The sequence below is a fragment of the Maniola jurtina genome, chromosome 8, assembly GCF_905333055.1.
Source record: "Maniola jurtina chromosome 8, ilManJurt1.1, whole genome shotgun sequence".
Classification (NCBI taxonomy): Eukaryota; Metazoa; Arthropoda; class Insecta; order Lepidoptera; family Nymphalidae; genus Maniola; species Maniola jurtina.
This window is the reverse complement of record NC_060036.1, coordinates 3,378,802-3,522,980: the sequence shown is the minus strand read 5'-3', so window position 1 is coordinate 3,522,980 and position 144,179 is coordinate 3,378,802. Positions and strand designations below refer to the sequence as shown.

General features: G+C 37.4%; 3 protein-coding genes and 3 long non-coding RNA genes across 8 annotated transcripts; 4 read left to right on the top strand and 2 right to left on the bottom strand.

The window, feature by feature from the left end:
- Positions 1-23,487: 23,487 nt before the first annotated feature.
- Positions 23,488-134,085, bottom strand: LOC123867882. Of its 2 annotated transcripts, none has more exons than XM_045910190.1 (9): positions 132,503-134,080; positions 88,357-88,480; positions 59,464-59,605; positions 44,058-44,170; positions 38,754-42,986; positions 37,986-38,088; positions 36,531-36,890; positions 30,737-31,004; positions 23,488-29,265 (listed from the first exon to the last, which is right to left on the bottom strand). In XM_045910190.1, exons 1-9 carry the CDS (start codon positions 133,330-133,332, stop codon positions 29,055-29,057), a joined length of 6,384 nt encoding a protein of 2,127 aa, XP_045766146.1. In that variant the 5' UTR covers positions 133,333-134,080; the 3' UTR covers positions 23,488-29,054. The 2 variants fall into 2 exon arrangements, 1 of the variants encoding a protein (XP_045766146.1); XR_006796528.1 differs by lacking the exon at positions 23,488-29,265 and adding an exon at positions 32,527-32,735 and having other exon boundaries at positions 30,870-31,004; positions 132,503-134,085.
- Positions 71,683-82,316, bottom strand: LOC123867885. The gene is made up of 3 exons (XR_006796530.1): positions 82,145-82,316; positions 76,377-76,384; positions 71,683-71,693 (listed from the first exon to the last, which is right to left on the bottom strand). It is a non-coding gene; the product is annotated as an uncharacterized LOC123867885 (long non-coding RNA).
- LOC123867884 lies at positions 79,310-82,008 on the top strand. Its single transcript, XR_006796529.1, has 3 exons — positions 79,310-79,570; positions 79,688-79,810; positions 81,921-82,008. It is a non-coding gene; the product is annotated as an uncharacterized LOC123867884 (long non-coding RNA).
- On the top strand, positions 116,007-128,325 carry LOC123867883 (cytosolic beta-glucosidase-like). The gene is made up of 7 exons (XM_045910191.1): positions 116,007-116,622; positions 117,209-117,514; positions 118,615-118,859; positions 119,236-119,413; positions 119,557-119,583; positions 127,028-127,032; positions 128,316-128,325. The coding sequence occupies exons 1-4, from the start codon at positions 116,068-116,070 to the stop codon at positions 119,393-119,395; spliced, it is 1,266 nt and encodes a 421-aa protein (XP_045766147.1). The 5' UTR covers positions 116,007-116,067; the 3' UTR covers positions 119,396-119,413; positions 119,557-119,583; positions 127,028-127,032; positions 128,316-128,325.
- A 2,069-nt stretch (positions 134,086-136,154) lies between the features above and the next one.
- On the top strand, positions 136,155-138,475 carry LOC123867413 (U3 small nucleolar RNA-associated protein 18 homolog). Of its 2 annotated transcripts, XM_045909408.1 has the most exons (3): positions 136,155-136,401; positions 137,125-138,384; positions 138,417-138,475. In XM_045909408.1, exons 1-2 carry the CDS (start codon positions 136,361-136,363, stop codon positions 138,380-138,382), a joined length of 1,299 nt encoding a protein of 432 aa, XP_045765364.1. In that variant the 5' UTR covers positions 136,155-136,360; the 3' UTR covers positions 138,383-138,384; positions 138,417-138,475. The 2 variants fall into 2 exon arrangements, with proteins under 2 accessions (XP_045765364.1, XP_045765362.1); XM_045909406.1 differs by having other exon boundaries at positions 137,125-138,433.
- Positions 138,476-138,708: 233 nt separating this feature from the next.
- On the top strand, positions 138,709-140,484 carry LOC123867408. The gene is made up of 2 exons (XR_006796416.1): positions 138,709-138,749; positions 140,381-140,484. It is a non-coding gene; the product is annotated as an uncharacterized LOC123867408 (long non-coding RNA).
- The last annotated feature ends 3,695 nt before the right edge of the window (positions 140,485-144,179 follow it).

Below are 144,179 nucleotides of genomic sequence, written 5' to 3'. Positions count from 1 at the left end.
TAACATAAATTAATTATATCAATGCGGAGTCTACGGGTTAAATACTTTGGCCTCCTATTCTTGAGGTCCGGGGTTCGATCTCGGGCATGCACATTCTAAGCAATTAAATATCATTCGTTGTAGAAGAAAACATCATGGGGGAACGTTAAGATAATGTCACAATGTGTTAGAGCCTTGATAGCTCAATGGTAGAGGAGCGGACTGAACTCCGAAAGGTTCAAACCCTACCCGTTGCACTGTTGTCGTACCCACTCCTGGCACAAGCTTTACGCTTAATTGGAGGGGAAAGGGGAGTATTAGACATGATTAGCAGGGCTAATATTCTTTAAAAAAAAGGTAAGTTTAATTAACGATGGCCTAAACCCTCCTTATTCTGAAAGGAGAACCGTTCTTAGTTAAGTAGTGGGCTGGCAATTTTGAATTTTGATGCCTACCAGCCGTCCTATTGATCGGACGCTCCGATGCGGTGAGCCGATGATTCATCTAATGTCGATGCTAACAAGATCATTGCAGCTCTCTCGTCTAATGTGTATTTGTAGTTGTAGACCTATATAATGTAGGTATACCTATCATCTGCTAAATTGATTGACGTATTAAGGAGGAGTGGATCAACGATATAAAACCTGAAAGAGAATCAATTAGTTGTAAAAAATAATGACGCAAATAAATATTAAGTACTTGATTTTAAACTTGAACCTGCGCAGTGGGTGATTTATCGATCTATTTGGTATTACGAAATGAGGCGCGATGTTTCGTATGTTTTTACCGCCGCACTATTGGTTTGTTACTCAACTTTGTATCCCGCACTTTAGGAAAGTGCAGAACCCATGCGCAGACTGTCGTCGGAGCTCTTTTTTGATAAAAATTGTGATAAGTACCAGTACAGAACTACTGAAATATTCATTTTTTTTTAAATAAAACCTATTCCTACCCACCTATTTCTAATTGTTTCATTTTCTTTTTAATCGATAGGTACTTATCTATACTAATAAATAAAATTGGAGTGTCTGTCTGTAATTTCGAAATAACTACCGCATATTAAGGTCATATGGTTATTTGAACGATACTATAACTGAATCACACGTTTTGTCTGTCTGTCTGTCTGTCTGTCTGTTTGAAAGGCTAATCTTGGGAACGGCTGAACCGATTTTGACGGGATTTTCACAGACAAGTAGAGAATTGACCAGGGAGTAACATAGGCTACTTTTTTAACCGACTTTCAAAAAGGGAGTTGTGTTTTTCTACCTATGTAAACCGAAATCTCCGAGATTTCTGAACCGATTTGAGTCGTTTCTTTTTTAATCGATAGAGGAACTTTGCAACATTGTCTCATAAAAAATTTGGAGTCCAACTCCTCAATCCTGATGCTGCAGGGGATCTGACCAATCTACGCGGGCGAAGCTGCGGGCATCAGCTAGTAATATTATAATTTTGTCCCGGAAAATTTAAGTTCGCACGAAATGTTTCGCGCGGATGAAGTCGCGAGCTTCATCTAGGTAATACAACATAAAATATGTTTGATTTATTGGTAAGTAAGTATATCGAACTTGAAACTTGGAAGCGTCAGTGCTGAGTCGGCAAGTTTTGACACTTCATATACACACAGCAGGATGTTGAAAAATCTACGCATCATAAATCTGGGGCGACGATAACAAATTATATGACTGTACGATATTAAAACAGTTTATTGAAGCGGGGGATTTAAGAGTACCTTCAAATAATTTTATTTATTTATTTTTATTATTTTTGTACGTAATGTAATTGCTTTAATAACTTATATTAGTGATCTTTGGATCCTCACATAAGTACCTAATCTAAGGCTTGAGATCTATAGAGAAAACCTACTTTGAATTTACTCAGACTAGTTAAAACAGATTTGTTTCTGCCATGAGCGGCATTTTAACTCTAAGTTCAACTCCAGATAATATGCCATCCCCAGGATCCATAGAGTATGACGACTTTTTAGTTTATTTAATGAACTGTCTGGGTTTCAGGCTTTTTATAGAGCATACTCTACCTACTTTGACTTGACTCAGACATATTACTAGGTAGGTAGGTAGTGAAAAATGGCAGCGTGTAACGGTTGTGTCGAACAAGTGGTGTTAATATAGCCAAGACCATTTATTGTACAAGTTAAAATGAAAACTGTGTGAGTAAAACCCTGAAATAAAAAGAATATACGACATCATCATTATCATCGCCGGCTCACTACAGAGTACGAGTCTCCTCTCAGAATGAGAAGGGTTTTGGCCACCACTCTGGCCAAGTTCGCATCGGCAGACTTCACAAACCTTTGAGAATATTATGGAAAACTCTCAGGCATACAGTTTTCCTCACGATGTTTTCATTCACCGTTAAAGCAAGTGATATAATAACAACCTAATTGCTTAAACGCGCATAACTCCGACAAGTAAGAGGTGCATGAAGACATAATACGGGGCGTCCCCACCCCGATTGCCATATCGACCTGTCGCATATACCTCCACGCATTGCTAGATTTTAAGACAAGACAAGTCAAAACAAAAGAAAATCTGACTTAGTTCCTTCATGTGCGTCGATTTATTTTGTATGGCATGGGGGACCAACGAGACAGGCTAATAAATTGCTCTGATTGGTTGCTACTTGATCCGCGAATAACAATGTGAAATAAAGAGGAATATAGAGTACCTTCTTACCCACTTTGAGGGATTAGGGATATGGGCATAGCAAATATCTTACCTTAAATGTAGTCATTAATAATGCAACACACGTTTTGCAAAGGATATTCACTTTATTGGATTCCGTAATAAAACAAGAACCCAGTATCGTTTACAATCCGTCTGTCTGTTCATGTAACACAGCCATTTAAAAATAAACCATTAAACTTAGCTGGAAAGGTAAAAGGCACTGTTATGGAAAGTTATTGTCAGCGAAGGATTGTAAGGTTGAACCACGAGCGAAGCGAGTGGTTCAAAAATAGAATCCTGAGCGTAGCGGGGAATTTAAAGGCTCGAGCGCAAATAAATTAGCAGCCGTGCGAAACACACAACTTTCATCTCACTACGCTAGCTAGATGCTTGATACAAGAGGCGCCAGTACCGTGGAGGTTTCATTAGTTTCTATATTGATAGGACGCAAGTCAGACCGTGAAGGAGGTTCTACCTCAATAAGACTATTATGTAATATTGTATATGTAGGTACTATACATGAATAAAGTTTTTTTTCGGGTTAGAATTTAAAATTCTTAGAACAAATAAAATATAGCCCCAAACATGAAAAAAAATATGGTACGAAACTCTTCGTGTGTGAGTCCGACTCACACTTGACGGTATTTTATTAATTAGTTAAGTACCTAGTAAGCTCTTACCCCGCTAAGCTTATTAGTATTAGCCGATTGAACGCTCCGTTCACGTTGCCGCAGAGATTACGCGGTTAATCTAGCGTAATGTTGCAGTCAGTTCTAGGTCTATTAATACAGCTGGCCGACTCCGGAAAATTTGCATCAATCATTATTGCAATCGCAACTGTTGTATTCGCTGGATTTATGGTATTCTTGTTGCAACAATGTATTGTAGCCAATAGTGAGCGAGCGTCAACGAATCAGAGGTGATTGCGATCGTTATATTGTACCCAGCTGTCATTTTAACGTAATCCGAGGCCCACAGGCCCGCTGTAACAACAAATACTTAATAAAAATTTCAAAATGGATGCCACAAAAATAAAAAATAAAATAAAAAAAATGAAATTCTTGTACTGGCGACGGTACGGAACCCTTAGTGCGCAAGTCCGACTAGCACTTAACCGATTTTTTATATAGTATGTTAGATCACTTTATTCCAGTGATCTGTGGGTTACCTATAAATGTTGTCAAACGTGCTTCGCCTGTAAATAGTAATACATACCGCAATGTGTTTGACCATTTCCCAAAGTGGTATGCAAAATAAAACCTATTCTCTAAAAGCGGTCTCTATTTACTGGGGACCCGAAATCCGACCATTGGTTATCAACGCGACGTCCTATGTAATGTGAATAGACATCGGCTTTTAATGGGACCAAATCATCGGGAACTATCGAGCCTCCCTTAATCCCTGCGCTTTAACGAATTGTGCGACCGACATCTAGGTTATACAAACATGTACATATTCCAATTTAGGACAAACGGGTATTAGGTAGATTTGATTCAGCCCATACACTGTGTAATGTAAAATACCTAGGCGTAAGTATTTATATTTTGTACTAGCTGTGCCCCGCGGCGTTACCCGCTTTGAATTAGTTAGCACACGTAAAAGTATTTCAACTGAATCTTCTAACAGTAATTTGGCAAAGAAAACGACAGCAAATGGAAAACATGGAACAGATGAAGCTTGTACAAACTTGTCAAACACAGTCAACCCTTGAAAAATATATACCCCCCTCCCCCCGAGTTACGATACCTAAAACCTAAACTACTTAATAGTGCCTAAATCAATTCCTAGCTACGGCCATGTAACAACTATTGTATGACGGTAACAAACTGTTTGATTTCACTCCGGCAAAGGCTTGAACTAAAAATTGTCGCTAAGGCCGGTCGTGATAGAGGATTGCGATGGAACCGGGCTAAACTAGGGTAAAGTAAACAATCGCTATGAAGTGACGCGTGAACGTAAACACAGGATATTATTTTTCAATCCGACATATTGCACACGGCAAGTTTTTGTTTGTTAGCTTATGTTGCGCTGATATTAAAATGTGTGTGGTGCCCGTAGCCAGGAATTGCTTTCGGGGGGGTTTTTCATCCGGGTCTTAAGAGTTATTCTCGGAATTTCTTTGAGGGACTTCTAGGTTGAAATCTATAGACCGCACTTTGACTTTGCTTAGACTTAAGTTTCAGTTAAAACGAGACAGATTTATACCAGCGGTATAACGCTGTCTCTTTTTAACAGAAGGAGTGAAAGATTAACAAACATACACAGACACACACATACAAACTTTCGCCTTTATAATATTAGTGTGATAGATACCTAGAGCCTAGCTAAAGAATAAAGACAGTATCATAAAATATTTCAAGAATACTCTGTGCACAGTGAGACCGCTGGAGTGGTAAATTTCACTTGTACGAGTTCAAGTAACATTTACGACTTTCTTAAGATATTTTGCTACTCTTCATGTTTGTATTCCATTGATATAAGAAACTGAAGATACATACATACATGACACACATTCCTAAAAGCTGCCAAATCTTTTTTTGTGGATCACTTAAAGGTAATAAATGAATTGTAGGTCGTCTCTAAAGTGTATTTTACTGTATTAGTGAACTATGGAATCTTTATACATTTTAATTTTTGTCAAAACAGTTTTCAGTCCGTTCAGAGCATATACTTGAGTACCAAACTGTGTTACTAAACGCCGTGTGAGTTCTCCATACGTCAATGCATATTACAATGTTACATTTTACAAGCAATAGTGGTTACGTAATAAAATTAACTAACTCAAAATTTTGATTTATTTGTCCTTACATGTCCTACATGAACGTCCCTGACATTTTCCCAGTCAATCATTTAAGTGCGGTAGTATTTCCGATTTTTATTTTGCTGCAATCCGCTGCTGTTCAGAAAAAACATAATCCTTAACCTGAATGCATCGTTTCCAATTACGGGAATCTAAACAATACCAATATGGCCAAATATTATTCTCTTTCACCAACATGGAAGCCAGCAAAATAACTCTGAATGGAAATTACTTTACAGCGAGTTAGAAGTAAAATAATTAATGGGATTCCCAAATTAAGGATTTTTATTAAATTAGGTATATGTATTAAATTTTTATTCTATACAGGCGAAGTTTTTTTGTCTTTTTAAATTTTATATCAAAATTTTACATCAATGGTGTACTCATAAAATTTTCCGTTGTATAGTCAGCTCCTTTCTGTTTTACAAGAGGAAAAGGGAATAACAAACGTGTGCACGCTCGACTGCGCCTGAATGACGTTATCATACAGCCTGTGGGTATTCCTTGTTTTCCCTAGCAATATTACGAGTGCATGTTTAATTGTGCACTAATTTAGTTGAATTTATTTAGTCCATCCATACTAATATTATAAATGCTGTCTGTCTGTCTGTCTGCTACCTTTTCACGGTCCAACAGTTTAACCGATTTTGTTATTTGGTACAGAGTTAGCTTACATCCCGGGGAAGGACATAGGCTACTTTATATCCCGGAAAAATTAAAGAGTTCCCAAGGGATTCTTAAAAGCCCATCTGTTTGACCGATTTATGTGAATTTTGGTACAGAGGTAGCTTGCATTCCGGAAATTGACATTAGCAACTTTTTATCCTGGAAAATCAAAGAGTTCCCATAGGATGAAAAAAACTAAATCCACGCAGACGAAGTCGCGGGCATCATCTAGTACTTAATATTATAAATGCGAAAGTGTGTCTGTCTGTCTGTCTGCAACGTTTTCACGGTCCAACCGCTGAACTGATTCTAATGAAAGGCACAGACTTGGGGTACATCCCGGGGAAGGACATAGACTAGTTTTTTATACCGAAAAATCAAAGAGTTCCTACAGGATTTAAAAAAAAACCGAAATCCACGCGGGCGAAGCCGCGGGCATCCTCTAGTAATTTATGAAACCCATAACGTCTTATAATTTTTTACTACCAAGTATTTAACTATTTTATTTCTATTATTTATTACCTTTCTATTTATTATCTTTATACTTAAACTCTATTTTATGAAGGGGAACATACTCACTGTTATAAACTCATAGCATAGAGCGTTTACATCACGCATGAGCCATATTACGCCAACTGAAGTGCCTTAAGTGATAAAACTGCCATCCTTGATCCAGCATATTTTCTAAGACACACATAGGGCGCATAGTATAGCTAGCATAATATACCTATCTATTACTAGATGCCTGCGACTTCGTCGGATTTAAGATTTTAATAAATTACGTGGGAATTGCTTGATTTCCGGGATAAAATGTATCCAATGTCCATCTTCATTAAGCAAGCTATCTCTGTATCAAATAGATGAGACCCGCGTCGTCATCCACGAGCATTTAGATACTTTACAAATCTCGTGGGAACTCTTTGATTTTCTGGGACAAAAAATAGTCAATGTTCTTCCTCGGGATTAAAGCTATATCTTTGTACCTTTAGTACATTTCGGTTAACGGATGAGTCGAGAAAAGTTAGCAGACAGGACAGACTGTTAACTGATTGCATTTAGGTACAATATGCATAGATGGATATAAATAATATTAGAGAGAGATATAATATTAGTGTGGACTATTTCTACCCGACTACGGCCAAGCCAAAAGGAAGGTTTACCTACGATTTTAGCGGTCTATGTATGTATGTATGTTTGTATCCAGATTCTGTGTGTTCCACCGTAGCGCCTAAATACTGGGCCGATTTTGATGAATGAGGTGTCATTTGATTCGTTATAAAGGTCCGGGTGACATAGGCTATATTTTATAAGAAAAAAATTTACCTAACGGATATTACATCAAAAAAAGTGGGCGTCTCCAAATATTTCTTTTTGCTATTGTATCGAGTGGTATATATAGTATATATAGTATCTATTTATCAAATAAAAGAGGAGAAAATTTTGAGTTCAGGAATATAAATGTACTACAACATGAAAACATACCAAGCGACAGAAGAACAACAATTTTACTATAAGATTTCAGCATGTCAGGATTTCAGGTTCGTAGTCGGGCTTTATTTTTCAACTTTATATTCTGACTACTCTGGGCGCCACTAACCCTCACCACTTTCACTAAATATTATCCTACCAAGTTGTTTAGTTGCCTAACATCAAATTAATTCCGACTACACGGCCGATAGCCCGAATAGTGAGAGCCCTTTCATGTTTATGCAGGGGACGAGCTTGTAGGTCCTTGTAATTACCTTCATGTTTGTAGATGGTTGTATTATGGATTAGATCGATTACATTTGGTAAGTAAAGCTCAGACTTGTACCTACCTAGTATGTAAATCGTATTGCTCTGAGATATTAGATAATTCAGTAAAACTTCATTTTACCCGCCAAAATTTCTCAGAACAATTCAATAGTGCGTTTGATTGTAGGTATTCACAAGTGTAAATTAAAAATTTATAACATCCCCGACAAGTGAAGGTTACAGTAACTAGAAAAAAGCTGATAACTTTCAAACGGCTGAACCGATTTTCTTGGATGATAGCTAAGAACACTCTCGATCAAGCCACCTTTCAAACAAAAAAAACTAAATTAAAATCGGTTCATTCGTTTAGGCGCTACGATGCCACAGACAGATACACAGACACACGGATACACAGATACACAGATACACACGTCAAACTTATAACACCCCTCTTTTTGGGTCGGGGGTTAAAAACATTTCATTAGGAATATTTTTTAAGTATGTAGAGTCTAATAGGCATAGCACGTTCACATCTACCGATATTTTGTCTATGGAATATGTAGGCTCTAGTACTCTCTAGCTCAACTAGTTACCTATATCTCAATTTTCAGAAATTGCACGCTGATTTGATACCAAACTAGGATCCACTCATCTCAGAATTAACACCTACATACTCAGACAACAGAAATCTTAGTAACGATTACCATGTTATTTAGATTTCTGTGATTAAGAAAAAGTAGAAATTAGAAAACGCATGGAATGGTTCTTCTCGTAAATTTGTGCTGCAAAAAGCTGTGCCGCCAAGCCATTTAGCGTTCCGGTACGATGGACGGACGAAAAGGGGTATGAGTTTAATAAAAGCTGCCATACCCCCTCCAGGTTAGCCCGCTTCCATCTTAGACTGTATCATCACCACCAGGTGAGATTGTAGTGAAGGGCTAACTTGCATCTAAATAAATATAAAAAAATAACTTGGGCAATACATTATGTAGCCGCAACCTTTCGTTGAACTAGCTATTAATTGAATATCGCTTGCCCTCGGCGACCCCTTATAATCTATTGATTCAATTCAATAATCCATTCAACGCTAATCCATTCAACGTTAATGCTAGCCCGATCATTGAACGCCATCTCAAGCGATCTGAATGCCAATGCCCCGTTACATAAGAGCTTCATTTGTAACCACCCACTAAGTAGGTAATACGGTATTGTTGCTGTAAATTCTATTTTGTTGATTGATTTTATGTGACATCGAATTTTCGTTTAGTAGGTAAGGTTTGTATTATTTTGAGTAAGTAGGTATGGGTTGTATTTTTTTTTAACCCCAGACCCAAAAAGAGGGGTGTTAACCACCATAGCGCCTAAACTAATGAACCGATTTTAATTTAGTTTTTTTTTTTGTTTGAAAGGTGGCTTGATCGAGAGTGTTCTTAGTTATAATCCAAGAAAATCGGTTCAGCCGTTTGAAAGTTATCATCTCTTTTCTAGTTACTGTAACCTTCACTTGTCGGGGGTGTTATAAATTTTTAATTTACACTTGTTAAATTCTTTATTGGAGGAGTTTTTTCCTTTCGGAATATGTCACTCCATAAGGCATCTACATTTTTGAAAACATCTACTTCCGTAAGACTTTTTTATATAACCGTAACAGAGCCCTAGCCTCATCCGACAGAGGTTGGGATAGGGCACCGCTACAGCCGCCGATCTGACGAAGAATGGGAAATCCACTGAATATCTCCCATCTCTTCGCCTCGTTACGAACACATTCCATTCCACTAATAAATGGTGAGGTTTTATTTATGGTGTGCCTAAACTAGATTTAATACCTATTTAAAACCTGTTAGATATTAATAAGTATCTACCACCAAACGCTTAGGAACTATTTTTTTTACTCTTCCTCATCTATCACCTAATCCATACTACTATTAGAAATGCGAAAGTGTGTCTGTTTGTCTGTCAGCCTGTTCATGATCAGCGAACAGGTTCACGGCCCATGAACGGTAGGCACAGAGATAGTTTACACCGGACATAGACTCCCAAAAAATCAGAGTTCCTGCGGGAGTCGTAAAATCACAAAATACAAGTTAATACCTAGTACGTAGGTATCTTATAATAGGTAGTAGGTATATCCGGTGACATGATGTATGTATACCTAAAACATAAATTTTGAGAACTCACTCGCCATATTTTGGTCTGTGTGTCAACTGTCATATCAAAATTATCGACTAAAATCGTACTTTTGATATGACAGTTAACACGTCTTAGAGCAAAATTATGGCGAGTATCTCAAAATGTACGCACTATAATAATATAACTTCATTTTTATTATTATTGATATCAAGTCTTCTTCTTCTTGCAGACCTTATCCCGTACTAGGTGGGGTCGGCACAACATGTCTTCCTCTTCCACTCTCTTCTGTCATCCATCAACATATCACCTACCCCTTTTATACGCATATTCTCTTTCACGCAATCCATCCACCTTTTCTTTGCATTTGCTTTCCACATGCATATTTAACATTCTTCTAGTGATATGACCGCAATATGGTAGGTATATGACCCGATTGCCATCACAACCTGTCGCGTATGATAACTTTGTAGGTACCTATATTTATCCAAACTAGATAGTTGATACGGTTTAGGTAAATAAATAATAAGGCAATTTCCATTCGACATCTACCTTTTGTGAACGTAAAAATAAAAATCAGCAGCAGCGGGGTCTTCTCCATCTGACCTATGTCAAGACGGGGGTACGGGCCTCGAGGCGTGGCCTCCTTGCCCGGGTGTGGCGCGGGGAAGAACACTTCCCCGGTAACGTCCTTTAAGCCGTTATCGGCTAAGGCCTGCCTTCTTGGCTTTGGGCCTCGAGGTCTCGGATGTGTGTTGGATCCAGGGCCCCCGTACTGTGGGCGATGGACTCGCCATCGCGCACGGGGCTATTGTCAGGTCCAGTAATGCTTGCGTCGTCCTCGTCGTCATCATCTTCACCAGCAAGTTGCGCTGGTGCGGGTGACTGCAGAAGCTCACGAGGTAGAGGACGCCCATTGGGTGGTCTGTGTTGTAGCGGTGCTATCCCACGGAGGTGTATGTACGGTCCATGGTCCGCGCGGGCAAACATGCGCCGCGCAAGTGCGTGGACGTACTCCTCCACGGTGGGCGTCTTGGTATCACGATGGATGACGTCATTTCTGACGTACCTCGGAGCTCCTACAATCAGGCGCAGGCACTTGTTCTGTTGAACCTGTAGCCGGCGCTTCTGGTAAGCCGAACAAAGAGCGTACCACGCAGGGGCCGCGTACGTCAGGCGCGAACGGACATAGGCTCCGTAAATTCGAAGTTTGGTCTTCGGTGATAGTCTTGAGGTGAGGACTTGGTACAGCATCGACGTGGCCGCCTTTGCGTGGTTCACGGCGTGGTCCACCGTGGGAACCATGTTTAGGTTACAGTCGATGCGGCACCCCAAGTAGCACACCGAAGTCTGCCACTCTATGCCCTGGCCTCGAAGTTGGAGCTGACGTAGCGGCTTCCGAACTCCGAACAGAATGGCTGCTGTTTTCCCCACGTTGACAGCCATTCTCCATTTGTCCAGCCATTCAGGAAGCAGGTTCAACAGGCGTTGCATGCGATTAGTGGCCACGATTTGGTGATAGGACGACGCAAGATACGCACTGTCGTCAGCGTAGAGTGACAACAGTACGTCTTCCTCCCCCTCGCGCAGATGTCCGGCGAGGGTAGGGATATCGTCTGTATACACCGCGTACAGACATGGTGACAGACAGCTGCCTTGGGGTACTCCGGCGCGTATTGGGCGAGGCTGGGAGTCCACGCCTTCCACTGATACATAGAAAGACCTGCCCTCCAGGTATGATGCTACCAGCCGCACGATCGCGGGTGGCAAGTTAGTAGAGAGAAGTTTCGCCAGGAGTCCGGCGTGCCACACGCGGTCGAAGGCCTTTTCTATATCGAGAAAGACCCCGACGGTGCAGTACCCTCTGTTCTTCTCACTGGCGATGTGGTGTAGTCCTCTTGCCAGCTGGAGCGTCGTGGAATGATTGCTGCGAAAGCCAAACTGCTCATCCCTCGGTTGTAAATGGGGAGTGAGCCTTCGCAGCAATAGACGCTCAAACAGCTTGGCAATGTGCGACAGTAGAGTGATCGGACGGTAGCTTCCTGGCAGGCGGCGGTCCTTCCCTGGTTTGGGGATAGTGATAATCTTTCCCAGCTTCCAGGTCTCAGGAAAGTGTGAGGTACGGAGTACCCCGTTAAAGATTCTCGTCAGTGCTACGAGAGCTCTTCGAGGCAGCTGTTGTAACGCGGCGATCGGGATCCTGTCAGGGCCTGGTGCCTTCTTTTTCGGTAGTCTGAGGACGGCCTTTCTCAGTTCAGATGGGGAGATGTAATCTTCTCCCCGGAGCGGAGGTATCTGGACCGACAGGAAATCTTCCACTTGTTGGTAGATCGCTGTGTGATGTCTGGACGTGGTGTCATCGATGGCCGATGGGTTAGGGGTAAATTGGCCCTCCATATGCTCCGCCATGATCTCTGCTCTGTCAATGGCGGAGTACCTTCGTCTACCTTCACGGTCTAGCAGAGGATAGACGGGTGTGGTAGTTCCAGTAAGAGTCTTACAGAGATGGTACAGGGTGGTATCTGACTCTGACGCCGCGTCGATAATATCCTCCCAGGCGTCATCTTCGCGGGCGCTGAGTGCATGTGCCAACTCCTCTGTAAGACGGTTGAGGTCACGCTTGACCCTCGGACAGCGAGTGCGCGCCCAAAGCTTGCGTAGGGCACGTTTTTTTCTCAAGCTTGTCTCGGAGCGAGCTCGGCAGTAGATCCCTTCGGCCAGCGTGTGGTTTAGTGGTCGTTGCCGCATCTTTGGCGTTTTGTATGGCTACCATGATTGTGCGAGCGGCCCGGTCAACATCCACTGGGGTCGATATTGGTCCTGCCAGCTCAAACTCCGACAACGCGCTGGCGTACTTCTCCCAGTCTGTTGTAGTTCTGGGAGGTCGCGGTATAGTAAAGTCGCGCCGAAGGTTCAGCGTGACAAGTATAGGCAAGTGTTCAGTGTCGAGGTCATATAAGGTTTCGACACTGATGGGATGGTCAATCTGGTGGTGCAACACGATGTCCAAGACGTCGGGCTGGTGGTGATGGTTGGATGGTATATTGGTCGGTGATCCTGGTCCCAAAATACCATAATGGTGGCGCTCACTGTCTTCGAGTAGCTGCCTTCCGGTCGTGGTATTGACACGCGAGCCCCAGGCTTGGTGCTTAGCGTTTAAGTCACCCACGACTAGTGTGGGGCCTTGCGACTCGAAAAGTGTCTGGATATCGGTGCTGTAGAAAGTTGTGTTCGGAGGTTTGTAGGCGGCATATAGTTTAAGCTCCTCCTCCCCGGCTTGAACAAAAATCTTGAAATAAAAATCTTATTCTGAAAAAATTTCCTGCCTGTATCGGCGCGAGGTGGCGCTGCGGGCGGTTAATTACTATTGAATATTTATTGGTCTTTTGAATAAATCGCTCGCGGTGAATAAACCGACAATTTGTATTCTATTCTCCCACTGTTACTTTTCAGTATCGTTATCGTTGTTTATTTTAAGACAATGTTAAGTGTAAATAAAGATATTTTTCAGTAAACTATAATAGGTAGGTACCTATAGCTAAGATTCGTTTTACAGGATTGAATCATGCGCAAACTTATAACTTCATTAAGTACCTATTAATTTTAGTGTAAGTAACATTAGCTGACCTTCCCTTTGCTCAGGTTTGATTATCTGAAAATCTTTTCTTATTGGGACATTTTAAGCTGTAGGTACAAACATTGTAAAATTCGTTCATAGCTTCGGCAATATAGTTTTAGGAAATTCGACTCATGTTTGCAGTGGGGTGTCGCCTGCCACGGGCCTGCACTGCAAAGATAAAAAGCTTTGTCATCTAGGCATGGCTGCTAATGAATCCCGTAAATGAGTGTTCAGTTAAAGTTAAAAGGGATTTGTTCGTTGTGCACTCCTAACAAACGTAGATTGGCTCTCATTTGAATACTAACCAGTTAAACTCAATGAAATTTTGTAGAAATGTACGTTCTGACTTCTGTGTCCGTAATTTTCTAGATTTTGTCACACGGACTCAAGGATACGAACCTTTTGACCGAGGTAAACCTTTTTAAGTTCTACCTTTGTATGGAACGAGTGACGGAGAAACGGCAGCTGCGTGATCGCCACGTCTAGTCTGCAATATGAGATAGTCAGTAAGGGAAAACTGAAACATTTGTTTTAGTATATTTTACCTACTTATTTAAGTAGGTAAGTAGAGATGGAGACAGATGCATTGAGCAAACTGTAGGTCGATTGCGAAACTTGTGATTTCTACTGCTGCAACTCAACCGTTGTGATTGGACGAGTTTATGGTAATCTTGCATTTTATTGACTGAATAATGCGAAAATTCACTTTCCGTGAAATGTAGCAAAATTGATTGTTTGCTACATTAGTTTGATTTAACTAGTATTCTCGCTTGCACGCTCTTTAGCGTCTTAGCGCGGATCAATGCCTTTTTCTGCCTCCTGAAACACAGTTTTGATTTCATCAGGCCTCACACTAAAGTTTGTAAACACTGTTTTGTTAAGACAATAAAGATTTATTTATTTATCTATCTATTTAATGACCATACGCACGCACGCCTACGACAGACGCGAATTCAAAAATGAAAGCGGTATTAAATGTGATAACTCTTCAACTTTGTGAAAATTCTGCTTCGTGATTTTTCACATGTTAGGTACCTGTAAAATAGTCCGTCTATACCTATACATATAGGTATTTGAAAATGCCAATGTTCGCGGATTTGCTACGTCTGCGTGAGGCAGATAAGTAGCTTAGGTGGCAGCGTCATGGTAACAATGGCGGATGACTGCAAGCCATAAATAAATTCCATTTAGACTGCTGCAAAGTCTAAAGCTGCTTTCATTCCTAAATATTGTTTCGACGATCTCCCTGGTATAGTGGTGAGTGTTGTGGTCTTGCATGTGGACTGTTATGGGTTTGATTCCCGGGTCAATCCGGGAATTTATGATGCCTAAATTGGCTCATGGTCTTCGATTGTGGGTATAAGTTCCGGTTCAAAGGAGTCAGTTATTCTGCCATACCTCTTCCATTAGCCGACGTGCATCTTAAAATACATCATTATTTAATTTAATAAGTATGTTTAAGTTTTCACAGATAGAATTGGTCTCCCCATGTTTTTATCAATAAAAAATAATTTTTCTTTCTGTCTTATGTCTACTTAGTAGAATTATTAATAATAATATTATGTAGCTACTATATACTCTATCCACCTAAATAGGTTAGTATAGGTAAAACTGTGTAGGTGTGTAGGTAGGGCTTTCTATAAGCCCATACAAATGGCTTTGCCATTTTTCCAAAAATTCAGTGGGCGCTAACCATTTTGAGTAACCAACAAACTACAAACCAGCCCATGTTTTCTGTACTACTTATAGAGAAAAGTCCATTTAAAAATCATTCGAAATTCAATTTGAAAACAGAGAGCCCATCCCATACTAAGTAGGTATTTACAATAGGTATTTTTTAATAAAACAATAGGTATAGGTAGGTCTCCGCAGTATTTGGCGGATTTCGTTTCAACTGTCGTATTGTGGTTGAGCAGTTATAGGTAGGTTCTAATGATTCGATTCCTCGCCGCTACAACTTCAACTTTTAATTGATCCGCCATTATTTCGTTTGTGGCTCGACTCGATTGCGCTATCCCTTTTAATTAACGCCCATCCCTCAAATAAACGATCAAACGAAAATTGATAAAGTTAAATCAAGTTTTCGAGGCACTTTGTCAAAAGAGGTTTCATATTTTAAAGGACCATGTTGAAGGTAGGTGGGTACTTACGTACTTTAAGTTAATTAGAATATAATGTTTAGTAAGTATAATACATGCAAGTTTAATTTCTCCTCCTATACTCTATCCACGGAAAGAAGTTATTATAGGGCTCTCTCTGTTACGTAGTCCCATACAAATTACATATCTAGGCAAAAAACTCAGTGGGCGTTATTCATTTTGAGACACCAACCCACTAACGATACTTTCTGTACGTACCTAGTCTATTAGAGAACATACGATATCAAAAAATATTCGAAATTCAATTCGAAAAACATAGTTTCGTTTGCGATTGTTCGATGGCTCAAAATGGTCACTGAGTTTTTTGTCTTTGTCATTTGTATGGGATTACGTAACAAAGAGAGCCGTACCTATACCACAGTTTTAGATCGTAAAACTGTGCTTATACTAAATTCTCTCCGTGGATAGAGTACTTATCTGTCTATACAAGATGCTATACATGTTACTAGAGCCGCAAAAAACGTGAGGCAATACTAATTAATCCACCTTCACTTGGATTAACCAAGCCGGGTTTGCGAAAATATTGTGCGCCACAAACGCGCGGTCGGCGGTTAATTACTCCTGAATATTTATACGTCGTTTGAATAAATCGCCGGCGCCGGATATCACGCCACTTTCGGTTTAATTTTTGCCACCGCCATTTTTTGCAAAGAAAATTCACCTTAGAATAGCGAAATATTACAGTTTACGATTGCAAAATTGTGGTAATAATAAATAATAAGTATTTAATACACACACATTTCATACATTTTCCTACACTGACATAAATATTAACAATTAGTATAAGATATGAAATGTATAAGTATAACTTTAAAAAGATGTAAATAATTAAGATAAGGTAAGGAATTAATAAAGACTTTGAAATTGAAATTGAAAGTATTCAATAATCCTTATTATACTCTGTGCTGCTAGTAAGTAGGTAAGTAGGTAGGTACTATACAAAAACACTTTTAATTTTTTAAATTTTCATGGTGATCATTTTGAATTTTTATTATTTTTTGTTATAGCGGCAAAATAAATATTACAAACTTATTCTGTAAAAATTTCAACTCTCTGCCTATTTATACGCCTGCTGACACAGACGGGCGGACGGATCACGGACGGGCGGATGGACGGACGGAGAGTGGTGGCTTAGTAATAGAATAGGGTCCCGCTGGCACCTTTCAGGTACGGAACCCTAAAAAGAACTGAGCATTAATCGATTTAGTGATCTGTCTGTCGATTGACTTTAATAGGTAGGATCATATTTATCTTTAGGTCGTAGATATATGATTTTACCGCAGAATAAAATTTTACTGATAGTCTGCGACGGGCTTTGACAGGTAAATGGTCGCTCGCAGCAGATATCACGCCACCTTACAAAATACACGCCACTTTCGGTATAATTTTCGCTACCATTACTTTTCACCACAAAAAAAAATCGCGCCCGAAAATGGTAGGTACCTATGTAGCGAATGTACTGCGAAAGGTTCGGTTCCGTAAGTCATTAAATGTTCACTCTGCGAAGCGCTTGGGTAAATAGGCACCAAGCTATATAATATTAATTATGAACTCATTACAGACTGCAATGCGGCTTAAAATCTAATTATTGATCATAGGTCAAAGCCTAGTTTTGTGGTGCATTAGCCGCATAGCTACCTATATTACTGGATTCCCTGACACATCATTTTGAAAATTTTCGGTAAAAAAACAATAAACTTTCAATAATTTAGGACTTTTTGTAAGTTATGAATTACTTACTAGATGATGCCCGTGACTTACCTAAGTAGTAACAAATCTCTTCAAACGTGAAAATGTGAAGTAAGTAACAAAACTCATCATTTTTTAAAAAAATACAAATAAGAAAAGTCGTTCAACACCTACGTACCTATAATCTATATACTTACCGCTTCCAGCCGTTTTATTCTCTAAGCCGCTGTGTTTGTCTATTGAGTTCGCCATTGAAACATAATTCATTAAATGGATTCTTGTAGCTAACTGCTAATAGCATTCTACATTACAAATAACTGGATTTACAGAATAACTTTAATAGTTGCTAGAATGCTATAAAATCCACTCCTTACTCGTACCTATTAGGCACTTTCCTACGAGGCCACATTAGATTCAGAGTGAATTATAAGTAGACACAAAAGTATGTAGAACCTTTGTGAGTGGTTTTTCCGAAAGTGATTCAGCTGGTACCCATGACCAAAGCACGGAGACTGCACTGCGTTCTGTCAGACGCTCTGCTGCTACGCTGCTGATTAGTAATACAAAGAACAAAATTATTATTAATTACAAGATGATGTCCGTGACTTGTCTGCGTCAATTTAGTTAGGAGACTTTTTGAGTATCCGGGAAAAAATTGCCTATCTTCTAGATGTACCTCATCAAAGCCCGTTAAACGAATGGGCTTTTAAAAGTCCCGTGGATACTTTTTTTTCGGGATAGAAAGTAGACTACGTCCTGCTTTGGGATGCAAGCTGGCTACCGGATTTCGTCAAAATCGATTCAATAGATGGGCCGTGAAAAGGTAATAGACAGACAGACAGAGATACACTTGGGCATTTAAAAACTAGTATAGATTATGAAGCATAAAAAACCGACCAAGGGTTACCGATGCACCGCGCTACCGTATTGCGTTGTTTGTTGTGTAAAAATATAATTATACTATGCAGTCTACTATGAGTTTCAAATGTGAAGACCGTCGCTATATTTGAAACTAGATCATGGCCGGTGCTTATTTATCGTGCGGATGTGGATTAGAGTTCTTAAAACTCCAGTGGGAACTCTCCGATATTCCGGTATAAAAATAACCTACCTACTAAAGCTTTTGCTACCAGCTTTGTACCTACCTAATTTTTTCAAAATCAGCGCATGGGCCGTGAGAAAGTAACAAACGCACAGATATTATAGACATACCTACAAATTACAAATACATACCAATTCGGACGAAGCACCTTTGGAAATCGTTTTCACATTTGAAACGTATACCTATATACTTATCAATTCGTCGCTGCATCAGCGTTGAAGGCAGTGGTTAGAGAAAAGCACTGTCGATGCAAAATATGGAGTGGGTGTCGAAATAAGTCATTATAAGTTAGGCGGCGAAAGCGTTTGCGAGTGTTGAAGGTGAAGGAAAGTACATTGACAAAAGAGATTTTGCTGTTTTCATTTACTTTCCATTATTCTTTTAACTCGTTTGTCATTCTTTTTACTTGGTCCGACGCGTAAGGAAGAGGAATGACGCTTGTTTATATTTTCTTAGGGCTGCAATACTGTGAATTATGTAAAACCCAGCAATGTTTTAAATAACATTTCCTATCAAAGAGTTGAAGCCAATGATATTAGAAGAAAATTGGTTGAAGCAAGTCAAACAAGACGTATTCCGAAGAGTGTGCGACCCAAGACTTTTTGACCCGATTTCTCCTCTACCTATCTACTATCGAAACGATTTGCCTGCTCGTTTCTAATTCGAATCTAGGATATAAAATACCCTTTCAGCAGTTTTCTCCTCCAATCATAATATGGGTACCTTCAAGTTAAGACTTTCTAGTTACCAAGGCATTTTCTAGGCAAACGCGCTCTATATTAGTGATATCTGGCTGCATCATCACTTGCCAGCAGGTCTGATCAGAGCCAAGCGCTAGTCTAATAAGTAGGTATATTTAAGTACAATCAACTCCATGCTATATATATATATATATATATATATATACAAGCACTAAGTATAAATGATTAGAGGAAAATTGAATGAGTTTTTCAAAAAGCACGATATTTTGCTAATCAATAATACGAATAAAACAGGAAAGCGAGTTACTAAAAACATGTTAAAAATAGATATAATAAATTATTGCTGAATACATTTTAATGGAGAAACGCGTAAGAAGTTTAACCATAAAAATAGATCCGCGCTGAAAAATATCATTTTGCGGTTTACTTATCGTTTTTCAATGCAGTCGCAAAGTAAGTATTTAGTAATTGTTGCAGGTACAAACGATTTCTGGGTATGTCACAGAATCCTGCGGGGCACGTGCACGGTGAAGTTTTGTAGTGCGGGAATGACTGTAGGTACAGGCATAGGATACTGAAATCTCGAGGCTCGAGCCAGGAGCCTCACCCGTTAATTCCACTCATTGACACATAGACTCATTGACTCATAGACACATGATAAAATAACTTAGGCATTGCACCAAAAAATATTGTAACAAACCTCAAGTATTATTAAAACCTTGAGTCACGCGAGTGAAGCCGCGGGTAATAGCTAGTTCTTAATACTTTCTAATGAGGCTTACCACGTTTTGAGTTTATCCGCATGTTGCTGTTTGGTATTTGTTTTTAACAGCTCAATTATTCTGAAAGGCCTCACAGTTTGCATTTACAATTGAAGACAGGCAAAAATAATTCTGGTCAGGATGGTGTAGGGTCTGCACGTAGCATATAATACTTAATAATTACATTACCTATTTAAGTATCTTTATTTGAAATGGTAAGTATATACTGGTTGTTAGACGGCACGGCAACCCTATGTTCACGATGCTAAGTGACTAGGGGCCGAGACAGAAATAAGAGACATTCAGCGCGAGATTTTTCCGATTGTTGTTTGTAGACGGGAATTTAACTCGCAACTCCTGATAATGCGAAATGTGTGCGAAATCAGAATAAACGACCCTTGAAAAATGTTTTCTCATTAGGTTGCTTAAATCTCGTTTACGTAATGTATTTTGCTCTAAGATTTTATAGATAAATAGGTTTACCTATAGATACATACCGCCGTACCATAGGTCGGTAGATAGGTAGGGTACCCACCGACCTATACCTACCATAGATCGGTAGGTATAGGTAGGTGGTATGGTACCTACATGATTTATTACAGTAGGTACTACACGACCACCTTAACAATGCAGTTACCTCGTCTCCCGTTTCTCTGCACCGAACCTACAAAAGTAGCGTTAGCAAAAAATGCTGCCCAGGCTAGTAAATTCAAAAGTGTTTTTTTCTCTCGTCTGGCTTTACACTGATTAGCCAATGTCAACTTTGTAGTTATTTACAAGTTATGGAAACTATATGTATAAGTATGGACTTCGTCTGTGCCGGCGCCCGCCGACATACACGCGGCGCCCCTTTAGAGCGCTTCCCAGTCAGTTCCACCACCAATAAACACCAGCAGAACACAAAAACCGGCCACTTCTCACAAAAAAAACACTCCAAAAAAGCACCACACGCGCGCCAGCAAACGCCACCACAGATGAAGTCCTTCAAAAGTGTTAAACATTGATTAAGTAGTTTTTTTATTGAGTAGATTAAGTTTTAAGTATATGATATCGATGGTATCCTAATATTATGTAGCTGTAACTATCGCGTAATTTACAACCTACCTATCCTACCTAATTATTTTGTAAAAGTAGAGAAACCACAGAATTGGGGAAAAGACTCTTATTAGGATTTCTGAGAGAAACCTACCCAATTTTCCTGGCATGATGCCAAACTTTATAGCCTACCAACTAATTGATATAAGCTAGATAATCGCAGTACATTTATCGTTATTGCCACACTACCATAATTTCTCGTTGGACAGGATTAAACAAATTAATTGTAATTTGGACCCATTATAATGTGACACGGTGTTAACTGCAATGGTTAACTTAATCGTTAATTAATTATAACATATTATCTATTATACTCAATACCTATCAAACAAAGCATGGTAGGTAAAAAATTCAAATAGGGTAGTTAAGTAGGCGTCTCAGTATTCAAATAAGTAGTTAATTAACTACGTACTTACTACCTGCCTACTTTCTATCTATACCTACTAATAACTAATAAATAAAATTAAATTGTCTGTAATTTTGGAAATATAACTACCTAAGTACCTCATATTAAGCTCATATGGTTATTTGAACGATACCATAATTGAATCACACGTTTTTAAAATTTATGCCTGTCTGTCTGTTTGAACGGGCTAATCTTCGGAAAGGCTAGACTTATTTTGGCGGGACTTTCATAGACAACTAGAGGATTATAACCAAGGAGTAACACAGTCACTTTTTTAACCGACTTTCCAAGGCGGGAGAGTTGTTTTTCTACTTAGTACACCGAAATCTCCGAGATTTATGGTACATAATATAAGATTTACGTATTTTTTAGGGTTCCATACCACAAACAGAAAAAGGAACCCTTGTAGGATCACTTCGTTGTCTGTATGTCTGTCTGTCGTGTTAGTTAGAAAGTAGGTATACATATATGATACCCCACTTGGTATGGTACCTAATCTTACTTTTGATAATACTAATTAGCTAATTACACATTTAAAATTATTTTTTTGTGATGTAGCCACAAACTTACGGTCTTCGGGTTTTCACCTTATGTGTGCTATAATACCTACTTACCTGGGAAGTACCCTATAGGTTTTCTTGACAGACACGACGGATGGACGGACGGACAGACAGACAACAAAGTGATCCTATAAGGATTTCGTTTTTCCTTTTGTGGTACGGAACCCTTAAAATGGATTCCAACTCCTCAATCCTAATGCTGCAAGGGACCTGACCACCAAAACTGATGAGATTTAGAAACTGTCGGTTATAAATTTGTATATAAACTAAATATCGTTAAAACTCGAGGACTCAACTCTTTAACCCTAATTTCTGGAATTGCATTCCTAAATCGTAGTGACCCCAAGGAATTTTTAGATAATCATCCGATTAAATGTTTTTACAAAATTTTGCACCCCGGGGATAGGCTACTATGGATAGGCCAATTTTTTCCTAGATTCCCACGGGATCTTTAAAAACCTAAATCCACGCGGGCGAAGCCGCATACAAAAGTAGTTACCTACTCTGTGGCCGTATGTATCATCTAAGTAGTAATTAAAAAAATAAAACCGGTCAAGTTCTGGTTGGACTCTACATGAAGAGTTTCGTGCCATCGTACAAGATAATAATTATAACATCTACTTTTTAATTTTCTTTAATTTGTCATGGCAGCCATTTCGATTCTTTATTACTTCTTGTTATACGGCGGCAATAGAAATACACACTGAAAATTTCAACTCTACATTATCACAGTTCATGAGATACAGCCAGACAGACAGACGGACGGACAGACGGATGGAGAGCGGAGGCTAAGTAAATGTTCTTCGTGTTGACAGGGTGACATCAGTCATCATTGTTTTTCCAACCCTGACTGGAAGTGACTTCGAAGACCGATTGATTTGGATTGTAGTATTAGCCGGCCGGTCGCACATATGGCGGAGCGCAGCGCAGAGCATGCCCGCGAAGTTTTCTAATCGCGTGACACATTACGCGAATTTCTACCAGAGAATGCGCAGTCGCAGATGAGCGAGTATCCGCACGGATGCACAATTGATTTTAGATATTATTTCAATGAGGACAATGTCGATTTTTGACTGTGAAAAATGCTCTGTGCTGCGCTCCGCCATATGTGCGCCGGCCCTTATTGTAGATAACGGGTACATACTATTATTATCACGATTGATTTGCAGACCTTGTTTGTCGATATATGACGGGACACGTCGCGACCACGACCCGTGTAACAGGGTCCAAATACCGACAAATAGTCAGTAATTTAATTGTGGTATGTACCCGTTAACTGCAATATAATAAACCGTTCAATCACGTTATACACGTTGTATACGTATCAGTGGTTAAACTACGAACCACGAAATAAGCTTAAAATTATTGATTTGGATTGGTTAACAAATGAAAAATCAAATCGTAAATTAAAAAACAGGTACATTTTATTGAAAAAAATATGTACACAGCAAAACAAATAAATAATCTTATGTTGTACAGTTATTAATCTATAAAACATTAATTTCCTTGAAATAGAATACTATACATAACTACAGTTATAAGAATATTTACATAATACCGTCTTGGGAAGTGTAAACCGACCGATTTAAATAAACAATATCCATTTAACATTTAATATGATATCTTGGGGACATCTATTTTATAGGATAAATTAAGTGAAATCCCTATATTTAACCTCCGATTGTGAACCGCTTTAAATATTTGAGCACATCTTAAAATTTCATTGCGTTTGTCACTTTGAGCAGCGCTCAAATATTATGTGGCGTTTCAGTATTCGGCCGTACATAAATATAAAAACAGCTATTTATTAAGTCCTTGATATAATTACATACTTACGTTACATTCAAAGATCACAAAAATTCATTTTACGCATAGACATTTATCTAACAAAGATCCGTCAATAACAAATTTCCTATCAAAATTTATTCATTCACATGATCTAATAATCTAGCTACGATATTTAGAAAAAACATTCATTACCTATTATATAATATTAATTATTATTATTGTGATTTAAAAAAAAGCATTTTATAAATGTTTTTATTTAAATTAAGATTCCTTCTACCACAAATTAAAATCATTTCCCAACATACAATCTTGTGATGATTTGTTTAATATCAGCTATCTCTGTATAAAAGATTAATCACTCTCGAATTTTCGCTTATAATCGCTCTTAAGTGGTAGTCATTACGACAATAATTAATTAATTTTGTTCAAGTTCATTACCACTTTATGGCCTATGCTAGAATAGATTTTTATTCAAATAAAGACAAATACTGTTTTCTATTTTACAGGTTAGGTGTAGTGAAGTTTGACTTGCACGATATTGATTTAGGATTCCATTTGCTTCTGGAATCAATTTTAAACTGAAAACTTTACTAATTCCCTAGGAATTTCCAGAAAAATCTAAGATTTACGAAGTCTTAATTGGCTGTATAAACTTTCATGATAATAATCGTTAATTTCAGAATTTTACCAGCACTTACTCTTTGAATTCTAGGTTTTACCACAGATACATGCAAAAATAACAATTTGGAATCGGTGTTTAGTGAAATTTTTATGTTTTTAAAATTACGTATTATTATTTAATTATTTATGTTTATAATTATTGTTTACGCCAGAAAACTTGGCTTCGAAGAAATTGTTTCGGCCTCGCATTTTACAGAAATACTCCATGGATAGAACAGACAAGACTACGTGGTGTCGGGTTGCTAAAATTTCGTTCCGGCTTAGTCATTATTCGGTTTTTGCATATTTCCGAGGTAACACCTAGGATTTAACAAGTTTGGCAGTCTGAAATGAATGATCATCATGGAACAGTTTGGGCTTATACATTTAAAACTTTATAAATCTTTATTTTTACTACAAAATTTCTAGGATGTACAGTAGTTCGAGATTTCACAGTAACATTTACAATTAAAAAAACCTTCAAGGCAGGCCCTACAGAACAGTCTTGGCACGACCTACCATGATAGCGTTAGCCTAAAGCCTCGTTCACATAAATAAGCATTGTGATCGAACGCTGCGGCGAACACGACGCACAATGCAATTTTTTGTATGTGGATGCGACTTTCCGGCAGAAAATATGATATGCGTTATTTTTTAGGAATTCATTCATAGGTTTTCAAGAAATTGACATTAGTACCGACTTACATACGTTTATCTTTAAAATTATCAACAAAAAGAAATACTATTTAAATACAACGGCAAACAATTATTATAATGTCCGAAAATAAAATAAATACTGCATTTATTATGTTAAAAATATGTCGCCAGGCCCATTTTATTGTCAATTATATTCCATCCGCATTATCTACAATTTAATACGCTCAATTATTTGACTAGAAACCATATTATTATTTTATAAAAAAAAAAATAGAAAAACATAAAAATGTACACGATGTTCATATAGCACACCCTAAAAACTCATTCATTCGATTCATTCGTGTAAAATTGTACAAAATTGTGATTTAACGTAAAATATGACCCGCAAAATATAAATTGCAAGGCCCTGTTTTTTTCGATGGTCCTAATTATGGCCCTCATACGACCCGGTATATTTCACTGTTTCTCCTATTTAAGCTAGGCAAATGCCAAGGGTCCTTATGTTATAGGTTGGAAAATTTTATTGAAGTCTCATATACGGCCCGGATAATTGTACCGTGAGTCCCTAATACGGCCCAGCCAATTGTATGGAAAGCCCCTCATACGGCTCGGCAAATTCAACCAAATGCCTCTATACGGCCCGGTACATTTTACTGAGGCTCCTATAAGCCGATACCGAAGATACAAATACGGCTTGGGTAAATACCAAAGCTCCAAAGTTGTTAATTTGGCTCGGCAAATAATATCGATTCGCTTGAAACAGAATTCCTCCTAACAGGGCCCACTGAATTTTAATTTAACGACAGTATTTCCAGATTTTCATACATATACGTAAAAGTAGCATTAAAAACTTTAGACCTAATTGAAATCTAAAAACGCGTTCTATGGAATTAATCTTTCGCGCGTGTATCCCGTTTCAATCGGAATAATAAAAGAGAGATAGCAGCTTACATCAAAAAATTAATTCAACAGGACCAATAATTATTTAAAAATCTCGATCACATAATAAAAATACTGTTTCTCCACTATGTTAAGAAAACAGCAATTTTGGTTGTTCTATAATAATTATGAAAAAACAATAAGTAATATATGTTTTATTCTACCGTATAAAAAATCTCTGAATATTTACGCTCTATTCTAATCCGACAAAATGATGTCTAGCCAGATCATCTTAATCTAAATAATATAGAATATTAGGCCGCGTCCAGACTGACTAGCAGGTCAGCGAAGACAGAACTGCAAATTATACGAGCAGTTTAAAAAAAATTCAATATCCAATTCGAATACAACTGTGATATCAGCTGCCAATATCGCGAGGGCAAAAGAAGTATGCCACTTGATTTTATAGTAATTACAACTTTATTCAAATTGGATAAGGGCAATATTTAAATGTCCGCTGCATTTGCGGTTCTGTCTGTCTTAAGTCCTTCTGTATTATGGCTCATCATATTAGCAATTGTTAATAATGCAATCGCAGCTTTAAGTTAGCTTGGAAATAAACAAATGAGGACTAGGTATACCAGTCAGTCCGAACGAGACCATTGTGATTGAATCACGTTTAGTAATCTAGCTGCTAAAATTTCCATCGGTTTCCTATTAGCATTGTAAAACGCTGGAATATACATAATATAATACACATAATTACAATTAAAAAGTTCAATAATTAATTTCCATAAAGGACTTAGGCCTCACTCAAACCGCTTGCATTCCGGCCGGAATCTCATGTTTTGTTGGAAGAGGTTTTTAGTCGATTAATGAGTTATTTGTAGACACAAGGGCATACTGTGTACTGTGAAAGTCTTTGCAAGAGACCTTCGTCATTGTATGTCTATCGGTCGATACGACATTTAGGCCGGCCGTATATTATCAGAAATTGACCGTCAAAGAACTTTCTGTCGCACTCACTCGCGCATGAGAAGCGGTCTTCCGTTTCGGCAAAATTCTGAATTTATAGCTCGTGTCAGAATTTTTCTGATAATTTTTGATAATCTTATATTCGTGTATTCATTACTCAATAGCATAATAAACTTTACATTGAGGACTAAGTGTAGTTTTAAAATATGTACAAGATTAGAACTCTCGGACTTAGCGACGAAATATTATTTTTATTATTATATTCAACAGTATTATAATATTAACTTTGATTACGAGTACAGCTACCGATATTTATTACGACTAATATAATTTAGGCTTCATTTCCTATATTATTGATACTTTTGAGTTAAAAAATTGTTCCTATTAGAGTTTATTTCAATCGCCAAATAAACTTAATTCGTCGTTTCGACATATTTCCAGTAAACAAATTATCCATACATCCAATTCATTCCTCAATTAAATATTATTTGGCGATTGAAAATCAAATAATATATTAATGGAATCTCTATGTTAAAACTCTTTGAAAAAAAACGACACCAGACTTAACTTATTTGTACATAAAATTATTTAGTATTAAAGGCAAGGCTAGATCCAGACACTGGATGGCGACATCGTCGATGGCACACCAATAAATAATATTTTTAAGATTCACACTGGAATTCATAGTCAAGATAGGGGGCTTCGATAGGGGAACATTCAGACTACATAATATGACATATTCAACACATGCCCTTAAGGTTCATAGGAACCTTAATGCAAGACCTGGTACGTATGTAATGAAACGTCTAGTACGTATGTCAGGTGTACGTCCATCGGTAGAGAACGGAATTCATTAACGACACCAATAATAATAAATAATTAGATAATCTTCACATTGCTTTTTTTGATTGCATTGATTTGATGCGTTTGTGCAAAATTTTATGTGAAGTAGAATATTTATTTTTACTAGTTAAGTATGCATCAAAAATTTTAATAAATGAAGTAGACAATGGAACATTTTATCTATATTAATTTTATTTATAGCTACGTAAAAAAAAAGTACCTAAAAAAATCAAACTAATTCAATAGGCGCCAAGAGTCAATTAAGTTTATCAAAAAAGTCCCTAGCCCCGGTCCCTTTATTCAGCTTTACGTACATTGTATTGCGTTGCTTAGTACGTGGTCTGTCTTTGCCTTTAACTTCATACATTCGTCAGTAGACGAATGTATAAAGTTAAAGGGTTTGTGTCATTGACTGACGCGTTATTTCCATGCCAGAAACGCTGTCGCCACTCCTTGTCTCAATATAAACCTGCCTTAAGACTTGCACAATTTTAGCTGAAGCATACCAGCAGAGCCGAGGCACTGAGCCTTTCTTGATAACAACTCAAACTATCAAACTAAGCTTAATTTAAGAATAAGCCACACGATGCGTTGCGTTGGCGGTGCGGCGCCCGAGCGGTGCCACTGGTTCATCCTAGATAGAACCAGAACCAGAGGGACGAGCCGACGAGAGGTGGTGCGTTGCAACGCCATACTTTTTGCGAGAGCGGCTAGCAGTGCCCGTGTGGCACCCAATACTCGAATCCACGGCGGTGCGGCGCCACAACGCACCGGAAACGCATCGTGTGGCCTGTCTTATTTGGCATAACGGCGGCGGGGTGCGGTAAACCCAGGCGCGGTGCCTGTCCTCCATATTTTGTTTTCAGTTTACTATAGTATAGGAGTTCGTTCAGTAACGCACTGTGGAACACAGCGGCCGCGGTGCCTAAAGGTTGGACACATATTATGTAACTGCAAGCATGACAAACCCGCATGAACAATTATTTTGTACAAGCATGCTTAAGCGCTTTTAAGATGAATTTGTACGGCCAGTATTCATATGATACAAATTCGCATCCAAATTGTGGTTAACCTAAAGGTCTTAAGCTATGTTAAGTTGTTATTAAAAAGATTAAGATCTATTCCACTGCTTGCGTAATAGAAACAATTGAATAGCACCTACAAGTGTCATCGAGAGCTCCGTAACCGAGTGGCATCGACTTTGGCGGGGGTTTTCTTGTGTTTGTTCTTGAGTTTGTGATGTTTCCGTTTCGGTGTGTCCGTAATGTCGGCGAGGTCTTCCGCACTCTCGTCTGGTTCGTTTGTTTCTGTTTTCTTATCAAGTTCCGCCATCGCTTCTTGTATCGCGTTCTCTAACAGAGTATTCAGCTTTCGGCTCCTGTAAAAAGAAAATCCATACTTAATTTTATTATTCGAAAGTATCTGTCTGTTAGTTACTTCTTAGCATCCGAACCAATTTTAATGGATTTTTCAACAGAGCGATTTTAAAAAACCTAAATTTAGTCGTTGGCCAAAGGCTAGTAGACGATCATTGAAAATAATTTTGTACATAAATTAAAACCATCATCAGCTTTCATAAAACTCATTTTGTCCGTGTGTTGCAATAAAATATAACGTAATTGTACATTCTGAGGTAAGATAGTATTTTTAAGATTTATTTTTAAGAATTTTCATAATATGAAAGAAATCTTTCTTTCGGTTGGGTTAATAAGACAATTTTTTTGCATGTAATGGTAGTTTACAAAAAATATATCATAAGTAGACTAGACACCAAAGCCGGCGGCTTAATATCGGCCTCAGCCAAGCACAAGGCGACATTTCTGTGCTTGCATAGTACCTACTTCAAATTCACCATTTTATTGCGTAGATTTGATATGATTTACAAACATTAAGTAGTTGCAACTTGCGATTTTACAAATATCATACAATAAAGGTTTCGGGATGTACTAACTTGTACTATAAGTATAGTCACGTTACAGTACAAGGTTGCACTACTATTAACTAACTAGTAAGACGAACCACTATAACGCCAATACAGAATGGACCTACACGCCCTTATTTCAAGGTTCGTATCTCTATACGTCTACTGCCCTAAGCGGAAACATTGTAAAACGTAAATAAACTATTTTAAAACAATCACTTAGGGCCAGTTTATTTTAGACTTTATAGTGTTAAATCAATTTTTATCATTGTTTCATTGTTAAATCAATGGTGTCAAAATATTGACCAAATGGTATTAAAAGTACCTACTGATTGGATGTCAACTTGATTATCCGGTACACAGATAATTTATGCAATAGCTATTGTTGCGAGCATCGTCAGTCGCTGGTATCCGTATAAAATGAGATAATGCGAAAAGGCGGAGACAAATTGAGTCCTTGTACGCAACGTCTAGAACGCACTACGACATCTGGACACTTCATTTAATATGAAAACATGGATTAGATGAACTTCTTTCTTCTACCTGGGCAGGTTTCCGTACTTAAACATTACTTAGACATATTTATCGAACCTAACGCGATCTCGTGCATCCTAGCAACGTCAACCTAGATCGACGTTAATGCCCAAGATTGGCAGAAGTGGGAAACTGAAAGATTTTTTTTACTACGCATAAGATTAGCGTGTTCCTAGATCCCAAGCAATGTTTGAATCCCGATGTCGATCACGAAAAATGCGAAAAACACATGAGTGTTTACGCCAACTTAGGAACTTTGCATCGCATACGAGTACGTTGCGTACACGGCAACAATCTGTCTTTACCTCCATTTCAATGTGATAGCTGAAAGTCCGCAAAATTGACATATAAAAATGTTAGACTGACTCAACGATAGCCATGACGCCAAACTCACTTCCTATGGCGCATTCTGGCGGCGTGATGAGCCTCCAGGCCCTCGCACAGCGTCAGCAGCCTGGAGTGCTCCACCTCCCCGGGCGAGCGGTCTCCGAACCAGCGCACGCTCCACTTGCTCTCCGACACTCGCGCCTCCAACTTGCCGGGCCACGACGAGTAACCCTTCACAGGACCCCAAACCAGATCCCCGACTTCGAGCCTCCGAATGGAGTTATCGCTCGACCCGTCCTGCGACTTGTCGTCCGACTCGTCCTCGCTCTTCGAATCTACCGATCGAAACTAGTTTTAGCTTCCGACTGTAAAAGTGTGCATCCATCACCGATCCTTCACCATAATGTTATAACTAAGGAGACAGGGAAGATAAAAACGGCCATTTCATATATCAAAACGAAAACTAGACATAACGCATAACCGAGTAGGTCCCTGCGGTAATAAAGGGTTGTGATGATGCGACTCGTCAACTTGTGACAACTGTCACCCTCCCGCACTGTCTACAACCGCAGAAACCTACTCAGTTAAGAATTTTAATTAATTACAAGTTTTTATTTTTAATGTACAAGGATCGTTAGTTATTTTTAACCATCTATTTGGCGTTTTTTACTTCGTCGTCGAAAGGTCAGTGAAGATTTTTACGTTTATTAAAACATGTAAACGATGTTCAACTCAACAGTTTTATTAATAGAAAATGTTGCAAATTTTAACCGACCTCGAATTATATTTTAAAGGGGATACGTTTTTCTTTCATCGATACGGGTCGGTCAACAAGAGCTGTTACGTTCGCAGTCTCACACAAACGCAATTTTATTATATCGTTCGATATAATTCGTTTTAAAAATCGATTTATATTATTGTAATAACGAGGTGGCGCCTAGGTTATTTTCGGCGCGCTGCGTGCTGTCATTTTTGAGATCAATATTATTTCTTTGTTATGCTATGAATAATGTATCTCTATAATTGTAATTTTAACTCTTTTAAAAAATTGCATCACTGTTCTGATGCATGAAAAAGCAAAAAAAAAAAACGATTTCACGGGATTGTCCTCTACATGTTATGCCAGATTTACTATCCGGTGGATGACGGATGAGTCTAAAAACAAAAAATAACGCTGAATTTCACTATAGTGGTAAAAACAAAACAATCACTTTCTCTGTCACGCACATAAGCTTCGTCGCGTACGAGCGAGGCATAGAGACTTTTCATGACACTAAACCAGCGCAATATGTGAATGTGTGTTTAACGTGCCAGCTCTTGTTAATACAGCTGTAATATTGCATAAGCTAAGTGAGCAATGACATTTTTAATATAAGCCGTTTCGCTGTATAGTGGATTAGACACAGTAATTTACAAAAACAATCTCAGACTATGTTTTGAAAAACTTTTAGATATAAAAGCCTGGCAGTGGAAAAAATATTATTTAAATAACGCAGCAATTAATCGTGATGATGGTAAATTAAGTTATTTAAAATATAAAATTATTCTAAATAGGGGAGCGTAAATTTTTAAGACAACGAAATGCTTTAGATATAGTATCTATGCGTCTGCGTTGAATAGTAAGGGAAACCCAAAAGATATTAAGCACTTCATTCTGTCACTGGTCAAATTTACATACATGTGAATCAAAACGCAAACAATATCGAGAGAGTTTCGTCGACTAAAAAGTCCATCTCGGATTACCGATAGATTTTTATAGTAATAAAATCTATCTCTAGAAAGCATACTTTAAAGAATATTTTCCCCATCAGCCAGTAGAATAGGTTACAAGTAACATGAAAAATGTGCTTTACTTACAATGATGGACAGATAGAATGATGGCTTTACAATGATGCGTTAGTAATGTATCCCAATGTGTGAGCCAATTTTGTGTTACTTCAATGGTGCAATGGAAAGCGACAGAAAGCCTTCTGATTTAATTTCCACTACACCTTTATGAACAGCTGTATCTTGTATTAACCCAACCAAAAGAAAACCAATGACCAATATATCGCACTATGTAGAAGCTGAAATATACCACAATATACATGAGTACCGCACTCGCTGGGCGAATAATTCGCAATTTGTATCGAATTTGCTGCAGGGTAACGGCGTTGTCGCATTAGCGCAGCTAATCGTAGAGCCACGGCTTTCAGCTCACGGCGCGCACTACTGTGTTGTAATGTCGTAACAGGACAAAAAGCGATCGTAGTCATATACTATTTTATAATTTTATTAATGCGTTTTACCTACACTTGAAGGAAATTTTGGAATAATTTTTTAATACATATCAAAAAAAACAAAACCGGCAGGTATTGAACCTGCATTCTCAACTAACTAAAGGCACTCCAAGACCGCGATAGCCAGGGGGATGCAGGTTCAAACCCTACCGGTCCCGCAACTTTTGATACGTATTTCGTAGTCATATATTTTATATTTTATTTATTAGTATAGATGAAAACGTGCATATTGCGTCTTGCTTGGCGTTTTGACGCTCCAAGCGCGCCCCTTAGACGCCCAAGCCCCATCGTGACGTCAAATTTCAATACGCTTACGAAACACCACAACACATTTTTTCGCCTTTAGCGACAAGCGTCGTCCCCACCTCACGCGGTTTGAATGCGATTCTACACACTTTTATCTGTTGCTTCTGCAACAAGGCTGTGATACTGTGGTTAGTGCACAGATGATTAAGAAAACGTACGATCAATTTTGGCGATACACCGCGCGCAGCGGCTATGCGTTTCTAAGCATATTAATTTATAATAGAACATTGCCATTAATACATTGTGTTTGTACAATAAATGGAATCGCATTAAAACCACGTGTATATACGAGTGGTGTGACAAAAAATACACTTGTAGAAAAACCTTGTCGCCGCACGCGGGTAGTCATGGCCTGTTTTATATCTACATTTTAAAAGCAAAGATTTTTGACGCGTCGCTTGTCGCTTTCCCGAAAGCTATGGCCCGCGTGTTTGTACAACGGCTGACGACGTATCGACAATCCAAAACCAATACAAGACACAACATTAGAATCAATTTTGAATTTTGTTAGCTGTGACTAAAGCGTGAGATGGTTCTGTACCTACATATTAGTAGATTCAAGATTTAGAGTGGTTTGTAAGGGTTGAGGAAACAGTGTTATTTCTCCAAGTGCAAAAATAAAGCAATCCTGTAATACTGATCGCGCATTGCGGGCGAGGGCAGACGTGCATTTTACCTACAGTGAAACCGGGTAACTTCAAAAATACGATAAACATTGTCATTGGAAATAAAATTTAATTTCAATAAGAATCGTATCAACTACGCATTTTGGCGATCAGCTTGATCAATCTGCTGGTCAACGAGCAACATAGTTAACAAATTTCTAGTTCGAATTTAATTTTATGTTCAATAATAATAATATTTATAGGGTTACCCAGTCACCCAGTTCAAGTTACCCAGTTTCACTATGTAATGGATTAACGAAATGCGGAATACCAAACACGTCCAGAATACGCGGTTAGCATTAAACTGTGAAATTTTAAGAGAAAAGGTAAGTGAGGGCGCAAATTGGATTAGTATTTTTTAAACTATTTACGGTGATGAAGTCTAAGTTTGAGCGCACTTGGCCAGAAAATGCCTGTTCAATTTTGCTTTGATACATATAAACATACACAATAATATAGGTATAACAACCTCATGTATCACGCAAAAAAATTACTATTATTCAACGCTCAACATATCAATCGTGCCCTCAATAAGTTTTTAAGACTCGGTGAAAGAGAAGTGAAATTTTATGTAGACGAGTACAATATTGTCAGTTCAAGCCGATGAGATAGCGGTCCCACATTTATTTGCAGCAAAGAGTCAAAGCATTAGAAATTTTAAGAGAACAAGGGCGCCTGTCCACTGAAGCGGACCAGAGCAGAGATGTGTTTACCAGAAAAATCAGATTAATGATATATGACGTACTTATTTAGTTTAATACATCTTACTTATTCATCTCGCGTTATCTGATTAGCTTGCTGAACACATCTCCGGTCCGCTCCTCTTTAGTGGGCAGGCACTCTTGAGTCGTGACCCCCAAGGAAAGCGAAACCATCACATAGCGTTCGCTAGGGCGAGCGTTTTTGACACCAACGAGACGATGTCAAAAACTCATTGTTTCAATCAACAAGTTCCGCAACGTCATTCGATATAACGGACGTTATGTGAGAGCACCGCTATCCTAAGAAACCGCAGCTTTAGGAAAATTAACTTTTTATTTTTAGGCACCATCTCCACGGCCGAGAGAATTTCGGCAAAATTCGATATCGTCGCGATAGTATCGCCCTGTGGAGATTGGCCCATAGAGTTTGTATCGAATTTTTTCACACGGCGAGACTATCACCGCGATTCTCTCGTCCGTGAAGCCACCTGGCACCTTAAAAACTATCAAAAATTGCAGAACCGGCTGAATAAGTCCGCATCAGACTATGGCGGGCAGACTGCTATGACTCATAAGGATTATCTTTGCACGCGTCTTATCAGAATCCAGAAACAGTAGGCCCAAATACGGAAGAATTTCTGTAACTTGTCCCTTGCCGTCATGTTGGCACCATTACCGTTCACACAATAATAAATCTTAAGTTCTAAGAAATAAAACAAACAAAGCAATAGTGCCAAATTGACTACAGTAGTAGTGCGGGTCTTCTCCGTTTGGTCGGAACGGCCAAGCGGGGGTACGGGCCTCGAGGCATGGCCTCCTTACCCGGGTGAGGCGCAGGGCAACATTGTACCCTGGTGGAGATCTTTTAGCCGGGATTTCACCGGCTAGGGCCCGCCATCTTGGCTTACGGCCCTAGTGGGCTTCTTTGTATATCCGGTGTTGTTAGTCCGGGATTGGTCTCCGCGCGACGGCGGCGTTGAGTTCGCTGTCGAGCACGGAGACGGGGTCATATCCGGTGGATCTTGCCTTGACTACAGAACGTAGTAGATAAAGTTGACGCATCGTGACGATAGATGTCGCTGAAGTACTCTACGCTGCGACATATTACACCGTGTTCGTCGAGTTTAAATTGTTTGTACACGGCTAGCAACTTTAGACAAGTGCTACTAGTGGCTACTACCTACTTGAGCGCGTTCCAGCTTAGTATGCAATTTTTGACACGCATTTGTACAAGTACAAAAGCGGTGAAATACTAAATATATAAAATGGGATGGGATATCAATTAATTCTGTAAATAAAAGCACACAGTAGTCAATACAAGATCATATTCATTCATAATAAAATTGGGAACTCAAATCAGCAACTTTTTATCAAACGTCAAAACGCTCGCTTCTCATGGGAGCTTGTATGAAACACAAAGATGTTAAGCTATAAACATTCGATGCACTTTGCATACTTATTTAATCCATAATTTAATGTATTTTGCAAACTTGAAACTAACACTGGACGTGGATTTTACGAATCTCGGGCTGAAAGACTCTTTTTTTTAATAATTACTAAGAAATAATTTATTTTTAACAATAATCACCATCCCAATTGCGACAGCAGCGAAACTGCATGTTCCTACGCTAAGATTTGACTATAAGTCTATCTCTTTCACACGTTCAAATTCAATGTCAACATGATGAGATGTAAAATGTCAGACTAGCCTCACAGGCACCTCACGTCCTGGCTCGCCACTCGTCGCACCCTCGTTTGCTAATGTGAATGCACCTTACTACTACTTAATAGTTAAATATCAAAATTCCCGATTGTTAATGATTATGGTTCGGACTCTGCAATTTTTGATATTATGTATTTAAAAATAATTAGAAATTTCTTCAGTGTACAAAAAAATAATTAAAACTCACCATTATCGGAACCTAAATGTCTATCAAATACTTTCTGAAGGGATGAACTTTCAGAATTGCTGCCCGAAGGCGAAAAACGTCTTTGCTTTTCTTGACTCATAGACATATCATAGTCTTTAGGCATTCCATGAACCATGCCATAATTGGACCTCATAATTTTATCGTTTCTATACGTCGACCCGTCTCCAAAATCGTTTTTCCTCTTATAACTTTGTGGTCGATCGTAAAGAGTCGATGTCATGGGTAAAACGTGTTGTTGGCTATTGGATGGATTCATGCTCTGGTTGTATTGGATTTCACTCGATTCGACCGAGTTGTGGGTGCGGTTCATTCGCATTAATTGTATGTTGGACATCATATCTGAAATAGTGTAAAAAATACCAAAATTAGCATTTTTAACGATAGATCTGAAGTTATATGTATTAAGTAACAAGTGTAAATTAAAAATTTTCAACACCCCCGACAAATCATTTTCAAATAAATAATTATGTATATCTAGGCAACGTCCATCTTGACAGCTTGACATTTGTCAATTGACACTTGAATATTATGAACCTAACGGTTATCTAACCTTCTTTTCTACAAGAAAACTAGAAAATAGCTGATAACTTTTAAACGGCTGAACCAATTTTTTTGGATTATAGCTAAGAACACTCTCCATCAAGCCACCTTTCAAACAAAAAAAAGTAAATTAAAATCGGTTCATTCGTTTAGGCGCTACGATGCCACAGACAGATACACAGATACACAGATACACAGACACACAGATACACAGATACACACGTCAAACTTATAACACCCCTCTTTTTGGGTCGGGGGTTAAAAAGAAAATAATCAAAGTTATGATTATTCTATTATTATCAAGAATAATTATCGATATGATTTCTATCAAGCTAGTATAGACTGTGTAAGCGGATTTATATTGTCAGGAAGAGTCATAAAATATTATTTTTCTATCTAAGCAATATCGGAGATTTTTGTATGCATTAAACAATGATTTAAAATATTAAAGCTCTCGTGTTACAGACGCGACGGCAGCGACGCGCGACGTGACGGTACAATCCAAGGAACTGTATAAAGGGAAGTACATACTAGCTTATGTCCGTGAATACATCCGTGATGACTATACAAATTTCAAACCCCTATTTTACCCCCTTAGGGGTGAAATTAAAGAAAATCCTTTCTTACCGGAAGTCTACGTCATAATAGCTAACTGCATGCTGAATTTCAGCCCGATCCATCCAGTAGTTTGAGTTGTGCGTTGATAGATCATTCAGTCAGCACACGTAGGATCCGGTGTTCTGCCGTCGCACCTCGCTTACGTCGAGTTTATGTCAATCCAGCCGGGCGATTCAGAATACTCGATTCGGTATGTTATCGTACGATAAAATGTATGTACGATAACTTACCGAACCGAGTTTTCTGAATCGCCCGGCAGGCCTGAAAAGGACTTACTATGTTCGGAATCAGAGCTGATATCGCTTCTCGGGGTGGGCCACGCGCGCTCGCGAGACTCGGCCATGTCTTGCTCACTGCTCGACACGCATTGCACCATAGCCTGCAAATTACATGAATTTCTATTCAAATATTTGCAATGGGTCCGCACCCGTACAGGTATGAAGTGATTTGCTTCCGTGTCTTTTATTCGATCCGCTAGGTCATAGATAGCTAGGTCGGCTAGGATACAGAGCTCCCTTCCGGCTTCAGTTTTCCCCTCCATTTTGATTTAGGTATGTTTGACTAAAGAGTGAATAGAAATCTTGTAGTTTAGGCAAGTGCACTTCATCTTAGCCTGAGATCTATAGAGTGCATTTTGACTTTATTCAGACTTAAGACACTTAAAACGAGACAGCGCTATATCGCGGACATAAATTTGTCTCGTTTTAACTGAAGCTTAAGCCTGAGCAAAGTCAAAGTACGCTCCATAGGTCTCAGCCGTCGGCTGCAGCATCACTTAGCAGCAAATCTTATTGCAGCCAAGAGCTAGTGTATGTAAATTTAAAAAAAAATGAACACAGAAAACGGAACTTAATAATCAAGTAACAAACACGTTATCCAACGCGCAACGCGACACGTTTATAATTAAATTCTGGTAATCGTAAGTCAAGATGTAATTACATGTTATATCTAACCAACTGCAAAATTTTCGTTTCAATCGACTCGCGTTCATACAAATATGCAAGCTACGTCAGTAAAAGTAAAAATAAGAAAAATTATACGCACCGAAGAATGAATATCCGCGGGCTCTGGTGATTTGGTAGTAGTATCGGCGTAATTGGAAGCCGCGGCATAAATGCGAGGACTAGGCGCCGCGTCCAAGGCGCCAAGCGGACTATGTGTCGTCGTGTCGGGCGGCGACCCTCCGGCCATATTCGGAGACTTGCCACCACGTTGGCCCAATGTTTGCGTCGACACGGAATGCCTGACACCTCCCAACTCTTGCATGAGCCGAGCATATTCCTCCGAACCATCCGGTTTCTCGTCTTTCACGCCGTGATCAAAAGTTACAGGGCCTTTATTGTCCTTAAATTCCACTTGGCTACTCTCCCCAACCAATTGGTTGAACCTTTTCGGATTCGCAACTGGCTTCTGGTTGAGTAAAATATTCGAGTCTATACTCAGTCTCGAATTCCCACTTTGCACGTTCATATTTTGTGTGTTATGAGAATTAGAGACTAAAGTTGTCTGCTGCTGCACTATGGTCGTGTTCTGGACGAATGTAGAATTAGTTCTGTTGTTCGTAGCAGCTATGGGAACTTGTTTGGGAGATAAGGGAACCATTAGCGTTTGGCCCATCTGGTTAGACTGAATGAATTCCTGGGTTGGCACGTTTCCCGATCGCACTTGGGGACTCGCGTTAAAGGCGACGTTCGTCGGGCTTAAATTGGTGAGAAGTGGACTTAATTGACCATTGAAGTTGGGACTGCTCATCATCACTTGACTATTTGGAGATAGAAATTGGGCTCCAGGACTGTGCTGTGATTGTATTATTTTGCCTTGCTGATTTTGTGCACGGATGACTACGCCACTGTTGGCTCCCGTAGTGAATAACCCAGGATTTTGCACAGGCGTTAACACGTTTTGGCCATTAACAGTTTGTAATTGGAGCTGCATCGGCATTCCAGTGGAATTGTCCTGAATGATGGCCGTTCCATCAGCCGTCATCACCATCCCACCGAGATTTGGTAGAATAAATTGTTGGAAAGCGGGGAAGTTTGACATTACATTATTTGCATTGTTAATCAAATTGACAGGTTGAAGTAAATTTATTTGTTGCGATGGTGAGGTATTTGCGATTAGCTGCTGCGATGCAAAATTATTTGTATTACCCTGACCATTCATCACTATATGTGCTGGAGTACCAGATTTGCCGGGGACGATAGTTAACGCTTGCAACATCGGCGTCGGTGATATGTTATTCGTTGGCGACAGTTGAAAACCGCGAGGAGAAAATTGTGGACTAGAATTATGTTGCGGGGAAGAGTGATGCACCATTATATTATTGGGATTCTGCTGAGGCGCAGCTATCTGTAGAACGTTGGTTATATTCTGCGCCTGACTCTTCTTCTTCTTACTTCTTTTTTTCAAACTCTCCGGTGACAACATGGCTACCCCTGGAACGAAGCCCTGGCTGTTTTTAACTTCAATTTGTCGTTGACTTTCGTTCGTTTGCTGTCCAGGACCAATACCACCAGCAACAATTTGAGGCAACACAGAATTTTGTTGCACAACTTGCCCATCTACAGCCATCATGGGGGGTTGAATGACAAATGGAGTTGGCAGACTATTGACCATTACTGTTGGTTGGTTAACGATTGGTTGAACTCCGCCAACGGCTGGGCCGACTTGGTTTAAGGAGGTAGTACCACTGGTGACAACACTCGAGCCCATTGGCGACATCACTGTTGTATTCTTTGGCGGCGGCGGCAGCATTTGATTACTAGACACGAGGATTTGACCCGTGGAAGAAATAAGAATTTGTCCCGGAGTGGAACATGCACGCCTTTGAGGTAGTGACGCCGATTGAATGTTACTCGTTTCTGATTTAGACGGTATATTACTTATGACATTCTGCACCATTTCTAGCGGTGATTTGGATATCATGCTTTGAGCAGTTGTACCCGCAATATGTAAAGGGTAACTGGTAGGTAAATTGACAGAGTTTATGAAAGGATCTGGTTGGTTATTCGGTATAGCGTATGTTGTAGCCAAATTAACGCTTGGGGGTGGCGGTGGCCTAATGAAGTTTGCTTGTGATGCATTGATAGAGGTAGTCGCCGTGCTAGCTTTACCGGCTAGAACCGACGTTACGGTGTCTCTAGTAACAGAAAAACCACTGGCCATGGTCGTTACGAAAGTCTGTATGTAACAGGCCTGTATAAGGGAATGTGCTGGACCACCGCCCAAATGAGGTGGAGGACAATATCCGGGCATCGTATTTTCTATCCTTTTCTTTGGTTCCAGTCTGAAAATTTCCTGTTGATTCTTTATTACTGGCTTCACACCAACCATTGATATGTTATCTACTTCCATTAGATTTTTGTTAACATTGTGATTTGATATAAAATGCATCACCTGATTTCCAGACACCGATTGACTGATAGGTGGTCCGGGTGAATTATAGGGATATGTGTGATTGCTTCCTGGTGTGGAAGGGTTGCTATTGTAATAATCTCTGCTGGAGCCTGGATTAGAGTAAACTGGACTCTGCATGGGATATGTACAATTATTTTGTAGTTGCGAATTACTCCCGCTACTGTGAGGCGTGTCCGTACTCCGAGAGCTATTAGACGGGGTTGGCGAAGGCTCAGGCTGATGTAACGTTTCATTGGGTGACACATTACTCGTACTGACAATACCAGCTTGAATTGGTCCGCAATTATCATTCATCATAATATTCCGCTCTATATAAGTAGATGATGTAACAGGATTATCATCGAATACATGTTTAGGACTGGACGGAGTAGCTACCCTACTTTCTAACTCTCTGCCGTATATATTGGGATTCTGTTTTAAAAATTTAGCACGCATTTGGCTATCCGATGTCTCTATGCAATTCGCTTTGTACGGGATATTGCAATCTTTACAGCATTGTGGCATGTTATTTTCAAAACTCTTGTCAGGTACGAGACTGCTGTCTGGTGTATTGTTAGGTGAAAGCGACGGGTTTGGTACTACGTTATTTCTAAACACGTTAATATGCTCGCCTGGTTTGGTCGTCGATTTCAAGTTTTTGTCAGGTTGGTTTAAAGAATTGCACGGCGTACTTGGATTGTCAAATTGATTAATGTCATACTGATTGCTCATGCCGACTTGTCTCGATATTGTATTGTTCAGCAAGACTGTTTGTTGTGCTAAATATCCATTAGGATCGTCCATGAATGATGGGACAGCATTTCTTACAATATCATCACAAGGCTTTGCTTTATCCTGTAATTGTCTTATTCCGTTATTTCCATATGTGATAGGTTTATTCTCGTTCAGAGTAGCTTTTTTCTTTGGCGCTTTGTTACACTTGATTTTTTTCTTGTTTAGATCGACGCCAGGCCATTGCTGTGCCATCATATTGTAATGTTGTGGGAGAGGCGGCACGCGGGAGCACATCGAAGGGTTCATAATTTGTTCGTTATTGATGAAGGAACCTGTCGAGGACGACGAGTCCTCAAACGTATTTATGCTTGAATCATCGTATTCTATATTTTCTAGCCTTTGTAGTTTCGGGCTTGGACATGACAAAGAGGTTGAAGGATTACAATCATTTCGTTTAACTTGCCATGGAGGCGTTTTGGCAGAGTTTGTTTTAACGACAGCACCGTTTTGAATCACTAGTTGACCCTGAGGAACATATTGATTTTGAATAGATTTGTTTTGACTCATATGTTCAGTCATTTGTGTTTTATAACCCTTCATAACTTCTATCTGTTTCTGGTTCCGTTGTATGAAGATTTGCTGCTGTTCGTTGATTTTTTGCATCACCTCAGGCGTTAGAGGTTGGTTTAGGCCGCAGAATATCTGTGACTCTTCATCTTTATGTTGTTTATGAGCCTGCGAGTCTTTTTCGTCCTCTTTGTGATCTTGTTCTATCACGTTTTGTACGTGTAGGGGTACGTTCAACGCATTTTTGACATTGGTGATATGTTTATTGTATCCCGTGTTAACGCCTATAACCTGTCCATTTGTTCCCAGTACAGGCTGGCCAATGTTGATTGTATTATTTATGGGACTCGATGTCGCTTGGTTTGGTTTCGGGCTAGATTCCATTTCTGGTTGTTGAGTTATCCAACCACTACTAACAGTAAGATAATGTGAGCTTCTTTGCACAAGAGTTTCTTGTTTAGCATCATCTTGGACAGCGTTAAGCATGTTGTGCTGTGAGTACGGAAGACAGGATTGCATAGTTCCTGTGCGCTGGGGCATGGCTCCTGGCGAAGCCGTCCGCTTCTGGTCGTTGTCGGGCTGGAAAAGTCAATTAATTTACATTATTATCATCAAATAGGTAGGCACAGTTAATATCCTGTGATGGCTTGGATCTAGTCAATTTGTGAGGGTAGTAAGAATGTAGATGTGATAGATCAATATTTACAAATCATCATATACTTTTCGAAAAACACACAAGGAACCTGTCATATGAATAATTCTGGTAGTCCACTAACGCTCAATGGAGCAGCTTGGTGGCCTCTATAACTCTCTCTCCTATAAGATAACTCAGCAGTAGCACATAAGCTGTTTCTTTACTGCAAGAAAAGACTTGACTTAATTAAGTAATGAACTAGAATGGGGGAGCTCTCGTTTTGATCCCGAATCGAATCTGTCAAATGTTAGTATTTGTGCACTAGGTAAAATCAAAGATTTGAAATTTTAATAATACATATTTAAACTCTTTGTCACGCTGCCACGACGGCTCACATCACATTAGTCGTTTCATAGTCTATTTGTCGTCTGCCATCCTGAAGACTCGAGGTTCTGTTACAAGTTTCATAACTGTCGTCAACTGTGGTAATATGACAAAAAAGTCAAATCAACAAAGTCATGTTTAAAAATTCGTTGCGATATTTGCTGTGGGCGATAAAAATGCGGTCGCAGGTTGTTTTTAGGGTTCCGTGCCTCGGAAAACGGAACGGAACCACTTTGTTGTCTGTCTGTCAAGAAAACCTATAGGATACTTCCTGTTGACCTAGAATCATGAAATTTGGCAGGTAGGTAAGTCTTATAGTAAAAGTAAAGGAAAAAGTCCAAAAGCCATGAATTTGTAGTTACATCACAGAAAAAAAAAATTACAATGTGTTACAATTTTCAAAGTAAGATAACTATACCAAGTGGGGTATCATATGAAAGGGCTTTACCTGCACATTCTGAAACAGATTTTTATTTATTTTTATGTATAATAGGTTTTTGATATATCGTGCAAAATGTCGGGAAAAAACACCCGAGTACGGAACCCTCGGTGCTCGAGTCTGACTCGCACTTGGCCGGTTTTTTTGGCAAGGGGTCAAGTCTTATCGCCGCTATGAATACGTAAATACACACCTTGAACTCGTTGAGGGGTCTCTCCCTTTGCACCATCATTTGTGACACGCTCATGGCGGGCATGAGGCCGGACCGTTTCTTCGTCTTCTTCTTTGCAGTTTCAGCGCCCAGAACTGTAAGGAAATCACGAATATTCATAGAAAATATATCTATAACAGTGATTGAAGGACAACCCAACAAACAGGGTAAGTAATAAGTAAGAAACTAAAGTAAGTTTCGCATTTATAATATTAGTATGAGACAAACAGATAAATGATAACAAAGCCTCTAAAACATACAAAATCCCTTCAGTTTATCTGGAAACCAATCATAGAGATGCGTCACTTTCACTCCTCAGTAAGTACCTACTGTATGTACTAGGAGATCGGAGAGGTCGGGGGCGAGCGACCGCGTGACTTTACGGCGATCTCTAGACGTCCTATTAGATGATGAGACGTTTGCGTGTTCAGCGTTGTCCTTCTAATTACAAAGACTGCGATAAACTCATATTGTTTGTTATTAAAACATACTTGTTTTGCTATTAAATAAAGTCTATTCAGTTGTGATTATTATTGTGAAACCAGAGTGAACTGGAGTGAGGAAATTCTCGGTTCTTGATCCTTAATCGACATATTTAAAATTTTAGGCTAAGGGTGACGTGAAATCAAAGATATCAATCGTTTCATGGCCTACCTAGCGTCAAATATAGGTAACATTTGACGCTTGACAGTGTGAAGCCTCGACGTTTTGTTAAGTTTTCTAACTTTCGTGAACTGTGGTAAAACTTAGTGTTGTGCGTGGCGTCCGAAGCACTCATTAAGTAGTGTGGACATTTTTTCCATGTGCGCGGGGAAAATACTTTAAAAAAAAAACTAAATCCATGCGGACAAAGTCGTGAAAAAGCTTGTAAAAGTTATGATTCAACGGTTATAAATTCGCGACCGCAGTGAAAATTCGCCATCATGTCGTAACAATACCCCTCCTTTGAATCAAACAACGCCTGCTCCGCTCTAATAGGCGTAAAAAGCCTTTGAGGCGAGCGATCGTTTAGCGAATACGCTCTGAATAGACTCTTTAAACAATTAGGTACTGACTCAAGTTACATGAAAGTGTTAATGTGTACCCATTTAAAGAGATTACAGAAGCAGGTTAGGCAATACAAAGAGAAAATACCATATGAGTAGAATACCGCCAAGTAATAACCAAGATATTGCCTAAATAATAACTAAACCACGAGGTGAGATGGTTTATCTATTAGCACATTATAATATTATCTGGTAGATTTTGGAAGTACATACTTAAAACTAAAGCGCAACACACACTCGCAGAGTGGAGCCGAGGCGAAGCATATTTTTTTGGCAACAACCCAAACTAAGTTTTTAATATACTTTTGTTTTACGCGGGGGATTGGAATTAAAAAAATATATAATTATGATGAGACGAAAACATTTTACTAGTAGAGTAAAATAGTATTAAAACGTATCTCGCTTAAGTAATATTTATCATGGAAAAACTAAGAACTAAATAATTTATGTTAAACAACATTATTAAGGTCACCAATGTTTAATAAAGTCAATTTAAAAGCACTGTTCAAGTTGTAACTCGATCGCGCTAAATAATAAGCGAGCCGAGGTATAATGGCGTTATCTATTTGCGCATTATCTGGCAGATTTGCAATTAAAATACGAGTTGTGTGCCGGGGACGACGGGGTGACGGGGTGGTCTGCGAGGCGCCAGGGCGGGGGCGCGAGCCAGATCAATAGTCGGCGGGGTGCGCCCACTGCCGTGCACCGATTGTTTCAAATTACGCCTTTGTTCTACCGCTGATCGAGTCGCCAACGTTTTTGTTTGCCTAAACGGCCTACTTCCTTTACGTTAATTACGCAATCCTGCGGCGGCCTCCCCAGCTTCTCAGTTTCCCACTCGTATGTTGATCTATTTTAATGGGGTTTATCAACTTGAGGTTTTTTGCCCACTGGTCATATTAATTATTGTTGGGGGTGTTAGGAAGTTTCAGGACACCGACAATTTTATCTAACGCATCCTTTCCGTAGTTCAATGTGTTTTTACAACTCCCCAGTTGGTCCCATTTGAATGTTAATCAATTTACTTCAATGAGGTTTATCAACTGGAGTTTTTTTTTGCCAACTGTTCATAATAATTAATTGTTATTTATTATTTTACGGGTTTTATTTTATTTAATTTATTTAATTAACAACAATTTAATTTATCTTAGAGTTTTTCGGGAAGAATTACGACTTAAGTAGGTAATCGTGGTGTAGATTTCTTCTCAGTAGAATCCTACTCCTCCTCTTGAAGTCAATCCCATTAAAAATTTTATCGCAGTCGGCTTAGCAACCTGAGAAATAAATCCTATTAAGTATCTTAAAAATCATAGAGAGAATTTTCCAAAGTAGCCAATATTTGTTCACGTGAAGGCCTTCCTTTCTGGCAATTATGCAATCCTGCGGTAGGCTTCCCGGCCTGCCTCACTCCAATGTTAATCTATTTTAATGGGCTTTTTATCGCATTAAGCTTAGCGACTTAAGGTTTTTACGAACCATTCTTGACACGCTTTTATGGGCAGTAAGAATTCGGGCAAGGCGTAATTTTATGGGATTTGTTTTTTTTATGAATTCCTCTACTTTAAAGACTTCTTTGTAGGTCATATTCTCCTTTCAGTTTTCTTACACAATTTCAAGTAGGTACGTCATCAAGTCAAAATTGATTACTCAACTTAGTTAAGTTATTCCATATTCAAAGAACTAATAATAATTCAAAGATTAGCTGATCGTACTACTGCGAATCCTCAAGTTCTTTGGACACATTATAAGGAAGAGTGATACTATCAAATACTTCGTGGTACAAAGTCGAGTGGGGGCCACACGTCCACATGGTCGTTCCCCAATTACTAACTAAATAGATTAGTAGGTGAATGGACTTAATCCGTTCAACAACGAACAGCTTCTCTGTGTGCACGTAATGTCACCAAAATAAATCCCTGGAGGGAGATCACACGAGCTGCACTGAAAAACAATTCATTCATGAGAAAGAATTCAAAGAGTGCTTGGTTCTACCAAATATAACAATTTTCTTAATATAAAATGGCATTTTTTTTTTTTTTTTTTTTTTAATTATATAGACTAGCGCTTGGCTGCAATCAGACCTGCTAGCAAGTGATGATGCAGCCTAAGATGGAGCGCGCTTGCCTAGAAGTTGCCTATTCACTCTTGACTTGAAGATACCCATATTATAGGTGGAAGGGAAAACTGACGCCGGAAGGGCGTTCCATATCCTAGCGGTTCGAATTAGGAAAGAGGAAGCAAATCGTTTCGTACGTGTTCGAGGAATTTCGACTACGTACGGATGCAAACCTTGACGATGCCTGGCAGTACGATGGTAGAAAGGTGAAGGAGGAACCAGGTCAAAGAGTTCTTGTGCACACTATTTATTAACATTTGAGATCAAAAGTGGCTGCCCTTGCTAGATTTTAACGATATTATGTTAAGGACAAACAACCGTCTCCCTCGCATACAGTAGGTATATTAATTATAACTTAGTGCGAAGAATTATAAAGCGTGAACAATTGGGAAGAAAACGTTGCGTCGTGCATGCACCCATCCATTGACTCAACCGTTAATCTTAAAATAGTTTTTTTGATGCATCATTTATTAATTCATTGAAAAGTACACGAGTTTTTCATGGTTTGCTTTGTTAACAATTAGGTACATTGTGTAAAATCCGGTAATCTGTCACATTATGATGAGCATAATGACCAGACCTTCGTCATAAAGGCTAAACTAGGACGTTAGGGGAACGACCATTATGGTAGTTAGTTATTAACAACAGAATGATGCTGGCGCTGGCGTAGCCCCACGTACTTCACAATTATTGTACTCGGAGTTTCGAAATCTGATATTTCTCAAGTTTAATATTTCTACACAACATTTTGAAAACTTTCTTATGAAATGAAGTTTATGTTTTTTTGCTATTGTAAAGTTTTGCTGCCCTTCGAAGATTTCCATTCATGTCCTCGAAAGTTGTTTAAGCACCCAAAATTAATAGAGATTTCTTCCAGCTCCCCAAGACTTATTTTTTATCATCGTATGAAGTTTTTTAGCAGTTTGTAAGGTTTAGTTTCCCTTGTTATTTGTTTGAATTTATTTTCTTACTGAACCTCGACGGATTAATACATAAGGTTTGTTTGCAATCTCTGCAGTAGCTTTCGCGGTATTATGCTTTATAGAGTTCTTGACAACTATCTTATTTTGCAGTATGAGATCATTACTAACTGCGAGTACTTTATATTATTTCGGTAATCTACAGTAAGGTATGTATTAATTACAAGATAGTATCATAGTTTAATATCTATCCAGCTTTGCTTTCACGTTGAGGGTTTATTAATTACCTATTATTAAGTATTATCGTTCTAAGCTCATTGATTGAAATTGTAATCGCGCATTGACAGCACAGCCTTCACTCATTGCAATAGGGTCACTCAAATGTTAGATAATTGTTTTTGTAATTGTATAACAAAGTATAGTTAGTAAAGTTCATGAATTTGATAATCCACAATCATAACAAAAGAATTTTACATTGAAGCATCAACTTGAAAAAAATCAAGCCAATGAGACACCGAACTACTCACTAGCCTTATATAAGCAAGCAGAAATAATAATATAATGGAGAGACTCTCGAGCATTTTAGATTCGTTGACATAATATCCTATGACATAAAAGAAACGGGAAAACTCCGAGAAAGGGGCTTCGTGAAGTACTTGAAAAGATATCGTGTGTATAAAAAAAGCAATAAAAACTTGTTATGTTGAATAAATAGTGAAGTTACAAGTTTCATAAACACGTAACAGATCTGCTTGTGGCTTAGCAGGGGAGGCTTTTTCTCTGTCTAAGGCGATTACGTTGTAACATTGTTGTACCTGCTGGCCGACTGCGGAGTTTTTCCGCATCAATCAACATTGCAATCTCAATATTTGTGATTGGCTGAATTTATGGTATTACTCTTGCACCAATCTATTATAGCGAATAGTCAGTGAGCGTCGACCAATCAGAGGCGATTGCGACCGTGACATTGTAGTTATTAGGTATTCTCCGCAATTGAGCGCCTGATTTTTTCGTCTATTAATGCGATAGAGTGGAAGAAATTTTAAAAAAATAGGTCTTGTATCCCCGTGTACAACTAGGAATAAACGTATTTGATTGATTATTATTATTTCTACTTAAGTAGGTGCGTATGCTGATTGCTTAAGGCCCGGTCTCCACCTAAGCGGAGAGAAGAGATGTGTTCAGTCGACCAATCAGATTCATAATAGATGACGCGAAAAAAAATTCACGTCATCTTTCAAAAATCTGTTTGAGTGACTTTCGCCTTGAAATTTGACACATATTGCAAAAAGCTACTACTAGATACTAATACTTAGAAGAAACTTTATAAGTATTTCTTGACATAATAAACCAATGTAAAACTTAAATTGATAAAAAAAATACAAATAATGGAACTGTTGTTTTAAACAAGTAAATACCAGTTATGGGTGCTTGTGAGTTGTGACGTATGTTCAAGTTTCTCTTTAACATTTCGTAGCCGCTAAACCCTTTTCACGAGTTTTCTCTACTTGGCCGTTAAAGGCTTTCGAATACAACGCGACGTTTCATTAATGCGGGGTAATGCGCTCGTTTTACGAGTAAGTCAGACGAGTCGTTGACTTTAGACTATTGAGACTGTTTTTATTAGTCGCCGAGAGTTAACTCATTTTGTGGAACTTAAAAAAGAATCGTTTTCGTTTAGCTTAAAGATGTTTCACGAATGTATGGGCCATCGGCTAGGTCTTGAACGGTATACTCAAACTAGCCAAGCCAAGATACCTTAAAACAGGGTTTCACTACTTAAAAGATTTTCTTTAAAATGGCTTTATTTGCTGGTGCAAAACAAATCTACGGCCTGCCCCAAATGATGCACAATCCTCCAAATCCTCAATTAACACAGATTATCTTCAAATCAGTAAGCCGCCCTATTACTTATTCATGAAAATTATATTTGTACCCACAGAAATATAAAATCTAAGTTTGTACCACTAAACTAAAAATATTCGTAATTTTTTTCGGAATATATTTTTTTTTCAATTTTTAATGACAGTGTACACGATCTAGCCCGATTTGAAACATCTTCTTTGATAGAGATGTAGGTACGAGGTTCAAATAAAAAAATTGAAACTGCTGTTAGGTACAGCTAACTTAAGGACAATTGGGCAAACTTTATACTGAAATAGCAAGTTTTATAAAAACCATTATGTATTTTATTTTCACTGGGTTTCCGACGTTTTTGAAATATATTTTTTGTTGTATGTTAAAATTGGATTGGTACAAAAAACTAATGTTAAGAAAAAGATTTGGCTAAGTTATAAAATATTAGCTTCGAACGATCTTTCAGCAACACTAATTTTTTACCCCCGACCCAAAAAGAGGGGTGTTATAAGTTTGACGTGTGTATCTGTTTACCTGTGTATCTATGTATCTGTCTGTGACATCGTAGCTCCTAAAGTAATAAACCGATTATAATTTAGGTTTTATTGCTTGACAGGTGGCTTGATCCAGAGTGTTCTTAGCTAAAATCCAAGAAAATCAGTTTAGCCGTTTGAAAGTTATCAGCTCTTTACTTGTCGGGGGTGTTATAAATTTTTAATTTACACTTGTACTTGTAAATGTATATTACGCAACATATAGGCTATTAAGGTTCCAATTTTAAACGGTGACAATGTAGAGAAATTAGCATAAGTGAGCAAAAACAAGGGTGGTAATGTTACGAGCACTGGAGGATGTCGGGTGTACGAGTAGGGTGTAATGCAGGTTATTTCACCCGCGCGGTAGTTGCCCGTCTATTCACGCCGCTATACACCCGCCCGCCACTTTACAACAAAGAGATCTACCCTCTTTGTGTAAGGAACAACTCTTCCCGTCTTCCACCATCCACTGTCGCTACACTTTTGTAAATAGACAATTTAAGTAGCTCTAAAAGCGCTCTCTAGTCTCTATGTTATATTCAAGTTTGTTATTCGCCGGATCGTCTGAACCCTATTAGAGCTTTTCTTCAATATAAAAGTCGAGCGAGCATATTAAAACAAAATTAGAAATCCAAGAGTGAAGCTCGCCCGACTTCATACCTAGGTGCATTACACGTGTAGCTAAACAAAAGTTATTTTTTACTTTTTAGTGTTTGTCGTTTTTGAAGTCGGTTTTATTTTTCTTTTGAAAATTTTTTATTTCACAATTTTTAGTGGCCCTACTGTACTATAATATGCTGTGCCCAGTTAAAACCCTACTGTTTACTAAGCTATTACACTGATCGCGAGCAATTTGCTCCTATCCATTGAGGAGTTCTGTTCTCCATCTCCGAAGATATTCATCAGATCTTCACCAAATTTATATGGGACCACCTGCATAGTATACCCTTTCAAACAAAAAAAAAATTTTCCCAATCGGTCCAGGGGTCTTTGAGTAATCGGGGAACATACATAAAAAATATAAAAAAAAAAAAAAAAAAAAAAAAAAAAAAGATCCCGACGAATTGAGAACCTCCTCCTTTTTTGGAAGTCGGTTAAAAAGCGCTCTCTAGTCTCTATGTTATATTCAAGTTTGTTATTCGCCGGATCGTCTGAACCCTATTAGAGCTTTTCTTCAATATAAAACTTAGTGCTCAATTTATAGTGTAGGTACTACATGATGTTCGCAACTTCTCCACGTGGATTTCGATGGTGTAGGTCGCAAAATAAAGAAATCATTTCATTTCATTTCATTTCATGTGGGTATGATGCAGGTTGTTTCACCCGCGCGTTAGTTGCCTGTCTATTCACGCCGCTACACCCGTCCGCCACTTAATAACAAAGAGATCTACCCTCTTTGTGTAATAGCAACTCTTCCCGTCTTCCACTATCCACAGTCACTACACGTTTGTAAATAGACAATTTAAGTAGCTCTGAGAACGCTCTCCATGTTATATTCGAGTTGGTTATTCGTCTGAGCTCTATTAGTGACTTCTCTTTAGAATTAAATTATTTTCTATTTCCCTATAATTTATTATTATATCTAGGGTACAATATTATGTTGCCATTAAGGATGAGAAGATTTGTTCACTGACTCTACTAACTTCGAAAACATGTAGATATTTATAATTAATTTTGTATGCGAAGCAAAAATAAAAAGAAATCTTATTTAGAATAATTTGCAAGAAAGAGATTATGTATAGATATACGTAGATATAATAAAGATTTTAAATATCTCTGATACAAGTGTAAATTAAAAATGAACACCCGACAAGTGAAGGTTGCAGTAACTAGAAAAGAGCTGATAACTTTCAAACGGCTGAACCGATTTTCACTCTCGATCAAGCCAACTTTCAAACAAAAAAAAAACTAAATTAAAATCGCCTCATTAGTTTAGTAGCTACGATGCCTCAGACAGATACACAGATACACACGTCAAACTTATTACACCCCTCTTTTTGGGTCGGGGGTTAAAAACCATGATTAGAAAAATAAGTGGTTAAAAAAATGCTTTAAGCAAAACATAGGCAATTAGGTAGGTATGTGATACAGTTGCAATTATGGTGTAGTTATTAAATATTTTAAAAAAATTATAGATGGCAAACATGTCAGTTGCCAGTTGCCACTTGCCAAACTTGTAGGTGGTCCATCTGTAGAAACAGACGGAGTTGTCAATTTGTTCACACGTCTACGCGTCCCTGACACTTAACAACAAAGAGACCCTCTACCCTCTTTGTTGGAAGGAACCTCTCTTCAGCTAGGTACCAGTCAGTGCTGCTTTACTTTTATAAACAGACGGCAATTTAAGTAGCTTCGAAGTATTTACCACATCACACGCGTTAATATAACTACTATGTCTTAGCTCCATTACAGAATACTTACTGTAAGGTTATTTTTAAAAATTGATTTGAGTTGTCAAAAATAATATAAAATTATTAATTTATCTAATGCAGGTAGTTCGATAAAATCGATATTTGGCTCATTCGATGTCATACAATCTGTTGCTAGGCGGCCAACAAGCTTAAACTTGCATAAATACGGGTGTTTCGAAGGTTTTAGTTTAGTCTCCTTCTGAGATTCGGAGCGATATCGCATATTTTCGGTATTTGGATTGTGAACTGGATAATTAGATGTTGTGATAGCAATCACGCTCTAATTAAATTATTTATTTTGGCATTAGTTTGTTTAGATTAAGACTCTCGGATAACCTTACACATTGAACTAGTGTTTTTTGTGTTGGTTTTGGAGAGGACATTCCAATAATCCGATAAAAATATTTAAATAATACCTGCTTTTCTGAGTGACGCCAATATTACTTTGTCAAAGAATATATTTCTTTTAGAATTTTCCGATAAGTAATTTTTCATTATGCTTTCATTTTCATTGTACTCGTTGTTGTCGCAAGTACTAAAAGATATATCTTTTACAATTTTGAAAAGAGATTGATTAAGTTTCTTAAAATCATTTATAAAATTACTCACTTACCTATAATGTAAATAGTAAAATCCAGTCTAATTGTTATGTGTTCGACGTTAAAAGGTTAATACAGAAACGGCTTACTTTTAAAACTTCGTTAAGTTGCGTAACAAAGTTACGTCTCGTCGGCTCACTGCGCGAACGCTATAATCCGGCGCGCGAACGAGCTTTCCTGGTGCTATGTCCGCGCTCTTCCTTGTTCATCCAATTATCCGGATGCGCACCCAATGGGATTACCTCTACAGCCGCTAAGAGCACGAATAGTCACCGCATTAGTCCGTCTGTTCCGTATGTTCAGCTAATCCAGAAAGACACCGTTTTTAGGGTTCCGTACCTCAAAAGGAAAAACGGAACCCTTATAGGATCACTTTGTTGTCTGTCTGTCTGTCCGTCTGTCGTGTCTGTCAAGAAAACCTATAGGTTAGTTCCCGTTGATCTAAAATCATGAAATTTGGCAAGTGGGTAGGTCTTTATAGCACAAGGAAAGGAATAAATCCGAAAACCGTGAATTTGTGGTTACATCACAAGAAAAAAAATTGTTTCAATTTTCAAAGTATGATAACTATACCAAGTAGGGTATCATATGAAAGGACTTTACCTGTACATTCCAAAACAGATTTTTATTTGTTTTTATGTACAATAGTTTTTGATTTATCGTGAAAAATGTCGGGAAAAAATTACACAGTACGGAACCCTCAGTGCGAGAGTCTGACTCGCACTTGGCTGGTTTTTTACTAATAACCCAACTTCAACATATTCCGTAGCTCACAGCCGAAGCACAGTTTTAAGCGATTGACGCGCGCAACGCGGACGGACGCATCGCGACAATACTTAGCCCTGATTAATTAAACAACACTATACACTATCCGTGTGAAATATCCTAACATACCCAATAGGATTACCTCTACAGCCGGATGAATATTCGCCGCGTTCGGGAAGATGTTTAAGGTCATAGCTCATTAGAATCATCTGGCTTATCACTAACCATATATTATAATAAATGCAAAATCGTGTTTGTAGTTTGTCCTTTAATCACGTCGCAATGGAGCAACAGAATGGCGTGATTTTTGCATGGGCATATTTAGTTAAAGACCTGGAGAGTGGCATGGGCTACTTTTTATCCCGGAAATCAAGGAGTTCCCAAGGGATTTTTAAGAATCCTCATCCTCAGAATCCTCAGATTATCCTCAGAATAAATTATCATCTTTATACCTGCTGCACCACATTCTTGACGACACAGTATGTATTAAAACTACAAAACCCGTCAAAGAAAATGCTCTTATATAAAAGCTATCCATTCTATATGTATGTATGAGTGCGACTGTCATATCATTTTTTGCTTTCATAGTAATTGTAGGTAGGTAGGTAATCCGTTGAGTACATTCCTTAACAATATTAACCGCTTAAGCGTAGTGGCGCGGGTGTCCCAGTGCACACTTCCGACTCATCCCGTTCCATCCAATTACACGGGTGTAGCCAAATGGGATTTAACCTGTATGCATAACGCTACTCGTGCCGGAATTCCATAACACAACTGCATACGGAGTAGTATTGAATAGTTTCCGCGTCATATCGTCTATGCAAAGTGCAGAAATCGCTTTTATAACATGATGATTCCGAAAGAGTTTCTAGATTTGGCATTGCAAACTTTACTTATTCTATACAATGTGCTAAACTGTCATATTTGCTTTCATTGTAATTGCAGCTAGGTAGGTAATCCGTCGAGTACATATTCCTTAACAATATTAACCGCTAAAGTCTTAAGCGTAGTGGCGTCCCAGTGCAGACTCTCAACTTATCCTGTCACATCTAATTACACGGGTGTAGCCAAATGGGATTTAAACTGTATGCAAAACGCTTCTCGTGTCGGAATTCTATAACACATACCACAATACAGATTCGAAACTTAAAGGTTATGTTATACCAGCTGATGCCCGCGATTTCGTCCGCGTGGATTAGGCGTTTGAAAATCACGTGGGAACTCTTTGATTTTCCTGGATAAAAAGTAGCAGATGTCACTTTCCAGGTCTTAACTATATCCATGCAAGAAATCACGACGATCCGTTGCTCCCGTGCGAATCGCGATGTGATTGAAGGACAAACCAACAAACAAACACATTTTCCCATTTATAATATAAGTAGTGAAGTGATAGTGAAGTAGTGACAAGCAGTGATATAAGTAGTGAAGTAGTGATTGAATAAAAGTGGTGACATTAATATCTAAAATTACATAATTTCTTTGTATTATGTCGATCATTATTCTTTAATTAAAGGTAAAGAAAACTTATTTCTAAAGTATCCACTCACATTTATAAAAAAATTTAAGACGCAAGTTTTGTTTTAATTTTGATTCCTTTAGCCTCTAAATATAAGAAGATTTAAATATGAAATGGATTTATAAAATAGAATTTTAAAGCGACAATAACAAAGGCCAGATAAATTGGAGTTATTTTGTTCTTTACATTAATCTTTGCAAAGGTAATATCATTATTGTAATACATGAGTAAGTTGTAAAGTAGGTCACCGAGTAATTGCTTTTGTATCTACCTAGAGAGCATCCAGCTTTCTCTAATCAAGTAATATTACATCCAAGGTACCTACCAACTGCCTCATACAATTTCTAGAAAGTTACCCTTCACTAGGCAACATGATTTAGATAATAGTACTTAAGTCAATAGGTTCAATATTGTAGGCTTTCACTTACGTATACAAACTAACATCATTGAACACTAGCCGTGAGCCGATACTCACGACTTCGTCCGCATGGTGTGAACAATTTACGTATTATTATTAGTGTTTTTCAAAAACAAAACCAAGAAATCTTATATTCGTTTTCAGAAAATGCCAGTTATACTTAATTTCTGTACCCAGTTCTCATGATTGGAGTTAAACTGACACTTTCATAACTTTTCACAGGATAGGGCATAGGTATTACACATGGCATGTATCACAATTACTAATTATCACACTAACCATTTTAATGTTTAAACTATCGTGAGTTATTTTCATCTTACATCGACTAAATACGTGAGTAGGCACCTATAGCTGATATATTCTACACTAGTCACTACCCATATTATAAATGAAAAAGTGCGTTTGTTTGTTGGTTTTTCCTCCAACCACACCGCAACAGTGCAATGGGTTGACGTGATTTTTTGCATGGGTACAGCATTAGAGACCTAGTGAGTGAAATAGGCAACTTTTTACCCCAGAAAATCAAAGAGTTCCCACGGGATTTTTAGAAAACTAAATCCACGCAAACAAAGTCGCGGACATCATCTAGTTATTTATAAATTATGTTCCTAGTCAGCTTGTAGCTTCTGTCTAGATTCTAGAACCATATTATTACAGATAAGCATAAGTTGTGCAAACACGCTGCAACTAAGATGGACCTTCGTTATTTGAAGTTGATCGTGGTATGAAGTTTGGATCATGGTGGCTTTAGTCGCTGATCGTTCCTCTCTGTGTTGGGGGCAATACGCAGATAAACTTTCAGCTTTTATAAAAAAAACGAAGGTCTGGCACGCGCTGGCTCTCTCTCTCTCTAAAGAGTATTATAGTGAACGCGAAACAAGTAGTCCAATCTAAACACAAGGCGCGACTGTACAACAAAGTGCCAAGTGCGAGTCGGACTCGCGCACCGAGGGTTCCGTACTCGGGTATTTTTTTCGTCATTTTGCACGATAAATCAAAAACTATTATGCATAAAAATAAATAAAAATATGTTTTGGAATGTATAGGTAAAGCCCTTTCATATGATACCCCACTTGGTATAGTTATCTTACTTTGAAAATTGAAACATATTTTAATTTTTTTTTAATTATGTAAACACCAATTCCCGGTTTTCAGATTTATTCCTTTACTTGTGCTATAAGACCTACCTACCTGCCAAATTTCATGATTCTAGGTTAACGGGAAGTGCCCTATAGGATTTCTTGACAGACACGACGGACGGACGGACAGACGGATAGACAGACAGACAGACAACAAAGTGATCCTTTAAGGGTTCCGTTTTTCCTTTTGAGGTACGGAACCCTAAAAACAGATCTCAGCCGAGCTCGTGTTTTCATTCCTTAGTCTATCTATTGTAAAACGTGTATTTGCAATGAATATATAAATTATGAAATTATGTGCTGCCCAAAACCACCAAGTGGCAACATCTTTGTGGACTTTGCGATCACTGCAAGTACAAGAGTTTGCGCAGGGCAGTATCAACTGCCCTCTAGGAACTAAATAATAATCAGAAAATAAGTGATAACCTACTTGAATGTTAGAATATCAATAAAAGATAATTCAGAAATATTCTATGTAATTAATTTCAAGAATTCCGAAATACTTGAGTCCATCAATGTAAGCAGCAATCAGTTTCACCTTTCGCAAATACCCGTACCTACGAGTATTTTGAAAGTTATCGCGAGAAAGGGTCGTGTATCACTGAATCTTGGAATGGCATAATAGATGGCAGAAAAAAAATCACTTATCCTAAATGTTAGAATATCAATGAAAGAAAATTATAGAGCACACGGTGATGGCGACCTTTTTTTCGATCAAAGTAACTAAACTAATGGAAGATGTTTCGACAGTTGATTGATAAATAGCCCGGATTTCAGTACATCCCGACGTTTTTGGGTCAACAAACTTACCTTTCGCTCTACTACTCGCAAAATCGATTACTGTGACAGACAATTTATTCGCGTATACCTACTATCTGGGCATGACATGCTTACCTACTTCGTCGTTTTCAGGAAGTGATTTTCCGTACATTTCCGTACATTGATGGAGACTAGGTGCTCATTTTCTTCATAACTTTAATGAAAAATATCACATCGGGTTTGCTAAATGATATATTATCTTTTCATTTCGTTTTTGATTTCCTCGATAGTGTTCAGTTTATAGTTATGTTTAATTATTATAATTATCATACTTATTCACGAGTACACTTCTCACTGAAATTTGAGTGAGACAGTAAGTTGATTGATTAAAGGCAAACTTTTACAAACTAATTCTTTTTCTCTGAGTATGGCAATACAGAAACCTGCCAGATGGTCTTATCATCAGAATCTTGATTTTCATCTTCAGATTTGATAATTATTGGGGTCCCAAGGAGTTGGGAGTCCTCCCCACTAGGTGGACGGACGATTTCAAGCTAAGTCGATGGAGGCCACTTGTCACAAGACGGTGTTCTATCGGAGTCCTTGTAAAACGTCTATGATGACTGAGGAAGAATACCGCCGCAGTTTGACGATCCAAATCACCTCGGATTGATCGATTCCCTCTCACTATTGGCTGTGATCATCGATGGCTGTGATGTATTGTATAAATTCTTCCGATGACAACAATATATAATAACAATATAATATCGCTTTCCACGTCTGGTACCCTTAAGCCTTAAATGAAGCACAAATCACAATGCGTATGAAGAAGCACAATAACAAGTGTAAATTAAAAATTTTCAACACCCCCGACAAATCATTTTCAAATAAATAATTATGTAGGCAACGTCCATCTTGACAGCTTGACATTTGTCAATTGACATAATATTATGAACCTAACGGTTATGTAACCTTCTTTTCTACAAGAAAACTAGAAAAGAGCTGAGAACTCTTAAAGGGCTGAACCAATTTTTTTGGATGATAGCTAAGAACACTCTCGATCAAGCCACCTTTCAAACAAAAAAAACTAAATTAAAATCGTTCATTCGTTTAGGCGCTACGATGCCACAGACAGATACACAGATACACAGATACACAGATACACAGACACACAGATACACAGATACACACGTCAAACTTATAACACCCCTCTTTTTGGGTCGGGGGTTAAAAACGGAAACACCTAAGTTCAAAAATACTATCCTGTTTCGTAATAGTATTATTAATTTTTAGTATCAATATTCACCTTTTTTCTGTTCAATGGTCTGCGGGGGTGGTGTGACAGGCGACTGGACGCGCGACTGGAGCGACGCCAGCAGTTTCCGCTTATGGTTGCACAACTTGGTCAGCTCAGCGCCCGCCGCCACTTGGTACGGCTTGCTTACTACCTGCAAGAGAGACAATAAATCTATAATAATTATAAAAATTAATCGCCGAAATGTCATAACTTTCGAACGACTGCACCAAATTGGAAAATTCCTTTTTTTGGTTGTGCTTGCTGTTGTAAGGACAAGGTTTGTATAAAAGAGTTTTTTTGGGAAATCCCAACTTCCCAATTTTTCCCAATCTTTTGCGACAAAACGTCGAGGCTTCGACGCGGTAGTCGTCAAATGTTACCTTAGGATTCGACGCTAGATAGCGTATGAAACGCCTATTTGGCATATCTTCAATTCAGGATCAAATCGATTGTTCTCTCACTCTAGTTCACTCTGACTATAGCCAAATGTGGATGTTCGTGTTTTCACTTGACATTTCCATTTGTCAAATAGATCACACACAGCGATCCAATATCTACAGTCCACATAGGCGCGTTGTCGGAAGTGTGATCGAGTCCGCCATACATTACGGATGGTCGCTTTCTGTGCATGGCCGCACACACAAATTGCGACGTCCTTTCTGACTCAGCTGTTTCATACCCATATCAGGCAAAACGGCTAATAGCGTTCGCTGCTTGGATATTCGCAAATTTGCACTTTCTAACCCAACTTTTGATACTATACTACATTTTCTTTAAACTCTTCTTAAATCATTACTCACATTATAAATGCGAAATTGTGGTAGTTTGACCTTCAATCACGTGATTTTTTGCATGGACTGTGTATAGTCACACACGCAAATTACAACGCTCTTGCTGATGCAGTGGTTCCGTTGCATTATGCATAGTTTATTAAAGCAAAACTCGCGTTAACCACTGCTTGCACTTTGCGTCCAATTCGTACTAAACTGTTACATTTGTGATTGTTTGTCCACTGTTACATGTATTACAAGGTTTTGTTAAAAAAAATCTAATTTGTTGAATCCGTCAAATACACGTTTTCAAATTACAAACTCATCTACCTATCCTATCTACCTTCCTAAACCATTCTTCTCATTAGAATAGGCTTCTTATGCAAAGCAGCTTTGCGTGAATTCTCCTTCGGTAATCTACGTTACAAATTATTCTTTGTCCGAGATCTAGATCAGTACCAACTCTTGAAAGATTTTAGCAGCCTAGCGTCTTTTAAGATTTTAGGCCAGTCTTATTTTATTATAGATTGTAAAAAAATCACTGATTTTTCAGTAATATCAGTGATACCTGTTAAGTAATACTTAATTTAAAGAAAAAGAAAATACTAACTATTATTTGTTTATGAACACATTTTTTTTTTGCTATGTAACTAAAAATTTCTAGGTCAACGGGAAGTATCCTAAAGGTTTTCTTGGCAAACACGACAGACGGACAGACGGACGGATGGACGACAGACCGACAGACGGACAGACAGACAGACAACAAAGTGATCCTATAAGGGTTCCGTTTTTCCTTTTGAGGTAGGGAACGCTAAAAAGACGTTATTTGCTTAAACCAAGTAAATCTGGCAATCATCAGCTCGCACACTTGTTTAAACAAACTGCCTGTGACGCTCATTGCTTGCACATTGCGTTTGCGGGTTCACTTTAAACGCTTTTGCGGTTTACGCCATTCGCTCCTTGAAACTACTTACTTATCCTAACAATGTTATTGTGTGCGGAATACGTGCAAATATGCCATTTAAATAAATTACTCTGTACATGCTTAGTAGACTTTCTCAAGTACGACATTTGAACAAAAATAAAGAATGTAACTAACATATTTGGTATTCAAAAATGATATAACCCGTTCTTCCTCCAAATGAACGTAAAGATTGGTTAATGACGACTACGAATGACGATGGCTAAAGACAAAAATAGGCCGACTAGCTAAACATTGATAAAATAAGCTACGTTGATATCTAGTAACCACTCACAAAACTTGAAAACTAAATGTAACAGTGATAATGTAAACACAATATTAGTAAATGTGAGAAAATATTGTGATCAGTTTCACCATCAATTAATAAGTTACATTTTCTAATTAAGTTTATATTATAGTAATATATTGTGTCAAAATATCAACTCTTTCATTAAATTCGTGGAAATCAACTGCTAGTATTTTAGGAAACGCCTGATTCTTTGTAACTTTTAAGGGCTCCTAGTCTAGTGAGAAGCCTTACAAAATAACAGGATCATTGACCGCGACGCGATAATTCAAAGAAAAGGAACTGCTTCTTTTTATTCGCAAGTTCAAAAGTACAAGAATTAAAATACTGCAGCCGCATTTTGTCGCATTATGATTTCACAAGTGCATTCGAAAAGCTCACTTATTACCGGAGCATTAACGTTGATTTATTTGTAGCCGATATAAGAGCCGCACCACTTATTCTTTTAAAATCAACTGACAGGAAGCTTGAGCAGAACTTTATTGGTCTTCACTTTCTTGTACGTATTTAATGAGCTGCCATTTTTATTTTACGTTTTTAACTTTTTAATAAAATACGTATTGGCTCGGTAAAGGCAGAAGATTAAAATTTTTAATCAACGGGAGAAAATATGGTTATAAATATTTGCTTTCGACACGGCTCCTTTGTGATGCGACGGAAAATAAATTGTGAAAACCATCGATTAACACTTATCGATGTGAAACTTTGTCATTATTTTATTCATAAGTTACAAGCTTTTCCCTGCGACTTTGTCCGCGTTTGTTTGTTTTTGATATAGGATGAGTTTTTCGGCGATTACCCTCTTATAGATGTAGGAGGTAATCTCGAAAACTACTCATTAACATACAACTCTTTATGTTATTAGTGTAGATAGTAATTAATTACGAGTGTACCTAGGTACGATTAGCACGGACACGATTAACAGTACGGACCAGGGATGTTATATCGGAACTGAATTCAGAAACGGAGTTTTTAGTTTGTTATGTCGGAACCGAAATCGGAGGCGGAGGCAGACGAGATATGTGTGGGCACGTCTAAGAAAATAGCACTACACACATTACTCATCAGTTATATTCTTATCAGTTCAAAAAATAATGCAAGTAGGTGTATAGCCGAGTATGGCTGTTGGAAATAAAAACAATCGAATCGAGAATCGAGTTTAAAATCTTAAACTCTTAAAATCTTAGTGATATTAAGCAGCATCAGCATATTTACCTCCGATATAACTTCCGATTAAAATTAATCAGAACCGAAATCGGAATCAAGGGTGCAAAATCAATCTGAAAGTTCGGAACTGCCGATACTACTACTCGATCAAGCTAAGTTTGCACCTCGCGTCGATTACGTCACACTGACGCTTAGGTCGGTATGCAAACCGTACTGACGCGACAGGACGACCGCAGGGAGGTGAGCGGGGAAGTGGGAGAGGCACCGCATTCCAGCGAGGTGCAAACTTAGCGCGACCGAGTCATAATACACACATTAGTGTAGGTTCTTGCGGCAACGTAATAATTCACCCTAATAAGTCATTACTCTTAAATCACTAAGATCAAACCCAGGCATTAAATTGGAATAAATCATGTCCATGTTTTTTCTCATTTGTGTAGAAAAGTTTAACAATCTCGAGTGGGTTTGCAATTTTTACTCCTACTACTTTACTACTTACTTATACAAATAAATAGTATAATCAATAAACTGGATAGGTAAATTGGATTAACAGCCTAATTAATAGTCGGGGCGAGCGCGTAACAAGATACAATACAGTCACATGAATAGATAGATATTATACAGTGTTGGCATGTATATCTATTAATTATTAACGGGATTGATTGGCGTGTCATGTTCAGAGAGAAGGCGTGTCTGGCTTGACGTCCATCAGGCTGATTTTTTCTGGATAATGACAATTCAGCCTCATCCTCCATCCCTTACCTACACCTTCTCCTCGTTTCAAATTGTTATCAATATTAATTTAATCAACTTAGTACAGTCATTCCCCTTAAGCCTTTATTGATGGTGACGCGTAGGTATAGGTGCTGATCTCAACAATTCTTATACAAGTAGGGATGTTATTACATCAGTGAGCTATACTTAATTGTAATTTTGACGATATTTAATTTCGTCGAGAGCAAGGTTTTTTGGTGAGTAGTTAATATTAAACATAATCACTTTATTATTATCAGTTAATACTCTTTTTCCGTAAGCTACGAATCTCTACACAACGTTTGATTCTTTGTATTTTAATTTTTACAGGTTTACTTCTGCTAGTTATAACTTTGACTCATTTTTAGACCATTTCATTTCTTCTATCAATACCTAAGGAATAGCTTGTTTGTTAACGAATTTATGCTACTGTAAAAATTGTGCGCGAAAATAACTTCATATACCTAGCATCTCAGCTTAAACCTAATTATCGCGTCGGTCTGAGAGGTCTAAAGTAAAAACAATAAAATTGTCATCAAATTGTACGTTATCATTATAAACCTAATTTACAGACTTAGCGTGACATAGATACAGTCACCAATACGTATAGTTGATTAGAAACCTAATTTATAGACAGAGCGTACGCATAGATACAATGTGTCGTGTATCAATGAATTATTCAGTGAGAGAACGTAGGTATTAATTAGTGGGAATCATTAGAGAGTCTCATGTTCACTCCACGTCGACGCGTACCTGCAGAGATGTCCATCAGTGCGATTGTTTCCGCATTATGGCCGACTGCACCTGCCTTAAGCTCCGACTACACGCTCAGTCTTGCTGGCGCAATTAACGCACGGGCAACACGGAGCAATAGGCGGAACATTGAACAGTGGTCACACGGTACAAGTAAACTCTCACAAACCAAAACTGAGCAAACCTTATTGTGTTTGGAGAGCTGTGGTTAACAGTACCTACTTCAGAAATGTGGCCAACAGAAGATTTGGAGAACTACTATTTTACTGTTTACTGTTTAGAAAGCAACAGATTGATAATATTTTGTAATTTATTAACAAAGCCTTCTTCTTTATGTGTCTCTCCATTACAAACAACTCCAATAAACCATAACAAAGCCAACGAACCATAATTATATAAACAGTGTACCCTGTGCAACGAAGTATAAGGTCAATGCAATCACACTAATATTATAAAGGAGAAAGTTTGTGTGTGTGTGTGTGCGTGCGTGCGTGCGTGCGTGCGTGCGTGCGTGCGTGAGTGCGTGCGTGCGTGCGTGCGTGGGTGCGTGCGTGCGTGCGTGCGTGCGTGCGTGCATGCGTGCGTGTGTGTGTGTGTGTATGTTTGTTACTCCTTCACGCAAAAACTACTGGACGGATTGGGCTGAAATTTAAAATGGCATTAGATTATACCCTGGATTAGCACATAGGCTACTTTTTATCCCGGAAAATCAAAGAGTTCCCACGGGAATTTTAAAAAACCTACATCCACGCGAACGAAGTCGCGGGTATCAGCTAGTTAATAATAACACAGAAGTCAGTTAAAAAGAGTAGGTACCTATGCAAACACTACAATGTGTCTCCTGTAGAGATTTTGCTGGACTGAGGTGCGGCTTAAGTGCCGTTCACACGCTCAAGTAAAACCGTGCAAACCGAGAACTGCGCAGTCCAATCTTCAGCAATTTGACGATTGCTCAAGCCGCGCTTTTGGAACTGCGCGGGATACCGTCTTGTCGTCCACACGCACGTGCACCTGTATTTTGCAGGTAGGCGCGCAGCTTGCAGGTAAGACGGGGCGTGTAGCTGGAGCTAGATTCAGAACGGCCACGTTCGTGTTAAGATACACATAAAATCTGACAGGAAGTGTCGCTTCGACTTTACTTTGTTTAGAGCAGAAAACAAGTGTAAATTAAAAATTTATAACACCCCCGACAAGTGAAGGTTACAGTAACTAGAAAAGAGCTGATAACTTTCAAAAGGCTAAACCGATTTTCTTGAATTATAGCTAAAAACACTCTCGATCAAGCCACCTTTCAAACAAAAAAACTAAATTAAAATCGGTTCATTAGTAAGAACTACGATGCCACAGACAGATACACAGATACACACAGTTTATTTGGAAGTCTAGTCAGTTAAAAATTGAGGCAGTGATGGTAATTTAATTAAACAGTTCACCCTTCTCCAAACGTGACCCTCATTATCTTCACCCCATTTTTACCTCAGTGACCATATTACACAAACTCAATGTTGTTTATCTGCTTGGAATAAGTACTGTTGAAGCCATATTATTTTATTTGCCTCCTCATGTATGTCATTTGTCACGTATGCATGAACATTTAACGACAGATGCCATTGTTCTCAAAGTGTTACGAGGTCGAGGTAAGATATTATGAATTATGATGTCTACGTTTCTCTATTTATAATTAATAATTTAAAAACCTTTATGGTATAAAGCGGTAATTTAGCTATTGGGTATATCAAAGGATTTACATGTAGGTACAAAGGAAATTATCGTGGGCCCGTCTTTTTTTCTTTTGAACCAAGGTTTATACTTTCTGGCCCTATTATATTGTGTAGTCAATCTTGAGCATAATTTTTTCTTCGTGTCATCTATTCAAATAAACATTACCGGATTGGAAACATTCAACTGAGTCTTGTAGATCCATCCAGTTCATTTTACATCCAACTCATCAGACTGTTTAAGTTGCCTCTAGATGTAAGTATATCATTGTCGTTTACTCGACACACTTCATGATTGCGTTAATCTTGTTAATGCGTTTGTGGACCGCTAATGAACAAAGTAAAGTTTACCCCTAGTCTTCTTTTTCTCTTAATGAAGATGAAGTCTATGCTTAACATTGTAATCAATAGTACAATATTAAACTTGGAAATTTTAATAACATTAATTTCTTCATTATAAAAATAATAAAAAGGCCTTTTCAAGCACTTGCAAACCATAAAGTGTTACAACAATATTAAAGAAACAATGTACAATTCACAAACTGTCATGTTATAATGAGCAGCAATGATATAGAAGGATAACAAGTGTAAATTAAAAATTTTCAACACCCCCGACCAGTGAAGGTTACAGTAACTAGACAAGAGCTGATAACTTTCAAAAACTTGGAGTTTTCCAAAACATCATTTTCAAATAAATAATAATGTTTATCTAGGCAACGTCCATCTTGACAGCTTGACATTTGTCAATTGACTTAATATTAAGAACCTAACGGTTATCTAACCTTCTTTTCTACAAGAAAACTAGAAAAGAGCTGATAACTCTTAAACGGCTGAACCATTTTTTTTGGATTATAGCTAAGAACACTCTCGATCAAGCCACCTTTCAAACAAAAAAAACTAAATTAAAATCGGTTCATTCGTTTAGGCGCTACGATGCCACAGACAGATACACAGATACACAGACACACAGATACACAGATACACACGTCAAATTTATAACACCCCTCTTTTTGGGTCGGGGGTTAAAAATATGATCGTAAACAAGAGTTTTGAAGGCAGTAGTTAAACAAGGCCAACATGCAAAATATGGTCCGTATGGTCCGAGCCACGGAAAGAATGATCGTCCGACATCATAAAATTCTTCCAAAATACATATAATCGGTGCACTTAAAAAATAAGTGTCGAAATTAAAACTTCCTCTTCTTTGAAGTAGATTAAAATACTAATTTTATAATAAATGCGTGAAAAGAGGTATCATGAACTCCCGATACAATAAAATTTAGCAGCTGTCCGTTACACAAGTTAACACTACAAACGCCACAGTAAAATGTGTTCAGAGTCAGTTGGCAGGACATGGTCCACCAATCCGATTGCGCGATAGGGGCCCGAGGCGGCACACTACCTTTGTTTATTGACCATTGTGAGATCTACCGATGCCCGAAGAATGGAGCAATATACAATGAGGCATATCGCATGAGCTCCTTCAGATTGTAAATTGCAATTTCCCACTGGGTATAATCGACGTCGATTATAAAGAGCAAGGTAAGGAAAGAATAAGTATCAAGAAATGAGAAAGAGCATGGAGCTATGAATAAGCTTCTTATTACTAACTGGCTACCCGCAACGACTTCACACGGGTGCAATGTAGATACTAGATATTAAAGTGATGTCAGAGTGGTTATTTAACTATAATAATATGTATTTCAAAAGAATAAGACAGCGTTTTCGATGAAAGCTCTCAGTTGGCTTGATTTCTTCTGGCATCTTGAACAATTATCTTCAATTATTTCAACAAATTACTTAACACGCAATAATAAATTTTATGTAAATATAAACCTTGATCTTGAATCACTCTATCTATTGATGTGATACGTAGTTTTAAAAATCTAAGCGTAGTACATAGGGACAGACAGGGGGAAGCTCCTTGTTTTATACTACGAGTATGTAGAGAAGAAAGATAGTCTAATTCTAAAGACAGCAACATTTTACATCTAATTGAATTCCCAACCGACCAGACCTCAATTAGGGAATTGAAAAGTAACAATAACGGCCCGTTCACACATGGGAGTCCGTATTACTGGTACGTTTTTAACGGATACGTCATAAATTTATGCTCTGTTCACACATAGGCACCGTATAACGTTCAACGGATCCGTCATTACTGGATGCGATGTGTGAACAGAAAACTCGCAGTATACCACCGCCTACACCCCGCACATACCGCCCGCCACGCACATAGTATCTATCCGTTAAAATTCTACGTATCTGTATATTTCCGTTCCGTCCGTCCAGTATTCGATGACAAAACGGAATGTCATTTTTTTACGGAACGATATTTTTTACTGTATACAGAATCCTGTGCCATGTGTGAAGTCGCTCATACAACTACATACGCCATCGTAGAAAAAAACGTACACGATAAAACGGAACAGTAAAACGGAGACATGTGTGAACCGGCCGTAAGCAGAATAGTCAAATCAGTACAAGTAACGTACATGATTATTTTCAGTATATCACTCATGCAATGATTTTAAAAGTAGTTTTTATGTATAGTCTCTCTATAGTTCAAATTTTTGTGCTAAAAGCTAGCAGTTTGAACGGGCCACACCGATACTCGTACCTACTTGCCTATAATTATTTTATCGCAAGTTTCGTTATCTATCAATTCAAGTTCATTTATAGAATCTTGCCTTTTAAACTGTGGCCTGTGTGTAGGTAGGCACCTACTTCAGTAAAACATTTAGTGGACGACAATGTTTGCATGCTTTTCGACCTGAATAAAGATTACCCGGAGGGGAAGGGAATATCGGACCTCTTTGTGGCCACGTATCTTTCAACAACAAGATAATTACTCATGCAGTTTGTGGTAATATAATAATATATTTTACTCGTGACTCGTATTCAAGCGCAATTACTGCCACCACATTTTTGAATACCTAGTAATTTATACAAGTGGGATATAATTTAAATCACATGTGTGATAATATCATTATAACTATTATAGGCCACTAAAGCATAACTTTGACCTGTATGACAAGTTTACTGCCAAATTATATTAGCAGTAACTTTTTCCTGTCTTCATGTTTGTCGTAGTTTGTTCCAATCTTTAGCTTCACAGTCACTGCTCCACTGGTAGGTTTGTCACAGATTTTATCAATTTGAAATCTACAAAACTAGCTTATTTTCTTGATTCTAATTTATCGACTCCCACGACAAATCCCAGACAAACAAGTGTAAATTAAAAATTTTCAACACCCCCGACAAGTGAAGGTTACAGTAACTAGAAAAGAGCTGATAACTTTCAAACGGCTGAACCGATTTTCTTGGATTATAGCTAAGAACACTCTCGATCAAGCCACCTTTCAAACAAAAAAAACTAAATTAATATCGGTTCATTAGTTTAGGCGCTACGGTGCCATAGACAGATACACAGATACACAGACACACAGATACACAGATACACACGTCAAACTTATAACACCCCTCTTTTTGGGTCGGGGGTTAAAAATCTTGCGTTGCGTGCATGCGTTATTGACGGAAAATGAAGATTGTGCTTATTTACTTTTGATTTTAGTTCGGTATCCTGCCTATCAGTTGACAAGAGTAAGAAAATATGGGCCTCGGAGAGGCGCGGAAAATATGTGATAAACAACTTTCCGAAGGTGTAAGGAAAAGAGAACTTATAATAATATGTACCTATAGACAAAACCATCAGGTGTGTCAAAAACCATCGACCAAAAATCGCTTGCCGCAAATGATAGGGTCGGATCACATTATCTCCAGGAAAAAAGTACGACCAAAATCCACATACATATATACAAGTAAGCAAAAACAAGTTTGCCACCAATAATAAATAATTATGTCGTCATTAATTAGTGGAGAGCGCTTGACGAGCCGGACAAATTGCACATCGCAACGTCGCGTCACCGTCACACATCAAGTCGAATATTATCCAGTTATGCATATTAACTGGCGGCATTCCGTCACTCCCTCCATACATACGTAGTCCGGTTATAAAGTAATGTATATCTATTCTATGGTTTGCCAGGATTTTTAATTTTACAGCTACGCGGTTTTAAAGATTTGTATGTAAGTACGTAAATCTTGAGACTGAATATTGTAACGGAAATCTTGAAAACCACAGACACAGATATTAGGTTCCTAGAATTTGTCTATACATTGGCTTTGATTGATTTGTATTCAAATAACAGTCAAACTACGTTTGTGCGGAGCGGGTGAAGCAGATACCCCGCTTAATATTTGACGAATACTTAATAGGACACATAATAGGTATGTAATGGTTTAAATAAGGTTCAATAATATTACTATTGCAATCTTCTTCGACAGAAACTTATGATCTTTGCCTAAGGAAGTTTACACTAAGAAAGTTGCCCTAATGGAAATACGAGTAATTAAGTACGTACTTGAATCAAACAACAACAATATTATTATGAAAATAACATAAAATACAAAAAAATTCCAGGTAGGTAGAAGGTACATCTGTTGGTTTTACATAGACTTTGATACCATCCAACCGATGTGACCCAAACCGGTTTCATTAGAAAGGCAATAATGCGAAGATGGTATTAGACCACTAAAACAATGCATTAGGCACATTATTTTTTTAGCATAGTAGCACACGCCGGGTATCCGCTAGTATTATCATAAAAAACTATAAGCCCAGTATAAAAAAATCCAAGAGTTAAAAAAATCTGAACATCCAAATATTAGACCAGCAATAGAGATATGCCAAGACGAGCACAATAAAAATACAAAAGCTAAAAAAATACGATGAGATACTTTATCTTACCTATTGCATAATAAATTACGTAACGAACAGTAGGTAGGAGATAATTCATCCAGTTGAGAAATATTTAATGTCTATGTTTTTATCTACACAGATATACTTAAATGATAATTTTTAATAGCTATTATAATTTTCCTGTTCGTGATGGTGAAGATACCTAAGTAGATAAATCAAAGCTCAGTTTTTAACCCCCGACCCAAAAAGAGGGGTGTTATAAGTTTGACGTGTGTATCTGTGTATCGGTGTATCTGTGTATCTGTCTGTGGCATCGTAGCGCCTAAACTAATGAACCGATTTTAATTTAGTTTTTTTTTGTTTGAAAGGTGGCTTTGATCGAGAGTGTTCTTAGCTATAATTCAAGAAAATCGGTTCAGCCGTTTGAAAGTTATCAGCTCTTTTCTAGTTACTGTAACCTTCACTTGTCGGGGGTGTTGTAAATTTTTAATTTACACTTGTTACCAACCATAAAATGACGGGAAACAATTAAAACGAAGCAGGCCGCAAAGGTCCAAGTGGTACAACTCACGTTTCGCCGTTTTCGACATTCAGATTATTAGGGTTCCGTACTTCAAAAGGAAAAACAGAACCCATATAGGATCACTCCGTTGTCTGTCTGTCTGTCTGTCTGTCCGTCCGTCCGTCGTGTCTGTCAAGAAAACATATAGAGTACTTACCGTTGACCTAGAATTATGAAATTTGGCAGGTAGGTAGGTCTTATAGCACAAGTAAAGGAATAAATTCGAAAGCCGTGAATTTATGGTTACATCACAGAAAAATAAATTACTTACCTAAAATGCGTTTCAATTTTCAAAGTAAGATAACTATACCAAGTGGGGTATCATATGAAAGGGCTTTACCTGTACATTCTAAAACAGATTTTTATTATTTTTATGCCTAATAGTTTTTGATTTATCATGCAAAATGTCTGAAAAAATACCCGAGTACGGAACCCTCGGTGCGCGGGTTTTTCCCAAATCTAAGCATTCTTATTCATAGGTACCTACTAATATTATTAAGAATTAAAGTTTGTAACGTATTCCTACGTTACGTAATCTCTGGAACTACTCAACCGATTTTGAAAATTCTTTCACCAGTGGAAAGCTACATTATTTCTGAGTGACATATTACGCTATATTATTTTACTAGCTGACGCCCGCGACTTCGTCCGCGTGGATTTAGGTTTTTCGAAATCCCGTGGGAACTCTTTGGTTTTCCGGGATAAAAAAGTAGCCTATGTGCTAATAAAAAGAGATCCCTACGAAAATTGTAATAAGCTACTTGTAATGTAACCACTACTACTAATAATTGTGCGAAGCCGGGGCGGGTCTCTAGTACTTAATAAATTTATAAGACGGCATTACTTTGCAGAAATTCATGCGCCATTCTCAACGGATAAAGAAAAGGTGAAACATGAAGGTCATGATTTATTGAAATGTACCTTACACAATCTTCCTCGTTATTATTTTAAGCTAGACTCGTATTTGGTCGTAATGTACAAAGCTGCTCTCAACACAAGGTCTTAAATTTTGAGTTTTATTTTGATACGCATAGGGATTCCAATAAAAGGAAGTTGCTTCTTACTGTGTGGTCCACCGTACCCTACTTGGTCGCCACTTTCACCTCACACTTTGAGAAAGTCGCCAACGGCGATTTAGAACGTGTTAAAAACAAGTTCTAAGCTTGTTTTATACTGATTTCAATATTGTGACTTAATTTGCAGAACCTGTTAACGAATACTACAAATAATAAAATATATCCTTGACATTAAGATTACAACGCTCTTTATTATTAAAAAGCATAATTTAGAAACTGATTTATAAGCAGGTTTCGATTATTTGATACTAGCTGATGCCCGCAGCTTCGCCCGCGTGGATTGGTCAGATTCCCTGCAGCATCAGGATTGAGGAATTGGACTCCAAATTTTTTATGAAACAATGTCGCAGAGTTCCTCTATCGATTAAAAAAGAAATGACGCAAATCGGTTCAGAAATCTCGGAGATTTCGGTGTACATAGGTAGAAAAATACAACTCCCTTTTTGAAAGTCGGTTAAAAAAGTAGCCTATGTTACTCCCTGGTCAATTCTCTACTTGTCTGTGAAAATCCCGTCAAAATCGGTTCAGCCGTTCCCAAGATTAGCCTTTTCAAACAGACAGACAGACAGACAGACAGACAGACAGACAAAAATTTTTTGTGTGAAAAACGTGTGATTCAGTTATAGTATCGTTCAAATAACCATATGACCTTAATATGCGGTAGTTATTTCGAAATTACAGACAGACACTCCAATTTTATTTATTAGTATAGATATAGATTATTCATAATCACATAAATCATTTAAGAGATAAAAATAAACCGATTGACATGACATTATTTATACAAAGCATTGTTAATACAGGGTCACGACGAATAATTCAAAACGGTTGACCTCGATCGATCTGTTAAATGTCACTTGAGAACACGTTGCCACGACGTTTCCGCGTCAGACCTTTACCGAGAGGGCAACAAAGAAATGCCATCATGGCAACAATGGAAAACCTTTCGCAGATAGCAATCGTCAGAGTAAAATTATAAAATGTTGAGAAGTAAAGACATCACGACTTGGTGCTACGTTGCAAAAATACACAAATCCATGCTTTAAATGTTATAAATGCGAGTGTGTCTGTCTGTCTGCTACCTTTCCACGGCCCAACAGTTTAACCGATTCTGACTGGTACAGAGTTAGCTTATATCCCGGGGGACGGACAAAGGCTTCTTTTTATCCCGGAAAATAAAAAAGTTCCCACGGGATTCCTAAAGACCTATCCGCTTAACCGATTTGTATGAAATTTGGTACCGAAAAAGCTTGCGTCTCTGTAATTGACATAGGCAACTTTTTATCCCGGAAAATCAAACAGTTCCCACGAGATCTTTATACACTTGAATCCACGCGGACGAAGTCGCGGGCATCCTCTAGTAAAGTATAAAAATACAATACTGTTTACGATGTGTATTTTGTTCAAGTGCAAAGTGTTGCATAAGGTTTAGTATCGTTTGCAGTAAATAATAAAGTAATGGTCTATAAACGTCCGAGGCTGTGAACGTGTGGCCGCGATGATATCGCTGACAACTTGGAATCAACGACTGCCTCACGACTGTCTGCCACGATGGAGCTGAAAGTTCAGACTAATATATTTTAACTTCTATAGATACATTTGAATGAATACTCAATCGACAAGTGTAAATTAAAAATTTATAACACCCCCGACAAACATTGTACATAAAAAAATATTACTTATTAATTTTGTAAATTTACATTTATTTGTTGTTATAGCAGCAATAGAAATACATATTCTGTAAAAATTTCAACTCTGTAGGTACCTATCACGGTTCACGAGATACAAACCGTTGACTGTCTGTCAACGGTTTGTATCTCGTAATAATAAAGTAATGGTCTATAAACGTCCGAGGCTGTGAACGTGTGGCCGCGATGATATCGCTGACAACTTGGAATCAACGACTGCCTCACGACTGTCTGCCACGATGGAGCTGAAAGTTCAGACTAATATATTTTAACTTCTATAGATACATTTGAATGAATACTCAATCGACAAGTGTAAATTAAAAATTTATAACACCCCCGACAAACATTGTACATAAAAAAATATTACTTATTAATTTTGTAAATTTACATTTATTTGTTGTTATAGCAGCAATAGAAATACATATTCTGTAAAAATTTCAACTCTGTAGGTACCTATCACGGTTCACGAGATACAAACCGTTGACAGACAGACGAACGAATGGACGGGCTGCGGAGACTGATAAGTACTGTTTGTGTATGGAACCCTAAGACAATAAGTAAGTATAATCATGCCGTAAATCCGGTTTTCGTATCGTTTACCGGTAGTTATTTACAGACTACAGATATATTATGTATAAGATACTTATAACATGTCGCTTATCTACCGCATGTGTAATGTTGAGATTAATGAGTTAAATGTGTTATTCATTGAATATTTTGCCATTAAGAGCTCATAAAAAGATCATTTAAATTAAAACGAAGTATACCTACTTTTTTTACTATTTCTATTTTAAGATATCTCATTTATGATCATCATCAAGATATTTCTAAGTAGATTTACGAAAATAAAGTTCCATATTTCTCATATTTTACGTTCGTTATATGGTTACGCTTCTAAATAGGCTTGAAGTTTTGCTTCGAATCTCAATGGCGTTTAAGTACCTTAAAGTTGCATCCACGGAATTTCATCCATCAACGACAAGATAGAAAGAGACACCGATGAATCGATTTAATGTTACTGAATGTGAAATCGAGATCTCGGCGAATGCATCTCAAGACGAATGCTCTGAACAAAGAGGAATCGATGAAAACGGGTGAAGGGAGGGAGGGGTGTCGAGTGCACCGACCTCCTCCCGGCCACGGTGCAATTTGTACATTTCAAGTGCACACAAAGGCAAGGCGAGGAGGTCGCAGCAAGCTTTGACAGAATTAACTTGTCCGTAGCCAGTGACTAGGTAAGCATCACCTATATTGAATCGCGCGGCTGAACGAGACGGAATTTTAGATGCATGCTTTCAACTGCATTCAGCACATGCCGTTAACTTCTTCGATATCGATTTTAATCCGGAAGTTAAACTGCAGTCTATCTACAACATTGTATTCATTAAAATTCGATTTGTTTACGCCAGAATTGCTACACCACTATAATTGTAAGCGACTAGCTACTGAAACCAAATAATAACATGTCTAATAGTAACCTCAAAGTAATTATTGTATTGGTATTCAGCTGTTACTTATCACAATCATTAGATGATTGCATTAATATTTTTAAATATTTTTAATGATGATTAAAAAATTTGAGTACCTATATACATATTACGAAAATTACCACTGAAATGACGAAGCAATGACAAATTTAAGAACTGACAAATGAAATGGTAATTTCCTTAAAATGTGAACTAAAATGACAGAGCAACGAAAAATAACAAGTGTAAATTAAAAATTTATAACACCCCCGACAAGTGAAGGTTATAGTAACTAGAAAAGAGCTGATAACTTTCAAACGGCTGAACCGATTTTCTTTGATTATAGCTAAGAACACTCTCGATCAAGCCACCTTTCAAACAAAAAAAAAACTAAATTAAAATCGGTTCATTACTTAGGAGCTACGATGCCACAGACAGATACACAGATACACACGTCAAACTTATAACATCCCTCTTTTTGGGTCGGGGGTTAAACAGAATGATTTTAAATGCTAATAGTGCTAATACATATTTCATAAAAGGTACACTGAACTGGCGACAAAACAGTAAAAATTGAAGGATAAACATGTTTAGGTGAGATTATCAAAGCAAATAAAGCGTGCTCGAGTTGAGAAGCGGGCCCACTGTAAACACAAAGATCATTCAAACTTCTATGTATCACAGATGGGACAAACAAATGAGTATTAGACCAACGGGTGGGAAGTAGTTCTCACGCGCTAAGTGCGTGTCAGACTCGCGCACCGAGGGTTTCGTACTAGGATATTTAATACCCCACATGGTATAGTCATTTTACTTTGAAAATTGAAAATACTAATTATTATTATTTGTTCATCAACATATTTTAATTTTTTTTTGTGATGTAACCCTAACAACAAATTCATAGTTTTCGGATTTTTTCCTTTACTTGAGCTTTAAGACCTACCTACCTGCCAAATTTCAGGATTCTAGGTCAACGGGAAGTATCTACCCTATAGGTTTTCTTGACAGACACAACAGACGGACAGACAGACAACAAAGTGATCCTATGAGGGTTCCATTTTTCTTTTTCGGTTTAAAGAATTTATTCTCAGATTTATTTTGAGGTACGGAACCCTAAAAAGTGGACCAAGCAATTTAATTAATATTTTGATCGCTGTTCCCTACGTTTCGATACTAAATCGGTCGTGGTAAATGAGTAACCAGTTCAGTTCCAGTTGAGTTGGTTGAATAGAAATTGATTTCGCGAAAGTTTAAAAAGTTTAAACAGTAGATAAAGGCTACAAAACTTGGTTAATTAATTATTAATTTCGCTAGTATCGACTAAAATAAAACGCCTTATTGAAGCACGCGATGACAATTTAAGCACGAAACCAGGAACAGAAAACGATGAAGCAAGAGGAAAGATCGACAAAATTGTAATTGTGACTGTTGACTGTTCCCTGACGCAAAAATATGATCGTGGAAAGACATGAGTCATGACTCATGACCTAGTTTCATTGGTTTAGTAGAGAACTGAAGTCACGAAAATTGAAAAATAGTGAAGGCACAGTTTTTCTTTGGTTACCACACAAAACAACGTCTTATTGAAACAATCAATGAAAATTTTAGCAACAAAATGTTCTCAATAGCTCCTCTACATTTCGCGTAAATGTCTGATGCAAACGCAAAGTGGGGCGAACTATAACGACGCATTCGTTAGGCAATGGGTGTGCCCTGAATAAATAACTGTACAGAATGATGCCGGCGAGGCCCTGTCACTAAGGAGTGACGATGCACCGTAAGACCAACAAAAAAAATTTTGCCACCTGGCGTAAAATACACTTATTAAACAAGTGTAAATTAAAAATTTATAACACCCCCGACAAGTGAAGTTACAGTAACTAGAAAAGACCGATTTAGACCTAATAACTTTCAAACGGCTGAACCGATTTTCTTGGACTATTCCGCGCCTACGATCCAAAGTATCAGAGTTTTCCAAAACATCATTTTCAAATAAATAATTATGTATCTAGGCAACGTCCATCTTGACAGCTTTACATTTGTCAATTGACATAATATTATGAACCTAACGGTTATGTAACCTTCTTTTCTACAAGAAAACTAGAAAAGAGCTGATAACTCTTAAACGGCTGCACCAATTTTTTTGGATTATAGCTAAGAACACTCTCGATCAAGCCACCTTTCAAACAAAAAAAACAAAATTAAAATCGGTTCATTCGTTTAGGCGCTACGATGCCACAGACAGATACACAGATACACAGATACACAGATACACAGACACACAGATACACAGATACACATGTCAAACTTATAACACCCCTCTTTTTGGGTCGGGGGTTAAAAAATACCGCTTTATTAAAAGATGATGTCCGTGACTTCACCCGTATGGATTTAGGTTTATAAAATCCCGTGGGAACTCTTTGATTTTCCGAGATAAAAACTTGCCATGTCAATTTCCGGGATACAAGTAATCAAATCCATACTAATATTAATTGTAGGTACATTGTGAAAATGTGTCTGTCTGTCTGTATGTCTGTTAGTTTTTCACGGCCCAACAGTTTAACCGATTAAAGTTTGGCACAAAGTTAGCTTACGTCCCGCGGACGGACATACTTTTTATACCGGAAAATCAAGGAGTTCCTACGGGATACTTAAACATTCCCATCCGTTTAACCGATTTATTTTTGGTAATTTGGTACAGAGTTTGCTTGCATCCCAGAAATTGACATAGGCAACTTTTTATCCCAACTACAATAATTGTGTGTCAATAATGATGATCGCTATCATCAGTCAATTGGCAAGGTTGGCGATGATAACGCAATTACCCTCCTCAGATAAATCCTGGATTTAACGAGTAAAATAAAAACAATACCGAATTGCCTGCGGTAAGCAGACCAAAACATGTTTACTTTCACATCGCGCCGCATTGTTCACATTACTCATATCCACAACGTTACACAAACCTGTTCGCAATACGATCATAAAATACCTTCCAATACCTACAGACTCACCAATCTACCTTAAAAACGATTACGTCAATTAGTGATAGCTGTCTTACCGGAAAATTTTAGATAGCAAGAACATTTTTAGTTGGTGATTAGAATGTGATGGCTTGTTGTATGTTAGTTCAATTGGGGTTATCGATACAGGGTTGCCAAACCTAATATTTTTCATGGCAATTTTTCTGATATTCATTTATACGTATTATGTTTGCGACAGTATTATACTTACCAGTTTTGATGGAGAAAAATGGCGATGAAAAATACTGAATTGAATGCCATTTTTCTCTTAAAAAGTTAGCACATAACGTCGGTAACTTAGCTCTTAACAATTCGTTTAAAAGCAGACAGAAGTTACTATTTTTTGCAAGAGATATTTATATCTCATAAACTAGTCAGAAGGCTCAATGCGGTATAATTTTATAACATCATGCATTAATCATAACTCGTAACGCATGAAGAAACGAAAAGTGATCTTAAAATTGACATCACTATAATGTTTATTCTTTTTGCTTCAAGAAATGCATAAACATTCGTAAATGGTTACAAAGGACACATTTGCACATGATGAGGATCTTTGACTATAAGATTAATAGGTATTATCTAACTGTAACCGGTTTCTGCCATATTATTCTTACAGCAAGAACTAAAAGCTGGCCCACTTCTGGATTTAAACAGAAGATTTTTTAGCGTTTTTCTTGTCTGCTCTGGTCCAAGCCCGTGACACCTTTAGTTCTTTCTTAGCCGCAAAGCGCTAGTATCGTAACAAGCTGCAGCCATATTCTTTTTTCTAGTCGATGGCCATATACATAGACTCTGTGGCATACTACTCTCTTGTTAGAGAGTAGTATGTTCCTTGCTCTGTGGTATATACTGGGAAGCCATATTGTTTATTGTTGTTGTCTCCAAAGGTTAATAAATTATGGGAATTGTGGTGATCCCAATTGATTCCTGTAAATATAGGACTCAGTACTTTGCCGAAGGCTCAATTGTTGAACAGACACGTATGCCAGAAGCACTTCGATAGACATCAGTTCGACAGTATGGGGTGGTATGGGTACCCGACGTACGCATGGTTATCTCTACTTGTTTACTGAAAAGGAAAATACTTCACGGAATTCCTGAGCTCATTAGGTAAGTTGATTTCATGTTAAAGATGTATTAAGCACTAGTTATTCCCTAACATAGTTTTTACTTCGTGCTTTCATACCATATTTCATGTGAATAAACTGTGTAAAATTCTTTTTTCAGCTGAACATGATTTCAGTGATCACAATTTTATCATGCTTTACAACCAACTTCAGTTCAACAGAGTTCAACATTCAGAAGATTCAACAGTATCCACTCAAAGTACAATAATAATAATAATTAGTGGTGAGTTAGTACAAAATTATCTGTCCTGTTTTTAGTAACTATTTTATTTATTCTTTGCTAACATTGCCTTAATTATGGCCAAAGTCTTATATGCAATACAAATATTGATGTGATGGTCTCCACGGAACCACTACTTTAACACTGTACTGATGTCCATACAGTAGATTTTATCCATACTTCCATACTAATATTATAAATGCGAAAGTGTGTCTGTCTGTCTGTCTGCTACCTTTTCATAGCCCAACAGTTTAACCTATATTGACGAAATTTGGTACAGAGTTAGCCTATATTCTGGGGATCAACATAGGCTACTTTTTATCCCAGAAAATCAAAGAGTTCCCACGGGATTCTACAAAACCCATCATCCGCTTAGCCGATTTGTATGAGATTTGGTACAAAGGTAGCTTGCATCTAGTAATTGACATAGGCAACTTTTTATCCCTGAAAATCTAACACTTCCCACTGGATCTTTAAAAATCCTCCTAGTCCTCTAGTTTTAGTTTAGTTTATAGCTGTATTTTTTAATCAATCGGTTATAATATTATTAGACCAATTTTAATATGTACCAACTATCAGTCCTGCCATTAAGAATCCATGTAGTTTTTCATACATAATTTCTTGTTTATATAATTTAATTTTTCATTAATTTTCTGATTTGATTCGGTGTGAAATAAACTCTAAAGTAAAAAAACCACCGCAAAAGCTGCCAGTATTCTTACTTTTTAACAAATATTATGTTAGGAATGTTTTTTATAACTACAAAATAGACTTTAATTATTAAGTAGTGTGCTATTCTGATAATAAAATTATAAAATTATAAATTGATAATACATATATGTCGCCGCGGAGGCTTGCCCAGCTTCCAATCAACTCATCTTTATTATAAATCCCTTAAATAATGACCAAAACCACATACATTCTGATCAAATTGTGAAATTTTAAATTCAATTGTGAAAGAAGAGTTTTTGAAATAAGTAGGTACCCACTTGTTTGTTCCTAAAGTAATTTTTATGTAAAGATTAATTAATCACCAGGAAACCTATGCTAAAATATTATGATAATTTTAGGAATTGTTTTAATTTGTTTAATCTTAGTTAGTCTATTAGTTAATAAATAGCATTTAAAAATGTTTCTAAACAATGTCCTTGTATGCTTTGAAGTAAGCACTCGTTTTGTTTCCTATTTATTTTTGTGTAAATATTATTCTGTTCAAATTGCTGGAGAATCTATGTTAAAATATTGAGATAATTTTAGAAGCTATTTAAATTAGTTCTAAGCTCAGTTTACCTATTTGTTATTAAGTAAGGATTTAAATTGTTTGTTACTATCTGAACAAGATCCAATCCAAACGCATGCAATGCGATCCGACCAATAGGAGCCAATTATGGCTGTCGTTAGGAACAGCGAAAAAGAGTGGGGCGCGGTCGACTTGGATGCGTTTGGAATCATGAAATAAATTCATTAATTTTTCGAGACGCGCGAGCGACGGTTGGTAAGGGGAAACTCTGTCCAACCGTAATAAGAAATCTAGTGTTTTAGTTAGGTCTTATTATTATTAGTCTAATTTGAAACATCATACGAGTTGTAAATTAATAAATCAGTGCTAAAATATTATCAACCAAGTTGTGAATTAATATTAGTGATTTCTTACAAATTATTATAAACTAACATCTAAATTTAAATAGTGCGTTTTCTTGATTAGTAAATTAGAATGTTACATACTATGAGCTTAGTTCAGTGTTAGTTTTCTTGAGTAATTATAATCGTAATAAAATGTTCGATTGTAAATAAACCTTCGGTGCTAAATTTAATTTACTACCTACCTACATTATTGCTGTTTTAAAATAATTTATGGAGAAAGTTAATTTAATAAAATGTTTTGATTAAACCTACGGTGTTGGATAGATTTTCTACCTACCCTCATTAAATTAGGTTGAGATATTTAGATCAGTTTATTCTGATTAGCTGTTGCTGCCGGTTTCTATAATGGATAGTGATAGCAGAGCCGGTGACCCAAGTGGGGTCGACGGTTCTGCCCTTTTTAAAAATAATAATGAGACTGCTTCTGCGTCATATACATATTTAATTAAATAATATTATTCCTTTACAGCCAATTTGACAACCAAGTGTAGGTATTTTATTAAAAGAATAAAGGAAATGTTTATCAAAGAAAACAAGAAGCAAAGGCTATTTTCAGAAGGATCCTCAAAGATGACTTTTGATAATAAATATATAAAGTGTATAGATTAAGAAGCAAGAAATATAAAAACTGAATTTGATAAGTTGTTTTATTTTACACCTAAATATAAGCAAAAAAAATATATATAGAGGTACCCCGTTTCAACGTTTGTCATGGGACATCACTATACTATCGATATCGACATTTTAAGGTTGGATTGTGTCCCAACACTTTTTACGACACTAGCGCTATGCGGCTACAACGGAACTAACCGTTAACTTTTGCACTGTCCTATCTGTCTTTAGACTGGTATATAGTGATCTGTGCTCTGGTCTATTTTACCAAGCAATAATTTAGAAGTGATGGTTTTACATTAATTTACATAGCATCTCAAGCTGAATAAGTATACCTACCTACAGTTTCTTTATTAATCATGGTTTTAAAATATGCTAAATGTTATAGTGAAACAGTGGGTTTAAATAAAAAGAGCAAATCAGTATAATCGCCCAAATTTATTATATCACTTCACTAAACACACTAATACAAATCACTCATTGCTTTATTACTATTGTTACTTTGTTACTATTTATATAATTTACAATGGTTTACACAAATGGACATAGTTTCAGCTTACAATGCGTACGATAGAACAATAATCCTAAAAATGAGCTCGCATAGCTTTATATGGCGTTATCCCCACCGAAGGGATTCGGCAGTGGTGGCGGAGTTGCGTTCGGCTGTCAATGGCGCTGGCGTTGATTGGCTGTCATGGCGGCAGTAGGCTATGATTGGCCGTCTTGGCGGTTATCGGCTGTAACAGGCGGTGATTGGCCAGCTTGGCTTGACTCGGATAGTCTGGTTGGCGTTGGCGCGTTGCGATTGGCTGAGGCGGCGTGGCGTTACATTCGGCCGTCCTGAAACAATGAATTGCTCCCGCAATGGGAAAATGCTTGGTTAGCTTTCTGGTAGACAATAGCTCAACAAGGTCTTCGGTTTCAAGTTATTTATCGGAACAGTTAGCACTGTTGGATATAAGAGCCGTAGGCGCTGTGATATGGCTTTAAAGAGTCTGCTCAGGCATGTACAAGCTTCGTAGCCTCGAAACCCCTTAACACTTCGAGTTCTCTTAATGCCTACCAGCTTGGTTACGAAAATGAACCTGAGTAAATGCTATCAGTGTTTACTTCTATCGCAATGCTTGTGGGAACTTGCCACTAAATAACTAAATTCCTGTGTTATAATTAAATTAAATATTAATTTTGTCAGTTACATTATCTAGTTAGCTTTATCCTATCGCTTGCTATCCTTTACCGAGCATTTGCCTTGTTACGCATAACCATCCCGAGTTCGCTAATTTTACATTAATAGTAACATGGCATCGTGACCTAGGTAAATACCAAATTATGGATATCACATTAATTGAGAGTATTGTCAGTAGTCCAAATAATATCAGTTAACAGTTTGTCCAATCATTTTATTCGCAGTTTCGTTAGGACCTGTGGCACAACGCGTTTAACATGGTCTGGTTAGTGCTTGGATTGGCTTGACTAGGCACTTGACTCGTGGTAGTATCATGGAGGTCAAAACATACCTAACTATTAATCAGTCGACACTCGGAAACTCTAAAATGTCTACTAGTAAAAGCATTCTTATGCTCACTTTATAAGTTTACTAGGATGTCCAAATAAGGCAAATTATGTATAATATTCTACGAAACTGATCGTTTTCGGCTAATAACAAATTTTGCAAAAGCATCTGTAATAATCAAATTGTACCTACACTACTGATGAGCGATATCCTATCGCTGTCTTACAAAATGTGGTCAGTATGAACTCTACAAAATTCTAATCCAATGCCATTGGTCTGTGATCTAAACTGCAATCTTATCTACTTTAAAACCATGACGAAACAAAAGAACATTATTTAATTTATAAATTATTATCGTTTTCAGTTGTACTGTTTTTCCACGTTTTACTTTAGAGACATTTTTGAAAGAAAAACCATCAACAGACCGGCTTGTAGAAAGGAAAATAGCTTGTAAATAGCTTCTCGTGAAGCTGTGAATGCTATTACTCTGACTTGAAAAGGAATCTCACTTAAATCCTTGCAGGGAGATCTCTCAACGAGCAACGAGATGAAAGTACTCCTATCGAAAGTAAAACTTGGCTTTCGAAAGTAAAAATTGGCTACCGAAAGTAAAACTTGGCTATTGAAAGTAAAACTTGGCTACCGAAAGTAAAACTTGGCTACCGAAAGTAAAACTTGGCTACCGAAAGTAAAACTTGGCTACCGAAAGTAAAACTTGGCTACCGAAAGTAAGACCTGGCTGCAGAAAGTAAGACCTGGCTGCAGAAAGTAAGACCTGGCTGCAGAAAGTAAGACCTGGCTGCAGAAAGTAAGACCTGGCTGCAGAAAGTAAGACCTGGCTGCAGAAAGTAAGACCTGGCTGCAGAAAGTAAGACCTGGCAGCAGAAAGTAAGACCTGGCTGCAGAAAGTAAGACCTGGCTGCAGAAAGTAAGACTTGGCTGCAGAAAGTAAGACTTGGCTGCAGAAAGTAAGACTTGGCTGCAGAAAGTAAGACTTGGCTGCAGAAAGTAAGACTTGGCTGCAGAAAGTAAGACTTGGCTGCAGAAAGTAAGACTTGGCTGCAGAAAGTAAGACTTGGCTGCAGAAAGTAAGACTTGGCTGCAGAAAGTAAGACTTGGCTACTGTCTTCACTTCGGCATCTATGTAATTCCGAAAACAGTTCACGATTGAATTTAGGTAATACAGGATCATCAGTCAAATAACAGTTTTCTATTCCATTCCTATTCCCTACTATGTAAGCTACATAACCAGGCAGGCATACTAACACCAACTGAACTCAAGATATTATGTAAAACGTCAGTCTAGTCGGCTTAGTGAAAATTCTTACGGTACGTCCGGTCCACCTGACTAACAATGAACGGCACAAAGCTATATCATGGTTATAATTAAAAGTGCCACTTGAACTTTCTACTTACATTATGATTGGACCGACAATCTTAAGGTAGAATGATGAAATTGACTCGATTGAAAGCTTGTTGGCAAAAGTACGTAACATACATGCTGCCTACAAGCACTACTTTTTTTCTAAAATGACAAAAGCATTATCAAAATCATAAGGATATCTAACTGGTAATAGTTATTATTACGTTTCCTCCAAGTGCCCAATTCTGCCTACATTACACTACCTATTTGTATTTACTCATACGCTGTGCCACTGGCTTGTATATTATACGAGACAGTTCCAAAGCCGTGAGTAAGATCTACTTACTATGCTCTCAATCATTCAAAGAATGTGATTTAAACTACAAGTCACAACACGTACAGACTTCATAAACACTAACTTTTAGTAAAAATAAAAGAACAGTCATACCATACAGCATAAACGCTTAACAGCGCTTATGTCACCCCAAATAGGCAACAATGCGGCGGCTTATAGATACCCATTGGCTGCAACCCTGCATCGTTAGCGCGCCACGATGTGGTGCCTCGCAGTGACGCGCTCGGCATCAGGCACACAGCACACAGCAAAGCATCAGTGGTGACCATCGTAGGCGATGACGTTTGCACTTCACGAACTCACCAAAAATTCCGAGAAAAGAAAGATAAACACAATATTATTGTTTGACTACAAGTAGCTCCCAGTCGATTTATAAAGTACGTCTGCCCCAATTATGAAGATCTATATTCATATTACATAACAATCATATAACCACATGAAAATCAATTTCACAAGAAACTCAAAAGTGAACATCATAAAACAATTCGATTTTACATTCAAATTGCGATCGCCATGCTATATGCAAAACTGGGTTTGAGCACACTGAAAGTGTTCATCAACCGATTCTGACGTAAATGATATTATTGTACCCTTAAAAATAATTTACAGGTACCCCACACGTACCCCGTGTTGTCTGTATGACTGCAGCGGGAATATCACCGACGACGCGAAAAAAAATAACCTTAAAGGTTTATAGAAGCTTATACTATAACTGAGCCTTGTGCAAATAAAAACACTAATAGCGTCAAAGCTTGTTTCTTGAAAACTTCTGGTTGAAATATTGCGGGTAGTCTGAGAACTATTGTTACCATCCGATATACTAGATTTTTTTTTTATTAATTGCTGCAAAAGTAGGGATTAGGCGTTTAATCAGTATGTATTTGTGTCAGTTCATAACCTCTCAACAATTTTAACCGATTTTGATAAATGATACGTCATTCGTCTTGATGGCGTGTGTGTCAATGGATACATAAAATTCTTTAAACAATCAATGTTGTGGATTTTATACGATTTAATATAAGAGCCGAAAAATATGCAGCGCAAACAGCAGTCGGGAGTTTTTATTTTTTACTATTTAACTTATTGAATTACTTGTTAACTTTTTCGTACCGGTAGCACTCTAGAATTAAACTGCGAATTCAAATTGCGCGTATCTCGGCGAGATGCAACGTGAAAAGTGGATGGTTGAGCGGGTTTTTACCTAATTCGATAAAAAGTTGACTAAATAAATTGGTTGAAATTTTAGCATTAGTATTTACCGCCTTTATTTCATCAGTTATATACATACAGCACGTGTATTTTTGTTAGGAAAACTGTAAATAAAACAATACACACGAATATCACATTCACAAAAATTAAAACTAAAACTCGTCGAGCTAGCTACCTTGCCTTACCCAAAACTAGAACAATTTATGGCAGAAAAACCCTTACGAAGGAGCTAAACTGTACAACAAAATACCTGCACACATAAAAAAAATGTACACTCATTCAATCCATTGAAAACTGAATAATTAGCTGCTCACATTATGAGTAATGCGAATTACTTCAGCAAATGCGCTGAATGAGTACTTCATTAAATGGCGAATATTGTAAACTTTATTTTCTCATGTAAATGACCTTTTTTTATGAGAATACGTCTTTAAACCTAAACCTTTATTTGACGGTCAGATATGCCACAAATTATAGTTATATTTTTAGCTTCAGCTATCACTCAAACCATTCACTCTATCCGCGAGCGTATAATGACCACCTATCATAACCCGCGTGCCCTAATACTAATTTCATAACCTCAAACAGGGTGTTAGCAATATTAACCTTTCACGGTCATCTCATCAGTAGAGGTTACAAACACGATCAACCTCATTACACTATGCATCAATATCATTAAAAACGGGATTAAAATTTGAAATGGAATAATGGATGGATCATACCTCAGTTATTACGCGTAGAAGTTGAGGGTAGGTTGCCATCGGGCGTAGAAACCATGCACGCTGCAGATGAATGTACCTCCGGTTCAAAACTCTTCTAAGGACCTTCCGGGCCCCAGAAGTGGACGATCTTCATTGTCGCTTGATTTTTTACACGGTGATTCGTTTCCCTCTTGCGGAGGAACAAAGTAGCCGGCATGTATTTGCCGAATCGTTAATTGGCGCGATTATGCATCATAACTTTCTTTATTAATCCCACTTCTGAGATGAAACAGTGGGTTTAAATAAAAAGAGCAAATCAGTATAATCGCCCAAATTTATTATATCACTTCACTAAACACACTAATACAAATCACTCATTGCTTTATTACTATTGTTACTTTGTTACTATTTATATAATTTACAATGGTTTACACAAATGGACATAGTTTCAGCTTACAATGCGTACGATAGAACAATAATCCTAAAAATGAGCTCGCATAGCTTTATATGGCGTTATCCCCACCGAAGGGATTCGGCAGTGGTGGCGGAGTTGCGTTCGGCTGTCAATGGCGCTGGCGTTGATTGGCTGTCATGGCGGCAGTAGGCTATGATTGGCCGTCTTGGCGGTTATCGGCTGTAACAGGCGGTGATTGGCCAGCTTGGCTTGACTCGGATAGTCTGGTTGGCGTTGGCGCGTTGCGATTGGCTGAGGCGGCGTGGCGTTACAATAGTGTTACTAAAATATTAGATAAGGTTCATAGGTTGGTAGTTATTTTGAAGGTTATATTAGATGTACTTATCTTGCGAATTAGGAACTATCCTGTAATGCTAGACGTACCTAAGTGTTGAAAAAAAATTATGCACTTTTAACATGACATTATTTCACACGTAGACCAGTTTCTAATAAAGATATAGAATAATTACCTTTTCGTAATCACAGACTCTTGCGATGTCTTTGAGAGCTATTACTTATACCTACAATTTTTCGAGAGATTTTGTACATTTTACGCACGAGTATGGAGATACTACTAGTTTTTTCAACACAAATAACTACCAATTTGTCATTCGATGTTACAGCTAAAGAAAACATCAACTCCTAGCGATTTAAGTTCAAGGGACGACCGAAACAGTTAAAGAAAATGGAAAAGTTACCTTAGGATCGAAACTGAAGGCAGTCTCCGGTCTCAAAGGGCAGGGCAGGCCGCACTTACAAGTGCCCGACGTTTGTAAGTAGTCCCGTAACTGCGAGAGGTTACTCAACGCTGTTCCACTGGGGCTGCAATGAAAGAAGTGGTTTACATAAGAAAATGTCACATCACAGATACAAATGATGTTGGACTTATAACTATGAGTTCTGTTTACGAACGCACTTACGCTGGGCTGTGCGATGCGAGTTGCGACGCGATGCGGCAAGCGCCTTGCACCATACAAACTCATACACACAATATAGCTTATATTTGCCTCGCAAGTTCGCTTTGCTCCATACAAACTCAGTTTATATGAGTATTTGACGAGCCGAGTCGCGTCGCGCCGAGCAGTGTAAGTGCGTTTGGACCTTAATAGCTAGGCGTCTGCGTAAAGTACCTACTTCAGATAGAGAAAAAAATTGTGCAGTAGTTTGTAAACTTTTGTAAGCGTGTATTTGTCTTACAATTATTTTACAGCGACCTTAAACGAAACCTTTGCAAATCTTAGGCTCCAGTCTGCATATTTTGCGACTACGATATACCTAAGTAAATTATATAAACTTTGTGTTAAAATTCGTCTGGCCGTACAAGACTGACATGATATTATCACTATCAATGCCTCCAGCAAAAAAGAGAACGGCTCAAGTTCGACATTTTTGAGAAGTGGCGAAGGATGATTAAATTATTTTTGGCTTCGCCTAATTTCTAAGTACTTACCTACTTACTTAAGTAATATATTTTAAACATTTTGACTAAACACATGATTCCAACATAATACAATTTAATAATGACAGGAATAAATAAATTCAAAGAGAAATATTCGCCAAACTAACTGCAATAAAACAGGAATTTTCTGCCCGTGTAGAGAAATTTGATGAGAACGTAGTATGTAAAAGACCAGAAGCTGTAAAATATAAGGCATGTTTTACCTAAGTGCAATAGAGCAAACAAGGTAGAGACTAGAGTCGTCGACGCGTCGTTCAATTAGTAAGCCTTTGATTAATAGAGAATGTAATGCTTGATACAAGCCAGTTAAAGCTGTATTGAGGCTAAATATGGGGTGCTAGAACGATAAGCATTTCTGAATAAGTGTTCAGTTGGTTGGAGTAACAGAATTCCGATTTTTCATTTATTAAATCTTATTTGCTACTAAATATAATAAGTAATGTAGAAATACTTAATCGTAAATCAACATATCATAAGGTTCAGAATGAAAACTTTTACAGATATATTTACTATGTATTAGCATTGAAAATAATCAGAATTGTAATGGACTTGTTATTTTTAGGGTTCCGTACCTCAATAGGAAAAACGGAACCCTTATAGGATCACTTTGTTGTCTGGATCTGTCTGTCTGTCTGTCTGTCTGTCTGCCTGTCTGTCCGTCCGTCCGTCAAGAAAACCTATAGGGTACTTCCCGTTCACTTAGAATAATGAAATTTGGCAAGTAGGTAGGTCTTATAGCACAAGTAATCTGAAAACCAGGAATTTGTGGTTACATCATTAAAAAAAATTTAAAATGTGTTTCAATTTTCAAAGTAAGATAACTATACCAAGTGGGGTGTCATATGAAAGGGTTTCACTTGTATATTCTAAAACAGATTTTTATTTATTTTTAAGCATAATAGTTTTTGATTTATAGTGTAAAATTCTGAAAAAATACCCGAGTACAGAACCCTCGGTGCGCGAGTCGGACTCGCACTTGGCCGGTTTTTTATTTTTAATTTTACAAATAGATAAACTTTTGACATTTTGACAGATTTTCAATACACACTGCCAAAACTTTTTACTCCTCAGTTAAATACATTCGACGATTAGAAAACCGGTCCTTAATACAGTATTAAGTTTTTTTTAAATTTAGAATACATATTTAGAAGTTGATCTAATATCTAGTCTCAACGTAAAGATCGTGTTATTTATAGTACCATTGTATTCGCGAACTACTGTCTGATCATAGTCTAGACTCTAGACTCTAGACCAAGCATACGTGTACCAACCAAACAATCATTATGATGCACCGGTAGCAACTTGTTAACGGTTATTTCCTTCTTCAACAAGGTTATAGATTGCTGTGCCTAATGACTAAATAATATGATCGAACAGTGCAATGTTTTTACGTATCATTCATAATTACAAATTTAGATCTTTAAAACTTATATTATTTAAGTATATGTATGGTACCTTAAATTACCTACACACAGTAAGATCAAAAATAATTATTACGGAATAATAATATTATATCGATCGAATATGTAAGCACTTAAGCAGGACAAGTCTTTTTATTTATTTGTATATTTAAGAAAAAACATATCTTATTAGAATTTAAAAACTTAAATTGTAATACCAGTTGCTGTAAGACCCTGTGAATAACTACATAAAGATAAATAATTAAGAGAATATATGCTTTAATTAATGTCTTATTAAGTCTCGAGACAAGAAATTATCTTAATCCGACGCTCAGAGACCAAGCGATCTCAAAAAGCAACGTTTAAAATATAATGATTAAAATCTAAGGGAGAATGAAAATAAGTTAAAATTTTCTTGAGCAAAAGAGAATAAATCAAGGTCTTGCGTAACCGTTTTTTAATTCCAGACATGCCTAAAGTTAGTCAATCAAACAAGAGAATCAAGATTACGTGATTGCGAATGCCGGGGCGGTGGTCTTTTTTTGCAAACTTAGTGAAAATCGTGTAGCATTACATACTGCCGTCACGATAAATGTTCCCGAGGAATTTAATCGGTAGAACACAAAGGTTAAGTTAAAATACTTTTCTGGATGTCTGATATTTGATGAAAATATCTTAGCGTGGCATTGTTCAAACGAATTACATGATTTTCTTTTTATTATATTTAAGTAAATATCATGAAATCATTTAGACAATTACAGTAAGGTTAGCTGTAGAATGATAGCTAAGGTGTCTTTGTCTAATATTCTCGCCAGTACCATGTCTACGCCTACCTAGGACGTCTCAGTTGAAAGGAGGATAATATCATCGCCTTTAGAGATAATGTAGAAACAAAGACAGATTATAAAACGAAGAAAAGTGATGTATGTATATATTGGATTATTATATTAATACGAAATGTGTGTCTGTATCATTATAATTACGCGACAAAAACTTGTCACTGCGGTTACAAGGATAATAAAGTGTAAATTATCAAGTTATTATAAAAAGAACGATAATAACTGACATTAAGCCAACCAGGCTTCTTCTCGCCGACACAAAAAGAACTGCTTATATTATCATAATGGAACTTGACAGTTTTATCCGGTCTGATTTTATAGCATTTTACGTTTGAAAAGATGTCAGCGTAATTTATTTTTATGTACCTACTATTAGAATATTAATTAAAGATGCGTATGAACATTCCTTTCATGTACGACGCATCTTAAATGAAAAGAGACGACGCATCTTAATTCTGGAAATTCACAGCATACTAAGAAAACCAACGAATCATATTTAAATGGAAAGGGATCATGATCCTTAGCAATATGGAATAGATACATATTAGGTACAAGATAGTCCAACAATATTGTTTATAAAAATATCAAAATACATAAAAGATTTTTGTAGCTGATTTTCTTTGAAATAACAGTTGATTTAAGCTAGTATGGAGTTAATTAATACATTTTGATGTATTTGAGTTACGTAGTTTGTTAATTAATATAGTGTGAGCTGACAGGGGTGCGCCGAGCGATGCGGTGACTCGTGTAAGCGATTGAGAGCTTATTTGCTGAAAGGGTTGAAAAGCTTCTAGTCAACCGTGCTCGCTCAGTCCTGTGATCAACTGACTGCGTGGCTAGTCAATAACACTTAATTGCTTTTCATCCTTTCTACCAGCAATCGATTTTGCTTACATAGTGCTTTAAACTGCACTCTTAAGTCAAAAATCGACACGGATCACTGAAATCGGACCAAAAATAGGCAGTCAATCCGCCTATTTTTGGTTACTCTTTCTTTTATGGGGACATACCATAACACATACCCCTGAAACATAATTTAATTGAATTTCTTATTCTATATTTGGTTTTGGGTCAAAGTTCTACACCAAATACCAAACAGACAGACAGACAGACAGACAGACAGACAGACAGACAGACAGACAGACAGACAGACAGACGGACAGACAGACATACAGACAGACAGACAGACAGACAGACAGACAGACAGACAGACAGACAGACAGACGGACAGACGGACAAACATACAGACAGAAAGACAGACAAACAACAAAGTGATCCTATAAAGGTTACTTTTTTCTTTTGGGGTACGGAAGTCGGAACCCTAGAAATATTTCCTAAAAAAAATATTATTTGGTTAATATTGCAATCCTTTAGCATCATGGATTACCCTATCTACATAATTGAAGTTTTAGCCGACTAACACATATTTTGGTTCGTTCGTATGCCAGAGCTTTTTGGCGGTCAATTTTGATTTATTGAATTCTTGTACTTTCGAAACACGAAATATGGAGTCTTAAACTTAACAGTGCGTTGTACACGATCATTAAATCTCAATTCTAGTACAAGCAATACGTTAGTTGAAATTTCCATACAAAAAGAGGTCAAAAGAAATACATTTCCCACGCCATAAAAAGCCATTACGTCTAATTTGCACACAACAACGCAATCCCTTTAGGATGGTACAACCTGCTTTGTCAGCGGAAGTATCAGTTATGCCAACTCATCAAAATAAAATGGCACTGCCATGCCAGGCAGCCAGCCATGCAATAACAAGCGAATAAAAGCGATGTAAAGCCTTTAACAAAACATGATAGTTACACTTTAAAATCTTTTTTTAGGGATCCATACCTTATAAAAGAAAAAATAGGATCACTTTATTGCCTGGGTTCCTTTTTTTCCTTTTGAGGTACAGAACTTTAAAAAGATATATATACTTATCAAGAATTTGGTGCATGGTAATTTAAATTACAAATAAGTAATCATAGCTTACAAATGACATTATTATATTATAAATAAATATACTTGTATACTATAATACAAGAACATAATTAAAAAAAAATATACATTGATGTTCATAGTCACATAGGAGCGTCATTGTTGATGATAATGGATTTAGATTTTCTTAAGATAGCTTGACTTTTTTAGTCAGACAGAGAAACAGCATTGATTAGGTTGCTCCCGAAGAAGATTTCAGCCGAGCATTCGACATGACTGCCGTTGAGTTCTACCATATTGGCGTTTCATAAAATTCGTCTGATCAATGGTCTGCCCCTCGATTACGGTAGAATGACAGCTACAGTAAGCTACGATCGCAATAACCTCTGATTGGCCAACGCTCGCTCTCTATTGGCTACAATGCATTGTTGCAACAAGAATACCATAGATTAAGCCAATCACAACAATTGCGTTTGTAATGATTACAGGTTTTCGGGAATCGAACTCCAGATCCAAAGTTTTCAAAGCAAAACAGATATATACAGAGGATCAGTTGGCAGTACTGATTGTATAGTTGCATTGCTTTACAAACAGCCTCTTTCATAAACGCCTCACATGATAATTCACAGTGATTGTTATGGTCTGCAACACGCAGCAAAGGTAAGCCGCGACCACAAAAAAAGGCTTTGTTTGCTTTTTTTGATTCTGTTTGCTTTTTATTACGGGGCCTGTGCGGCTTTGGACCACTACGTATGCGTGTTCGCGGTCGGTCGGACAGTGCGCGGTGAAATTTGCTGTTGCATCGTAGTTAGGGTTGCTAGTTGCTACCCGTACTATTTAGATGCACAGTTAAAGACCGTACGTTTAGCACCTTAATGATTATATCCGCGTGGCAATTATTATGCGTGGCGTGTTATGCACATGCGTTAGGTGTGTGTAGCGTGTTCATAGAAAACGGTCCTAAGTGCGACAGGTTGTAGATGCAATTGTTCCGCGGAATTGCTACTCCAATTCTGACGCCGACCGTACCTACTAGAATGGAAACTAGTAGATCGATTCCGGAAAACCAGCATCAATCATTATTACAATCTCAATTGTTATGATTGGCTTAATTTGTGGTATTCTTGTTGCAACAATGCATTGCAGCAAATAGTGAGCGAGCGTCAACCAATCAGAGGTGATTGCGATCGTGGCATTGTAGTTGTCATTGTATCGCAATTTGGGCACAGATCACTCTCTACATTAGATAGGTAGATCGACAATACCTGCGGGGGAGTACACAGAGAAAGCCAAGTTTAACTTGTATGCTAATCTATACTTATGTAGATCTATGAAATTGCAAGCATACTCATATACGACGGTAGTCGTTTAGACGGAAGTTGAGTTATTAACTAACGTTATCCTGACTTGGCGTTGCTGAGTGGATCTTTTAAGTAGAAGACAAGTTCAAAAAAATATCTCAAAAAAGCCGAGTTCTATAAAAACACAAACACTAAAAATTGAAACACAATTTAATTTATTACCGAATATATTATGTATAAAAGAATTAATGATATAAGATTAAGATGAGAGCTATACCTAATTATATTTTTTTGAGCCGGTGAAAAAATTAGCTGCGCGAATTATACTACTACTCTTATATCTTATAGAGAATACTCTTGATATTTTTTTGAGACTCCACAATGGCACCTCTTTGGCACCGACTCCAAAAAATATTATTATAGAACTACATTAAATTATGATATATATATGGTACATTATTAAAACCTAGTACATGTAGCCAAAGTATTACCTAACATCATATGATCATTTCTAGGTCAAAACAGTATGATAACGATTAACATAAGAAATCATAAGGACATAGCCTCCTCATGTTCTCCATTGATGTGACATTGAGTCATTTCAGAGCCTAATCTTTATATATTACTTATGTACATATACTGACATACGGCACGACAACCCTAGTAGCATAAAATGTTTGGGGGAGAAGTGTACATAGACAGCTGCCGATAATAATAATTACTTAGCACGCAAACCCTTTTACACCTTGCACGCGCTGTTATACCGTTTAGTTTTCCGCCGACATCGGCCAATTTTATCTTTTTTTTTTCGTTACGCAAGTATGATCGATCCTCTACTTGTATCGATTATTATTTATAGGTAACGTTAAATATTACGTCGGCTTTCATTTTATGCTTATATGTATGAAGTAAAGTAGGTTAGTACTTAAATAAATTATAAGACTTTTTCATAACGGATAGTGTCTTTACTTTGTAAAGTTAATTAAGTGCCCACTATATTGGTAACTTGGTACCTATATACAGGGTGGTCAAAAAGTCGTGGATCAAACGAAATAGGGAGACAGAGGAGGTCATTTCCAGCAAAAAATAATTCTACAGCATGGCCATATTTAAATTGCCCTAAGAGTTATGAATATTTTTGGGCTTTTTAACAAAATACCAGATTCTCTTACAATTAGACTAATTAAAAAAAAATGAGATAAAAAACAATAAAACAAACGATGTTGTGTCATTACTAGATAATGTATCAGCACTACAAACCTTCTATTGAGGCTCTGGCTACCAAATTACAAGAGCAATTAATTTTTTTCCCAAAATTTTTAAAGCGTTACCAAAAATTAAATGCCACTTTAAAAGCGCACTGTGAAAAAAAAATGTACTACGGAAAAGTGACCCTGTATCAGAAAAACTTGCTGATTTAATGCCAATTTAAATGAGGTATAACACATTACCCTTTGTTTCGTAATTCTGGTATTATAATCGTTTTTTCATATCAAGGTGCAAATTTCAGTAGATTAGTTTAATTCAAAATAATTTTGAAGATTATTATGCTGCTAGTTAAACTGCTAGTTTTTTATACGTTGGAATGCTAGAAACATCACTGTGCTTGTCACACTTAAAATTTGTGAAACGAACAGAAACTCTTCACTACCACCACGTGCCAGAACTACCCAGAACGCCTTCTTTTCTAGGAAACAAAAGGATAAAGAAACTATGCCTCTCTTTCACATCCTTCCTTATTCCAACAATGCAAATAGAAAGGATGATTAGTGCAAACGAGAGGCATAGTTTCTCTATCCTTTTGTTTCCTAGAAAAGATGAACTACTTGCAAGACGGGCGTTCTGGGTAGTTCTGGCACGTAGTGGTAGTGAAGAGTTTCTGTTCTTTTCACAAATTTTAAGTGTGACAAGCACAGTGATGTTTCTAGCATTCCAACGTATAAAAAACTAGCAGTTTAACTAGCAGCATGATAATCTTCAAAATTATTTTGAACTAGCTGATGCCCGCAGCTTCGCCCGCGTGGATTGGTCAGATCCCCTGCAGCATCAGGATTGAGGAGTTGGACTCCAAACTTTTTATGAAACAATGTCGCAAAGTTCCTCTATCGATTAAAAAAGAAATGACGCAAATCGGTTCAGAAATCTCGGAGATTTCGGTGTACATAGGTAGAAAAACACAACTCCCTTTTTAAAAGTCGGTTAAAAAAGTAGCCTATTTTACGCCCTGGTCAATCCTCTACTTGCCTGTGAAAGTCCCGTCAGAATCGGTTCAGCCGTTCCAAAGATTAGCCTTTTCAAACAGACAGACAGACAGACAGACAGACAGACAGACAGACAAAAATTTTAAAAACGTGTGATTCAGTTATGGTATCGTTCAAATAACCATATGAGCTTAATATGAGGTAGTTATTTCGAAATTACAGACAGACACTCCAATTTTATTTATTAGTATAGATTAAACTAATCTACTGAAATTTGCACCTTGATATGAAAAAACGATTATAATACCAGAATTACGAAACAAAGGGTAATGTGTTATACCTCATTTAAATTGGCATTAAATCAGCAAGTTTTTCTGATACAGGGTCACTTTTCCGTAGTACATTTTTTTTTCACAGTGCGCTTTTAAAGTGACATTTAATTTTTGGTAACGCTTTAAAAATTTTGGAAAAAAATTAATTGCTCTTGTAATTTGGTAGCCAGAGCCTCAATAGAAGGTTTGTAGTGCTGATACATTATCTAGTAATGACACAACATCATTTGTTTTATTGTTTTTTATCTCATTTTTTTTTAATTAGTCTAATTGTAAGAGAATCTGGTATTTTGTTAAAAAACCCAAAAATATTCATAACTCTTAGGGCAATTTAAATATGGCCATGCTGTAGAATTATTTTTTGCTGGAAATGACCTCCTCTATCTCCCTATTTCGTTTGATCCACGACTTTTTGACCACCCTGTATATATTCCTTTCAGCAGGCTTGTGGTGTAAAGTCTTTACCATTACGGTGCAGATCTTAAACAGGATAAAGAAGGCATTCGCATAGGCCTAGGATGATTACATGGGACATCAGAAAAAACCCATGGTTGCAAATTGCAATGGTATCCGAATCCTTCTTAATCCTTTTTAGTACGAGCTAAGCAAAGAAACTAGAATAGGATAGGACGGAGAAAAAGAAATGTTGCATCGGTAACGAAGGATGTAAAAGATAGAGCCAAATGGAGGAAAATAGTAGAAGAGACCAAGACAAAAAAAAAGGAATTGTACCGACGAAGTAAGTAAACGAAAATTCTTTTGAAACTGAGAGCCTCCGATAAAGTAACCTTTGCCTACAACGACGGAATGATGACTCCTCTGGTGGTCTCAGATTTAATGTCTCTTTTATCCTGTTCTCGCTAAAATTAAAGATAAAAAGAAATCTAGTCACCACAAGTGACCAAATGTGATCGATGAATCAAACAGACTATTCGAGGAAAACGCTCGCAAGAAATACTGAACCAATTACGAACATCTGTCGTCGTGATTATCCTCGTGAGTATTTAAAGTATGTACGTACTACTTACTGGCTCGGCGTACTTCATAGGCCAACTGCCAGGGCCGAATCAGTTCGATGAAAATCAGTCCAATCCAAATAAAAAAATCCATCAAAATTGCTGAGAATCTGCAGTTTAGTGGGGGGTTAAAAAAGCAGCATAAATTTCAAGTTTCTAGACGTAGCGATTTGAGCTGTAGGTACTTTGAACTATATCAGTCGGTCAGTTTTTCCTCGCAAACAAAGCCGAGGCGGTAAAGTGATATTCTAGTAACTAATTGTAACAGCCTAACTCCAGTCTCTAATGGAGTGGCCCCACTGCGCGACTGTTTCGAGTTTGGGCGAGTTTGGCGAAAGTTCGCCAAGCAGCAAATCTTCTAGCCAGTTGCCAGTGTGGCCACCACATTCGGGATTCAGCGATTGTTGTAGACTCTAAGGATATCTATAGAGGGTACTTTGACTTTGCTCAGACCTTCCACTTTCGAGCTAAGACAATGTCGGTATTTATAGACCCCCAATTCAAATTCATCCTAAGTGCGTGCTAAGCAAAGGCTAAGTCATCTAAATCGCGACTACTTACGAAAAACTTGGGATAGTCCAAAATTTATTACACCATTAGAACCACATTAGAACTGAAAACAACTGGTTCTAATTCACTTGTTATTATAAATTATAAACGATCATTCAGAAAAACTTTAAATGCATAGAACAACAAAAAACATCTTTGACCTTGATATCAAACGTCACTTGACAAGGACTTACAAACGCGCGGCCGGCTGACGAAACGTTCCGTTTCTTTCGCTTTAGTTAAAATACAAGATAAAGTTGAAAACTAAAACCCGACTGCGATCGTCTTAATAAACGCTGAAATAGGTATTATAGTAAAATTGATTTTCTGTCGCTTGGTATATTTTAATGTTGTAGTACATGTACAGTACATTTATGAACTCAGAATTTTTTCTTCTTTCATTTAACATTCCACTCGATACAATAGCAAAAAAAAATTTTGGAGACCCCACTTTTTTTCATGTAACACCCGTTAGGTCATTTTTTTCGTATAAAGTGTAGCCTATGTCACCCGGACCAACAAATCGATTGACACCTCATTCATCAAAATCGGCCCAGTAGTTTAGGCGCTACGGTGGAACACACAGAATCTGGATACAAACATACATACATACATAGAGTGCTAAAATCATAACCCTTCCTTTTGGCTTTGCCGCAGTCGGGTAAAAATGAGTAAAAATATACGACAACGAATGTTTGCCGAAGATTTGCCGAATGTTCGCCAATGGGGACACACCATAATAAAGCAGTCTATTTGCTAACCAGTTCGTGTTGATCTCACATCTGTACAATTAGCGTGAATAAATTACGAGTTACGACTGTCGAGTAGGTATAGGTAGGTACATCAATTCTGTGGAAAATTACTGCTCTAATACGATGTAAAATGAACTTGTGGGCCGCAATTCATTGCTGTACCTAACCTAGCTAGTCTATATCTATACTAATTAATAAAATTGGAGTGTCTGTCTGTAATTTCGAAATAACTACCTCATATTAAGCTCATGTGGTTATTTGAACGATACCATAACTGAATCACACGTTTTAAAATTCTTGTCTGTCTGTCTGTCTGAACGGGCTAATCTTCAGAACGGCAGGACCTGTTTCGATATTTTTCATGATATTTAAGGCACTCTGCAAATAAAATCCAAGCTGTTGTCGTGTAGGTACCTAATAGACGAACATAAAATGAATGTCGAGGTACGTGCGGTGATTGATCTCATTTCCTTTGTTCCATGGGCGAGGCATAGTATAATGGCTAAAATACTTTGGCACAAAGCCAATACCAACTGCCATACAGGATTTGACGACGGGTCAAGATTCGATGGAATCAAACTAAAATTACGATTAGTATAAGTACAATCTTTATCTAACGCATAGTTGAACCAGTTGAAAGTATTTAACAAATGGCAGATTAGTTTATTCAAACCCGAGAATTAGAATCACACTAATTTTGGTGAAACAAAAGCAATAAACTCGAAAGAAGAAAAATTTATAGATAAAATTACGATCAATTTATGAACACGAATATAAATAAGTAGTCCAGTAATTCTGTAATATGAGATGGAAAGTTTTCAGAATGTTATGCAAATTGTTGGTTTTATAGATTTCGATGTGCTCTTTCCGAATTTATATTTTGCCACCTCGTACCTTTGCCGCTCGCGCCGCCATCTTGGAAAAATGGCGCCCAAAAACAGTTTTTTCACAATTAAACTAAAGACAATTTTCTACAATTTGTGTAGTCACCTTTTTTTGTAGACTCAATAGTTACAGCGTACGAGCGCCACAAAGCCCACTCCAACACTCGTTTTAGCTAAATAACTCATTTCCACCCCACCATGTGGTAGAGTGAGTGGCGTGATTTTTTTTTATGGTATCTCAAGGAGCCGGTAGTCACCTTCAATTTAAGCCATCAGTTCGACCAGAGAATACTAACACTCTTCAGAATTCTGCTCGAGATAAGAGTAAATATACTGCATCATTTAAGTAATACTTAATTATTGTAATTCAACCCAATTATTTTTTGTAGAGACGCTCTAAAAATTAATACAATCTGTCTCTAGTTTGCCAGACTGGGCTCAAAGATTTACATTTGATTGATTAATAAATGATTTTCAAATAAGGAATAGACTTCGTTTGTATGCGACGCGCTTGGCGGCGTCAAGAAGAAGCTGCAGTACGGACGATGAAAGCTCACAAATCGCGCTACATCAATCTCATTTCTGAGACATCTTGCAAAAGGCTATATCCATAACAAGTTCTTAACGACTCTGAACAATATTATTATGAAAACGGCTGTGACATATTTGCTGATTGATATTCGCGGCGGTTCTTTAGACACGGCTACGAGTCTTTGATGGGCCGACTTGCGTCCTCTATCGAACGACCCCGACCCATATCAACATCGTCCCCTCGCATGAATAAATAAAAGCTCAATTTGTAGCTCGCGCGCCTAACCGACGCATCGATATAGCGTCACCAGAACTAAATGAGCCCCTTATTCCGATCAGTTCACTCCACTCGGAGAATAAAGTCGGGGAGCCTTTATCGAACACGGGGTCCACGATACTGGATGTGTTTTGGGAAAATTAAGTAAAACCGAAAGCTACACGCTCTTGTTTAGTTGCCCTTTATTAAATTGTGTGGGGGGGACACGACTCGTTTACTTAATTATTAATGGTAATTCCTGTTAAATGATATTTTAACAAAGCTATTATTGTTTTATTGTGGCGTGGTATTGAGTTATTTATGGAATACTATGGTAGTGGGTACTCAATTTAATTTTACCGCAATTACTTCCGGAATGATTTATCCAGATTTATCATTAATGATCTACGAATAACAATATTTAAATAAAATTACTTTATTAAAATTATTAGGTAGACATACACATAGACAGTAGATAGATGGATAGATAGATAGAAAACTTTATTGCAGACAAAACATAAATTAACAATTGTATCTATAACTATCGCTATCTATCGGCAGTTCGGGTTTTAGTGCTGTTTACCTTTTTAGAACAAGCCAAGCTGCCGGCCAAGTGCGAGTCAGAGACGCGCACTGGGGGTTCCGTACTCGGGTATTTTTCCCGACATTTTCCACAATAAATCAAAAACTTTTATCCATAAAAATAAATAACAATCTGTTTTAGAATGTACAGGTAAAGCCCTTTCATATGATACCTCACTTGGTATAGTTATCTTACTTTGAAAATTGAAACAATTTTTTTTTTGATGACGTGAACCACAAATTCACGATTTTCGGATTTATTCCTTTACTTGTGCTATAAGACCTATAACCTACCTGGAACCTAACGGGAAATACCCTATAGGTTTTTTTGACAGACACTACGAACGGACGGACGGACAGACAGACAGACAACAAAGTGATCCTATAAGGGTTCGTTTTTCCTTTCGAGTCACGGAACCCTAAAAAGGCTAGTCGTGTGGGACTCGTTTGTATTCTATATACATTAAACATTATTGTTTGCGGTGGGACGCCGTGAGTCACTTCGGGAAACCCTTTCGTGACTGTATACGCAATCGTACTAAAATAATTACTCTATTCATGTATTAAGTATATGCTGTTATCGCCACTATGATAAACATGCGACTTCCATATTAACTACCCCAATTATGTATTTTATGATTGTTGTAATTAAATGAGGGCTTGGAGATATTTTATGGAAAAAAGAAACCCTTAGAGGATCACTTCGTTGTCTGTCTGTTATGGCGTACCTGTCAATTGGAGGGAATCAAAACCTATCTAAGGGTGCTTCCTGTTGACCTAGAATCATGAAATGTCTTATAGCACAAGTAAAGAAAAAAATCCGAAATCCGTGGTTAGTACCCGTGGTACATTACAAAAAAATTAAAAAAAATGTTTAACAGGGCTCTCTCCGTCACTTACTCCATACAATCGTAGTCCCAATTTCATTTGAATATTAAGCAACCAAAGTCCATGATGCATACATATTCTAGAAACTAATATCTGTGTCTGTGATGTTTTAGATTTTTCTAAAAATATCTAGTTTTAAAATTACAGGGGCTCAAAGATTTGTATGTGAATATTTAAGACCGCGTAACTTTGAAACCGAATGTTTTAACGGAAATGTGGAAAACCACAGGCATAGATATTAGTTCCCGGAACGTTTCTACAAAATTCCACTGAGTATGATTGGTTAGTATTCCAATGAGAGACGAACTACGTTTGTATGGAGCGAGTGACGGAGAGACCCCTCTTAAGTAATTAATTAGTTTATTAGTCACATCAAGATGGTGCTGTCCCTTATTAACGTGCAAATTTTTATTATACTTACTGGTTTGAGATTTCTTGTACAATGGTGCGGAATCCTTCGTGTGCGAGTCCGACTCGCACTTGACCGGTTTTTTTTAATTGAATCGACTCAAGTGGATAGGAATAGTAAAATTCAGAAGATGCCTCTAAAGATTGAAAGTAAGCCTCGCGTTATTGAATCTACTGCTAGGTATTTTTTCGAAATAGTATCACTTCTTCTTAAATTCGGTTACAAGTTAGCCCTTCACTGCAATCTCACCTGGTGCTAAGTGATGATGCAGTCTAAGATGGAAGCGGGCTCAGCTGGAAGGAGTATTTCGGCAGTTTTCATTAGACCCATACCCCTTTGGTTTCTACACGACATCGTATCAGAACGCTAAATCGTTTGGCGGCACGGCTTTGCTGATAGAGTGGCAACTAGCCACGGCCAAAGCCTCCCACCAGAAAAATCGCTTTCCTCATCCATCCTTATGTTTATGTGTTTAAGCGACTCCAAAAAAGGAGGAATCTATTTTTTTTTTTATGTGTGTTCCCTGATTACTCAAAGACGCCCTGGACCGATTTGGAAATTGTTTATTTTTTATTTTGTTTGAAAGTTTCAAACACATATGGGTGGGTACGTACACTTTCAATGGGTGGTTTCATATTTTGGTAAAGATCTGATGAATATCTTCGGAGATGGAGAACAGAACTCCTTAATAGATAAGAGTAAATGGCTCGCGATTGAAGTCGGTTTTTTTTTTTGAAAATTTTTGATACAATTCCAATCGTCGCCGCTTCGCTCTCATGTTATGGTTGTATAAAACTTATGAATATGTTAAATCTTCTCGTTCAACCATATCCAGCAAGACAGGTCACACAGCTCACACTGTGAACGTGCGAGCTGTTAGCACTTTTTATTATAAATTCCTGCGTAGCAAGCAATGTTTATTCAGGTTTAGCCTCGTTAGTTACACTACATAGTCCATACATCACTAAAGACGTTCGGCGAAGATATGATTACCTACGCTAGGATTTTTTGTTTACTTACGCTTCTAAACATGAACGCACACTTATACGAGCCGAACGAAACGTATTTTAGAATTCTGTATATGAAATCTCATGAAACATCGCAATCTCCGATTCGGACGATTCGACGCGGGGAAGTGTGCGAGGTTTTATGAGATTATTTTCATGTACAGATTTCTAAAATTCGTTTCGTTCGACTCGTCCGACGCGTTCGGCTCGGATAAGTGTGCGCTCACCTTTAGGCAGAGTTCCCACGAACAAGCGGGTTTTACTCGATCAACTAAAAGTTGACTAACAGACTTGTTGAGGCACAAGACTTCTTACCCCTAGTTTTATAACAAACAAATTGCCATACTTACTAGTTTTGCTTGGATGAATGATCTAGTTTGCGACAAATCTTTTTAAATACTTGTCAAAACAAATCAAAATTATTTACTTATATTCAAAAAAAAAGACCTTTTGGTCAAATGTTAAACTTGTACTGTCATATCAGCAAAAGTATCAACAAATAGTTTACTTTGTGTAAAATTCCTGACACTACTTATTTTTGATGTTGATTACCGGTCAAGTGCGAGTCGGACTCGCACACGAAAGGTTCACTCGCACCATCGTACCAAAAAATCTCAAGCAGTAAAAATATTCAGGTTAATGCAATGATAAACCACATAATTACGCTTATCGGATTTTATCCTTAACTTGTGCTTACGACAATGCTACTTGCCTTTCATGATTTTAGGTCAACGGAAAGTACCCTATAGGTTTCTTGACAGGCGCGACAGACAGACAGACAACAAAGTGATCCTATCAGGGTACCTTTTTTGGCAAACACATATAATACATGTTTTAGACGCTTGGTGTAAATGTGTTAAACGGTAATAATTGTAAATAAACATTGCAATGATTCTTTAAAATTCCGCTTCCCACAACACAAACAGGAAACGATACAATAAATGAGGGTAACCCGGATAGGAACAGTCAAAACGTGCCAAGAGGTTTTCAAGGGAATTAATAATGGCTTTTTACACGATAGACTGTCAACATTATCGAAAGGTGACAGGTCTACACGAGTTGAACGTCTATAAACAATTGATGGTACACCAGTACCACAAACAGGAAATTCGACACTTTAGAAGGGGGGACACGTTATCCTGCGCTAGAGACATTATTGGCACTTTTTACATGTTGTTAAGTATGTTCTATCGTCACGAATGTTAAAGTTGAACAATTGTTGATTTTTAGGGTTCCGTACCTCAAAAGGAAAAACGGAACCCTTATAGGATCACTGAAGAAACTGTCAAGAAACCTATAGGGTACTTCCCGTTGACCTAGAATCATGTTTGGTAGGTAGGTAGGTCTTATAGCATAAGTACAGGAATAAATCTGAAAACCGCGAATTTGTGGTTACATCATTTAAAAAAAAAATTAAATGTGTTTCAATTTTCAAAGTAAGATAACTATACCAAGTGGCGTATCATATGAAAGGGCTTTTGCTGTACATCCTAAAACAGATTTTTATTTATTTTTATGTAGGTGGGTGTGGTCGTAAAAAAATGTATAGTTGCATTCATGACATCGTAACAAACGTTACATACCTGACTCAATGATACATTCATGATCAACATAAAGCTTAGTTCAGAATCATACAATATTATGATTAGAATATTATATTATTTTTACAGTATTATATTATTAATGAAATGCATAACGATTTCGCGACCCTGGGGTCCCGGTCCTTTAGTAGGCATACGAGGGGCCAAAGCCAACTCGCAGAGACCCCATTAGACATTATATACACTAGTTTTTTTACATCAGGTGATACTGCTAAGAATGGTGACACTTATTTTTTTGATTTTGATTTTGAGTTCGCAACTTTTCCCGATATTTCTTTTGCCTTTCGGTATTGGTTATTGGTGCCATCTGAAATATAAATTGCACTCTTCGCACTTTTGTGGTCAAAACAACGATAAAAGTTGGAGGAACTGAATTAATACAAGAGCTATTCTATATAATTAATAATTCAAAAATTATTTTTTTAAAGCAAAATTTTAATTTAACATTTTTTAACTTTCCCAGCCAATCACAGACAAGCAAACCAGAAACTTTTGATGGACACCAAACACGATAAATATAAATAACTGTATGTAAAGTAGTTCAGGCATAAAGAATCCTACGGTTATCATTAACAGGGCTCTCTCCGACACTTGCTCCATACAATCGTAGTTCCAATTTCATTTGAATATTAAGCAACCAAAGTCCATGAAATTTTGCAGACATATTTTAGAAACTAATATGTATCTGTGTCTGTGGTGTTTTAGATTTTTCTAAAAATATGTAGTTTTAAAATTACAGGGGCTCAAAGATTTGTATGTGAATTTTTAAGACCGCGTAACTTCGAAACCGAATATATTAACAGAAATCTGGAAAACCACAGACATAGATATTAGTTTCTAGAATATGTCTGTATGGTCATGGACTTTGGTTGCTTAATATTTTCAAATGAAATTGGAACTACGTTTGTATGAAGCGAGTGACGGAGAGACCCTTCTTAAGAAATTAAATTAAGTCAAAATTGAATTTCTAAAGAAGTGTACTCTCCGCCTTACAATCGGTCATGACCGTAATGTTACACATTTCGTTACATATGTTACATTCATGACAGAAAAAAGCGAACGACATAAGCTCAAATCAAAATATCACTGTACAGCGAATAATTACGGACAGAGAAGTAGTTTCATTGTTTTACGCGATAACAAAGCTTTATTAACCTTTATTTATGAGTTCGAAAGAATGTCCAATACTCACCCTGCAATTCAACATAAGAAAAACAATTTTTGGCGACAATTCTCGCGTCAACACACACTAACAATTTTCCTCCTAACAAACATGGCCGTTTTTATTTTCTGAATGTTGGCGCCTTGTTCAATAGTGTTGCCAATAAATGAAAGGCAAAAGAAACCAAATTATTTATGTAGTATGGCAAAAATAGGCGTTCTAATGTCGTTACATTCAGGACGTTACACACGCACAAAAAATTGGACACATTTTAGAAGTTGAAGAAAATTATGGTTATTGATAAAAGAATGGTAACCTTTTGTAAATACGTTGGAAAAGTAATCGGAACTCGAACCTAACTTACAAACGCAATATTAGGACAAAAGTTTTGTTAAAATGACATGTTTTCGATAATAGTGTAGTAGTTGGACAAACTGTTTTTGTATGGAGCAAAAATTTTGCCAATCGGAAAAAACTAAAATAAATACAAATTTGTAAGGATAGCTGAGATTTCATGGTTCTATCTAAACTACAGAGAGGTTATATTTAGATCAATATGGAACATATATTCGTAACTAAAACAGCACTGATTCTATGACAAAAATAAAACCAGGACAACAAAAAAAAAACTAATGTACATTTTTTTACGACCGAACCCAGGTAGGTATAATAGTTTTTGATTTATCGTGAAAAATTTTGTAAAAAATACCTGAGTACGGAACCCTCAGTGCGCGAGTCAGGCTCGCACTTGGTCGGATTTTTTAGGTAATATGCCAGCTCAGCACGCGGTATGCACAATAGGGATGATGACTACTAGTCATATCAGTGACTTTTTATCACACGGCAAAACAATGAAATTGGCAGGTAGGTAGGTTTTATAGCACAAGTAAAAGACAAAATCCGAAAACCGTGAATTTGTAGTTATTTCACCAAAAAAAATTAAAATGTGTTAATGAACAAAATAGTATTTTCAATTTTTAACCGACTTCCAAAAAAGGAGGAGGTTCTCAATTCGTCGGAATCTTTTTTTTTTTTTTTTTTTTTTTTTTTTTATGTATGTTCCCCGATTACTCAAAGACCCCTGGACCGATTTGGATTTTTTTTTTTTGTTTGAAAGGGTATACTGTGCAGGTTGCCCCATATAAATTTGGTGAAGATCTGATGAATATCTTCGGAGATGGAGAACAGAACTCCTCAATAGATAGGAGCAAATTGCTCGCGATCAGTGCAATAGCTTAGTAAACAGTAGGGTTTTAACTGGGCATAGCATATTATAGTACAGTGGGTGGCCCCACTGTACTATAATATGCTATGCCCAGCTAAAAATTGTGAAATAAAAAAAATTTTCAAAAGAAAAATAAAACCGACTTCAAAAACCACAAACACTAAAAAGTAAAAAATAACTTTTATTTAGCTACACATGTAATGTACCTAGGTATGAAGTCGGGCGAGCTTCACTCTTGGATTTCTAATTTTGTTTTAATATGCTCGCTCGACTTCATACCTAGGTACATTACATGTGTAGCTAAATAAAAGTTATTTTTTACTTTTTAGTGTTTGTGGTTTTTGAAGTCGGTTTTATTTTTCTTTTGAAAAATTTTCAATGTAAGATTACTATTCCAAGTGGGGTATCATATGAAAGGGCTTTACCTGTACCTATATTCCAAGATAGATTTTAATTTATTTTTATGCATAATACTTCTTGATTTGTCGAAAAAAATAACCGAGTACGGAACCCTCGGTCTGACTCCCACGTGGCCGTTTTATTTGCTCTCAGTGTTGCCGAAACAACTTTAAATTAACATTTCGACTTTCCCCAGCAAGAAGTATCTATTTCTTTTGTAAGGGTGACAATGAATAGGGCATGTCACTTCCCACGACAGCCCGTCAACAGTATCGGAAGGTGGGAGATCTTTACAAATTGAACGGCGTCAATAAACAATAATTGAAGTGACACCACAAACATAGAACGTATCAAAGGGGGACATAGTTAATCCTGTATCATTTGCTCTATTTATAGATAAGTTACCGTACTGCGAACGGCAGGATGCCCTATTAATTCATAGGGTTGTGTTTGTAGAATGGAAGTAGGTAGGTAGGTCTTTTTATTTATAGACATGGTTTCCCTACACACTGACTCAATTTTCAGATGCATTAAAATCAACGCCGTAATTTAGTCATTATTGATTTTTTTAAGTACTTAATAATATGCATAGTTCGTTATAATATTATGTGTATACTGCATAGGTATGTACTTACCTGTTTGCAGGAATTTCTAATAGGAATTCTAATATAATTTGTGTACGGAACGCTAAAATAGCGAAGTCCGACTCGCACTTGACCGGTTTTTGTTTTATTTTCTATCGCAGATATTGTATGTTATCCAAATTGCAAATAGTTTTTTTTTTTTTAATTATAGTATAGACTAGCGCTTGGCTGCAATCAGACTCGCTAGCAAGTGATAATGACTCGCTAGCTAAGATGGAGCGCGCTTGCCTAGAAGTTGCCTCTTCACTCTCGACTTCTTCTTCTTTTTTCTTGATTTGAATGTTTGTATTTCATGCGGAAATTCAGACTTAAGGCATAAAGACCTTAAACAAATAAGTGTAGTTATTGTATTTAAGGATAGTTTCCGAATCTCGCAAAATTTTGCAACAAACACTCAGATGTTTTTAATGTGTTCCTGAAGAAAATACATGCGGCATAAATAAAATCTAATAATAAGTAAGTACTGGACTGTTGTGAGACGTAAACTAAGTAGGTAATGATAGTTACTGAGAACAATGCGCTTGAAGATTTACTCGTAATTATAACTGGTACTTGGATGAATAAATACTCAGGATGGTATGCTCCGAAAAGTCAAATGAAGCAGGGCTAACTGTCAGTTGATGAGTATGTGTGCGTTATGGAATGATACCATTCACATATGAAAATTTGCCTATTTTCCTATTTTGCCCTATTTTGCCCTTTCACGATGATTATTATTAATAAATGAGATCTCATTAGATTAGTCTTTATCATGATAGTTACAAATCGATGGATGCTCGATGCTAGAAAATAATAATAATCGATTGCACGTATTAAAATTTACCTACTCTGTTTTTACATAATTTTGAATTTTACAGTATAGGGCCTCTGGCCCTATTGAAAATCTCTGCTTAACAGGGTGCCCGTCACCATATTTGTTTACTATATAATCGTACTCTGACAGTTAAAAATAAAAAAGTTAAAAAGTCAAAAATGAAAACACAATATATTCACTAAAAATATTTAATAATAATCCAAGTATGTACCAGTTAGCGTTTTTTTTAGCGTAGCTTGCAGAGTAAGTAGACTATTCACTACTTTTGGTGTTATACACTGGGCAAGTTTACATCCCTATATCGTAGATCTCTTACCAAATTACACAAAGTGGCTCTTGGGTAACGGTTTTTTTTTCTCCAAGCCAAATTCAAAGTTATTTGTTCAAAATGAGTTCATATTTTATTTGTCTTGTGTTTTCTGACATTTGTGACCTTAAAAAAGTAAATCGGTATCTTCTAGCTATCCGTATAGCGTCCCATCTTTGACCACATGACGCGTGACGGGTCCTCCGTTCGTCGCTAAGGTTGTTTTGGTGGGTGCCTCCTGCCTATCATGGACAAACTATAACTAAATAATATTATTAATGTAGTAAGGTTTTGATTACCTATTTACTTCTTTATTGCACATACAAACATATACATTTACAGAAAACATAGAAGACAACATGGTAGGTACATGTAGGTACATACATTTTTATCTGTCCAATTACGTAGGTACCTAGGTACTTCATGATAAATTTGGTATGCAGGTAGCTGACGGCAGGTATGACGGAGAATGGTATATTAAATGTACTACAATTTAGTAATAAGTTTTGTTTTAATTAAGTTTCAATATCAATTTATATTTATCTTTAATTAACAATACAGCCCTCTTCGCTCCCAGAACACTTGTCTATTTACTTATATTATGATTGTCATCAAAAATAAAATATAAATTTGACTAAATATAATGAAAAAAAATTGCCCATTTTTAGGCAAAATCACCCCATTTATTTTCTGACAACCCTAGACTTCAATTTGAAGTTGTGTAATTTGCACAGTACGATTACGATACGATTTAAAATTAAATTATTTCATTGAAGTGTCAAACAAAAAAAATATAATCACTACGTTGTGTCAAATGCGTATCGGAAGGTGTTAAGTGGCCATTTTCTTAGAATTTGTTTTGAGTTTGTGTGCGTGACGTGTAATTACAGAGGTTTGGTGTATAGTTAGGCTTCCTTCGTTTGTACGGCGGGGTCACCGGTTGAACTGGTATTGTACTTTTAAATGCAAACAAGTCTTACAAGTCTAAAATAATTTGTTCTTGATACAAGCGTTAAGAGCATAGATATTAGATACTTAAGTACTAACATTAGTCATAAATTAAATTTTATACCTACCTTCTTAAATACATATAAAAATGAACAAGTGTAAATTAAAAATTTATAACACCCCCGACAAGTGAAGGTTACAGTAACTAGAAAATAGCTGATAACTTTCAAACGGCTGAACCGATTTTCTTAGATAATAGCTAAGAACACTCTCGATCAAGCCACCTTTCAAACAAAAAAAAACTAAATTAAAATCGGTTCATTCGTTTAGGTGCTACGATGCCACAGACAGATACACAGATACACACGTCAAACTTATAACACCCCCCTTTTTGGGTCGGGGGTTAAAAAGGAAAAGAAACACCTCAAAATTTTCTAACAGGCTCTCTTGCCATACAATTTTTGTTCTACCTCTACAGAGATAAAGATCTAGGTACCTTCTACCTACTTATATAGAATTTTGTAAATACGCAAAGCTATCAACAGGATTGCAAATATGAAACTGGCAGTAACAAACAAAGGTACTAGTTAATTCGTAGCTAAATAAACACGTCAGCTATCGTAGCCAGCGTATCGTAGGTGAACGGCCTGAGGCATGAGCACACGGACTATGCAAGCCATCGGTTGGCAGGTAACTTCCTTGCCAACCGATTTTCTAATAGGTGTATACTAACTAAATGAGACCTTCCATCTATTCAATTTCGGCATTTCAAATGCCGGCATCTAATCCATTCCGCAACTAAACACAATACTACGTGATACTACTTTGTTCAAATCAGTTCGCCTGTAAGTATGGTGTGTCGTGGATGTGATAGCTAGCTCGATATTCTAAGTTATTATGTCCTTGTAGTGAGCTGCCTATGTGCTTTATATTTAGGTACATTAGGTCAAATTCCTATTTGTGATTGTGACAAATTGCAAACTTCAGTAATTAACTGGTACAAGACTAACATGGGGATATGACGAACATCTCAAAACGCCAAGAAAAATAAGACCTACATCGAGTTTTTGTTTCCAACAACGGACCTGCCTTCAGGTTTAATTACGCTTGTACGGTAGGTACCTAGTAACTATGTGAATAAAAACATAAGCTAATTTACAATCGAATACAATTTAGTTCAAGGTCCCAACTCACAACGTCACCATAGCGTGTAAACATAGCTTGGCGCTGCAAAATTATGATAAATGTGCAAACCTTTTACTAGAACGGCATACAAAATGTTGCCTAGTCAAGTTCAAGTCTTTAACAAGCACCTGCCACGCTTCGGAACGTAGGCACAGTCACAGTTAACGACAGAGGTACCTTGTAACAAAACTTCGAGGCTTCGGTGTCACTGGCAGAAATCAAATGTTCTTACATTTGACGCCAGGTAGCCTATGAATAGCCTATTTTTCTTTGATTTCACGTCACCCATAGCCTAATATTTGACATATCGTTGATTTAGGATCAAACCTAGAAGGAGTTCTCACACTCTAGTTCACGCAGACGTAGGTAACTGTCACAGCTGCTAATTTCAATAACGATCTTCTAATACACCAAATCGTAACACATGTCGAAATCATGCAATTAGTGTTCTGTGGTTGAGCCTTATGCGGAAGGTTTTGGCTGCCCACCACCGCATTATTATCCCAAGAAAACCCCTATTATCAGGGTTACGTACCCGAACGGTGCCAATGGGACCCTATCACTAAATCTCTGCCGTCCGTCCGTCTGTCCGTCAGCGGGTTGTACCTCGTGAGCCGTAATAGGTAGAGGTGAAATTCCCACAGAATGTGTATTCCTATTGCCGCTATAACAACAAATAGTAAACATTTCAAAATGGCCGCCATGAAAATTTCTGTAACGATGGTACCCTTCGCGTACTAGTTCGACTCGCACTTGACCGATTTTTTATATTGTAAAATGGGTCACGACGCACGATCCTAAGACGCGCAAAGAACCGCAATGAATACGATTCCGTCGCGCGTTTTGTGTATTTAAATTCTAAAGCCTAAAGACTTTAGGTTAAGATCTCTAGAGCACACTTTGACTTTGCTTAGACTTAAGACACTGTTAAAACTGTTAAAACTGAGAGACATAGATATTAGTTTCTAGAATATGTCTGCAAAATTTCATGGACTTTGGTTGCTTAATATTCAAATGAAATTGGAACTACGATTGTATGAAACGAGTGACGGAGAGAGCCCAAAGCCAAAGTGCGCTCTATAGATGTCAGCCTTAGTGTCTGTGGGAATATTTCGTTTCGTTGCCGTCTGCAGTCCATGTGATTCCGAACGCATCCGGCAGACTAGTCAGTCACATTGTAGCTTCTTAACGTTACATGCCTACATCGACTGTTTATTTATTAAGCCTTTGTTAACCGACTTCAAAAAAGGAGGAGGTTCTCAACTCGTCGGAATCTTTTTTTAATGTATGTTCCCCAATCGCTGAAAGACGCCTGGACCGATTCGGTTTTTTTTTTGTTTGAAAGAGTATACTTTGCAGGTGGCCCCATATAAATTTAGTGAAGATCTGATGAATATCTTCGGAGATGGAGAACAGAACTCCTCAATGGATAAGAGTAAATTGCTCGCGATCAGTGTAATAGCTTAGTAAACAGTAGGGTTTTAACTACTGTAACGTACTGGAACGCTCAATCGCTTGGCAGCACGGCTTTGCCGGTAGAGTGGTAACTAGCAACGGCCGAAGCCTCCCATCAGACCAGACCAGAGATTTAAAAATCATAAAATTCCAGTTCGCGGGTAGTTCCCTGCCGGGAATCAAACTATGCTACCCAAGAACTGCCGATAGATAGCGATAGATAGCGATATAATTATTTTATGTCGCTTGGTGTATTTTAACTGATTTTAACACTGTACTAATTTATATTTATGAACTCAGATTTTTTTTCTCTTTCACTTGATATCCCATACTCGATACAATAGCAAAAAAAATTTTTTGAGACCCCCACTTTTTTGGATGTAAGTAAATTCCGTCAAGTCGATTTTTTTACCCGACTGCGACAAAGCTAAAAAGAAGGGTTATGATTTTAGAGTCTATGTATGTAGGTATGTATGCGTGTATGTATCTTTGCATCTAGATTCCGAGTGTTCCACCGTAGTGTCTAAACTACTTGGGCTGATTTTGATGAATGAGGTGTCAATTGATTCGTTGTAAAGGTCTGGGTGACATAGGCTATATTTTATACGAAAAAATTGACCTAACAGATGACACATCAAATAAAAGTGGAGGTCTCCAAAAATATTTTTTTGCTATTGTATCGAGTGGGATGTCAAATGAAAGAGGAAAACATAGAAGTCATTGGGTAAGATAGATAATGAAGAGATCCTATAAGGGTTCTGGTACGGAACCACAAAAAATGCGCTTACATATTAATTACGCTTAGAAACAGACAAAATCACATAAAAGGAAATCCATATCTTGATGATTCCGAAAACATTAGATCTATTATATGATATACTCAACAATTAATATCAATTAGTATATTTAACTTCTTATCTGCTAAGGCCTCATTCGCACGAGAGCTTTTTCAACGTCTGTTAAAAAGCGTAGTATCCCAAGTATCTGTTCACACGTCAACGCTTTTTTAACGCGCACTTTGTATTGTCAGCGTAACGCCGGGTTTTAACGCAACGCTTTTTTAACGCTCGTGCAAATTAGGGCTTGGGCCTCATTTGTTCAATTTGAAAGCTTTTTTAACGTCTGTTAAAAAAGCGTTCAAATAGAACAAGGGCTTATTTGTCCAAAAAAAGTTGAGTATTGGCAAAAACAATATCACAAATTAACCTTATCAGATTAACTATACATGGTCTGCTGATACTGATAAACCTAAGAGCGTACCTATATAAATTCTATGCAAGGCCTATCCTAGTCATCTTATCGTCAAGAGCGGTCGCCGGTACAATATGAAGCTGATTGTACTTATAGGGTAAGAAAAAAATCTATTTATAAAAATGTATAGAATATTGACTACCTATCCTATTTTTAACCTCCGATCCAAAAAGAGGGGTGTTATAAGTTTGACGACGGCTGTTATAATCCAAGAAAATCGGTTCAGCCGTTTGAAATTTATCAGCTCTTTTCTAGTGACTGTAACCTTCACTTGTCGGGGGTGTTATAAATTTTCAGTTTACACTTGTATCTCCTGTTTAGGACACGCCAGCCCAATCGTAACCTTAATATTACAATCTAAATAACATAGTGGATTGCAACAGATACAGCTTACTGCCTATGCAGAAATATATCAATAATAGATTTGAATCCTTCTGTTGTTGGTGTACTTAACAGACTCGCAAAAATTATTTTTAAGTTGGTTGCTATAGTTTGTTTGCAGCGATTTGCAATGCTACGCCTCGGCCCTCGAAATTTCCCGATAACTTCTTGTTCGGCGCATCGACCGCTAGCTACCAAATTGAAGGAGGATGGAATGCAGATGGTAATAAGATCTCTATAATAAATAATCTCAATAAAAATCTAAAAATCTAATAGTCATGATTTCCTGGTGATTAGACAGCTTAGTTTCTTATTGATTAATTTTAATAAAATTTGCTTTACGAACCGGTAGTAGAGCCTTGGATTACCAATTTACCATGAGGACCCAAAGTTATATTTTTTAAACAGTAAAAGCCGAATCTTTTCCTGGTTCTTCTCGGTAGGAAGAGGATTCCGAATCACCGGTAGAATTCACTTCATTAGAAAGCATTTGTGAACGCTTATTTGAATATAAAAATCTTTTCATACCCATTTCCGTTTCTACTTGAAATAAAGAATTTTAATCTCAATAATGTTACAGATAAAAGTGAAAATATCTGGGACCGTCTGACGCACACACGACCCGATCTCATCTCAGACGGAAACAATGGTGATGTCACAGCAAACACCTACACATACTACAAACGCGATGTCGAAATGATGAGAGAGCTTGGTCTGGATGCTTACCGATTCTCCCTGTCCTGGACAAGAATTCTACCAAACGGCTTCACCAATCACATCAGCGAGGCAGGCGTTGCATTCTACAACAATTACATCGATGAAATGATAAAATACAACATTACGCCGATAGTAACGCTGTACCATTGGGACATGCCCCAAAAACTGCAGGATTTCGGTGGATTATTGAACCCAGACTTTCCTCTTTGGTTCGAAAGCTATGCGAAGGTCGTTTATGAGAAATTCGGCGACAGAGTCAAGCACTGGATAACGTTCAATGAGCCGAGAGAAATCTGTTTCCAAGGTTATGGAGACGTTAGCCAAGCTCCCATACTGAACATAACTGATGTCGGAACTTTCTACTGCGCGAAGAATCTAGTCCTCGGGCATGCCAAGGCTTATCACGCTTATAATAACCTCTTCAAGCCAAGCCAGGGAGGTGTGTGTGGTATCGTAATTTGTGTCAACTGGGTGGGGCCTTTAACTGACTCAGAAGAAGACCAGTTTGCTGCTGAAGTTCAAAGGCAAGCGGATGTAAGTTGATAAACTCAAGTATTGACAATTTGTTGAATCTTCTTAGTGTGTATGAATGAACAGTAACTAAGCGCAGACCTGATTGCGCTTAGATACTGTTCTTTACTATGTGTGTGTTATACCAGGGATTGAGTAACAAACCAATCGCCCGGCAGGTTAGTGATAAGAGCCCTTCATTCGTGACTCCAACTGTACATATACACACATAAAGTACAGCTGATAAGGTAGCTAAATAAATCTGTCCATCTATTTTGTCGTCAAGTCAAAATTTTTTTCCGTTACAAGTTAGCACTTGAGTGCGATCACACCTGGTGGTAATTGACGATGCAGATGATAAGATGGCAGCGGGCTAACTTGGAAGGGGTATGGTATTTTCATTATACTTATAGGTATATCTACCCCTGATCGATTTCTACAGGATTTCTTAGACAATCAATTTGGCTAGGTGGAGCGAGTTACATATTCGGCGCTGTCTCCACTAGATTTTAACATGGGGTTATTCAACGGGATAGATCAACAAATACCTGAAAAGCCGACCATTGTAAAATCTAATTCATCAATTTAGTTTTTGTATTCTTCGTTTCAGTGGGGTTTGTACGCCGAGCCAATTTTCTCTGAACAAGGAGGCTTCCCCAAGGAACTCTCTGAGATAGTTGCGAAGAAAAGCGCTAAGCAGGGCTACCCCACATCCCGCTTGCCAGAACTGAGCGACGAACAGAAGAACCTGATACGAGGGTCAGCGGATTTCTTTGGAGTGAACCATTATACGGCTTTTTTAGTATCAGCTACTGAGCATAAACTGGTCCACCCTGTACCTTCTTTGTATGATGATATCGATACTGGCCTTTATGTGCCACCGGAGTGGCCTCGATCGGAAGCTGATTGGTTGACAGTAAGTGTCATTGAATCAAGAGGTTACATTCATGAGCTAGCCAAATGGCAAGTAGTAATGGAAACTTTGGGAGGTTGGGAAAAATTCTGTTGTGGTGTCACTGATGTATTAATGACCACTTAATCAAATTCCAAGCTAATGCGTTTCTATTCTAATATCCACGGCTTTTTACATCCAATCGATACCAACCACTGTACGGTACTGAGCCTCCCCCCTTCGCTTGTCGAAACGCGGTCTCCACTCGAGAACCTTACGACTCAAGCAACCATCACTCCTCCGACAAACTTAACCAGCCCACTGCTACTTGAATGTGCTAGACTTGAGGGCTACGTTGGTTACTTTAGTTTTTTGCCCAATCACGTCATTTTAGGTTTCATCCTTCAAAGAAATTGAAAAGATGTGTGATGGTAATAATATAGGTACTGTCGAAAATTGTCTGTAGAATTTTTTATGTTCAAATTATTATTCCATGTTTTTTCTAAAACATGGAATAAAAACTTCAACAAATACAAAATTTCAACAAATACAGTCTATGACCATCCCAAAAGTCCAATGTGATTAAGACGGTAAGTTTTGAAATTGATTCAATAGATTTCGCAGAGATTATCCCATATGAACGAACACAATCACGATCTTTACTTATTTCTACTATTATGTAGTTTTTCGACTTTGTTTTTAATAGCTAAGAGAATAGAATAGCTGATAATTTGTACGCCTTCATTTTTTGTTCTTTTCTCAAAGTTCTTTTGCTTTATACATACAGGGTGTAACCAGAACGCTAACAAAAACGAAGACTGTATTTTTAAAAGTTATTATTAGCAAGTATATTGCAAATAAAACATCTGACTGACGCTAAAGGTCGACGAACGTTACGTAAATAGACTACTTGGGGTCAATGCCGCATCGCAGGTGGGCCATTGACTCGAGTTTTGCACGCTATACATTGCGGGTTTGAAAAATACTAAATCACTAAAACTACAAAATAAGGCAAATGGTTATTGGCATTGCATTGTGTTTTACTGTTTAGGTAGTATAATAATAATCCTATGTTTTTGCTAGCGTTCTGGTTACATCTTGTATTATACTTACTCAACTTTCAGATGGCACCGGACAGCCTTTACAATGCACTGACGCACCTGCACAAGAGGTACAACGGCCCAACATTCTACATAACAGAAAATGGCTGGCCACTATCCTCGGAACAAGGTTATGAAGACGACGCCAGAATCAAGTACTACAGGGCCGCTCTGAATAACGTGTTGGACACCTTGAATGCTGGTGTGGACCTTCGCGGATATATGGCTTGGAGTTTGATGGACAGTTTCGAATGGATGGCGGGATATACGTAAGTGTTCGATCAAGCCAGTACCAGTAGGAGTCAGTAGGGTTTTAAAACGTTACTTTGTTGGTAGCGACGCAAGATGGTCGGCGGATGGATCAATTAAAACCGAAGGAAGGCATGAGAGTGGCTCAGTTTTGTCAGCTGTAAGAAACTACTGGCTTTTATTTTCGGTGTATTTTCTCACAAACGCAGTCATTCACAGTCGAATGGGCTTCCTGCATCCGTTCAGTGTATCTTGTACATAGTGGCATCATTGTCGAAACGTTTTTTGACAAAATAGCAATTAGTTGATATATTAGGCAGGCCTCCAAGTAGTATTAGCCCAGGGCCCCAAAAACTCATGGTCCGTCCCTGGTTATTAACACCAATTTTTTTCCAGTATTGGCTTCGGTCTGTACGAAGTAGACTTCACCAGCGAGCAGAGAACGCGCACGCCGAAGAAGTCTGCGTTCGTGTACAAACATATCATCAAGAGGCGAGCGATAGATCCTGACTACGAGCCCGACACTCGCACCATGTGGATCGACGAAGGGCATTAAGTCGACTGACTAATGCCCGTATTCACAATCACATAAATCGCATGAACGCATAGTGTAGGTTCCACCAATCAGATGACTGTTCATCTGATCGGTGGAACCTACACCATGCGTTCGAGCGCACTGTGACACCTCATAGTAACGATTGTGAATACGGCCGTTAGTGTCTTAAAATATTGTTGATGTAATATGTATTAAATAAAATGTCACAAGTTTCATTATAGTTTTTTTTTTTTCTATTCAGATACAACTTCGTCCTTGACTGCAATCTTACCTGGTGGTAAGTGATGATGTAGTTTAAGATGAAAGCGGGCTAACCTGGAAGGGGTATGGCAGTGGGCTACATCGCTTTATCGGTAGGGTGGTAAGTGAGGTAACTAGCCACGGCCAAAGCCTCCCACCAGACTAGACCAGTGATTTAGAAATTATAAAATTCCAAACCCCTGTCGGGAATAGAACCCGGGACCTCCCACTAATAAGACCATAGCGCTTACCACTACGCGAGGGAGATCGTCAAATAAAGTATGCTGCATCAAAAGATACTTTTTATACGGTTATAGTTGGTATGGTCTTATATGATACTTGATAACTTTTATTAGTGATGGAGCAGCTATATTAGCATTTCACACAAAAATGTAGTGTCAAAGTAATGTTACATAATAGGACCAGGTGTCCACCAAAGTGTTAAGAAGATAGATATCATTTATCAGGAAATACTCGTATCTTCCAACGGTTAAAATGGCATCATAAAGGTTATATGGCTCCAAAAATATTTTTTTGCTATTGTATCGAGTGGGATGTCAAATTAAAGAGGAAAAAATTCTGAGCTCATGAATATAAATCTACAACATTAAAATATACCAAGCGACAGAAAAACAATTTGCAGTTGGGTTTTAGTTTTCAACTTTATCTTGTTCGTATATTAAAAATAAAAAATATTAAATTTTTTAAATAAAACCGACTTCAAAACCCACAAGTACTAAAAAGTAAAAAATAATTTTTGTTTCAACACGTGTACCTAATGTATCTATGTATGAAGTCGAGCGAGCAAAACTAGAATCCAAGTGTGAAGCTCGCCCGACTTCACATACATTACATGCAACATTACGTGTGTAGAAACAAAAATTATTTTTTACTTTTTGTGCTTGTGGTTTTTAAGTCGGTTTTATTTTTCTTTTGAATTTTTTTTATTATGAGCTACATGATTAATGAGTACTACACATGAATGTAAAACTGAATTAAATCATTTATTTAATATTTATTTTTTTGCCTGGAGAAGGATCACATTTCAAGTGTTTGTATTTTGGTACATGTTTGAGATAGCTATAAACATTGTTCTGAGAAATTGTAGGTTATATCATGTAGTTTTATAGTAATTTTAAAAATTATAATTTTAAAAATAATAATATTCATTAGGCATTTTTCGATATTATGAGGCAAATTAAAAAAAATGTGATTTTTCTTTAAACTTTGAGTTGATTTATTTATTTTTAAATTGTTTCATTTTATTTTAGATAGATTTAATATCTTGAATTGATAAATTATGATAACAGCTAATAAATAAAAAGACAGAGTGAAAAAAAACTGAAAAAACAAAAAAAATTAAAAATAGCGCAACAAGTCAGTAATCTCTACAAAAAAAAAGCCAAAAACCAAATTAAAAAAACTATATGGATTAGACCTCTAGTTTAAGGTTATTTGTCGATAATTTTGTCCAAATATTCAATAAACGCCAGGCGGTCACTTAGCGCTGGGAGTGCTAAGCTAAGTGACCGCCTGGCGGTCCTAATTTGGTTTCCTGTTAAATACGTACAAGTAATTAAGTTTGTTTACTTATATAAAATCTTTTGCTTGTATTTGGTCTGGACTGGATGTACATACTTAAGATTGTTTTGGAGGAATTTTATAGGGCGATACAGAATTTCGGAAAATCGAAGATTTGGGAAACAAGAGATTTCTTAAACGCATCAGCAATAAAGTATGAATTTCATAGGGCGATAGGATACGCATTCGGGATGCGGAAAGTTTCTAAAATTCGTGCCATAGACATGCCATTTGAAGACATTTTCTTTGGGCGTTAGGGAACCCATTTGAAATACGGGCGATTGATTGATCGAATTGTCAACCACTAAAGATGACAAGTGTAAATTAAAAATTTATAACACCCCCGACGATCCAAAGTATCTGAGTTTTCCAAAACATCATTTTCAAATAAATAATTATGTATTTAGGCAACGTCCATCTTGACAGCTTGACATTTGTCTATTGACATAATATTATGAACCTAACGGTTATCTAACCTTCTTTTCTACAAGAAAACTAGAAAAGAGCTGATAACTCTTTAACGGCTAAACCAATTTTTTTAGATTATAGCTAAGAACACTCTCGATCAAGCCACCTTTCAAACAAAAAAAAACTAAATTAAAATCGGTTCATTCGTTTAGGCGCTACGATGCCACAGACAGATAGATACACAGATACACAGACACACAGATACACAGACACACAGATACACACGTCAAACTTATAACACCCCTCTTTTTGGGTCGGGGGTTAAAAATTGAAAACCTAAATTAATTTATGCCAAAAACACACGATTCATTCTAGAGTAGTTATCGTACTTGAAAAATGAAATATTCATTAAGGAAATCAGACAAAAGTTCGTATCTACGAATTCAATGAGCCTCGAATGCAGTGAAAAATATAGAATTGTACAATGACGAATGACGATATAAAAAATATAAAAGATCTAACCAATGAATTTAATGCAACCCAATATTATATACTAACTACTAGACTCGCTGATTCAATCATCATTTAATACCAGTTGAGGAATAGAACACACAGACGCCGATTATTATATACCTACATCCGGGGTAAAAAAGCCCTTAAATGGCTAAAGGGGGGTCACCTTGTAGTAATATATACAATACCTACCATCTCTCTGCCAGTATCATGGCCAAAAGAAAACAAAATAAAACCCCATAGGTATAAACTTTACAGTTTACAAAACAATATCGTGGGTGACTTGTTTGGTTGATTAAAACGCCTTTTCATCTGAGATTCTTCTCGTGTGTCGTAAAAGGTTTCGTAATCAAAACAAGAAATAAGATTTGGTCGCGTCAGTTACAAATGGAGAAAGTTTCATCCCATTTGCGAGATAGAAGATGGTGTATTATTCAAATTTAGGGCAGACATAAAAGATATGATAAGTTGACTCCATTTTTTTTTGCTGGTATAAGAAAAACAACAAACAATAAAATAACAAAAACAACAGAAAAAAATAACAGAAACACAGAAAAAAACAAAAAATAAAATTACAGCAACAACAAAATCAATAAATAACAGAAACAAAAGAGAAATAAAATAACAGAAACAACAGAAAACTAAAGTAACGGAAGAAAAAAAAACATTGGATAAAAATACGGTAAAATGGGTCCCACTAGCAGCGGGGTGAGTTGGACCCAAGCCGCCAGTGGTCAGGGCTCCAGAGTGAGGAACCTCCTCATAATGCGTGAACCACTTGCCTTCTGTATCTTACCCTTGATCCAACAGTTAAGCGACAGTTTCTTAAGATGTTGGTCGAAACTGTTCGCAATAAGACCGTGGACTGATACAACTATGGGTACAATAATCGCTGAGTCAACACTCCACATGGCGGTAATCTCGTGGGCCAGGTCTGATAATAATAATCACACTAATATTATAAAGGCGAAAGTTTGTATGTGTGTGTGTATGTTTGTTACTCCTTCACGCAAAAACTACGAGACGGATTTGGCTGTTTGGAATGGAGATAGATAATATTCTGGATTAGCACATAGGCTACTTTTTATCCCGAAAAATCAAAGAGTTCCCACGGGATTTCGAAAAACCTAAATCCATGCCGGCGAAGTCGTGGGCATCGGCTAGTATTTAATATTATTATAAAGACTTACTGAGAAACTCAAAGGAAAACGTTACCATGGGTTCAAAATATTAAGCAGATAGGTACCTAGGCCAGTGCACGAAACGATTGAAATTCGTAAACACAAAAAAAAATCAGCTGTGAAGGTGGCTTATTTTGCAATCTGCACGTGAAAGTTTCAATTCGACGTCTTAAGGTGGAAACGACGGGCCTGCCAGCGAATTTCAAATTTAATTTGGTTTTTCGCAATTTGTAAACTAATACGACAACGTAGGCTTATGGTATTTTAATTGCGACAATGGCAGTATCCATCCTCTTAGGTTTATATAAAAATATACAAAAATACAAATTGCGAGAAACCAAATTAAATTTGAATTTCGCGGGCAGGCCTGTCTCAGATGCCCCTTAAGACACCTTTTTGTGATGTTGCACTATTGCAGCAAGAAAACAGTAGGGAGTCCAATCACAACTGAGATTATAGCAATCTGACAAAGATAAGTACTTAATCGTAACTCTTGATAACGGGGTAGATCCATTGACGTTTTCTTCTACGAAAAATAAAGATCCAAGGGTCTTTCCTACTAAAGCGAAGCCTGTTAAAAATTCGTCACAATATCTCAGTTGCAATAAGTAATTAACAGAGGAACGAATATCCGTAACGTAATGCTTGTATCGTTTATTTGTTGCTCTCCAGTCTCCACCCAGCGTAGGCGGTGTGCCTCATTTAATGTGGCAATAAAAAATCTTCGACTCGCTTACGTAAGTAGCGATATTTCCGCGTCTGAACTCCGAGGCCTGAGCAGCCGCGGGGGTCAATGTGCGTATGATCTTGTTATTCAACTGATCTGGCACTTTAGAGGATAAGCCAGCGATACCAATAAAATTATTATAAACAAAAACATTCTGACTTAAATGTAGATTCTAAAAATGAAAAGAAATAGGCACATCTATACTAATCTATACTAATAAATAAAATTGGAGTGTCTGTCGGTAATTTCGAAATAACTACCGCATATTAAGGTCATATGGTTATTTAAACGATACCATAACTGAATCACACGTTTTAAAATTTTTGTCTGTCTGTCTGTCTGTCTGTTTGAAAAGGCTAATCTTTGGAACGGCTGAACCGATTTTGACGGGATTTTCACAGACAAGTAGAGAATTGACCAGGGAGTAACATAGGCTACTTTTTTAACCGTCTTTCAAAAGGGAGTTGTGTTTTTCTACCTATGTACACCGAAATATCCGAGATTTCTGAACCGATTTGGGTCGTTTCTTTTTTAATCGATAGAGGAATTTTGCGTCATTGTTTCATAAAAAATTTGGATTCCAACTCCTCAATCCTGATGCTGCAGGGGATCTGACCAATCCACGCGGGCGAAGCTGCGGGCATCAGCTAGTTACATATAAGATGACTCTCTTTTTGGATAGGTATCACATAATCGTGTGTAAGAGCTTCAATCAACATCACACTTCACACTAATATTATAAAGGAGAAAGTTTGTGTGTATGTGTGTGTGTACGTTTGTTACTCTTTCACGCAAAAACTACTGGACCGTTTTGGCTGAAATTTAGAACGGAAATAGAATATAACCTGGTTTATCAAATAGGCTACTTTTTGGCGTAAAAATGCGTGGTTCCTGCGGGATTTAAAAAACTTATATCCACGCGAACGAAGTCGCGGGCATCAGCTAATATGCAATAAAAATAATCCAATAAAACACCGATAAGCTGACAACCGGCCGGTTTGGCAGACCATGCCTGTTACAGAACCGATGACCGTTGCAGCAGACTTAGGGCAGACGCATTCTGAAGTGGAGATCCCGTACCGGTAAGCGCAGTGTGAGAGAACTCCAGGCCGCTGGACCCGACGATTTTAAAACATGGCTGGAACTTAGTTGATGAGGAAGGCGGAGGACCGTAGTATGTGGTGGCGCGCTCTCTAAAAGACCTATACCAGCAATGGATCCATTAGTTGTTACGTAAGCACTTACTCAAGATTCCAGTCTTTCAAATCGTTATCCTTAAAAATTAAAAGTATAACTAACAAATGAGACCTTGAAAGTGCTGTATTAATAGCCGCTCACAATAATTGCGTCGTTAACCTTGAGAGCATATTTTTTATTCTATTCTATTAAATTATATTAAATAACAAAACTAGACACCTGCGAAGAGAAATATTTTATTCTATTGGCTTAGAAGTTTTGAATGTTTAGTAGGTAGATAGTTAACCAAATATCTGTTTAATGGATGGTATCTCAAATACATAATTAGCCCATAGAACTGTAAGCCCCGCTGGGTGATTCGCTAATTCAGTGTATAACACGGAATGATAGCCACCGAGGTTGCTTGGTTCTACATTGCTGCTTCACTGCGTGATATTAAAATATTTTTTCATAGAAAACCTTCAATGGATTAAAAAATGAGCCCGGTGGCTATCATTCAGTGTTAGACACTGAGTTATCGAATCACCCCGCTGGTCTGTGGATTCATGGAATAACTTTACATTGGCTTGTTTCTTTTTCCCTGTGCCTTTATTGCCTTTTCAGTATTTTCATCGAAACCAATGGTGAAGGTGCCTATTATTCTTTCTCTAATGGCCAAGCGTTTTTGAATCGCATCAGGTGTCATCTTAGAACTGGCTCTGAATTTTTTCACTTTGTGTTACCTATTTGGGTATGATTATTGGGAGTTTTGTTAGTTTTTTTTTAGTAGGTACCTACTTCTCCAATGAATTTTGATAATAGAGGAACATGGAGAAGGCAAATGAAACTGGATCTCTTCATGGTTTTATCCTACAGTACAGGTCGGATAAGGTCATTTCAACAAGGTATCCCAAAAGTTTATTTGGCCTTTGTTTTATTATAAAGATATTGTGTTTCACAAAAGCCATTCATCACAAGCCAGGATCGTAAATCTCAAATTAGGAACATTGTAAAGTTTTACTGACTTCTAACTACCTCAGGTAAAGCTCATATTTCTCGGCGAAATACAATAGGTCAAAATGGTTGTGGTTTTTTTCCCGTTCCTTTCACAAGATTTTTGTCGTATCAATTGCACAATGTCCTACTTAGATGAAATATACCTATTATTATTATAACGACTTAGTGTCAATATAAATCTGATAAATCATGATATTGTAAACATCGTTCAAGATAATATCCGCTTATCCAATTACGTTGAAATTTCGTACAGACACAGAATTAGTTTGCATCCCGGAGACGGCCAATGACTATCTAATTTTTGTACCGGAAAATCAAAGAGTTCCTTCGGGATATGGAAAATCTAAATCCGCGGACGAAGTCGTACATCATCTAGTTAGGTTCTAATTGGATCTCAAATACAAGTAGAATTGACTTGTTTTGATGGGAAGATAACAAAATATTCATTTTTGTTTAGCTTCCACATTTTTGTAAGTAAATTAATGTCTTTAAGTATGCAGCTATAAACGTTTTAGATATGATATGAAAGACGAAGCACAAAACTGTACTTACGCCAGACAAAGTGTTTGGCAAAAAATCCCAATCGTCTATTTTGTGCAAAAAACAAAGAAGTTTGAAATTGTTCACACGGCGGGTGGTGACAAATGCAATGAAATTGCCGACGCAGTGCATTGTGAGTCTTGTAAAGAAAGTGCGGAACGAATTGTAAATCGGATCAGAGAGCCGGGTGACGCCCATCGCATACGGAGAAACAATCGATGCCCCGTGTGGTTATTGAATGCCGTCCAGATTGTGTGTGTCCGCACAAAAGAATCCCAAATTCCATAGCGTTTAATAAATAAATCCTTCATTTAAAAAGAAGCGACCGGCGACCTCCAGTTTCAGATATTCGGAGCCATAAATCAATTGTGCAATGGACGCCAATGAGTGAAAAGATAACTGGCAAGAATTTATCACACACAATGTACGCACAGCTGTAGGGTGGACAAGGACCAGAGACTCACAAGTTTACTACAAAGTTCAAAGGGGTTTTTAGGGTTCCATACCCGAAAGGTGCCAACGGGACTATTACTAAGCCTTCGATGTCCATCCGTCTATCTGTCAGCTGGCTGAACCGTAATAGATGAAATTTTCACAGAATGTGTATATTTATTACCGCTTCAACAACATATGTATAGTAAAAATTTCAGAATGGCCGCCTATATTAAAAATATAAATGTTCCGTGTTCGACGGTACGGCACCTTTCATGTGGGAGTCCGACTCGCACTTTGCCGATTTTTTATATAGACTACAGAACTGTAACTGATGAATTATGACGGTAACATCACTCAGATTCTTGGAGCTAAGAATGTCTCGCAGTCATCCAAGAAAGTGCTGGATAGGCAAAAAGGATTTCCAATCGTCAAGTTGATCCACTATCTGGATTGAAATAGCCTTCTCGTCGCGCTTGGGTGCGCCTAGGTCTACCAGGCGTCGCCGCCGCCTTTATGCCAAAGTAAATAAATTAAGCTTAGTTTGAGTTGTTAACTATCAAAAAGACGCCCAGTCTCGGCTTTGCTGGTATGCGTTCTGCTCAACTGAAATAAAAAGTTTTTATTTACCCATCTAAACAGTTATGTACGAGGTAACGAATCATTAGGTAGCAATGATGAACTAAAAGACAAACAGGAACCCTACTACATTAAGTAGGTTAATATACAAATTACACTCCATTAAATAGAGCCCAAAGATGCATGAGTAACCATATTGTTCAGCAAAGCATTGTGCTGCCAATGACAGATAAGAGGCTCTGTAATGAGCACAGCGACCTACAATGGAATCTCACTAACCCATGCGCGCCGCCAGTATATTAACTATATTTAAATCAAACAATAAAACATTTAACAATATCAAACTATTAAACCACTAACGTATTGTTTAATACTTATCATATTTAAAGTTATATTAACTCTTGAACAATGAAGATCAAGGAGATGATTAGACGGTGTTCTAGCCCATCCTATACATATATACTTATACTGAGTGATATAAGTACATATATACTTATATCATTAAATACTTAGTTACAATTTTAAGTTTAAATAAAATTGATGCATCATGTCATGTTACATATCAAGCACGCATTTTTTAGTATTTTATTCATCCTTTAGATTAGGGAACACATAACTTAAGTAGGTACTACATATTGTGGCTCCCCTTTGACGCAATCCTTGCTAAGATGTTCTTCCATTGCTCTCTGTTTTTTGCCGCATGGATTGCATCACAGATGGGTGTGTTGACCGCTTCTTTTATTTGGTCTGACCAACGTCTCGGGCTACGTCCGCGGGGTCTCTTTCCTTCGATCTTACCAGTGACCATGAGTTTTTCAATATTGCTGGTGTTTACGTAATACGTAAGTTTAATATCCAATAGATTGTACTTTTGTAGCCTGGGAAGTCGAATTTGGCAACTGCAGTGTTTTCCAGGCAATTTATTTTTATCAATAAAGAAATCACATCCAGATTTGATATTCCAAACAACCTGAGAGCGGACAAAATAAACCTACACAAAATCAAATAACTAAGTACTTAAGTAGTTAGTGGGAGGATAATCTGTTCAAATTAGCAAGTTCCTGTTGGCGTGGAAATTGTCGGACAAATGCTTGTTTTATAGTACCTACCTACTCATTCGTAGTTTCTCTACGTTTTCTCTAACCTGCATGTTAGATACTTGAATCAAATAATCACCGGTGCATCAACTTGTCAACCTTCGCCATAGAATAAGAGAGTCAAGTGCGATTAGGGTTCGCGCCATGAGAAGATTCCGTACCATTAAATGTTTTACACTCATTTCTATTGACTGATTTAAAATAAACGATTATTCCTTATTAATTACCTACTTAGGTACGTGCCTTTGAATTTTCAAGATTGTAGGCGGGAAATATCCTATAGCTTTTGATCAGTCAGTCAGTGGAACTTCAATACAAACGAAAACAAATCAATCTTTTATCGCGTTAAAACAAATCTTTTATCGCGAAACCAGATTTTTTACAGGAGTTACTTATTCGGTATTTTCAGAGCGTTACCACAAGCAGTTTCCGAGAAAACGGCCCTGACGCAAGGACCACAGCAAGGACAGACAGCAAAGAAGATCTTATCAAGTTTCTGTTTTTTCCAGTTATAATCAACTAGCTGATACCCGCGACTTCATTCGCGTGGCTATAGGTTTTTTAATAATCCTTTAGGAACTCTAGGATCTTTCGGGTTAAAAAGTAGCATATATGTGTTAATCCAGGGTATAATCTATTTCCCTTCCAAATTTCAGCCAATTCAGTCCAGTAGTTTTTACATACATACACACAAATATATATATACATACACACAGACATACAAAATTTCGCTTTTATGATATTAGTATGATTGATCATTTACAAGATACAACACTAAAAAGATAAAAACCATTATATGAGTAATTTACATAAACGATAACTACTTAAATTAAAGTATGGTCATGATTCTGAATCTTAATTAATATAATTAACGCGTTGGCAAATAGTGACACACTTTCGTGATTACTTGATTAATTTACCTTTATGCACCAATTTCGTTATGTCAGTCTAATCTAAGACGCAAGCCCAAAGTTCCACAAGAATTTAGGGTTCTTTTTCCTTGAATTTCTATACAAGTTAGCCCTTCATTAGTTTAGGAGCTACGATGCCACAGACAGATACACACGTCAAACTTATAACACCCCTCTTTTTGGGACGGGGTTAAAAGTGATATTTTTTATATGTTGGTACTTGCGGTTGCTTAATATTCAAATGAAATTGGAACTACGTTTGTAAGGAGCGAGTGACGGAGAGACCCCTCTTAAAGGTCCTCTTAATCGGGGTCTTAATTAAGCTACCTAATAGACCTACCCAATAATAATGAAAATGCCTTAATTACATATTTTCATTATTATTGGGTAGGTGTCAATACCCAATAGCCAGAGCTAAGCTGCGGTTAAAAATCACGATTCACGTCTCTTATCACTTGTGCCAATACCAACGCGCAACGTCCATACAGCTGCCTGACTGGTTTGTCCACTTGCGCCCGATTGATTTAATGTAAACGCAAGATCTTAACCTCTTTCATCTTCATGTTCACCTGGTACTTCATTATCGATTTATAAGAAATCTATAATGTCATTTAATACTATTTAAGTTGGCTATTATTGCCATTTAAAAATAACTACTTAAACATTCAAATTGGAATTAAGTAGTTATCTATTTACATACCAAACTTCCATGTTCCAACTAATGATACAGAATTCAAGGATAAATTTAAATTTTGCTTTCTTTTTACTGATATTTTTTTATATAAGTATTATAATATTTTTTGACAAGTGTAAAATAAAAATCTATAACACCACCGACAAGTGAAGGTTATAGTAACTAGAAAAGAGCTGATAACTTTCAAACGGCTGAACCAATTTGCTTGGATTATAGCAAAGAACACTCTCGATCAAGCCACCTTTCAAACAAAAAAAAAACTAAATTAAAATCGGATTAGTTTAGCAGCAACGAGGCCACAGACAGATACACAGATACACACGTCAAACTTATAACACCCCTCTTTTTGGATTAGGGGTTAATAATACCAATCAATTGTCAAACTATATTTATATAAACAGGTTATATAACTATTTAAACTGATCAAGTGTGAGTCAGACAGCACAGAAAGGGTTCCATATTATCGTAAAAGATATAACACTATATAATTTTATTTTATTTTAGTTTGCATGGCAACCGTTTTGAAATCTTGGTTTATTATTGGTTGTTACAGCAGCAATCGAAATAGTAACACTAAAAATATTAACTTTCTTTCTACCTATGGTTCTTGAGATACAGCCTGCTGACAGACAGGTGGACCAGACCGCGGAGGCTTTGCAATAGGGGCCCGCTGGCACACTTTGGATACAGAATCCGAAAAAGCACTCTGCAAACTGCACACTGTTTGAAGTGGTTTATGGTTTAAAACTGATCAGAGGCTCCAATCAATCAGCAGGATAAAATGAATTTTATGTAAAATCTTGTAACATGTTGCCTTACACAACAGCTTGTATTTACTTAATATTTCAAAATTGTATCAGCTTTTCTGTTTTTTAAATCAAAAATAGCGAGCAACCGAGCAGGCAGGTCACCTGATGTTAAGTGATTACCGCCATTGAAAGGCCAGCAATGCGTTGCTGGCCTTTCAGGAATCTGTATACTTGTTTGTAGCTGGCATAATCATAGTGATCATGATAATTTTAGTTATTGGGCTACTAATGCAGATGACAATATTATTTTGACCTAATTCCTTAACTAAGTTTTTATTGTAATCCTATAGAGTTAGTAATCTTGTCGATATTCTGAGGATAAGTTGTTGCCCCCATTGATAAATCCTAATTTAATTAATTGAATTTAAATTGATAATCCTAATTTAATTTTCCTAGATTACTTAGATAAGTGTGGTTCACCATCATCATAATCAACCCATTGCTGGCTTACTACCAGGCATGGGGCAATGTTTCCCTTCACCATTAAATGAAGTGATATTTACTTAAAATACACCTAGTTGAAACTGAATTATGATAGGTATTCTAAATAGGATATCAGACAGCAGTTGTACATAATAAACTTTGTTAAAAAATCAACAACAAAATTGAGTATATTGGGTCAACAAAATAACCAATTAATAAGAATAGGTTGTTATGGCTATACTGTCATATTTAGTCCATGTAAGCCAGACTAGTAGGTGTAGTTAGTAGTTACTTTTGTAATTATAATGGAAATCACTCACCATAGTTTGAACATTAAAAATTAATTAATGTTAACAAATCTATCACTAAACAACTTTTTGAACATGTACTTACCTACCAAATGTAAATTTGTTAATGTTAAAATGAAGGAAGGTTGTTACCAAATGAAGTTTTCTTTTTGAGTAATAAACAGAAAAAGTGCTTTTGCAAATGTTTTTACATTTTTGCTCATAAACTGGTTCTTCTTTCACTATTGAAAACTGTAAAGTAGTAACAAGCACTGCATATAGTTACCTCCTGCTAACTTCACTCTCAACTGCATTTATAGAAAATTATTTAGCAGGAGCAAAACTGCACTTGCTCGTTTTACTTTAAGCCTTTACAGGCTTTAAGCCTGAATCAAAAATCAAATGTAGTCTGATGAACAACTTATTGGTATTGATAAAATACTTAATAATGAACAGACTAAAATAAATAAATAATTTAACTTAACTACTCACCTAACATACAATACAGATGTTCCATTGACAATTCTCCTCCATCCCAATGGCACAGTAACAGTTTGTGGCAGTTCACTATGCACAGTCCTCAGTTCGGCTTCCGACTGAGACAACACAGAGGGCAGCACCGCAAGCACCACTCCGTCAGCCGTGCGCACCAGCTGCGGAGCATCCTCACCCACCACTCTACCCACACCCACCTGCTGGTTCAGTATATTGATACTTTGATTCACTATAGACTGGTGTGACACACTCTGTTCCAACAACTGGTAGTTCACAAAACTCTTGCCGACAACCTCCCTGTCGCCACAGTCCCTATCATCACTGTGCACCACACTATCTTGGAACTGGCTCTGATGCACTACCGGTAACATAGACATACTACTATCTACACTCGTTGGACATCTCTGGTACCCAAAATCCCCCAGCGGCAAAGGTATCCTAACATATGTATCGTTACTCCACTCTGCTATATCACAATCCCGCTTTACACTACTCTGTCTATCTTTGTTCTCATCGGCCTGTATACAGTTTTCTTTTACAAATTGAGTGGGAAAGAATTCTCCCCCCTGGCAGCTATTGGAATCAAAAGAGTTTATTTTGGGTTCTGAGTCACTGAAGGGTTTGTAGTAGACGGTGGCGGGGACGGGCCGGTCGGGCCGCTCGGCCTGCGGGCGGCAGAGGCCCCTGGCAGCGAGGCGCGGCGCCGGCGGCGGGTCGGGCCCCGCGGCGCGCGCCTCTAGCTGGCGCGCCTCCGCCACGTACACCAGCACGCGCGGCGCGCCGGCCCCGCCCGCTCGCGGCGCCACGCTCGCCGGCTTGCCGGACATCGCTCATCACCCGCCGCATAGGCCGCCCGCGCACTAGCTGGACGCCACCGACAAGAGATCAGCCGACCTACCAGCCCACCTGACGGGTTGCCACCTCGCATCGCTGTCCACCCTCCGATCATCGCTCGAGCCCCTCACTGTATCCGGAAACCGCTGCACCATCCTCGGATCCACTTTTTATGTATCGATGTCATCAATCCTTTTCCTAATTGTTTTATGGCGGGCCGAACGAATGGGGTCTAATACTTTTATGGCGGAGCCTTCTTCGGCCCCATTGTTTAATAGGCTGAGTCGTAAATTTTTCGGAGATCACTTGTACACTACTGAATTTTAATTCATTCGAATGAGATCCATATTGACATTTAAGAATTGTAAAAAGGTCACAGAATAAAAAATATTTTCTTCATCTTTAGAGTGAGACGAATCCCTCTAACTTTATAATAATCCGTTTGATTATTGTTTTTGTTAATATTATGGAAAATGTTATTTTTCATTAACACTACGCACACAAAAAAATATCTTCTTTTCGGAATGCGATGCCATCCGAATGGAAAACACTATGAAAGAACAACGAAATACGAATTAAATCACCACCAATATGATATACGACTAACCGATAAAGGTAGTCAAAACTATTTCTTTGAGTGTTCTTCTATATGCTATACGATGAGTTGGGTTATAATAAAGTTATGGCTACTTCGTACGCACAAAACGACCAATAAAATCCTCTAAATATTGTCGCAGTCATGTATCCGATTGGTCAAATTTACTGTTTCGTCCAAACTGCCAACAATAGAGTGAAATTACCACATTTGTGAAAGAGATGAACGATACAAGTATTCAGTTTTGCGCCATCTATTTACAGTTAATATAACTAAAATCTTTTTTTAACAACAACCTTCAAACAACCAGTGTTTCCACTTAAGATTTTGCTTTTACCTTAGTTTCTGAAGGAATTTACCCTAAATATCCCCAAAAATTGTTCCACGGACACGTAAGACATGATTTGTCTCCTTATTTTTAATTCAAAAAGCTAGGAAATGGAATTTGGAATTAGCATTTAACTTGATTTAACACGTTGATCATAAACTACATCGTCAATTTGAAAATAAAATTATCCCATGGATCACAAATCAATGAAATCGTATTGATCATACCATCTTCGGTTTCAGTGTTTTCTGCTCGTGTTTCGTGTAAAGTGTCTACGGTACAAACATTTTATAAGTGAAAATATTTTTTTATAAAATCAAGCTTTCTCATTGTTAAATACAAATAAATATAAGAATGTCAAGGAACTGACTTTTAGAAGCAAGAAGATCTCATTTTTAAGTTAAAATATTTTCAACAGACACTTTTTTCAAAAGTCTTAGCGATTGTTTTTGTCGCAAAAAGCGAAAAAACTACAATTATTATGATCATTGAAATATCGTCAAATCTAGTGACTAAGTCGCTGTATGGCAACACTACGTGCCGTAGACGTAGACCTACCTCCATCCTCTCCATCCTCCATAGAACTGTTTTACCGACAAAATTTAGGGCGAGAATACATTAATGATGTGTTCAGAGTCGACACAGAAATTACATAAGACGTATAGGGTAACATTAGAAACACATCAAACATTATGAATTGACGGTGAATAATAATTAATGAAAACAATTGTAATGAAATGTAAATATATAATCACCTGCAAGAGATAATTTAAACTAATAACAGTTTTGAGCAGATAAAAAGTATGTATTATGTTTTTGCCTTCATTTTAGTTAAACTCATATAATTATTTAACGGAGGCCGAGGGTGTTATCAGGTTATCGTGGGCATATTTTTCACTTTTTTTATTACTTTGTAGGCGCTTCTAATGATTATTAAGATTGAAGCATGATCTAACCACTAGTAAACCTGGATAATAACTAAGCGGATACATCAGGATAGCAACCTTTAGACTCACCGAGCCTTTGTGGGCGCACTAACGATATTCTTGGACTATCAAATGATATTGAACTACCTGCAACTACAAACATGATAACTCTCACTTACTGCACGTGACAACTTCCAGCGTAACTAGGTAAACCTAACCTAACCTACCTAGACCGGCTCCTCCACTCCTACACCGGTCCCAAACCAACCATCTAACCTAATCACCACAATAACAACTCGTTCAACCACCAGCACCACTTTAAGTAACCACTACTCTAAAACCTACAGTACGTCTGTAGGTCTGCAGTACAGTACGACGTAAATATGGCTGAGTACCTTCACGTAACGTTACTTTTCACGGAGTCTATGACATTAAAACCTCTTTTTAATATTGACTCGACGACATATTTATCTTTAGCGAATCGCCTTGACCGGTTGGGTCCCGCTGGGTACCTACTTGTAGCTTATACCTAAAATGTGAAGTGCGCCAGGCCTGACTGAAGAGACTGCGTATTTTATAACGTTACTGAGAGTAGTAGAAAAATCTGTATTAGAAAAATAAAAAGTATATTTCAATAATTAACTATATAAAAAAATATTTCTTCTTTGAACGCTATTGCGAATAGTCTGTTATTTAATAATACACTTATTTTAATTTAGTGGAAAAGATTTTAATATTTATTAATTATTAATGTTGTTCGATCTACTATAAAACTTCATTAGATCTACTAATCTTACCCACCTCTGTTGTACATATTCGCCTGTGCATCCTAAGCTTACGTTTTAAAATAAATGATTGGCTGACCACCGCCGGCTGACAACCATAGAGTTAGAAATATTCATGGAAATATTACTGTCAAACGTTATCCAACGTAGGTACCTACCTAATTCTCTTTGACGTTATCATTGTCAAAAGCAAAAGGTTAAAGGTTTAGGTTTGCATTTTGCCAACATTTTGTAACTTGTAAATGTTTCTAATATAAAATACAATTGTGGATATCAGAATTTGATTGTAGTATTTATTATTATTCTGTATTGAATTGGCTAGTAAGACATAATAAAATCCTTCTAAGCGAAAATCTGCCAACTTTTAGTTCCTAACCTACAACAATAATGAAACGTAAAATTTCAAGCTTAGACGAAGAAGAAAAAAGGTATTACAATTAAATTATTAATTTCTCTTCAAGTTTCTCTTAATACATTGTTCTTCAGTAAGGTTACAGCCGTTCCTAATCAACTCTACAGGCATAGCCGACTGCCATGAATTTTTTTAGCATTCCGTAACGATGCCCTGCGATAACCAAACCAGGCGCATTATAAACAATATTATAAAAACAGTTAAACTAACATGAGTTTTGGTGGAATAAGCTCTACTAGTTCCGAACCCCTCCAACTGTCTGGCGTATAAGTTTATGAACTGCCATACCTACCCATTTCAGGTTAGAAGTTAGTGCTCTTTCATCGTAATATACTGTATTAATATAGTATGGTGATATAGAAGTCTAGTTGTATCCTTATATTTAAAAATTTGTTTTATGATTCCATGGTGGTATAACTTTTAGTTACTAGCAAATATACAAAACATGATATTAAGTTTATATAATCAGGGGGCTATATATATCACTTTATCTTTAACTAGATGATACCCGCAGTTTCGTTTGCGTGGATTTAAGTAGGTTTCCAAAACCTTGTGGGAACTGTTTTTCCTGGATAAATAGTAGCCTATGCTCCTTCATGGATCAAGCTATCATTGCACCAAATTTTGTCAAAATGAGTTAAAAAGATGGGCAGTGTAAAGCTAGCAGACAACCAGACACACACTTTTGCATTCATATTTATATATTATAGTACTAAGCAAGTTTTTTTTTCAATTACAGAGTGTCATCACTTCTCTTCAATAAGTCAAAGAAATTTACAGAAAATATAACGCCTCTAGAGAATGATATTGATATTGATCTAAAACCTGCATGGGTTGACGAGGATGACCAACAGTTGACTGCTGCCATTATTCCCAAAGTGAAAAGTGATGGACTCTACACTCAAAAGCTTAAACTGAAATATGAAACTTTGATTGGAACTCCAGGTTGGGCGAAAATTACAAAAAAGGATGACAATACTGACAAATTAATGAGAGCAGTTGGTCACTTGCAGAAAACTAAATCAAGCGGCTTAAATAAAAATAATCTAGTGGTCAAAAAGTGCCCTAGAATAAATTACGAGACAGGAAACGAAGGGCCTATAATATCTAATATTGAATTTCACCCAAAAATTAGTGTTGTTTTAGTTGGGGGTAAATCTGGCGTTGTTTCGTTATTTTCAATAGGTGGTGATGTGAATACCAAGCTACACAGCTTTAAGTTGAACAGCATGGAAGTAGATGTAGCTCAGTTCAACCCAGATGGATCTGAGGTATACATTTCTTCGAAAACATGCCATAATTACTGTGTCTACAATCTTGCTAAAGCTGATGTGAAAATGGTACAATTACCTAAAGCTATCAAAAGAGCTAAAACTTTCAAATTGTCTCCAAATGGTAAACTATTGGCTACAAGTGACAAGTTTGATGAAGTATTCATAATTAGTGCTCAGTCCAAAGAGTTATTGAGAGTACTCAAACTAAATAGCTATGTGCGATCTCTAGCTTTCAGTCATAATTCTGATCAACTGTATTGTTATTGTGCTCAAGGTGAAGTCACTGTATGGGACCTGTCAATGTACAGATCTGTCAAAAAGTTTATAGATAATGGATGTGTGACTGCAACATGTATGGCCTTAAGTTCTTGTGGTCAATTAATAGCCACTGGCAGTGGAGAAGGTATAGTCAATGTGTATGAAACACAGAACATCACAACTCGAGAACCACAGCCATTGAAAACAATATCAAACTTAACCACAAGGATTACAAATTTAAGATTCAACTCCTCCACAGAAATCTTGTCTGTAACGTCAAGTTATATTCCAAATGCAGTAAAACTTGTTCATATACCCTCATATGAGGTTTTCAATAATTTTCCAAAACAGAATTGTAATCAAGTCGAGACTGTTAATTTTTCTCCACACAGTGGTTATATGGCTCTGGGTAATAATAAGAGCTGTGCCTATTTGTACAGATTAAAGCATTATAAGAATTACTAAAAATTTAATACTAAAATGGTAAGTAAAAGAATAAAAGGTTACAATTTATAATGCTGGTTTATTATTACTTAAAATAATTTGTACGTACATTAAGACAAATAGATACTGAATGAAGCATATTTTATTATTCATAGATTTTATCAACTAGCTGATGCCCGCAGCTTCGCCCGCGTGGATTGGTCAGATCCCCTGCAGCATCAGGATTGAGGAGTTGGACTCCAAATTTTTTATGAAACAATGTCGCAAAGTTCCTCTATCGATTAAAAAAGAAATGACGCAAATCGGTTCAGAAATCTCGGAGATTTCGGTGTACATAGGTATAAAAACACAACTCCCTTTTTGAAAGTTGGTTAAAAAAGTAGCCTATGTTACTTCCTGGTCAATTCTCTACTTGTCTGTAAAAATCCCGTCAAAATCGGTTCAGCCGTTCCCAAGATTAGCCTTTTCAAACAGACAGACAGACAAAAATTTTAAAAACGTGTGATTCGGTTATAGTATCGTTCAAATAACCATATGACCTTAATATGCGGTAGTTATTTCGAAATTACAGACAGACACTCCAATTTTATTTATTAGTATAGATTGGCTACTCAATTCTGGAGAGATTTCTGGATATATGATAATGATTATGCTGCTATTTCACAGACTTCTCTGATTTTATTATGGCTTGTCTGGATCACCGCGACTTCAGCTAAGTTATGACAGGTAACTGGAGTACCTGGTTTACAAAATATTATACAATACAATCTGGAGTAGGAGAAATTCGGATTGTCTGTAAACAATGAAAAAACAATTTTTAAATAGGTACAATGGGTACTATGCTCTTCAAATGGGAAGACCAAAATCAATGTACCTACCTATTTTTTAACCTTTTTTAGGGTTCAGTACCTCAAAAGGAAAAATGGAACCCTTATAGGATCATTTTGTTGTCTATCTGTCCATCTGTCGTGTATCTCAAGAAAACCTATAGGGTACTTCCCGTTGACCTAAAATCATGAAATTTAGCAGGTAGATAAGTCTTATATCACAAGTAAAGGAATAAATCTGAAAACCGTGAATTTGTGGTTACAGAAAAAAAATGTGTTTTAATTTTCAAAGTAAGATAACTATACCAAGTGGGATATCATATGAAAGGGCTTTACTTGTACATTCTAAAACAGATTTTTATTTATTTTTAAACATAATAGTTTTTGATTTATCGTGCAAAAATGTCGGAAATATACCTGAGTACGGAACCCTCAGTGCGCGAGTCTGACTCGCACTTGGCCGGGGTTTTTATTCATTTGAAATGCCTGAGATCAAAAGTTGTGGAACCAGCGCCACCTCTGGCGGGATTTGGAGTTTCTTAGCGACATTGGACACACTATTATAGTCTTCATCTTATTTGATTTTAGAACCTCGTGCGGGAGTGTCCTGAACGCGTTTAAAATATCGTTGTATGGTATTACCTACTAGATGGCGTTGTCATTATGGTAGAACTAAAGAAAGGGTTTTTATTGTACATACATATTATTATTTACCACATTTAAAGGTATTTACTGGATATTGTTTTTGAACAAGATGACGCCCGCATGGATTTATGTTTTTAAAAATCCCGTGGGTACTTTTGATTTTCCAGGACAAAAAGTAGCCTATCCGTAGTAGCCCGTCCCCGGGATGCAAGCTAGGTATGTATCTCTGTACCAAATATCGTAAAGGCATTTAAACTTGGTTTTTATAAAATCCCGTGGGATTACCATGATTTAGGAATGCAACTCCTAACAGCATCAGGATTGAGGAATTGGGTCCTCGAGTTCAACGATAAAGTCTTCTTGATAGGTACCTCCAATATGAATTTATAGTCAACCCATCAGTTTTGGAGGTCAGGTTCCCTATAGCATCTGGATTGAGGAGTTGGAATCCAATTTTTTTATGGGACAATATCGCAAAGTTTTTCTATCAATTAAAAATATTTTTACACAAATCGGTACAGAAATCCCGGAGATTTCGGTGTATAAGGTTACTCCTTCGTTAATCCTTTACTTGTTTGTGAAAGTCCCGTCAAAATAGGTTCAGCCGTTCCGAAGATTAACCCGCTCAAACAGACAGAAGACAAACAATTTAAAAATGCGTATTTCAGTTTTGGTACTCCTACAGTTCAATAACCATATTATAAGGTAGTTATTTCGAAATTATAGGTATTAAAAAAATTAAAATTGTGTTTGTTGTGCGATTGTAATTTGTACGGAACCCTTCATATACAAGTCCGACTCGCACTTGATCGATTTTAATTTTCATAATGTCGCGTCCGCCAGCCGCGTCGCGTTCCACGGAAAGCGACCCACGGAAGTTTGCTCTCAAAATAACATTCTATAGGCATTGACTTAAATATTACTTCGTATATCAATGTCTAGAGGTTGTACATCTGTAAATAATAAATCACACTAATATTATAAAGGAGAAAGTTTGTATGTGTGTGTGTGTGTGTGTGTGTGTGTGTGTGTGTGTGTGTGTGTGTGTGTGTGTGTGTGTGTGTGTGTGTGTGTGTGTGTGTGTGTGTGTGTGTGTATGTTTGTTACTCCTTCACGCAAAAACTACTAGACGGATTGGGCTGAAATTTAGAATGGAGATAGATTATACCCTAGATTAGCACATAGGCTACTTTTTATCCCGGAAAATCAAAGAGTTCCCACGGGAATTTTAAAAAACCTACATCCACGCGAACGAAGTCGCGGGCATCAGCTAGTAATTAATAGTTGTGGCCTCCGCCTCCACAGTCCAAGTTTCGGAAATAGGAAAACAGGAAACATAAAATAGGTGCCTACCTAAGTTGGTGTTTGTCTACCTAATTTAATAATGTCCGGTATACGTTCCTAAGCGACTCGCGGAGTCTCAAAAATCGGATTGTTTTTCAGCTCCGGAGTTGGGTTTCGATGCTCAGATGGCTCAGCGTGCCAAGTCCGGAGTTCCGGAGTTTCGAAGCTTCAATGAAAAATTTAATGTGATTAAATAATGCGTTTGATTTAAATATTTTTTAGGCTTAACAGGGCTCTCTCCGTCACTCGCTTCATACAATCGTAGTTCCAATTTCATTTAAACATTAAGCAACCAAAGTTCATGAAATTTTGCAGACATATTCTAGAAACTAATATCTGTGTCTGTGTATAATAACATTTTTTTTTAAATTTCAATAGCGGTCGGTTAGAAATTTTTATTATTTGTCATTATAGCGGCAATAGAAATAGAGATTCTATGATTTCAACACTACTTACCTACTTATTACGGTAGACGAGATATAAGCCGCTAACAGCGGAGTTTTTGTAATAAGGTCCCGTTGGCACCCTTCGGGTACGAAACCCTAAAAAGGAATCTTTATTTTACGACCTGGTATAATTAATTAACTAGTAATTTTTTTTTTGATATTTTTGATACAATTTATGAAGATTTTAATGTAAATGCAACCGCTGAAAAAAACATGAAAATTGAAACTGGTTAAGTGCGCGACAACTCCGGTTTTACAAACAAACCCTTTATCTTTCGAAACTCAGGAGTGACACCGAAACCGGAATGCCGGACCTCAATCACTCACGCTGACCTACCTATTGTCAGGATTGAAGGTTCGTGTCAGAAACATTTACAAAGTGCCAGCAACAACCGTACAAAGTATCAATTATAGAACTAAATATTTTCTTAGGACGGGATGAACGAATGCGCGAACGCAATAAGTTAACGAACTGACAATCATTAATTTTTACATAAGTAATATGAGCATTAATTGAATCATCAAATCAGGGCAATGACGATACTATAGGTATCTAGTAAACATACAGCTACACCTACGATTATAAATTAAGTTCGACTTTGTTTTTCATTGTGCTGCATTTGTGCTTATTATAATTTCTATAAGGATACCTAGCTACCTACCCAAAAAAAAAAAACATTTTAGGTCGGATTTACAATTTGTTTCCTGTTTACTCGACGCATTAGGTAAGTACCTACCTAACTACGTATCTACTACAATTTTTTTTTGCGATCTACGACCTCATAAAATAAAACCGGATATGAACTGTAAACAACGTTTCAAATGCGGATCAAGGAAAAAACATGGATGTACCTAGTAGGTATGTACCTACCTATCTATTAGTAAAAAAATAAAAGCCGTAACAGTAGGTAAATATCCTACAATAATTGTTGTTGACAATCAAGATGTTAAACAGAGACGGAAGTCACATAATATTACCTACTTACCTACCTTTATTAGAAAATAACAAGTGTAAATTAAAAATTTATAACACCCCCGACAAGTGAAGGTTACAGTAACTAGAAAAGAGCTGATAACTTTCAAACGGCTGAACTGATTTTCTTGGATTATAGCTAAGAACACTCGCGATCAAGCCACCTTTCAAACAAAAAAAACTAAATTAAAATCGGTTCATTAGTTTAGGCGCTACGGTGCCACAGACAGATACACAGATACACACGTCAAACTTATAACACCCCTCTTTTTGGGTCGGGGGTTAATAAAATATTACCTTTTGTATCAGCTTGCGGAGAGGACGTGTGGCTACGTTACGCCTCGGCCACGACTTTTGGCGTAGCGGGAAGCGGTGCGGCAGTGTGCGCGGCGGTCCGTCGTCGGTAGGTGGAGCATTGCATCTATGTGCTTCTTTCTGTATTCATTTTCCAAAATCGTCTAAACTCGTGACGTGTGTCACGAGTTATTATCATCATTGTCATTAATTTACTGCTCCCATTGTGGCCCAAACCGCACGTCACCGCTGCGCTGTAGTAATCCCCAAGGCAGAAATCGGTCAAGTACGAGCCAGACTCACGCACGAAGTGTTCCGTACCATCAACTTTTGTTACAATAAATAATAAGTACTTTTAGATTATTTTTAATTATCAAGGTGGCTGTTTTGAAATTCTTAGTATTATTCACATTTATAGGTACATAACATAATACTTACTCTCACGCCCGTGTGCCCGTGTACGAAATTAATAAACCTATACCTATTATAAAAACCAAAAAGAAATGTAATACACATAAGTACTTAGATAAAAATAAATAAACTTACACCTTATTTTATTTTACTCGACAACTTATCATTTCAGGCTTAGGTAGGCACTTAGCTATCAGGTTATAATTCGATAACTAAGTCAACTTATCTGATGTATAGCGGCAATAGAATACACATCCTGTGAAAATTTCAACTCAATGCTTATTACGGTTCACGAGATACAGCCCGCTGATAGACAGACAGATAGACAGTGGAGACCTTACGTTAGCTACCTTCGGGTACGGCTTCCGTAGTACGGAAGTCAGAACGCTCGCATTACCGCTAAATTGTGGCATTTCGTGGTGTGTGTTTCATGTACATACATAGGTATTATATTATCATATTTTGTTTTTACCGTTACGGGCTTGTGATAATGGAATATTCCTCTGACCGAGTGATAGTCAACACAGTGGGGATATTCACACGTAAGGGAGCTCTGACTGCATTACGGATTTTCACTCCTTGACGTCATAGAAATAGCAAAATAAAAACACCAAAAAAATGACAAAAATAATCAAAAGTATTATTTCGTCAAACTAGGCCGCTTTTCACCGCTCACCGCCCCGCGCCTTCATTTCGCTAACAGCGGCAAGGACGTGGCTAAGCTATTAGAGCGCAATCTCACAGTGCGGCGGCGTAAGAATCTAAATTACGGGTTTTCCCGAGATTTGTTTGCCTTCGTGATAATGGAAGATTCCTCTGAACGGGTGAGCGTCAACACCATGGGGATACACGGAACGGAACTCTGACCACATCAAGGA

Coding starts and splice junctions, on each gene's coding strand:
- LOC123867883 (XM_045910191.1), top strand. CDS start 116,068: ATGATGAGAGAGCTTGGTCTGGATGCTTACCGATTCTCCCTGTCCTGG. Junction 116,623..117,208: donor AAGTTCAAAGGCAAGCGGAT/GTAAGTTGATAA, acceptor TCTTCGTTTCAG/TGGGGTTTGTACGCCGAGCC. Junction 118,860..119,235: donor GAATGGATGGCGGGATATAC/GTAAGTGTTCGA, acceptor ATTTTTTTCCAG/TATTGGCTTCGGTCTGTACG.
- LOC123867882 (XM_045910190.1), bottom strand. CDS start 133,332: ATGTCCGGCAAGCCGGCGAGCGTGGCGCCGCGAGCGGGCGGGGCCGGC. Junction 44,171..59,463: donor GACCATTGAACAGAAAAAAG/GTGAATATTGAT, acceptor ATTTCCTTACAG/TTCTGGGCGCTGAAACTGCA. Junction 38,089..38,753: donor CCGCGGATATTCATTCTTCG/GTGCGTATAATT, acceptor TGTAATTTGCAG/GCTATGGTGCAATGCGTGTC.
- LOC123867413 (XM_045909408.1), top strand. CDS start 136,361: ATGAAACGTAAAATTTCAAGCTTAGACGAAGAAGAAAAAAG. Junction 136,402..137,124: donor TTAGACGAAGAAGAAAAAAG/GTATTACAATTA, acceptor TTTCAATTACAG/AGTGTCATCACTTCTCTTCA.